The sequence below is a fragment of the Salmo salar genome, chromosome 04, assembly GCF_965601325.2.
Source record: "Salmo salar chromosome 04, fSalSal1, whole genome shotgun sequence".
Classification (NCBI taxonomy): Eukaryota; Metazoa; Chordata; class Actinopteri; order Salmoniformes; family Salmonidae; genus Salmo; species Salmo salar.
The window spans coordinates 43,436,683-43,580,861 of record NC_138294.1 but is presented as its reverse complement, the minus strand read 5'-3'; the positions used below and the strand labels follow the sequence as shown (position 1 = coordinate 43,580,861).

Sequence of the window (144,179 nt, the reverse complement as noted above, 5' to 3'; positions counted from 1 at the left end):
GGAAGAGTGGGGTAACATCTCTCAGCAAGAACTGGCAAATCTGGTGCAGTCCATGAGGAGGAGACGCACTGCAGTACTTAATGCAGCTGGTGGCCACACCAGATACTGAATGTTACTTTTCATTTTGACCCCCCCTTTGTTCAGGGACACATTATTCCATTTCTGTTAGTCACATGTCTGTGGAACTAGTTCAGTTTATGTCTGTTGTTGAATCTTGTTATGTTCATACAAATATTTACACATATTAAGTTTTCTGAAAATAAATGCAGTTGACCTTGAGAGGACATTCATTTTTTTGCTGAGTTTATATACCACTATTTCATAAAAATAAAAATCACCACCCTATTAACTCTTCTTCAGTAAAATCTCATACACCCAGGTACTTCTCTGCAGCTGCCACCTACACTCATTAAAACACCCTACCCCACTCCACTACTTTGACCCTATCTGTTCTTGCATCATACCAACGGCCTTGGAAGACAGGACACAATACCTCAATACACACTATAACTCTTTTGAAGTCAAATGTCATATACCCAAATATGTCTCTGCAGCTGCCACCACAATATCTACTCTCTGTGATTTGCCTTCCATTTCTGCAGTACAGTTGATAACCATTGCTATGGACGCTAAGAAGCCAACCTTAAGAAAAAATAATTTCTTGCCCTATCCCTCTGTGCTGGCACAAATCTACTACTCACTGGGATCCTCGCAGGATTACTCACCCTTGACCCATCCTCCTCCACTTTCTTCACTTAGTATATGACACCCTCTTTCTGACTCTGGCCACTTCAACTGGCCACTCTTGCACTGGACACTTCCGATCCCCAGCAACATGAGCACCCCTACAGTTGACACACACAACTTTATCCACCGATAAACACAATTCTCTGTCCCAAACACACTTCCCACATCTTGGAATCTCCCTCCTACACACTGCTGCAACATGACCATAAACGTCGCTCTATCAAAATAACTGATCTATCCTAACATGCTTTTGTCTGGTACAGACTCAAAAGGACTGATAATGACTCCTCTGTTTCACCACGCTCCCCACCGGGTCTGCATAACATCAAACGGCGGGCATCAAAAACACCAGGAATTTTCTACTTCAATTGCTCCACCTCCGTACTTAACGCTACCCCAGAAATCCCCGCTTTCAATGGTAACCTTTTCCTATGACCAAAGCAAGAAACACAGGTCGTCTGCTCCCTCTGGTCAGAAGAAACACAAACATATCACAAAGTCCACTACAGGTTAGAGAGTGTTTTACCATAGTACCAGTAATAAAACTATTGTGGATAGATTCTGTTATATAAAGACATTCTCAGGGAGAGGCGAATGCTGTTTCAGGTTTGGCCTCAAATACTATCCGCTGGAGCCAAAATTACCCCTGTGAGTCTGTAACAATAATTACACATTGGCAGGGTTGCTGAGGAAGTGAGGCCTCTCTGGGGGCCAGATCATACCATGCTATTCATAGACCCTAGGTAACTATCTTCTGTCCGGGGGAGTTTTGTTAAGATCCCAGAGGCTCGGTCTGAACATTAACACGCATTGCTTGCGGTAGTTTTGTAAACACAAGTACCTTATCTTTCATATCAGCAATAAATTATTTTCTAAAATCAGAAGGATAAATTACTAGGACGTTTATAAGGTTAGGGTTCCCACATTTCCATGTGACAAGTTGTAGTTAATTAGCTTGATAATTGTTTACACATGTTGACAGCAGTGGCTGGCCAAAAATAACTTGTTTGAAAGTTGGATCATCTTATCCTTTGAGGCTTTAAAAGTGTTCTTAAACTATGATTTTAAACATTCAAAGCAACTGTTTTGAGCCAGGGAATGTGAATCAAAATATAGGCATTGAACATTGCATGAATAATTTAAGGCTTATACACAATGTGATTCAAGAACATTAGCTAGCTACTAATGCTAGTAGTAGGTCAGATAGTTAGCTAACCAGTGGTGTAAAATTAAGCAAAAATACTACTAAAGTAATTTTTGGGGGGTATCTGTACTTTACTATTTGTATTTTTGAAAACGTTTAATTTTACTTTACTACATTCCTAAAGAAAAGTATGTACTTTGTACACCATACATTTTCCTTGACACCCAAAAGTACTCATTACATTTTGAATGCTTAGCATTTTTTTTTAATATATAAGTATTTTGAAATTATTTATACTTTTACTTTTAATATTTAAGTAAGTTAATATTTGCGCAATTACATGTACTTTTCAATACTTAAGTATATTTAAAACAAAATATGTGGCTGACTTTCTCCTTTACTTGTATCATTTTATATTCATGTATCTTTACTTTTTCCACCACCGTAACGTTACTTAACTAGCTATAAACAAGCGCCTAAACTAGCTAATAGATAGAACAGATAGAACAATGAGAACATATTTGGTATAACGTTAGCTCAAACAAATCCAAAATAAATGTAATGTAGCATCTCTCTCGTTCTCCTCGTTCTCGTTTGGGCATTTTGAAATAAATTGATCACACTCAAGTAACACACCGAGTTTGTGATCAACTGTTACATAAGAGTTAGCATGTAGCTACATTTATAATCACGGCTAGATTCATTTTGATGACAGAAATAACAATTGCTGCTCGATTTGTGGCCATCTTCATCGATTGGTATAGGCTTGATGTTCTTCCTGGCCCGAATGTGACGTTCATCTTGAACGTGGAAAGTAATTGGTTCGAATTACAACACTTCTTTTAAGTGATTTGTTGTTGAGAGTGGGCGGGTTCAGGAATATTCACCCGAAGCAGAAAAACCATCATGGCTGCTGCCGTAGTACGAGGCATTGGCTCTAACCTTGCTAAAAACCTTCGCGAGATTCGTCTACATTTGTGCCAGACATCGCCTGCGAGTCAAGGAGCAAGGTTATTTCTCAAATGGGACGATAGTTATATGTTCACGGAATCGAAATGTGTTAACCAATATTAGCATTTTCACCACAGCTATGTTAGGTACTTCGCTAGCGGTCACCGCGAGACTCATAAGTAGCAGAAGCTACTGGACTGCCAGGCAGGCTTTAACGTTGCATGTACACATAGTAAGTTAGCAAACAATTGCAATCAGCTCAACTGAAATCATTTGCAGATCACGCACCTATCTAGCTAGATACAGCTCTACAACATTTTATATGATTTATTGTGATATTAATTCAACAGTATAAATCTAAAAGATGCCGCTTTATCAGTCAGCTGCACTGCGCTTTCCCGTTACAAGTGAGATAATTGTCTCCCTTGTTTAATAGCTAGCTATTTCACTACAATGGAATGGTATGTGGATAGTAACTAGTATTATGAAATGGTGAAATAACTATGTCACTGTTATTCCATGTTCTTCAGGGATTTTGTGGAGCAGCACTATGTGGAACTGAAGAAGGCAAACCCCACATTCCCCATCCTCATCAGGGAGTGCTCAGGTGTTCAGCCTAAGCTTTGGGCAAGATATGGTGAGAGCATTGTTTCAGTAGTTAGGTGATTAACATGTTTCACTGTGTATGCCAATTCAACTGCAATGTTTATGGCCATGTATTCATTTGGTTCTTTCAAATGTACCTGTTTTGCAGATTTTGGTAAAGAGAGCAGTGTGGCCCTTGACAATATGAACGTTGACCAAGTGGCTAAAGCGCTGGAGACAGTTGTGAAATCAAAAGCATGACCAATCCAGCTGCCCCGAAGACAGTGTTGATTTGTAAATTACATGTGTATCACATCTCTATTGCTGTTTTAATAAATCTGAGTGCTAACTTGTGACAAGCTGCTACATTGATGTGTTCATTGTTTGTGTGTTCATGTGAATTTCATTCCATTCATAGGCATGTGAAGCTTTTAGGAGTGCTGATATTGGTAAGTAAATTATTTGATGTGCACCCAATACTGTCAAACTCAGAAGGTTAATGAAGCCCTGTTCTATGTACCCAATGGTCTGTCTGAGACAATGCGACCAGGCTATCCGCATTGCAGTGCAAGGTTCATACACAAGTGTCTGGCAACAATGTACTTTTATATTCATGCTATAGATTTGCTTTTGAGTAAAGAAACAAGATTAAAAGAGAACCATGTTCATCATCAATAAACACCTTCAATAATTAGCTTCTGGGTAAAGAAACCAAATTAAAGGAACCATGTTCATCATTATCAATAAACAATCAGAAATGACAAATGGTAGAGGAGTTCATTGTTTTCACAAGAATGTGACCGACGTATTTAATCCCTTTCTTTCCACAGGAAGTTGTGGAAGTGTTCATAGCTTAAAGACCAGAAAATAAAACTTGCAACATGCAAGAGTACTACGACTGATAACGTTATCTAGATAGCCACGCCAAATCAAGCATATATTCATTCCTAAAGCATTAGAATTAGTTAACTTTGCAAACCCATCTTCAGTGTATTTGCCAACTTTCAGGCAGTGCAAATGTGTTACTGTACCCTTACTTTACTGTACCCAGTTCGATCAACACTTTGACTGGGATGGTATGACTATTTTGCCTTCCCATGTCAACATATGCATGGTTTAGCAAGGTTACTACATGTATAAAATATATTGTTAAAATGTATGTTGGAGATATCACAATACAGATATTCCCTAAAACAAAGTGGGGGGGGGGGGATCCAGGACAGAGTTTGGGGAAACCCTGCCCTAAAATGCATGTATAGAACCATAAGTACGTAGAACCACTACTGTAAGTCGCTCTGGATAAGAGCGTCTGCTAAATGACTAAAATGTACATGTACATGTAGAGGACAGAACTCATCTTTCCCCTTCTTTCAGAGGAAGCCTCAGGCACCAGTGTGATTGAGATGGTCCTATGATTCAAAGGTTAGAAGCGCCATTCCATTCCCTTGATTATGTCCATTACTGCAGAGAAACATTTAGCTTTTGAGAAATTATTTCTGTAACAAATGTTGGACTTTGAGAAAATTACAGAATATACAGATTTGGAGGATTAAAAAAAAAAAATTAAGTAAATATCAGCGCAATTACATTGTTTGTCATTTAGCAGACGCTCTTGTCCAGAGCATCTTACAGGAGCGATTAGGGTTAAGTGCCTTGCTCAAGGGCTCTTAACTGCAAGGCTACTTTATTTTATGCACAATTTACATAATCCATAATTTTCTGTTGAGACGCAGCCATGCCCCAGACCTTAGGCTGTGTTTACACAGGCAGCCCAATTCTGATATATACTGCTCAAAAAAATAAAGGGAACACTTAAACAACACATCCTAGATCTGAATGAAAGAAATAATCTTATTAAATACTTTTTTCTTTACATAGTTGAATGTGCTGACAACAAAATCACACAAAAATAATCAATGGAAATCCAATTTATCAACCCATGGAGGTCTGGATTTGGAGTCACACTCAAAATGAAAGTGGAAAAACACACTACAGGCTGATCCAACTTTGATGTAATGTCCTTAAAACAAGTCAAAATGAGGCTCAGCAGTGTGTGTGGCCTCCACGTGCCTGTATGACCTCCCTACAACGCCTGGGCATGCTCCTGATGAGGTGGCGGATGGTCTCCTGAGGGATCTCCTCCCAGACCTGGACTAAAGCATCCGCCAACTCCTGGACAGTCTGTGGTGCAACGTGGCGTTGGTGGATGGAGTGAGACATGATGTCCCAGATGTGCTCAAATGGATTCAGGTCTGGGGAACGGGCGGGCCAGTCCATAGCATCAATGCCTTCCTCTTGCAGGAACTGCTGACACACTCCAGCCACATGAGGTCTAGCATTGTCTTGCATTAGGAGGAACCCAGGGCCAACCGCACCAGCATATGGTCTCACAAGGGGTCTGAGGATCTCATCTCGGTACCTAATGGCAGTCAGGCTACCTCTGGCGAGCACATGGAGGGCTGTGCGGTCCCCCAAAGAAATGCCATCCCACACCATGACTGACCCACCGCCAAACCGGTCATGCTGGAGGATGTTGCAGGCAGCAGAACGTTCTCCACGGCGTCTCCAGACTCTGTCACGTCTGTCACGTGCTCAGTGTGAACCTGCTTTCATCTGTGAAGAGCACAGGGTGCCAGTGGCGAATTTGCCAACCTTGGTGTTCTCTGGCAAATGCCAAACGTCCTGCACGGTGTTTGGCTGTAAGCACAACCCCCACCTATGGACGTCGGGCCCTCATACCACCCTCATGGAGTCTGTTTCTGACCGTTTGGCAGACACATGCACATTTGTGGCCTGCTGGAGGTCATTTTGCAGGGCTCTGGCAGTGCTCCTCCTGCTCCTCCTTGCACAAAGGCGGAGGTAGCGGTCCTGCTGCTGGGTTGTTGCCCTCCTACGGCCTCCTCCACATCTCCTGATGTACTGGCCTGTCTCCTGGTAGCGCCTCCATGCTCTGGACACTACGCTGACAGACACAGCAAACCTTCTTGCCACAGCTCGCATTGATGTGCCATCCTGGATGAGCTGCACTACCTGAGCCACTTGTGTGGGTTGTAGACTCCGTCTCATGCTACCACTAGAGTGAAAGCACCGCCAGCATTCAAAAGTGACCAAAACATCAGCCAGGAAGCATAGGAACTGAGAAGTGGTCTGTGGACACCACCTGCAGAACCACTCCTTTATTGGGGGTGTCTTGCTAATTGCCTATAATTTCCACCTGTTGTCTATTGCATTTGCACAACAGCATGTGAAATGTATTGTCAATCAGTGTTGCTTCCTAAGTGGACAGTTTGATTTCACAGAAATGTGATTGACTTGGAGTTACATTGTGTTGTTTAAGTGTTCCCTTTATTTTTTTGAGCAGTGTATTTTTTTCCCACTAATTGGTCTTTAAACTCTTTTTCAGATCTGATGAGACGTTGAAACTTAAAAAAAAAAAGTTATAGTTACATGCTTTCTCAGCCCGTTTGCAGCCTTCTGGTTACCATTTTCCTTTAAATGCTGATAAATGAAATAAACCAAGGCCCTGTTTAATGTATCCGGGTCCCTTTGAAGTCATCTTTTTAAAATAGAATGACTATCCATATCAAAATAATACATATAAAGTGCTTTAATCTGCTGATTTAAGAGCTCTTCATCCTCACTGCATGCAGGATTTCGTCACGAAATTTACATCGACTACGCCCTCTTCGATGTGCATGATGGGACAATTGAGTTGAGTTCAGGTGATTGTATGTGTGTGCAAAGGTTGGCTAATTTGAAGAATCTCATATGTTTTGATTTGTTTAACACTTTTTTGCTTACGGCATGATTCCATATGTGTTATTTCATAGTTTTGATGTCTTCACTATTATTCTAAAATGTAGAAACGAGTAAAAATAAAAACCCACCTGTGGGTCTCAATCCATAATTTGTAAACACTGTCCTGATGATTGTTGGTGAAAGTGACATAAGTGTGTGTCATCGATCATGAGTTTATTTCCTGGTTCCATCAAACACTCTAACTCTCACAGAAATTAAGCCACAAAACGCAGTGGAAAGTAATACAGAAAAAGATCTGTGGAAAGTAATATAGAAAAAGATCAGTGGAAAGTAATATAATATAGAAAAAGATCTGTGGAAAGTAATATAGAAAAAGATCAGTGGAAAGTAATATAATATAGAAAAAGTTCAGTGGAAAGTAATATAAAATAGAAAAAGATCTGTGGAAAGTAATATAGAAGAAGATCTGTGGAAAGTAATATAGAAAAAGAGCTAACATAATACAAAAATGGCATAATGTTAGATGTCAATTAGGGTGGGAGTGGGGACATTACAAACACATATGCAACTAAAGCACATTCTCGGAATAACTGTCAAACACATGACTTAACATGGCAGGTTCATTAACTTGAAGATAACATTACAGTACAAGACTTAAAGTAGCCTGTGTCTACTTTGAGTTATTTGTCATACCATTAAGGACCTACACAGAAATCCATTCGCTGTCTTCAATTTGTGCTGAGGGAACCCACACTGGTAGCCATACTGGTAGCCATGGCTGATAGCGCCCATTCATTTTGTACATTTATTTATGTTATTTTTTTTGTATCAACGTTTATACATCAGCTATTGTTTTTTGATTGCTCTTTTGAATTTGTTGTAATTGGTCATCTTGACCAAGATTCAAGACTGTCTCGTTTGGCTTAGCTAGCGAGCAGTGAGCGATGGACTGTTTTAACTTGAATGCCCAAACACTGACTTCATGAAAAGTAGAGAACTGTATACGAAGATGGCTTGTACTAGTGAATATACTCTCTTTACCTTTAAAGTTCTAATGCAGATGGTTTTTTAAATCTCAATATCAAATCATTTCTGGGTAACAATTAAGTACCTTACTGTGATTGTTGTAAAATTAAAATGGTCAAAAAGAGACAAAAATAGCTTCTTAGCAAAGAGTAATTTCTCAAGTAAGAATTTTGCTTGGACTTTTTGCCTGCCCTGGATTTTAATTATGTGTGGTGAGCTTTCAGCATCCTGTGGAAGCAGTGATGTTAGCATCACCCAAGTGGGTGATACACAGAGTTATTGGAGAGGAGTAGCTAGGTAGTTAGCTAACCATCAAGCTACTAAGCCCAGGACAGGGAGGTGAGCTGCTGAGGCTGCGGACCTGACTGTGTCACTGACTCTGACCGGCTCCCTCCTCCGTGACCATCCATGCCTGAAGTTCCTCCACTCTTAATGCCAACATAACTGCTTCAATTCGTCATTCATTCTTCCAGTCCCTAACTTCCCTACTGTGTTACAATGTTATTGTTTTGTTATGTGCTTTTGTATACGCAATTCAGATTTTTAGCTGCCATGTATACAAAATAAAACTAAACAAGAACAACTAATCACAGAACACATTTTCTAATCTGATGTCATACCTGGCTTCTGGCTCTTGTAAAGAATAGATATGGCCTAAATCAGCCCAAACAAACAACAGACTCTTCCTGTTCAAACTCTGGTTCATGTGACTAGAAATATCTTCTCATACTAAACCACATCGTTATGATTGTCAATGAACCATTAATAACATTTTGTCTTATATGTATATCATGACAAAACCGTCAGATAATGCTGGAACAGATGTGCGAGTTTCAGTGTGTAGAGTAAATATGAACGCTAACCACATGGGCATAGTCTTGTGCTTTTCATGTTGGAACACAGCCTTCCCTGTGGCTCAGTTGGTAGAGCATGGTGTGTGCAACGCCAGGGTTGTGGGTTCGATTCCCACGGGGGGCCAGTACAAAAAAGTGCATGAAATGAAATGTATGCATTCATTACTGTAAGTCGCTCTGGATAAGAGCGTCTGCTAAATGACTAAAATGTAACATGACACGTTTGCCTGTTGCCCTCCACCTCTATTTTCATTCCACCAATGCCAACTGCTCATTCCTCTGGCCCAACCACTTTAAATATAGGAAAATCTTCTAACATGAATGACCATTGGCAGATCATTGTCTGCCATTCAGTAAAAATGATATTGGATCGCAAATACCAATCTGTACTGTGATTTATTTTTGTATTCTTATCGTTATTTCAATCACATTACTACAGTACAGACAACTACAACTATACCATTGAAATACACTTGTGAAAGAGAAGTGGGCTTACTCTAGTAAAGAGGAAATGCATAACCATGCATAATCAGTAACTTGTTCAATGAATGAATGCCCATTGACAACTCCCCTATTGGCTGTTACTTTGTGCCAAGGGATGGGAGGGAGGGGAAAGAAAGAAAATATTTTCCTCTCACAAATAAAATCTTACATGGGTTTACAGAGGAACCGCTAATATCATTAAATCTCTGTCAATAAACATACAGCCAAGTAAAGCTTCATGTAAACCTTACTAATGCCAGAACAAATCCGGTGAATGGTTTGGTATTATTGCAGTCGAATAAAGTCTAACGCCCTGCTTACTGTGAGTGTTACAACTACACCCCCTCTCAAAGCAAGTCTTTGCATTGAGGACGTTTGCACCATATCCTGTGACTTCATACACACTTCAATCACTGAGGACGATTAATCCATCAATTCAATAGAAAATCGACAGAGTTCACTTTCATACTCTCTGTTTCGTTGGAACGTTCCCTTTCACAAAGCTGTACAGTTTCAAAGTTGCTCCTGCTGTGTCTCCTTACAAATACCTATTTCCTTTTTCAGTGTGGGAGGAAAGGACTTTCAAGGACAGAAGGCAGACAGAACGTTTCAAGAACCTCAGTAACGAAACTATGGAAGACAGCTCTTATGAAGTAAGGTAATAATCGGAGGCACTTCCCTCTCCAGTGGAAAACGGAGAGAGAAAAAGCAATGTTTCAATGGTGGAATGCCACAGAGCGGTTAAAAAAAAAACACTGTCTGTTTCCCAATACCCAGGTGGACCATAAATATCCAGTTGCAGCCAAGTTAAACACTAACACTGGAGCTAAAGCTAACCCCATGGCAGCAGAGACCTTCTGCTCTGGGGCTGATCAACAAGGTTATTCTAGGTACACAGGCATACTTCCTATTCAAAAAAAGAATACAGTTGATAAAGAAAACATTTGCAGGCATAGATGTTAGTCAGGTAACGTTGGTGGATTCTCGACACTTGACATTGTGCTATGACCACTTTTTGGTGGTGGCGTAGCAGTGAAGCAGCAAAATCATTGCTTTGTGTTGAGTGAAATGGGATGAACTTTTGGCACACTTTAGTTGCACTGTAAAGGTAATTTACAACTCTCCGAGTTGGGCATCTCCGGCGCGTCACTTGGCTCTGTCATATCCTCACATGGTCTCTCCTATCATTGCTATGCAGACGACACACAATTAATCTTCTCCTTTCCCCCTTCTGATAACCAGGCGGCGAATCGCATCTCTGCATGTCTGTCAGACATATCAGTGTGGATGACGGATCACCAGCTCAAGCTGAACCTCGGCAAGACGGAGCTGCTCTTCCTCCCGGGGAAGGACTGCCCCTTCCATGATCTCGCCATCACGGTTGACAACTCCCTTGTGTCCTCCTCCCAGAGTGCTAAGAACCTTGGCGTGATCCTGGACAACACCCTGTCGTTCTCCACTAACATCAAGGCGGTGACCCGATCCTGTAGGTTCATGCTCTACAACATTTGCAGAGTACGACCCTGCCTCACACAGGAAGCGGCGCAGGTCCTAATCCAGGCACTTGTCATCTCCCGTCTGGATTACTGCAACTCGCTGTTGGCTGGGCTCCCTGCCTGTGCCATTAAACCCCTACAACTCATCCAGAACGCCGCAGCCCGTCTGGTGTTCAACCTTCCCAAGTTCTCTCACGTCACCCCGCTCCTCCGCTCTCTCCACTGGCTTCCAGTTGAAGCTCGCATCCGCTACAAGACCATGGTGATTGCCTACGGAGCTGTGAAGGGAACGGCACCTCCATACCTTCAGGCTCTGATCAGGCCCTACACCCAAACAAGGGCACTGCGTTCATCCACCACTGGCCTGCTGGCCCCCCTACCTCTGAGGAAGCACAGTTCCCGCTCAGCCCAGTCAAAACTGTTCGCTGCTCTGGCACCCCAATGGTGGAACAAGCTCCCTCACGACGCCAGGACAGCGGAGTCAATCACCACCTTCCGGAGACACCTGAAACCCCACCTCTTTAAGGAATACCTAGGATAGGATAAAGTAATCCTTCTAACCCCCCCCCCCCCCCTTAAAAGATTTAGATGCACTATTGTAAAGTGGTTGTTCCACTGGATATCATAAGGTGAATGCACCATTTTGTAAGTCGCTCTGGATAAGAGCGTCTGCTAAATGACTTAAATGTAATGTAAATGTAATATTGTGCCTAGGGGTATAGAGGGAAGAGGGATGTACTTGTTAGGCAGTGGTGAAAAAAGTACCCAATTGTCATATTTGAGTAAAAGTAGATATACCTTAATAGAAAATGACTCAAGTGAAAGTCACCCAGTAAAATACTACTTGAGTAAGTCTAAAAGTATTTGGTTTTAAATATACTTAAGTATCAAAAGTAAATGCAATTGCTAAACTAATATATTAGTATCAAAAGTCAAAGTATAAATCATTCCAAATTCCCTATACTAATAAAACCAGATAGCACTTTTTTTTTTTACATGTATTGATAGCCAGGAGCACACTCCAACACTCAGACATAATTTACAAATGAAGTATTTGGAACATAACACATTTCCCTGTTGCTTACCACCTCTATTTTCCACCAGATCAGAGACAGTAGTGATGACCAGGGATGTTCTCTTTATAAGTGTGTGAATTGGACCATTTTCCTGTCCTGTTAAGCATTAAAAAATGTAACTTTTGGGTGTCAAGGAAAATGTATTGAGTAAAAAATACATTATCTTCTATAGGAATGTGGTGGAGTAAAAGTTGTCAAAAATATAAATAGTCAAGTAAAGTACAGATACCCCCAAAACAACTTAAGTAGAACTTTAAAGTATTTTACTTAAGTACTTTACACCACTGTTGTTAGTGTGTGTGTTTGATTTGACAGCATGAAGCGTACCATGTGAACACACAAATATATTACAGGGGCCTCTAAAGGTGACAGGTAAATCTGATTCTCCATCAACCTTATATATACAGTTGAAGTCGGAAGTTTACATACACCTTAGCCAAATACATTTAAACTCAGCTTTTCACAATTCCTGACATTTAATCCTAGTAAAAATGTCCTGTCTTAGGTCAGTTAGGATCACCACTTTATTTTAAGAATGTGAAATGTCAGGATAATAGTAGAGAGAATTATTTCTTTCAGCTTTTATTTCTTTCATCACATTCCCAATGGGTCAGAAGTTTACATACACTCAATTAGTATTAGTACCATTGCCTTTAAATTGTTTAACTTAGGTCAAATGTTTCAGGTAGCCTTCCACAAGCTTCCCACAATAAATTGGGTGAATTTTGGCCCATTCCTCCTGACAGAGCTGGTGAAACTGAGTCAGGTTTATAAGCCTCCTTGCTCGCACACGCTTTTTCAGTTCTGCCCACATATTTTCTATAGGATTGAGGTCAGGGCTTTGTGATGGCCACTCCAATAGCTTGACTTTGTTGTCCTTAAGCCATTTTGCCACAACTTTGTAAGTATGCTTGGGGTCATTGTCCATTTGGAAGATCCATTTGCGACCAAGCTTTAACTTCCTGACTGATGTCTTGAGATGCTGCTTCAATATATCCACATAATTTTCCTCCTCATGATGCCATCTATTTTGTGAAGTGCACCAGTCCCTCCTGCAGCAAAGCACCCCCACAACATGATGCTGCCACCACCGTGCTTCACGGTTGGGATGGTGTTCTTCGGCTTGCAAGCCTCCCCCTTTTTCCTCCAAACATAATGTGTTACGAAGCCTCCTAGTAGGAGGGAGGTGCAGGAATCAGGAGCAGGAGAGCAAGGAAGTTCCAGTGGCACAAACGTTTATTAATGTAGTCCCGACTCAACAACAACATGGGGGAAAACACGCACAAAACTAAGTCGCCACACACAGGGAAACTCATTACACACACGGAGGAGAAACCTCAACTCCTAAACAAAATATCGAAACGGTAACACTACCGAATGAAACGAAAACCCTGTGGTGCAGACACGCACCCCTAACGTCGTACACATACAAACAATCCCGCACAAAGACTAGCAGGCAGCGGGGTGTAAATAAACCCACTGAAATCAACTAAATGAACACAGGTGTGATAAAACAGACAGACACAAACGAAAAGGAAAAATGGATCGGTGGCAGCTAGTAGGCCGGCGACGACGACCGCCGAGCACCGCCCGAACAGGGAGTGGAGCCACCTTCGGTGGAAGTCGTGGCATAATGATGGTCATTATGGCCATCCAGTTCTATTTTTGTTTCATCAGACCAGACATTTCTCCAAAAAGTATGATCCTTGTCCCCATGTGCAGTTGCAAACCGTAGTCTGGCTTTTTTGTGGCAGTTTTGGAGCAGTGGGTTCTTCCTTGCTGAGTGGCCTTTCAGGTTATGTCGATATAGGACTCGTTTGACTGTGGATATAGATACTTTTGTACCTGTTTCCTCCAGCATCTTCACAAGGTCCTTTGCTGTTGTTCTGGGATTGATTTGCACCTTTCGCACCAAAGTACGTTCATCTCTAGGAGACAGAACGCGTCTCCTTCCTGAGCAGTATGCCGGCTGCGTGGTCCCATGGTGTTTATACTTACGTACTATTGTTTGTACAGATGAACGTGGTACCTTCAGGCGTTTGGAAATTGCTCCCAAGGATGAACCAGACTTGTGGAGGTCTACAATTGTTTTTCTGAGGTCTTGGCTGATTTCTTTTGATTTTCCAATGATGTCAAGCAAAGAGGCACTGACTTTGAAGGTAGGGCTTGGAATACATCCACAGGTACACCTCCAGTTGACTCAAATTATGTCAATTAGCCTATCAGAAGCTTCTAAAGCCATGACATCAATTTCTGGAATTTTCCAAGCTGTTTAAAGGCACAGTCAACTTAGTGTATGTAAACATCTGACCCACTGGAATTGTGATACAGTGAATTATAGGTGAAATAATCTGTCTGTAAACAATTGTTGGAAAAATTACTTGTGTCATGCACAAAGTAGATATCCTAACCGACTTGCCAAAACTATAGTTTGTTAACAATACATTTGTGGAGTGGTTGAAAAACAAGTTTTAATGACTCCAACCTAACTGTATGTAAACTTCCGACTTCAACTGTACCTTCTCTTTGTAGCTGCATCATAGCCGAGGGCATGGAGTCTATAAAGGGATATATAATGTTGTGCTAGATTACTGCACACATAGACTGATTAGGAGGTAGGTGTCCTGTTTCATGATTCTCCCCTCTAAAGGGCATGGTCCATCACACAACCGTTGGAATACAGCAGTAGCCACAACATGAGCCTACATGTAGTTTGACTGAAGCCTACCTACTCCCATTCTGACTTTAAATAATAGAGTTATTATCATGTCGTGAAATATAAAGTCTGTCGTAGAACTTTTGAAATGCAGCTACTTAAATAACATGGACATACTTGAGCACAAGAAAGGCCTAATTGTAGTATGTTCACTGTAGCCTACTCCCATTCTAACTTTGATAATAAAGTGATTCTACCCATAATCCGAGATTTTTGATTTATGTTCGTTTAAAAAACGTGTAGCATAAGAAAAATGTATGGGATGCAATTTTTTTCAATGCAGGGTCTAGACAATTTTCCTTGAGATGAGCCGCAACGGGCTTTTCTTGTATCAGGGGCAGAGGGTGGGTCCATGAAGGGGTCTTGTTTCATGTTCGGTGATGAGACGCGGGCGGAGTTTCAACAACCACTGAGAGGAGAAATAGTGCAAAAGATAGGCTAATGTAGGCTACTGTAAATATCAAACCATACTTGGCCGGCCAGTGTTTAGTGGGGACTAAGGAATGGTTATCAGCGTGCCTGGAAACGATGCAACTTTATAATGTGCAGTAGTAGCTTTCAAAGTTTAGAGGCCAAGTTTACAGAAGAGAAGCTTGGACGTTGTAAACGCAGAAGACCGTCATGATGACGAATGAGAATCTGCGGCAGAAACAATGTTTCCACTCTGCATCCTAGGATCATCAATTACGCGCGTGTGTCTACGTATTATTTCAAGAATGTGTGTAATACAAAAAGAAAAACCAGAGACTAGAGTGCGAGTACCCTAACGACTCTGTCCAAGTACACTCTAAAATCAGTAAAAATGCACGCAGTTACCAGCTTCTCAATGGTCAGTTTGCTAAGTTTTGGCTACCTATCCATGGACTGGATCAAGCCGAATCAAGTGGAGGAGCACACTCAAAACGATGCCTCTATTACGTTTGAGCCTAAGCAGCCACCACACATTATATTCATACTGACGGATGACCAAGGCTTTAATGACATAGGTTATCACAACCCGGACATTCGGACTCCAACTCTGGACAAACTGGCTGCGGAGGGGGTGAAGCTGGAGAATTACTATGTTCAACCTATCTGCACTCCGTCACGCAGTCAGTTGATCACCGGCAGGTAAGCATAAAAGCCTCACCATCAGCATCGGGCGTTTTGACACGGATATCCTTGAACATATGCTTGTAATTGGTTCTCTTGATCACAGATTAAACATAACACTTGTTGTTTTATGTAGGCAACATTATCGGCAATGAGAGTGTACAGCCAGGTGAGTAATTACAAGTATAGCGAAACCACAAAACGTTATAATGCATCATCTCCTGATCAAGATGCTGGTTGCGTTTGGTGATAAATATGTGCATGCATGGTACAATGCATTCCTTTGTTAGCCAACTTGTGTTCCCCTTAGGGCCTAAGAGTCCCTAAGACTCAGAGCCCCTAAAAATCTGTCGTTCTGCCCCTGAACAAGGCAGTTAACCCACTCTTCCTAGGCTGTCATTGAAAATAAGAATTTGTTCTTAACTGACTTGCCTAGTTAAATAAAGGTAAAAAAAATTAAGAAGACTGAACAGGACAGTGTTCTAACATATGTAGAGTACTTTTGAAATGTCTCATCCAACCCTGAAAACAACTGTTAAATGTTTATACTAATGGTGTGTCCCTTGAGCTGACTCATCCAGAGCAACCACAACATTTACTGGAAGTACTACTGCTGGCATCGACAGTATGTCATAACAGATGAGTTAGATGATCATTCATAAGGTTAGGAATTCTCAGCGAATGAAGGCGAGTTGGGAAAGCTAAACAAAACTGGTTCGTTTTCCCACAGACATTGAACAGAGGTTGAATACATCAACGATAGAGGTCAGGGATACTGTCATTTGCCAAATAGTCGACTTATTTGACTAAAACCTACCAGGAAAGAGCTGTACACTGTTGGGGAAGATCAATGCTGTAGTAGATACCTCTGTTTCTACCCAGGGTACATGAGCAGAAACATCTGCTGTTGAGAGCAATGTGGAGAGCTGCAGGATGAGGCCAGTATTGTGAAACAATGGCTGAGGGCTGCTAAAGACTTGATAAACACAACCATATGAGCGCCAGGGTAGGAAAATAATTGAAAGGGAACGACACGAATGCTTGGATGGAGTCCTTGCCTCCTCAAAGTTATGTGTCTCTGAAACACACACGGGCCATATTCCCTCTATCATAGTACTCAGAGTAGGTTGGACTTGTTGATATGTCCTAACATCGCTTAAAGTTCACAACTTGGGGGAGGTCTTATCAGGACAATGTACGTTTGTGGAAACATTTTGTGAAAGTGGATTGCTAGGAACTTTTTTCATTGCAGGGTTTGCTTGACCGACTGTTTTTGAGTGGTGAAGTTGACATACCACACAGCTGCTGCACTGCATCCTGAACAATAGCTGTGGGGCCGTCAATAACGTGCGTGCGTGCGTGCGTGCGTGCGTGTGTGTGTAATGGGGTTGGTTGGTAGCCTGTCACTCGGGGATCTCTCTTGCAAAGAAACAGTTCACCCCAGAGTCTGAATCTCCAAAGTGTTTCTAAGAAGAATTGAATGAGCTGTTTTCTCCCCAGCAACTCTCAGCTGATGAACAACCCACAGGGGAGGGTGATGAACAGGAGCAAGACAGTTGTTTTTTGGGCTGAGGAGTGAGGACATGACACACTCACTATGTGCCTGAAAGAGATGTGGACAGAAGGCCAAGGCCTAATAGAAACCATCCTATTGACTGCTAAAGCTGTGAGGAAGGGAGAGAGAGAATAGAGCCATGGAATGTTTCTGTATAGGTGTGTGTATATCTACACTGCGTCACCCATTACATGAACTCTCAGTGGACTCTCTCTCACCACATGCTCATTTGGACTTGGTGTGGGTCGTGGGAGGAAGGGACTTGTCTGAAGGAAGTGGAGTGTGTCTGCTTACTGCAGTGTAGACCACCCAAATATCAGACCACGCTAAGAACCTGGGTGGCCAGACAAACGGTATATAGGGACAAGGTGCAAGTGTTTTCATGTGGTACAGTGTAACTGAAGTACTACACAGTAATACAAATAGGCACATGTTCAGGACTGATGAAAACTTCAATATCTCTTCTTTTACCTGGAATGTTTTGGTATTTCTGTTAGTGGCCGCAGCACCTTTTCAACCTCAGCCATTGTGGTGTTTGCTATAGTTCAATAGGGGGATATACTCGTTCTTCTGATTCCTGCAACATTCCTTTGCTCGCTCACCCATATCCTTGCAAAGTATCCCGTCAGTACCCTTCTCCTTCCCTGGTGGGTGACAAGCTGTTGCACACTCCATAGAAGCACACTTCTGGCCGAAAACAGATGCTAATGTTTAGAAGAGTTTCCTTCAAGACTAATTAACTTAATGAATTGCCTTTTATGTCTTGAAAGCTGCAGTCAGGCTGTAAAACAAGCTTTGCCAACCACATAGTAATTTAATGGTTGGTAGATCACAGCCTACTTATCTGTGAGGAAAGTGTATCTTCAATAAGAGTGTTCTCAGCATCATGACTGTATTTATCAGCTCCAGCATTGAATGGGTTTATTTTACACAATGAGTGAAGATGAATAAGATGGACATTAAGTTGGACATTATTTCTCCCTACACAGATACCAGATCCACACAGGCCTCCAGCACTCCATCATCCGGCCTCGCCAGCCCAACTGTCTCCCCCTGGACATGACCACGCTCCCACAGCGGCTGCAGGAAGCGGGGTACGCTACTCACATGGTGGGCAAATGGCACCTTGGCTTCTACAGGAAGGAGTGTCTGCCCACGCGCCGAGGCTTCCACAGCTACTTTGGCTCTCTGACGGGCAGTGTGGACTACTACACGTACGGCTCCTGTGACGGACCAGGCCTGTGTGGCTACGACCTCCACGAGGGGGAGACCGTGGCCTGGGGCCGTGGAGGCAAGTTCTCCACCCACCTCTACACGCAGAGGGTACGCAAGATCCTGTCCACTCACGACCCTTCCCGCCAGCCCCTCTTCATGTTCCTCTCCCTCCAGGCTGTACACACGCCCCTGCAGTCGCCCAAGGCCTACATCTACCCCTACCGCGGGATGGGGAACATAGCCAGAAGGAAGTACGCAGCCATGGTGTCCATCGTAGACGAGGCTGTACGAAATGTCACCTACGCTCTGCGTAAGTACGGCTACTATCGCAACAGTGTGCTCATCTTCTCCACTGACAACGGTGCCCAGCCGTTCACTGGGGGGAGTAACTGGCCCCTACGGGGGCGTAAGGGGACCTACTGGGAGGGAGGTGTCCGTGGGGTGGGCTTCGTACACAGCCCCCTGCTGCGTCACAAGCGGAGGGTTTCCAAGGCCCTCCTGCACATCACTGACTGGTACCCAACCCTGGTTGGTCTGGCTGGGGGTAACGTGTCACTGACTGAGGGTCTTGACGGCTACAATGTATGGCCAACCATCAGTGAGGGCAGAGAGTCCCCACGCCTGGAGATCCTCCATAACATTGACCCCCTCCACCGGCGCGCTGGCCTGGCGTCTGGGTCTGGACAGGAGGCCCAGCATGTGTGGGACACCTCGGTCCAAGCTGCCATCCGGGTGGGGGACTGGAAGCTGCTAACAGGGGACCCGGGCCATGGAGACTGGGTCCCACCACAGGTACTGGCCAACTTCCCAGGCAGTTGGTGGAACCTGGAGCGGAACACTGAGGGAACAGGGAAGTCTGTGTGGCTTTTCAACATCACAGGAGACCCCTATGAACGCAGTGACCTGGCTGTGCAGAGGCCTGATGTGGTCAAGAAGCTGCTAGCACGTCTGGCCTACTACAACTGCACTGCTGTCCCTGTTAGGTTCCCCACCGACGATCCCCGGGCCAATCCAGACCGCAACGGGGGGGCCTGGGTACCCTGGGTCGGGGGGGACGAGGACGAGCCGAAATGGAACGGGGTCTATAAGAAAGGGAGGAATAAAAAGAAGAAGAAATGCAAGCTGTGCAAACTGAGATCCTTTTTCAAGAAACTGAATACAAGGATAATGTCCAATAGAATATGAGGGAAAGTCAATGATACTCAGTCACAAGTAGCCTATACATTTAACACTGCAAGAATAATCTGAGCCAGTAAACACTTTGTGTGTGTGTGACAATGGAAAATGATGTTTACTATACTGCATCTCTTTGAGTGTGCTTTCATATGTGTTTTGGCTGTAGGACTATTGGGTTCTATTGTTTTTATTAAATGTTCTATTTGATCCATTTGTAGTGTGTAGCTAAGTGAATTCAGCATGTTTATGTTGACCTACTCACTTGGGGTTATTTCAGCAGTAATGACATGAACTGACCTGTTTTTTTCTATATTTTTGAAAATATCTAAGTAAAGAAATAACAGTTTTAATTAATTAATTAATTAAACAGAAACTAATGGGTGATTTCTCATGAAATTAGAACAAAACAAGCCCATGATTTTGGGGATTCTCATATAATTTAATCGATAGAAGAGTCCTTTGGAGGAAGGATTGTTGACATGTATTTGACATTTGTATCTTTTTGGCCTTACCAGGGCCTCCGTTTAAAGCTGTGATCCGCGATAGTCAAAACAGAGCCATTGGCCGCCCCAAGCGCATTTGTTTTGGTTTGAAGAAACTAGCATCAAGTATTGTGGTATAAAAAAAAAATCGTAGTACATACTATACTTTTCTATCGCGTGTGCAATGATGTGCTGATGTCTGAGGGAAAAAACTGTTCGTTGTTTAAAAACATCTTTGTTATTGTAATATTGCAAATGGACATTGCAGTTTCACCGCTACCGATTGCAGCTTTAAGACTCGATAGTGTTTTACAGCTTGCTCTGTAATATGAGTAGTATTTGGAGTTAAATAATAATTGCCTTACATTAATTAATGCATTTTGTAAAATATAGACATGTAAAATGTACCATTTTTGATTTGGAAAATGTTTCTATTGTTGAACATAATATATTCAATGGACATATCTACGTTCCAGAGTGGGATCTTTGCTAGTTTTAAAGTAATGGTCCATTTTAAAGAGAAATATGTGCATGTTAGGCAGGTTTCCATTTAAGTTTATACTACAAAGCAAAAGCTATGTCGCAAAAAACATTGCAACATGTGTAATGGAAACTGCAGCTATAGGATAAATGTTCTAAAGATCAACTAAATGTTTATCCATTCGACAGGGGTGGGTTTTTTATGTTGTTTTTCTTTGTTTAGTGTGACAAATGATGTAACCTGTGTTTTTCGAATAAATGATGATTGCCGAATAATTTCGGAGGTACGTGGGGCATGTGAGGTCACCACATGACTACAGTGCCTTCAGAAATGATTCTTCACACCCGATGACTTAAAAAAATTGTTACAGCCTGAATTTAAAATGGATAAAATGTAGATTTTTTTGTCACTGGCCTACACACAATACCCCATAATGTCAAAGTGGACTTGTGTTTTTCTAAATGTTTACAAATAAATGAAAAATAAAATCCCGAAATGTCTTGAGTCAATACGTAATCCTACCCATTTGTTATGGCAAACCTAAATAAGTTCAGGAGTAAAAATTCACATAAGTTGCATGTACTCCCTCTGTGTGCAATAATAATGTTTAACAGGTTTTTTTAATGACTACCTCATCTCTGTAACACACACAAACAATTATCTGTAAGGTCCCTCAGTCGAGCAGTGAATTTCAAACATAGATTCAACCACAAAGACCACTGAGGTTTTCCAGCGTCTAGCAAAAAAGGGCACCTACTGTTTTGTTACATGGGTAAAAATAAAAATATATCCGTTTGACCATGGTAAAGTTATTAATTACACTTTATATTGCCGTATGAATACACCCAGTCACTACAAAGATACAGGCGTCCTTCCTAACTCAATTGCCAGAGAGTAAGGAAACCGCTCAGGGCCCATGAGGCCAATGGTGACTTTAAAACAGTTACAGAGTTTAATGGCTGTGATAGGAGAGAAGTTAGGATGCATCAACAACATTGTAGTTACTCCACAATACTAACCTAATTGAAAGAGTGAAAAGAAGGAAGCCTGTACAGAATTAAAATATTCCAAAACATGCATTCTGTTTGCAACAAGGCACTAAAGTAATACTGCAAAAAAAATGGTCTTGAATACAGGTGTTATGTTTGGGGCAAATCCAATACAACACTTACTGAGTACCACTCTCCATATTTTCAAGCATAGTGGTGGTTGCATCATGTCATGGGTATGCTTGTAATTGTTAAGTGGGGAGTTTTTTCAGGATAACAAAGAAATGTAATGGAGCCAAGCATAGACCAAATCCTAGAGGAAAACCTGGCTCAGTCTGCTTTCCACCAGACCCTGGGAGATGAATTCACCTTTCAGCAGGACAATAACCTAAAACAAAAGGCCAAATCTACACTGGAGTTGCTTAACAAGAAGACAGTGAATGTTCCTGAGTGGCCTGGTTACAGTTTTGACTTAAATCGGCTTGAAAGTCTATGGCAAGACTTGAAAATGGCTGTTTAGCAATGATCAACAACCAATTTGACAGAGCTTAATGAATTTTGAAAAGGATAATGGGCAAATATTGTACTTTCCAAGTGTGCAAAGCTCTTAGACACTTACTGAGAAAGACTCCCCGCTGTAATCGCTGCCAAAGGTGATTCTAATACGAATTGAGTCAGGGGTGTGAATACTTATATAAATGAGATATTTCTGTATTTCATTTTCAAGAAATGTGCAAATATTTCAAGAAACACGTTTAAACTTTTTCTTTATGGGGTATTGTGTGTAGATGTGTGATTTAATCCATTTGAATTCAAGCTGTAATACAACAAAATGTGGAATAAGTCAAGGTGTGGTGGAATACTTTCTGAAGGCACTGCATAAAGCTCCACTCCACATATGTAAATGCCTACTGCTTGCTAAATCTATGTTTCAACTATAAAAAAAAGAATGTTTCTTTGCAGGACAAGGATTGTCTTGACTTTCAAGAATGCCAGAATTGCTTCACCTTGCTTTTCTGGTTGGCTGGATGCAAGATTCACCATCCAATTATTTCAGATATACAGGAGTGCAAGTCTCACCTTGTCACGGACCATGGCAATAGGCTAATTTGACACATGAGAATTATTAGAATAGGGCAAATATTAGTCTACTCTTGCATTCTGTCCATGCTGACTTGTGTGTGCTACCAGAGACATTAAACAAATAGGTGGGGAGGCATACAGGCTGTCGCAAATTGGATCATTTGTCAATAAGTAGAAGAGATCCTCTCCAGAACGTTGATATGCATGTAGAGTGTATTATGGTCAACAATATATTGAAAAATTAGCCAGATATATTTGTAAAAATATTTTTTCAATATTTATAACTATATGTAAGAAAATACTACTCATATTACATAGCAAGTGGTGAAGCTTCCTATGAGACCAATTTCTGCTTTGTAGCAGCTACAGATGAAACATTATGGAGTCTTAACGGACTTAACAGACATTTAGGTAAGGCCAAAATATCACAAACATTCGAACTTCAATTAATTATTTCCCAATTATGCTTTAAGATACAAATGTCAAATATATGTCAACAATCCTTCCTCCAAAGGACTCTTCTATGGATAACATTTTGTGAATATCCACAAAATCATGATCTTGTCTTGTTCTAGTTTTCACACTAATGTCATATTCCTCTTCACTTCTTTGTGAAAACCACAGACATCCTCACCTTGACAACAGACACGGACCATTGGTCGCTTCTTATACAAGTCACTTCCTTGAATATACTGTATGTCATCCTACACCAGCTGATAGGCCAACCTGGTCTCATAGACTAGACGTAACATAGTAAATGTCAATCCGGGACATTGCGTTTAGTATGATATGTTACGTTTGGTATGTTAAATAAGACAGATGGATACTTAAGGCAAAGGAAAACTGAAAAGAAGAGTGTTGGTGAAATGCTTAGTCCGTAGTTATTATTTTCTGATTGCTCTCTTAATGTCACAACCGTCTGGTAAAAGTTGTTAAGGGGCTGTGCTGATAGTGTCTTGTCTCCAATGGAAACCATTAAACTCTGTAGTTAAAGATGCACTATGCAGAAATCTCTCAGCCATTTCCTGGTTGAACAGATCTACCACTTCAAAACTGCAATATGTAACTTTTTGGGTGACAAAACCAAATTAACATAGAAATGTTGTCGAATTGAAAGCAAGTCTAAGAAGCACATAGAATATGTTCTATGTGCGCTAATTCTATGCTTCCCGTTCTTAAGTTTTGTTTTTGAGTCTTTTACTTTGGTTTTGTACACCAGCTTCAAACAGCTGAAAATACTATATTTTTGTTTATGTAAAAGATAGTTCACAGCGGTTTAGATGGTACAAAGATTCTCTACACTATAGTTGCTTGTTTTGTCACATAAACTGAAATTAGGTGAACTATTATAATTTTAGCAACCAGGAAATGGCGGAGTGATTTCTGCATAGTGCATCTTTAATGATTTATTCAGAAGTCTACCAAGAAAGTACTGTAAGTGGAGCTCTTAGCAGTGAATTTAAACACAAAGGTCTGTCTGGCCCTCGTAGCCCTTTCCTGCAGTCAAATGACCTAGTGGCCTCATGGGTGGAATGCTATTAATATTTTTCATAATTACATAATTAATAAACTTTTTTTTAAACACAGAATATCTAGTGTTTCTATGTCAAACGGTTTTGTTATATTTCAGTCTTCTGTAATGTATATAAAGTGTAATATTGGGATGCAAACTCAAAATGGAATATATTTCAACTCTATATCTGACATGGTACAGGCGTCTTCTTTTTTCTAAGCCCATAACCTTGTGTGTGAGGTGTATACTTTTGTTTCAAAGTAGATTTGTTTAAGACCCTGATTTAGCCCACTGCAGTAAAAGGTTAAACACAGCTGGGGACTACTTCTTCTACACACTATAAATAATGTTTTCACCAAAACACTACAGTTTTAGACTGACTCTGCTCTCCGTCTTCCAATTTCCCTGAGAACAGCATGACACAAGCTTTCAGGAAGCTAACCAAGAAAACAACTTAACTGTAGTATAAAGTCAAAGTATTTACTGTGGCTTTCAAAAAGACTAAAGATCATTAGAGGAGTGAATACAGAAAGACTCATCCAAACGTAATTACCAGTATCTCCTGACCTAATCGGAGGCGTCCAAGAAAAACAAAATGTCCAGGAAAAATACTCGGGCCATTATCTTTTATCTGCAACTGTACAGTAAACTAGATGTAAATTGATAGTTTAATGGCTTGAGATAGCTGACAACATGCTTGGTTGAATCTGGCAACTTAAGAAATATTGTAGTTTTTTCGATCAGAAATTGATTTATCCATTTAATATCATTGGGCTCATGCCCAGAAAAGATATACATTATGTTTTGGAACAGATTAATCACACTAAAATGTTTCTCTAGATTATTGTTGTTTCTTAAAAGTCTTCCCTCTCCCTAACTTTGGCTAAAAGGTTAATTATTTCTGTCACAAATCAAAACATTTAAGAAAATGCATGCTAATTTAGAGCATGTCACAAAGACATAGTTTGTAACCGAAAGGACAGTTAATATCAAAGGTTTATTGTGACTGAAAATAGAGAAATCTGCCATTGGAGACCTCTCCAGTTGACAGTGAGTTGAAGAAGTGTTTGTTTGCGCTTTGAAGAAGGTGGCATTGAGCAACGCGCAGTCAGTCATTTGTTTTTTGTTGTTGCAATGGATGCATCTCAATCCATCACGTCCATTGGACACAATTTCACGTGTACAACATCTACAAAATTGGGTTAATTCCTTTTTACTGGCCAACTAGACAAGATGTAGTGGAACAGACGATTGTAGTCTACAACAAAGGGTGAAAAGGAGAATACCGTTTTAATTTATCGAGCTCTTCTAGAATAGATAGGGAGGCTAGGACCGCTAGGGCATACATTTACAAAAAATACTGTTATGGATTCAGCTGAATTTCCTGGCAGGGAGCCAAGCAGGCATCTGGTTAAGGGTTTTTAATGATATCCCCCCTCATCGCTTCCTTCCCAGGGATCTATCTAACACACACAAACACACGCAAACAAACAAACAAAAACCTGTATTTGTGCCTACCCAAAAAAGGGGTTAAATATGTGTAAAATATATATATATATTTATTTCCTGAGCTTTCTTATATCTCCTAGATATAGGACAAACACTTCAAAACCTAGTTTCTTATGATTAAAATCTTTACTGTCTTTTTAGCCATTTATGAATGTGTTCTTTTTTTTTATACGTAAAGGGGTCCTGAAATTCAAAATCCATAGTATGACCATCTTAACCCTCCTGCTGTGTTCCGGTCGAATTGGACCGATTTACAAGTTTTCTCTCTGAAAAATGTAGTTCATTTAATCTGATCGTCATAAGGTTCCATGACTTTGTCCACACAGGGCATCTGAACACACAAAATACATTTTGATGATTTTCATTACATTTTGGGTGTTTTATTTAACTTTTGTACACCTGTGGTGTTCCCGGTCAAAAATGACCGGTCATTTGAAATGAATGGGTGAGACTACAATTAGTGTATAACATTTTGTTCAGGCACATGTCCATTCATCAGATGGACACACTTCCTCTCCCAGGCATGTGTTTGAGCATACACACACACACACACCTCACTCCCCTTCTTGGCTTCCATGGCAACCCCCACGGGAACCTTTCCCCAATAGAATCTTACCCCCACGGGAACCATACCTGTTGGCCTTCTCACAAACAATCGCAACATTGTTTCAATAATATATAGAACTTTTCTCACAGCTCTGGTATATAAAGCTTTTTTGAGGCCTTGCTCACAATCCATTCTGTGGCAGCACAATGACCAAACGATATACTGTATGTGAGATTCTTGATCATGTCTTTGATCATGACACTGGTGAGGAGGAGAGAGTCCTTGTTAAACTTTGCCACAAAGTAGTCTGTGATAAATAGCACAAAATGTTTCATCTGAGTATTTGTTATAGTGAAAATAATCCATACATTATGCTTTGTTTACTCAAAAACGAGTTGTATGAGCTCAGGTCATTGAGGCCTACAGGCCATCAATAGCAAATAGAAGTTCAAAACGTGTAATGTTCACAAGAACTTAAATTGATAAAAAGATCTAACACAACATTAGGTGATAATATATGTATTACTATGGATTTATAATCAGCTATAATGGGGCGGTCATTTTGAACCGGGAACACAGAATGAGTTTAGATGAAACGAACACAACAGGGGGGTTAAAGCAATTCCATATGTCATCTTTTACAATGTGAAGAGCTTTTACTATTTGAGCTCAGATCCTCCTGTGACCTTTACCAGTATGAAAAGGAGCATGGATGGTGTAAAATTGGCATGATTCACATAATATTTCAAATTGGCATGATTCACATGTATTTCAGACACTATCTCTTCTGTGGTATCCACTTCCGATTAGGGAATGTGTTAGACAGGTATATTTGTACATCTCACCACCACCTATTATAATCCCCTCAGAGAAGCCATCTCCATAACGAGACAGTAATGGCTGTCCCCCATCCAGTGGCATTAAAGGGCGACTGACTTTAAAAAGCAACGAATGCTTTTGAAAACGGCCTACAGTACGTGGCATCGATATAAGTCAGAAACAGATATTCTAGTGTCAAAATGTACTAGAAAGTGTAAATAGGATAATTTTGGTCATAAAGTCAGTCTCGTCTAAAACAGAGTTTGGAACCCCCATGCGTCACAACGGGTAAATTAAGGTTGGGTTTCGATTTGACGATGTCCATTTGCCCACTAACATGGGGTGAACAGCTGCGGTGATTGCTCTCTATCCAATAGCATAGACAGTGAGACAAACCTGCCCAGCAGCTCCAACTTCGTTTACACATTTTTTTTTACTTGAGAAATACTGCACCAAACACCTTAGTTAGATGTAAATTTGCACAACTACAACATCCTCGGAAAAAAACGTCAAAATGAATTACATATTTATTTTGTTAAAGTATTTAGATTCATTCTGGGGGTTTTGAGGAAGTGAAATAGGCTTCTGTGTCTACATTGTCTCATAAGGGACAAACATCGTTAACCAAACGCAGAATCGCTCAGGAAACACACCTCCACACACCTCCAAGACTGAAATCTTGTTTATTTTCTAATGAGCAACACATAAACGCACGTGCCAATCGACGTGTTCAGAGGTTCTTTAAACACCAGCCATGATGATAATACTCCGTACAGCCCTCTAGAATATCTTCAAGGAAAATGGTTAATTGTTATTGTCAATTCCCTGCTAGGAATATTAGACACATCTAAAGGGAAAGGGATGAATGTGGTAGAGGATTATTTATGATTTATTTCCAGATTGGTGGAACATTTCTATCAGTGAGCTCTCAGAAAATAAGCTTGTCGAAGTTCTTAGCTCAGTGCAGTTCTTAACTTCTCAGCAGACCTACTGAGCACAGACGTCAGTCAATTCAAGGTCTATTCCATGTTGGTTCAACGTGATTCCATTGAAATGACGTGGAAACAATGTTGATTCAACCAGTGTGTGCCCAGTGGGGAGGACTGTGCTGAGTGACTCATGCCTCTTTCACTCTCCATGTTCTTTGTTTAGGACCCTGATGTCCTAGTTCTCATCATTGTGGTTCGCTCCTTACCACTGTGTCAGATTTCTATCAGGACATTTCCGTCAAGAACAGGTTTTACACTGCTAGCTCATTGCCTGCCAGTTCTCTTTCAGAGCTTGATTCTATGGTATGCTGTAGCCCTGGCTGCACTCACAGGCCCTGCAGACAAACTCAACCTCAAAGTCTCCTAATCTGATCCAGCACTCTGCTGTACTGTCATGCCTCAGTCTCATCTCAGATTACCATGCTTTATTGACTACGACTGCCAAAGAATGTTCTCTGCTCACTGGTGGTCTGGAGACTCGGTTTGGACTATTAACATTAGTTACACAGTCACATCAACCCTTCTTGCTACCTGTGTACCACTGGCTTCTGACATCGCACACACTCCCGCACGCACGCACGCACACACACACACACACACACACACACACACACACACACACACACACACACACACACACACACACACACACACACACGAGACTGCCTACACGTTAACATTATATTGGCCTGCTGGCTACGTTATCAGTTCAGTTGTCAGTAGGTTTCCTGTCAGTGGTCATAGCTAATGATCTCACCCAGAGGTAATCTAATAATGTGGACTAGCAGATCCTCCAGGCACCTAGCTTCTGGACTGGAGTGCGCATCGTGCACACCAGCAGTCTCTCATGCGATTGGCAACATGCAATAGTGGGGGAATAAGGTTACGGTCCACTTCACTGTAGAAACATAACTGAGGCTGTCAACATTGTTGATGTTCATGTGATTTACACTCTTCAGCATCATTAGCATCCTGGAGCCTGGGGGATAGTCAGACTTGACCTTTGCCTTGACTCGCTCTCACACACCTCTGCGTTTTCCTCTACACAATGCACAGCCTTTCAATCATAGTCAGATTGGGGTGGAAAGATCTGCTCAGACTTGTTAGACCTGAGTTTGACTTCTGTCTACAGAGCATTCCTCACCAATAATAGTATAGTAAATCTAGTAAATAGCCACATACACTTAGTATACCAAACATTAGGGGCGGCAGGTAGCCTAGTGGTTAGAGCGTTGGGCCAGTAACTGAAAAGATGCTAAGTCGAATCCATGTGCTGACAAGGTAAAAATCTGTCGTTCTGCCCCTGAACAAGGCAGTTAACCCACTCTTCCTAATTGTAAATAAGAATTTGTTCTGAACTGACTTGCCTAGTTAAATAAAGGTAAAAAAAACCTTTCTAATATTGAGTTGCACCCCCCCTTTTTCCCTCAGAACAGCTTCAATTCGTCGGGGCATGGACTCTACAACGTGGTCGAAAGCGTTCCACAGGGATGCTGGCCCATTTTGACTCCAATGCTTCCCACAGCTGTGTGAAGTTGGCTGGCTGTCCTGTGGATGGTGGACCGTTCTTAAGACACATGGGTAACAATTGAGTGTGAAGAACCCAGCAGCTGTGCAGTTCTTGACACAAACCGGTATGCCTGGCACCTACTACCATACCCCATTCAAATGCACTTAAATATTTTGTCTTTCCCAGTCATCCTCTGAATGGCAAACATACACAATCCATGTCTCAATTGTTTCAAGTCTTAAATATCCTTCTTTAATCTCCTTAGTCTCCTTAGTCTCCTTCCCTTCATCTACACTGACTGAAGTGGATTTAACAAGTGACATCAATTAGGGATCATAGATTTCACCTGGGTTCACCTGGTCAGTCTCTGTCATTTTGCATACTCAGTGTATTTCTACTATATGAAATTAAATCTTCATACTTTTTATTCTAAAATCTTCTAACATCTACGTCCACTGTGTCTACAGTGTGACAGCTCTCCATTGAGTAGGCAGTGAGGGAACAAGTCTCCACAGGAGGCCCCAATCAGGAATAAATGTCAGTGGGAAGCTCTCTTGGAGACACTGAGCCTAGCATCGTACCCTGGCAGAGGTACCATTGATGCTGATTCTGTCTGTCAGGTAGCCAAGCTCCACAGGAGCAGAACTGCAGGAAGGAGCCTCGGGACTCCCTGCGGAACGCATGGCATTCAGTTCTAAAACGGGGTGATTAGATAAGCCACTGAATGTCATTAGATTAAAGGGCGGAGGAAGTTATTAAGAACTTGTTGTGGGGTTTTGCTATTGATGCGGTGGAACTGGAAGACTGTTAAAGCAAAGACTGCAGTTATCTGTATTATCACTTCTACATGTGTCAAGTTACAGTCTCTAGTGAATGCCTACACACCCCTTGCACAGTCTTCAGATTTTGCTGTCTTAAAACTAATTCTAAAAGGGATTAAAGTTGTTTTCTTTCCTACCGATCTACACAACTGACCGGACATACAGTACATCCTCTGTATTTATTCTCTGTATTCCTCTGTATTTTAAGGAATGTTGGTGGCAGCATCATGTTATGGGTATGCTTGTATTAAATATTAAAGAAGCAAATCCCAGGTAAAAAGTTAGAGGAAAACCCACCTGAGTTTTATTTTTCAACCGGACAATTACATAAATGTTAATGCCAAAGATACATCAGAATGAAGTGTTGTGATGGCTTGGAGGGGAAGGCTGCCATCTTATCGGCTCTTAACCAACCATGCTATTTTGTTTGTTTTTTCTCCTTGTTTGTAACTTGTTTTGTACATAATGTTTCTGCTACCGTCTCTTATGACCGAAAAGAGCTTCATCAGAACTGCGATTGCTCACCTCAAACTGGATGAAGAGTTCTTCTTCAATGAGTCGGATGGGAGGGATATAGTAAAGACACCCGACAAGGTCCAGATCCCTGTTATTCGCTGGAGAAGGAAACGCAGATTTCGCGGAAAGAGATCAATGTGCCTTGTGAGGATCAGGCGACGAGTGGCTAATCTGCCCATGCCTTCCGTCCTGCGAGCAAACGTTCAATCTCTGGAAAATAAATGGGACGAACTGAAGCACGTTTATCCTACCAACGAGACATTAAAAACTGTGATATTTTATGTTTCACCGAGTTGTGGCTGAACGACGACATTAAGAACATACAGCTGGCGGGTTATACACTCTATCAGCAGGACAGAACAGCAGCCTCTGGTAAGACACGTAGCGGGGGCCTATGCATTTATGTAAACAACAGCTGGTGCATGATATCCAAGGAAGTCTCGAGGTTTTGCTCGCCTGAGGTAGAGTATCTCATGATAAGCTATAGACCACACTATCTACCTAGAGAGTTTTCATCTGTATTTTTTGTAGCTGTCTACATACCACCACAGACCGATGCTGGCACTAAAACCACGCTCAATGAGCTGTATGCCGCCATAAGCAAACAGGAAAACATTAATCCAGAGGCGGCGCTCCTAGACTTTAATGCAGGGAAACTTAAATCAGTTTTACCTAATTTCGATCAGCATGTTAAATGTGCAACCAGAGGGAAAAAATGTATAGACCACCTTTACCCCACACACAGAGACAAGTACAAAGCTCTCCCTCGCCCTCCATTTGGCATATCTGACCATAATTCTATCCTCCTGATTCCTGCTTACAAGCAAAAATTAAAGCAGGAAGCACCAGTGACTCGGTCTATAAAAAAGTGGTCAGGTGAAGCAGATGCTAAACTACAGGACTTTTTTGCTAGCACAGACTGGAATATGTTCCAGGATTCTTCTCATGGCATTGAGGAGTACAGCACATCAGTCACTGGCTTTATCAATAAGTGCATTGAGGACGTCGTCCCCACAGTGACTGTACATACATACCCCAACCAGAAGCCATGGATTACAGGCAACATTCGCACTGAGCTAAAGGGTAGAGCTGCCGCTTTCAAGGAGCAGAACTCTAACCCGGAAACGTATAAGAAATCCTGCTATGCCCTCCGAAGAAACCATCAAACAGGCAAAGCGTCAATACAGGACTAAGATTGAATTGTACAACACCGGCTCAGACGCTCGTCAAATGTGGCAGGGCCTGCAAACTATTACAGATGACAAAGGGAAGCACAGCCGAGAGCTGCCCAGTGACACGAGCCTACCAAGCAAGCTAAATAACTTCTATGCTTGCTCCGAGGCAAGTAACACTGAAACCTGCATGAGCGCATCAGCTGTTCTGGACGACTGTGTGATCATGCTCTCCGCATCCGATGTGGCCACAGTTTCATTGACATTTACAAGCTACCTTCAACCTGTCTGAGTCTGTAATACCAACATGTTTCAAGCAGACCACCTTAGTCCCTGTGCCCAGAAAACTAAGGTAACCTGCCTAAATGACTACCGACCTGTAGCACTCACGTCTGTAGCCATGAAATGCTTTGAAAGTCTGGTCATGGCTCACATCAACACCATTATCCCAGAAACCCTAGACCCACTCCAATTTGCATACTGGACCAACAGATCCACAGCTGATGCAATCTCTATTGCACTCCACACTGCCCTTTCACTCCTGAACAAAAGGAACACTTATGTGAGAATGATATTCAGCTCAGCGTTCAGCACCATAGTGCCCTCAAAGCTCATCACTAAGCTAAGGACCGTGGGACTAAACACCTCCCTCCACGAACTGGATCCTGGACTTCCTGTCGGGCAGCCCCCAGGGGATAAGGGTAGGTAACAACACATCCGCCACACTGATCGTCAACACGGGGGCCCCTCAGGGGTGCGTGCTCAGTCCCCTCCTGTACTCCCTGTTCAGTCATGACTGCGTGGCCAGGCACGACTAGAACACCATCATTAAGTTTGCTGATGACACAACAGTGGTAGGCCTGATCACCGACAACGATGAGGCAGCCTATAGGGAGGAGGTCAGAAACCTGATCATGTGGTGCAAGGACAACAGCCTCTCCCTCAACTTGATCAAGACAAAGGAGATGATTGTGGACTACAAGAAAAGGAGGACCGAGCATGCCCCCATTCTCATCGACGGGGCTGTCGTGGAGCAAGTTGAGAGCTTCAAGTTCCATGGCGTCCACATCACCAACAAACTAACATGGTCCAAGCACACCAAGACAGTCATGAAGAGGGCACGACAAAACCTATTCCCCCTCAGGAGACTGAAAAGATTTGGCATGGGTCCTCAGATCCTCCAAAGGTTTTACAGCTACACCATCGAGAGCATCCTGACGGGTTGCATCACTGCCTGGTATGGCAACTGCTCGGCCTTCGACCGCAAGGCACTACAGAGGGTAGTGCGTACGGCCCAGTACCTCACCGGGGCCAAGCTTCCTGCCATCTAGGACCTCTATACCAGGTGGTGTCAGAGGAAGGCCCTAAAAATTGTTCAAGACTCCAGCCACCCTAGTCATAGACTGTACTCTCTGCTACCGCATGGCCGCACCCTTACCAGCTGGGGGCGGCCTGTCAGGAAGTCTAGGATACAGTTGCAGAGGGAAGTGTTTAGTCCCAGGGTCCTTAGCTTAGTGATGAGCTTTGTGGGCACTATGGTGTTGAACGCTGAGCTGTAGTAACTGAACAGCATTCTTACATAGGTGTTCCTTTTGTCCATGTGGGAAAGGGCAGTGTGGAGTGCGATTGAGATTGCGTCATCTGTGGATCTGTTGGGGTGGTATGCAAATTGGAGTAGGTCTACGGTTTCCGGGATGATGGTGTTGATGTGAGCCATGACCAGCCTTTCAAACCACTTCATTGCTACCAATGTGAGTGCCACTGGGTGGTAGTCATTTAGGAAAGTGACCTTAGTGTTCTTGGGCACAGGGACTATGGTGGTCTGCTTGAAACGTATTAGGTATTACAGACTCGGTCAGGGAGAGGTTGAAAATGTCAGTGAAGACACTTGCCAGTTGGTCCATGCATGCTCTGAGTACACATCCTGGTAATCCATCTGGCCCTGCGGTCTTGTGAATGTTGACCTGTTTAAAGGTCTTTCTCACATCGGCTACAGAGAGAGTGGTCATACAGTCGTGCGGAACAGCTAGTGCAGTCACGCATGCTTCAGTGTTGCATGCCTCAAAGTTAACATAAAAAGGCATTTAGCCCGTTCGTAAGGCTTGTGTTGCTGGGCAGCTCGCGGCGGTGTTTCCCTTTGTAGTACGTAATTGTTTGCAAGCCCTGCCACATCCGACGAGAGTCAGAGCCAGTGTAGAGGATTCAATCTTAGTCCTGTATTGACACTTTGCCTATTTGATGGTTCGTCTGAGGGCATAGCGAGATTTCTTATAAGCGTCCGAATGAGTGTCCTGCTCCTTGAAAGCGGCAGCTCTAGCCTTTAGTGCGGATGTTGCCTGTAATCCATGGCTTCTGGTTGGGATATGTATGTACAGTCACTGTGGGGACGACGTCGTCGATCCACATACTGATGAAGCCAGTGACTGAGGTGGTATAATCCTCATTGCCATTGGATGAATCCCGGAACATATTCCAGTCTGTGCTAGCAAAACAATCCTGTAGCGTAGCATCCTCATCATCTGACCACCTCCGTATTGAGCGAGTCACTTGTACTTCCTGCTTTCGTTTTTGGTTGTAATAAGGAATCAGGATTTGCCAAATGGAGGGTGAAGGAGAGCTTTGTACGCATCTCTGTGTGTGGAGTAAAGGTGGTCTAGAGTGTGACATGCTGGTAGAATTAGGTAAAACGGATTTAAGTTTGTATGCATTAAAGTCCCCGGCCACTAGGAGTGCTGCTTCTGGATGAGCATTTTCTTGGTTGCTTATGGCCTTATACAGCTCATTGAGTGCGGTCTTATTGCCAACATCGGATTGATGGCTACGAAAAATATAGATGAAAACTCTCTTGGTAGATAGTGTGGTCTACAGCTTCTACAGCTTATCAAGCAATACCGCAAGACTTCCTTAAAACCTCTCTTGGGGAGGTGGGACGCTACCGATTTCAAAAAGGCTTTACGGCGAAAGCATAAATTAGATTATGTTAGGAAAGTTCCAACACAAGGAAAACCACACAGCCATTTTCCTAGCAAGGACAGGCGTCAGAAAAACCAGAAAACCAGCTAAAATTATGCACTAACCTTTGACGATCTTCATCAGATGACACTCCTAGGACATCATGTTACACAATACATGCATTCTTTGTTCGATCAAGTTCATATTTATATCCAAAAACAGCATTTTACATTGCCGCGTGATGTTCAGAAAATATTTTGCCTCCAATACTGCCGGTGAATCAGCACAACAATTTACAAAAATACTCATCATAAACGTTGCTAAAATATTAAACTGTTATTCAAAGAATTATAGATGAACATCTCCTTTATGCAACCGCTGTGACAGATTTCAAAAAAGCTTCACGGGAAAAGCACACTTTGCAATAATCTGAGTACTGCGCTCAGAAAAAGACATCAAGCAATACAGATACCCGCCATTTTGGAGTCATCTAAAATTATTAATAGCATTGTAAATCAAATCAAATCAAATCAAATCAAATTTATTTATATAGCCCTTCGTACATCAGCTGATATCTCAAAGTGCTGTACAGAAACCCAGCCTAAAACCCCAAACAGCAAGCAATGCATGTGAAAGAAGCACGGTGGCTAGGAAAAACTCCCTAGGAAAAACTCCCTAAAAAGGCCAAAAACCTAGGAAGAAACCTAGAGAGGAACCAGGCTATGAGGGGTGGCCAGTAAGCCAGTGACTCAGCCCCTGTAAAAGGGTTAGAGGCAGAGAATCCCAGTGGAAAGAGTGGAACCGGCAAGGCAGAGACAGCAAGGGCGGTTCGTTGCTCCAGCCTTTCCGTTCACCTTCACACTCCTGGGCCAGACTATACTTAATCATAGGACCTACTGAAGAGATAAGTCTTCAGTAAAGACTTAAAGGTTGAGGCAGACCATTCCATAAAAATGGAGCTCTATAGGAGAAAGCCCTACCTCCAGCCGTTTGCTTAGAAATTCTAGGGACAATTTGGAGGCCTGCGTCTTGTGACCATAGCGTACGTGTAGGTATGTACGGCAGGACCAAATCGGAAAGATAGGTAGGAGCAAGCCCATGTAATGCTTTGTAGGTTAGCAGTAAAACCTTGAAATCAGCCCTTGCCTTAACAGGAAGCCAGTGTAGGGAGGCTAGCACTGGAGTAATATGATCAAATTTTTTGGTTCTAGTCACGATTCTAGCAGCCGTATTTAGCACTAACTGAAGTTTATTTAGTGCTTTATCCAGGTAGCCGAAAAGTAGAGCATTGCAGTAGTCCAGCCTAGAAGTAACAAAAGCATGGATGAATTTTTCTGCGTCATTTTTGGACAGAAAGTTTCAGATTTTTGCAATGTTACGTAGATGGAAAAAAGCTGTCCTTGAAACAGTCTTGATATGTTCGTCAAAAGAGAGATCAGGGTCCAGAGTAACGCCGAGGTCCTTCACAGTTTTATTTGAGACGACTGTACAACCATCCAGATTAATTGTCAGATTCAACAGAAGATTGTTTAATCGTTTAATCAAAAGCTTTGATTTGGGAATTCTAAATTCCAACAGAACAAAGTGTGTACTGTAAGTGGTCTGTCCAGAAGAGGCCTACAGGGCAGTACAGCAAGCTTGTTAAAATATGTAGCTGCTATTTTAGATGGAACTCAACATGTCAGCTGTGTGCTCTCCCAAATGTCTAATAAATGAGTCTTTATAAACCAAGGTTGAAGCAAAGCAGATACACTGGTTTGTATGTAAAATCACAGAGAAGAAAAAATACTTTCTAAATAATGGGCCATTTAGTTTTTATATTCACTTACCTTTGATGATGTTCATCAGAAGGCACTTCAAGGAATTCCCAGGCCCACAATAAATGTTGTTTTGTTCAATGAAGTCCATAATTTATGTCCAAATAGCTCCTTGTTGTTTACGCGTTCAGTAAGCTACTCCAAGTGTAGGAAGCGTGGCCAAAATGTCACGACGAAAAGTCAATAGAAGTTATATTTACGTTCGTTCAAACATGTCAAACGTTGTATAGCATCAATCTTTAGGGCCTTTTTAACTTAGAACTTCAATAATATTCCAACCGGACGATTCCAATGTCTTGAAAAACGTTTTGGAACACAGCTACCCCTCACGTGAATGCGCTCCAATGAACTCATGTGCTTTCCTGAGTCAACAACTTCCAACTTTCTCTGTTCGCTCTCTGTTCACCATAGACGCCTCAAACAACTTTCTAAAGACTATTGTCATCTAGTGGAAGCCTTAGGAAGTGTAAAATGAATCCTAAGTCACTGTGTGTTGGATAGGCAATGACTTGAAAGGACTACAAGCACCAGATTTCCCACTTCCTGGTTAGATTTTTCTCAGGTTTTTGCCTGCCATATGAGTTCTGTTATACTCACAGACATCATTCAAACAGTTTTAGAAACGTCAGACTGTTTTCTATCCAAATCTACTAATTATATGCATATTCTAGTTCCTGGGCCCGAGTAGTAGGCCGTTTAATTTGGGTACGTTTTTCATCAGGCCATGAAAATACTGCCCCCAAACCCAAGATAGGTTAATATTAGACCTTGTGCCGCAGCAGTTATTAACAAATAGATACTCACCACCACCCCTCGTCTTACCAGACGTAGCTGTTCTGTCCTGCCAATGCACGAAAACCCAGCCAACTGTATATTATCTGTGGCCTCCCGAGTGGCGCCGCGGTCTAAGGCACTGCATCGCAGTGCTTGAGGCGTCACTACAGACACGATCTACAGATTCGATCTCAGGGTGTGTCGCAGCCGTCCTTGCCCGGAGACCCATGAGGTGGTGTACAATTGTTCCAGCACAGTCCTGATTAGGGGAGGGTTTGGCTGGCTGGGATGTCCTTGTCCCATTGCGCTATAGCGACTCCTTGTGGTGAGCCGGCCGCATGCACGCTGACTTCGGTCACCAGCTGTACGGTGTTTCCTCCAACACATTAGTGCGGCTGGCTTCCAGGTTAAGAGAGCAGTGTGTCAAGAAGCAGTGCGGCTTGGCTGGGCCATGTTTTGGAGGAATTATGGCTCTCGACCTTCACCTCTCTCGAGTCCATACGAGAGATTCAGCGATGGGACAAGACTGTAACTACCAATTGGATATCACAAAACTGGGGAGAAAAAGGTGTAAAAATCCTGTATAATATCCGTTTCATCATTCAGTCATAACTCGGTGAAACACAAGATATTACAGTTTTTAATGTCCCGTTGGTAGGATAGTCTCGAACGGAGCTCATCCAGTTTATTCTCCAGGGATTGCACATTGGCCAATAGAACGGATGGTAGAGGCGGGTTACCCACTCCTGACGTCTTTTATTTATATTTCTTTAATTTTCTTTCCCTTTGAAAATGTGGAGTAGGTTGTGTAGATCTATAGGAAAAAAATCTAATAGAATCACTTTTTAGATTTAATTTCAAACACACACACACACACACACACACACACACACACACACACACACACACACACACAGAATACATAAACAGAGTAAGAAAGACAGGGGAGAGAGAGAGAAGGGCCAGCTGTGCTCCAGAGATCAATTGATGATGACTCATACCTTTGCGTTGCCATGGAGATGTTGGAATTTTTCTGGTAGAGGTACTGAGTGAGTGAATCTTGTGAGCATACAACAATTGCACAACCTGCTAGGAGGCAGCCGAAACACACACACCTATGTAGGCAAGAGGCGCAGTCACTCATCTCCTTTAGGCAGGCCAAAAATGGGGCACAGAAATGCATCTTCTTTGTTCCTTCCAGGATGGTTATATGATTCACCCTCTATGAGCTCACACTCGTAGTCCTCACTTTTTTCTTACCTCTGCTATTATTCAATGCAAAACTAGAACAAGTGAGATTATATGGTGTGTATTTAACAGTTGTAGTTGTATGAGTGGTGTGCAGGACCATGACTCATTTCAGTTCATGTCAATTTAAGTGTACAGGGATTGCCTTGCTCATACATTTTCATCATCATGTCATACTATCAACAAGACACATATTTGGTTTTCTAGATACACTCATAGAAAAAAAGGGTTCCAAAAGGGTTCTTCGGCTGTCCCCATAGTTAAACCCTTTTTGGTTCCAGATAGAACCTTTCTTGGTTCCAGGTAGAACCCTTTTGGGTTCCATGTAGAAGGGTTCTACCTGGAACCAAAACGGTTCTACCTACTACCAAAAAAAGAGTTCTACAAAGGATTTTCCTATGGGGACAGCCTAAGAACCCTTTTAGGTTCTAGACAGTACTTTTTTTTCTAGGTGTGTAGACCTTGTGATCTAAAGCTGAATTTGTTTAAATTACAATTACAAAGGCCTAGGAAAACCTGTGATCAAATCAGATATGTGACATGTATACTGAACAAAAATATAAACACAACATGTAAAGTGCTGGTCCCATGTTTCGTGAGCTGAAATAAAATATCCCAGAAATGTTCCGTACGCACAAAAAGCTTATTTCTCTCCAATTTTGTGTACACATTTCTTTACATCCCTGTTAGTGAGCCTTTCTCCAATGCCAAGAAAAGGCCATTCTAAAATGTGCAGTTTTGTCAAACAACACAGTGCCAAAGATGTCTCAAGTTTTGAGGAAGCGTGCAATTGGCATGCTGACTGCAGGAATGTCTTCCACAGCTTTCGCCAGATAATTGAATTTTCATTTCTCTACCAATGTCGTTTTAAAAAATTGGGAAGTACATCCAACCGGCCTCACAACCGCAGACCATATGTATCCACACCAGCCCAGGACCTCCACATCCGGCTTCTTCACCTGCAGGATCGTCCAGCTGGTGAAACTGAGGAGTATTTCTGTCTTAATAAAACCCTTTTGTGGTGAAAAACTCATTCCAATTGCTTGGGCTCCCCAGTGGGTGGGCCTGGCTCCCAAGTGGGTGGGTGTATGCCCTCCCATGCGCACCCATGGCTGTGCCAGTGCCCGGTCATGTGAAATCCATAGATTAGGGCCTAGCAATTGACAGATTTCCTTATATGTAACTCAGTAAAATAGTCAAAATTGTTGCATGTTGTGTTAAAATGTTTGTTCTTTATAGATTCAACGCATTGATGTGTGTCATACCGCCTGTAAACACTTGGGGACAGTAATGATCTTGTGTTATACTCCGCTTCATTAGTGCCTCATTAGTCTTCAAAAGGGGGCAATTATGCTGTTTGGTGACTAAATGCAGGGTTTCCCAAACTCGGTCCTAACACCCCCCCCCCCCCCCCCCCCCCCCAAATACACATTTTGTAATTGCCCTAGCACTACATAGCTGATTCAAATAACCAACTCATCATCAAGCTTTGATTATTTGAATCAGTTGTGTGGTGCTGGAGGTAAAACCAAAATGGGAAACCCTGACTTAATGCACCTTGAGAGTCCTTGAAAGCCCCTCTTCTCACCACATGAGGCAAATTAGCAGCTCTGTGAGTTGCCTGAATAGACGTGGATTCTAGGCACATTATAAACGAATATCAACATGAGCAGGCTGCTCTGATTGGGGCGATAGGCCGCCTGCCAGAAACCAACAGTGGATCTGAGTTCATTGAGTAGATTTGCCATGAGGAAATATTCCAAACATTTCTTCTTAATGAAGACTACACGTAATATGAAATTATTTGATCAAACCCATGTGCATCGCCATAGATTCTTTATATAAACCTATTCTATTTGGTGAAGGACGGAAAGAAATATAAAAACTTTCAAGATTCACAATGCCAGAACTCCTGTCCAAGAGAGGAGCTTTTAAAGAGTCTTTGGCACACTCCAAATCTAGGCCTAATGCCTTTGAGACTTGATCTGAGGGACTAAACCTAACATTAATCCCATATGCCCTGGCAAAGGCTTTCAAGAGATTGGGATTTGCAGATGAGGATCAACACTGACCAGCCTGTATCTATCCATCTGTGGGTTAGCTCTGTCCCTAGCTGCACAGGTAGAGACGCTGGGTCTGACTTCATCCATAGAGATAGATAGATCTTTGTATCTTTGCTATTATGGCATCTGTTACAGCATGTGCAGTGCCATTAGGCTATCTCCATTTTAAAGTAGTAATTTACAAACCATAGGCAACCCAAATTAAATAAGATAATGCTCTGATCATTGGCTGATTGCTCCCAACTCATTGGAATCCCCACCCAGTTGACTACTTTAAATGGTGAAAGCACCTAATGGCAATGTCACTGCTAAAATAGGTTATATCAATCTAGATCAGGAATGGGCAACTCAGGGTCAGAGCTGGCCCTAGCCCTGTTGGGGGGCTCCCCCCACCTTGCAAACAAAACATTGACAACAGAGAGAAAGTTTTAGAGGAAATTTCCAGCATAGTTCCGCTACTGGTGACCCGCTGGTCGAATTTAGCCCGCGGGTTGTTTTATTGTGGCCCCAAGTTTTCTGAACAAAACATTTTCTTTGTTGGACAAAAAACACTGTAAAACACTGGAAATCAGCTCCAAGTGATTTTCATTTTGGAAATCTCTTCCCAAGTATTCCCACGCATAATACGATGTAATCGTGTAAGTGTAAGCAAAGTTTGAAATCATTATGTTTAAGTCAAGTAATATTTATCTGTTTGGGCTTCTGTAATTATGTTCCGGGCCCCCTAACCATCCACTCAAGAAAAATTCAGTCCGTGAATTTAGTTGATGATCCCTGCTCTAGACTTTTCTATCTAATTTCTTACCCGTTTATTTTTTTTACCCCTTTCTCTCCCCAATTGGTTGTTACAGTCTTGTCTCATCGCTGCAACTCCCGTACAGACTCGGGAGAGGTGAAGGTCGAGAGCCGTGCGTCCCCCGAAACACAACTCATCCAAGCCGCACTACTTCTTGACACAACGCCCACTTCCCACCCGGAAGCCAACCACACCAATGTGTCAGAGGAAACACTGTACACCTGGCGACTGTGTCAGTGTGCACTGCGCCCAGCCCACCACAGGAGTCGCTAGTGCGCAATGGGACAAGGATACCCCTGCCGGCCAAACCCTCCCCTAATGATGATGGGGCAATTGTGCGCCGCTCCATGGGTCTCCCGGTTGCGGTGGGCTGCAACAGAGCCTGGACTCAAACCCAGAATCTCTAGTGGCACAGCTAGCACTGCGATGCAGTGCCTTAGACCACTGCGCCACTCGGGGACTAATTTCCTACCAATTTCTTACTCAGTTTAAACAGCATCTTGTGTTAACCGAGACATTTGCAGGTGTCAATCAAAGAGGAGATTGATGCCTAACACTAAACCTTCAACCAAAGAACAATATATCTCTGTTCTGGAAAATGTTGGTGATATGGTATATTTCTAGCTGTATAGTCAATATGAATCATCCAGAGTCTTGATATTAAAGATAATAAACAGACAAAATGTATAATACATTTCCATGTCAGTTGAGAACTCTGGACATTAAATTGAACTACAATAAGATACAAAATCAGTAATCATCTGAAATTATAGAACACATATAGATTAACAGTGCCTTCAGGAAGTATTCACACCCCTTGACTTTTTCCACATTTTGCTTAAAAATTGATTAAATAGAGATGTTTTGTCACTGGCCTGCACACAATACCCCATAATGTAAAAGTGGAATTCTATTTTTAGAAATGTTTACAAATGAATAGAACATGTCAATCTGAAATGTCTTGAGTCAAGAAGTATTCAACCCCTTTGTTAAAACGAAATACACTACATGACCAAAAGTATGTGAACACCTGCTCGTCGTCGAACATCTCATTCCAAAATCATGGGCATCAATATGGAGTTGGTCCCCCATTTGCTGCTATAACAGCCTCCACTCTTCTGGGAAGGCTTTCCACTAGATGTTGGAACATTGCTCCGGGGACTTGCTTCCCATTCAGCCACAACCGCATTAGTGAGGTTGGGCACTGATATTGTGCGATTAGGCCTGGCTCGCAGTCGGCGTTCCAATTCATCCCAAAGGTGTTTGATGGGGTTGAGGTCAGGGCTCTGTGCAGGTCAGTCAATTTCTTCCACACCAATCTCAACAGAACATTTCTGTATGGACTCGCTTTGTGCACGGGGCATTGTCATTCTGAAAAAGAAGGGGCTTTCCCAAACTGCTGACATAAAGTTGGATGCACAGAATGGTCTAGAATGTCATTATATGCTGTAGCGTTTAGATTTCCCTTCACTGGAACTAAGGGCCATGAAAAATAACCCCAAACCATTATTCCTCCTCCACCAAACTTTACAGTTGGCACTATGCATTGGGGCAGGTAGTGTTCTCCTGTCATCCGCCAAACCCAGATTCGTCCGTCGGACTGCCAGATGGTGAAGCAGGATTTATCACTCCAGAGAACGCATTTCCATTGCTCCAGAGTCCAATGGCGGCAAGCTTTACACCACTCCAGCCGACGCTTGGCATTGCGCATGGTGATCTTAGGCTTGTGTGCAGCTGCCCAGCCATGGAAACTCATTTCATGAAGGTCCCGATGAAGAGTTCTTGTGCTGACGTTGCTGACAGTTTGGAATTCGGTAGTTCAACAGCACATGGCCTAACCACTTCACGGCTGAGCCATTGTTGCTCCTAGAAGTTTCCACTTCACAATAACAGCACTTACAGTTGACAGGGGAAGCTCTAGCAGGGCAGAAATTTGATGAACTGACTTGTTGGAAAGGTGGCATCTTATGACTGTGCAACACTGAAAGTCACTAAGCTCTTCAGAAAGGCCATTCTACTGCACATGTTTGTCTATGGAGATTGCATGGCTGTATGCTTGATTTTATACACCTGTCAGCAACAGTGTGCCTGAAATAGCCAAATCCACTAATTTGAAGTGGTGTCCAAAGACTTTTGTATATATAGCCTAAGTTCAGGAGTAAAAATGTGCTTAACAAGTTACATAATAAGTTGCATGGACTCACTCTGAGTGCAATAGTAGTGTTTACCTTGATTTTTTAATGACTACCCCACACATACAATTATCTCTAAAGTCCCTCAGTCGAGTAGTGAACTTCAAACACAGATTCAACCACAAAGGCCAGGGAGGTTTTCCATACGTCACGAAGAAGGGCAGCTATTGGTAAATGGGTAATTTTTAAAGCAGACATTGAATATCCCTTTGAGCATGTTGAAGTTATTCATTACACTTTGGATGGTGTATCAATACACCATCACTACAAAGATACAGGCGTCCTTCCTAACTCAGGTGCCAGAGAGGAAGGAAATTGCTCAGGGATTTCCCCATGATGCCAATGGTGATTTTAAAACAGTTACAGAGTTGAATGGCTGTGATAGGAGAATACTGAAAATGAATCAACAACCTTGCAGGAACTCCAGAATACTAACCTAATTGACAGAGTGAAAAGAAGGAAGACTGTACAGAATAAAAATATGTTTGCAACAAGGCACTAAAGTAATATTGCAAATGTTATGTTTGGGGCAAATCCAATACAACATATTACTGAGTAGCACTCTCCATATTTGCAAGCATAGTGGTGGCTGCATCATGTTATGGGTATGCTTGTAATCCTTAAAGACTGGGGAGTTTTTCAGGATAAAAAACAAATGGAATGGAGCTGAGCACAGGCAAAATCCTGGAAAAGGAGACAAAGGGCTGTGAGACAAAGGTTTAATCCTAGACACATGGAAAGTGGGATGTATGAGGGTACGGGGCAACAGAAGATGAACAGCAGAGGGGCTAAGGATTTTAGAGATGGGGAATGGACCAATAAAATGGGAGAAAATTTGTCGAGACTCCATCTGGAGGGGCAGCTCACGGGTGGAAAACCATACCCTTTGCACGGCCTGATAGCTGGAAGCCGGGGTACGGTGGTGATCCATCTGTTGCCGATACCTGAAGGTGGTCTTAAGAAGAGCGGACCGGGCTCTCTTCCAGGTACGCCGACAGCGGCGGACGAACATCTGGGCAGAGGGTATGCGGACCTCTTCCTCTTGCTCAGGGAAGAGCGGGGCCTGGTAACCCAATGAACACGGAAGCTGGGATGACAGGTGAGTTCAGAGGAATGGGCCCATTCCAGGATCGGGGACCAGGCAGAATCTGGGACGGACATCCGGTTACAAACATCCGTCTGCACCTTCGCGGTCCCAGCTCTCAGTACCTCAGACTAGTGTAGCTGCTAGACAGGAGATAGGGAGGATGGTCTCAGAGTTAGCTGGTGTAGTAGCAGAACTATACAGGCTTTATATTCTTGGACCCAGGGTGGTAAGCGATGGTAAAATTGAATCGAGTGAATAACAGAGCCCAACGAGCCTGCCTTGAGTTGAGGCGCTCGGCGGTGCGGAGATATTCGAAATTCTTATGTTCTGCCCCTTCAAGCCAGTGCCTCAACTCCTCCAGCGCCATCTTGACCGCAAGCGCCATCTTGACCGTTCCCCGATTTTCCACGTCATAGTTCCTCTCAGCGGAATTGAGATGATGGGAGAGGAAACCGCAGGGATGCAGCTTTTGGTCCTGGACAGAACACTGGGACAGGACGGCCCCCACTCCAATGTCCGAGGCGTCAACCTCCACCACAAACTGACGGGACGGGTCCAGATGGATTAGGATGGGGGCTGTGGTGAAACGGTGCTTCAGATCCAGAAACGCCCGTTCAGCAGCTGGGGACCACATGAACGGAACTTTGGGAGAGGTGAGTGCAGAGAGGGGGGAGGCCAGGGTGCTAGCCCCGAAAAAAGCGTTGGTAGAAATTAGCAAATTCCAGGAAGAGTTGCAGCTGCACTCTAGATGTGGGTTGGGGCCACCGCTCTCACCTTGTCAGGATCCATCTGAATGTTCCCTGCAGCGATGACGTATCCCAGAAAAGAGATAGCAGAACGATGAAACTCACATTTCTCCGCTTTAACAAATAGCTGGTTCTCCAGGAGGCGCTGGAGAACTTGTCGGACATGGAGAACATGCTCTTGAGCTGACCGAGAAAAGACAAGGATGTCATCGAGATAGACAAACACAAACCGGTTCAACATGTCATGGAGCACATCATTGACCAGGGCGTGGAACACTGCGGGAGTGTTGGTCAGACCAAACAGTATAACCAGGTACTCGTAGTGTCCACTAGCCGTGTTGAAGGCTGTCTTCCACTCATCTCCTTCCCGTATCCAAACCAGGTGGTAGGCATTCTGAATGTTAAATTTCGAAAAGATGGTCGTCCCCTGGAGAGGCTCGAAAGATGAGGAGAAGAGTGGTAGCAGGTATTGGTTTTTACAGGGATTTCATTGAGGCCCCAGTAGTCGATACACGGGAGCAGGGTTTTGTCATTCTTTTCCACAAAGAAAACCCTGCGCCGGCAGAGGAGGCAGAAGGATGCATGATCCCAGCAGCTAGAGAGTCCTCAATGAATACCTCCATGGTCCTGGTCTCCATGACAGACAAGGAATAAAGCCGCCCAAGGTGGTGTGGTGCCTGGGGGGAGGTCAATAGCGCAATCGTAGGGTTGATGCAGAGGAAGGGATGTGGCGCGAGCCTTGTTGAAACCTCCTGGAGGTCCTGGTACTCCGTGGGAACAGCGGAAAGATCCGAGACTTTCCTGCAAACAGGAGGATGTTCTAGGGCAGGCTGCGCCCCCTTAAGGCAATGTGCATGGCAGAACGGGCTCCAACCCAGGATATAATCTGTAGCCCAGTCGATCAGGGGGTTGTGCCTCTGGAGCCATGAAAATCTCAAAACCACAGAAACTGTAAGAACTCACAGTGATTACCTGACACTCGCAGGTTAATGAGAACCATACTGTGAGTGACCCTGCCAATGGAGTGTCCATCCAAAGCTCTTGCGTCCATAGGAATGGAAAGGAGTTGAGTAGAGATACCCAGATCAGATACCAGGGTAGCGTCCATGAAGCTCTCGTCAGCCCCAGAGTCAATGAGCACCCAGAGAGATTTTGACCGGTCACCCCACAGCAGGATAGCGTGGAGAGGAGTACGAGTAATGGCGGTTTGGAGACTCCCTGTATGGCCCACCAGCGTAACCACACCTACTGATAAGCCTGTTTTTTTACTGGACAGGTGGCTATGTAATGTCCTGTAGTACCACAATACAGGCAACTGTTGGAGCTCAACCTGAGTAAATGTTCACTAGGCGACAATCTTGCCCCGCCCAGTTGCATGGGCTCAGGAGGAGATGAGTCACCAGTCCCGGATGATCCCTGAGGGTACTCGGGTGATTTTGGATTCTTTCGGCAATGCAGACGTCGGGGACTTCCGGGGTTCTTCGGAGGCGAGGGAGAAACCGTGGACAAGCGAGTGTGGCTGAGAACAGACCTCCTCTCCCTCCTGTGTTCCCGTAGGCGCACATCGAACCTTATAGTCAAGGCTATGAGGGAGTCGAGGTCCCTGGGTAACTCCCGGGCTCCGAGTTGATCTTTGATTTTCTCTGATAATCCATGAAGGAAGGTGTCGAACAGGGACTTTGGGTTCCAGGCACTCTTGGCGGCCAGTTTACGAAAGTCTACCGCGTAGTCTGCCACACTGCGGGAGTCTTGACACAGACGAAGTAGCTTCCGAGCCACCTCTCTCCCGGACACGGCGGAATCGAACACCTTCCTTACTTCCGCCACAAAATCCTACTGACTAAGGCAAACGGCGGATTGTTAATCCCACACCGCCATTGCACAGGCGAGCACCCTTCCAGACATCAGTGTGGTGGATATCTTCGACCAATCCAAAGGAAACGAAGAGGGTTGCAGCTCAAAGATGAGGGAGCACTGGGAGAGAAATGCCCGGCAGGTTCCAGAATCTCCAGCATAGCACTCCGGAGAAGGTAAGCGGGGTTCTCGGAAAGCATCGCTAGTAGCGAGGTTACTCAGGACAGGCAGAAAATTCGGAATCGGAAGGCTAGAAAACTTGAGAACTGGTAACACAAGGAAAAACATGCTGGGTCAACTTGACGAGACAAGACGAACTGGCAACAGACAGACAGAAAACGCAGGTAAATACACAGGGGATAACAGGGTAAATAGGAGACACCTGGTGGGGGGTGGACACAAGCACAAGACAGGGGAAACAGATCAGGGTGTGACATCCACCAGACACTGGGAAACAAATGCACCTTTCAGCAGGACAATAACCTAAAACACAAGGCCAAATCTACACTGGAGTTGCTTAACAAAACGACATTGAATGTTCCTGAGTGGCTTAGTTACAGTTTTGACTTAAATCGGCATGACTTGAAAGTGGCTGTTAAGCAATGTTCAACAACCAACTTGAGCTGAAAGAATTTTTATAATAATGTGCAAATATTGTACAATAAGTGTGCAAAGCTCTTAAAGACTTACACTCTTAAAGTCTCACAGCTGTAATTGCTGCCAAAACGGATTCTAACATGCATTGACTCAGAGGTGTGAATACTTATGTAAATTAGATATTTCTGTTTTTAATTTTCAATAAATTAGCAAACATTTCTAAAAACATGTTTTCACTTTGTCATTACGGGATATTGTGTGTAGATGGGTGAGAAAAAATCTCTATAATCCTTTTTGAATTCAGGCTGTAACACAACAAAATGTGGAATAAGTCAAGGGGTACGAATACACAGTAAAAGGTTCTATCTCAATAATTAACATGGTGCAATACAGTCACATGTTGTACAACCTCAACATCCAACCATATGGTTGAAGGTTGAGATTGTACAGGTTGAAAGTTGAGATTGTACAGCATGAGACTGTATTCCACCATGTTAATTATTGAGATAGAACGTTTTACTAATGATGCTCACATTATGCGGTTGTTTAAGCTCCCACACATGAAGGCACTTATAGAAGACTCTAGATAAGAGCATCTGCTAATTTACTCCAATGGAAATGTACTTGGAAAGAAGGCCTATCTCTCTTCTCCTACAAGTTATTCCCCCTTCTGCCCCCCCCCCCTCTCAATGTGCCAATCATTCTTGCAATCCCTGCATTCACTGAATCTCCTCTTATCCAGGGAGAAAATAATGGGAATCATTTTCTCATCATGCTCTCCCCTCCTTCCTTCTCATCCCCTGCTTTCTGAGGAGATGCTCTCCCACCCAGCAGACCGTAAATGCTCAGCCTTGTCCATGCTTGACAGAAATGCTTTCACTCCAGGCAGAACAACAGAAGGCAGCAGCAGGAACAAAGTTTGTGTGGTTGACGCGTAGCCTGTAACAGAAGTGATTCACTCACAAAGCCCTGGGCCGGGCGAACTGCTGGAGTAAGAGGAGGGGACTAGGGTGGAACCTTGTTTTTGTATCCCCCCCAGGGTTCTGTTTAGCTGGAGTGTCAGTATTTTCAATTTTAGCAGACACTCTTATCCAGAGTGACTTACAGTAGAGTGCATACATTTTTCATACTGGTCCCCCATGGGAATTGAATCCACAACCCTGGCATTGCAAGATTCATGCTCTACCAACTGAGCCACTGGACAGAAGAGGGTGGAGGGGGGCTGGGCAGTGATGGAATCATAATGAATCTCCCAACCGTGTCAGAGACCGACTGTGTATGTCACCAACGAGGAATGACCTATCAAGCTTTATGTTTTTAATCTGTTCCCTATGGGGTCTGCAGGTTCACAGTGGCCTTAATGTGTTAGTGGCTCAATAGGTTGTGATTGACAAAGGGGGTATGAAGGAATCATCAATGACAAATGCAGTACTTAAGGTATCTTCTTCATGGATAATTATATTCCCTTTATTCTATATGTGACATGGTTTGCACTAGACTAGCATCTGGTCACTTGGCCGTAGTATGTAATACATTAACCTGTAGGCTATAACTAAAGTGTTGTCGAATATTCCTCTGTTCTGTCTTATCCTCATTCATTGTTGGGTCATAGTGTTTCTTCCAAGCGTTGCCATTATTTTCATGATTGTACATCAGGGAAATATATTCAAGCTGAAGCAATAGAAAGATCAATTATTCCATAATAAAGTTAATTATTGATATCTTAATATCTTTGGGGCTTGACTAGTTACGTTGGTGGATTGAAATGGCTGTATATGGAATTGTTGACTGCATTAATATTACAGTTTGGTAGTATTTGTGTGTATGCACATGTGTTTATATGTGTTTGTGCTCATTTATGTGCTTTTCCATATGTGTGCACTGTTTGAACGCCAGTGTGTGTAGCTGCCTCCTCTCCTGCCTGCCTGTCTGTCTGTGAAGTGTGCACTTGGAGAGGATGGGGATGCAGTTGCCATGACAATGGGGCTGTGTATTCAGGAGTGCAGGCAGAGCTGCGATTGGAGGAACCAAGCGAAGCGGGCGGGTGAAATGCTGGAGCAAACCTGTCAGCCAGCATCCCCCATTCACTTCCACTCGGTAGATCAGGAAAGTGATAGAGACTCTTGGCTCTCATCAAGGCTTCCAACCATCTTCCACAAAACATTCGACTAAAGGCAAGGACCACCTGAAACCCACCACCTCAGATCCAGCATGGCCACCATTACCTGCACCCGCTTCACTGAGGAATTCCAGATGTTTGAGGAACTGGGCAAGTAAGTTCCACTGGAGATGTTACCTTTTTTTACTAATCCAAAGTGGTATTTGGAATTGCATTTCAGGCCTATGTGACAATGAAAGATGACCTCTTAGTTCAGTTTGAGTGAGAGGCATATGTTTACAGCCAGTGAGGGAGGCAGGGTTGATTAAATATCTGGTGTCAGAAATGAATGACATTAGGCTTCTGAGGAATTCCTTTATGGTAGGGGAGGGGAAAGGTCTTTTTAGCTGATGAAATTGAATTTCTATGAGAGAAGGGGAGAGAAAGAATAAAAAGAATGATGAAGGGATGAAATAGAGCAGTGAGAGAGAGAGAGTGGCTTGGTGCTGAGAGTTTAAGAGGGAACAGGTGGCAGTGGCAAGTCAGGGAGAAAGGTCTCACTTCTGATGGAACAATGTGAAACGAAAGACATTTCCCGCCTGAGAATTACTTCAGAACTCTTGACAAATTCAATTTTGCTTCATGGAGTGCGTCTTGAGAGAGGAGCATCATCAGTCAGAAGACAAAACCGTAGGTAGCTAACTGTTATCACAGGAAGCTGGATGATGTCACTGAGTGTCTTATTGGAAATTCAGTGGAATGAGGCGAGAAGACGAGACTTTAATATTTTATGTCGGTGCTCAGTGGTTCACTTTCATCCTCTACTGGTAACACACGAAACACACATTCTCCTTCTTTCCCATTATCTGCTGCTACGAGACAGCGCAATAATGTCGATCGTCTGATAGTTCTCAAAGAATTCACACCGGGTCAAAGAATTTTGAATTGTTCTCTACCAATCGAGACAGAAAAGAGGACACATTGAAATTGCTTATTCTCTGTGTTATTGTGTTTATAAAATGTAATGTTATTTGTCACATGCGTTGAATACAACAGGTGTAGACCTTACCCTGAAATGCTTACTTACAAGCCCTTAGCCAACAATGTTGTTTTAAGAAAATAGAGCTAAGAAAATATTTACTAAGTAAAACTAAAGTTGAAACATTTTTATAAAAAAAGTAACACAATAAAATAACAATAATGAGGCTATATATAGAGGGTACCGGTACCGAGTCAATGTACGGGGGTACAGGTTAGTCAAGATAATTTGTACATGTAAGTAAGGGTAAAGTGACTATGCATAGATAATAAACTTTCAGATAGTCAGATAATTTCAGATAGTCCTTAGGTATAGGTGTTTGTGTTTGAGATGTTAAATTGTCCTGGATTGTAATGCTTGATGGTGCTACATGAAATGCTTGATGGTGCTATATGTAATGATTGATGGTGCTATATGAAATGCTTTAAGGTGCTATATGAAATGCTTGATGGTGCTATATGAAATGCTTTATGGTGCTATATAAAATGCTTGATGGTGCTATATGAAATGCTTGATGGTGCTATATGAAATACTTGATGGTGCTATGTGAAATGCTTGACGGTGCTATATGAAATTCTTGATGGTGCTATATGAAATGCTTGATGGTGCTATATGAAATGCTTTATGGTGCTATATGAAATGCTTGATGGTGCTATATGAAATATTTGATGGTGCTATATGAAATGCTTGATGGTGCTGTATGAAATGCTTGATGGTGCTATATGTAATGATTGATGGTGCTATATGAAACGCTTGATGGTGCTATATGAAATGCTTGATGGTGCTATGTGTAATGATTGATGGTGCTATATGAAATGATTGATGGTGCTATATGGAATGATTGATGGTGCTATATGTAATGATTGATGGTGCTATATGAAATGTTTGATGGTGCTATATGAAATGCTTGATGGTGCTATATGAAATACTTGATGGTGCTATATGAAATACTTGATGGTGCTATATGTAATGATTGATGGTGCTATATGAAATGTTTGATGGTGCTATATGAAATGCTTGATGGTGCTATATGAAATATTTGATGGTGCTATATGAAATACTTGATGGTGCTATATGTAATGATTGATGGTGCTATGTGAAATGCTTGTTGGTGCTATATGAAATGCTTGATGTGCCCCTTGTGTTTAGAGCATTGTACTCTCAACCATCTGAGAGTTGTGACACATCTACAGAAAGGGTCCCCACGCAACTCCCTCTCTCTCTCTCTCTCTCTCTCTCTCTCTCTCTCTCTCTCGCTTGTTCGCTAGCACGCACGCACGCACGCACGCACGCACACACACACACACACACACACACACACACACACACACACACACACACACACACACACACACACACACACACACACACTCACAGGTAGCCAAAGCTGCTTACATAATTTCATTTGGGGGTGGCAATCCAATAGTTTGACATGGACATATTTCATAATACATACAGTACTATATATATACTACTGTTCAAAAGTTTGGGGTCACTTAGAAACGTCATTGTTTTTGAAAGAAAAGCACATTTTCTGGCCATTAACATAACATCAAATTGATCAGAAAAACAGTGTAGACATTGTTAATGTTGTAAATGACTATTGTAGCTGGAAACAGCAGATTTTTTATGGAATATCTACATAGGCGTACAGAGGCCCATTATCAGCAACCATCACTCCTGTGTTCCAATAGCACGTTGTGTTAGCTAATCCCAGTTTATTATTTTAAAAGGCTCATTAGAAAAACCTTTTGCAAGTATGTTAGCAGAGCTGAAAACTGTTGTGCTGATTAAAGAAGCAATAAAACTGGCCTTCTTTAGTTGAGTATCTAGAATATCAGCATTTGTGGGTTCAAATGCAGGCTCAAAATGGCCAGAAACAAAGAATTTCTTCTGAAACTCGTCAGTCTATTCTTGTTCTGAGAAATGAAAGCTATTCCATGCGAGAAATTGCCAAAAAACTGAAGATCTTGTACAACGCTGTGTACTACTCCCTTCACATAACAGCGCAAACTGTCTCTAACCGGAATAGAAAGAGGAGTGGGAGGCCCCAGTGCACAACTGAGCAAGAGGACAAGTACATTAGAGTGTCTAGTTTGAGAAACAGATGCCTCACAAGTCCTCAACTGGCACCTTCATTAAATAGTACCCGCAAAACACCAGTCTCAACATCAACAGTGAAAAGGGGACTCCGGGCTGCTGGCCTTCTAGGCAGAGTTGCAAAGAAAAAGCCATATCTCAGACTGACCAATAAAGAGAAAAGATTAATATGGGCAAAAGAACACAAACACTGGACAGAGGAAGATAGGAAAAAAGTGTTATGGACAAACAAATCTAAGTTTGAAGTGTTCAGATCACAAAGGAGAACATTTGTGAGACGCAGACAAAATGAAAAGATACTGGAGGAGTGCTTGACGCCATCTGTCAAGCATGGTGGCAGCAATGTGATGGTCTGAGGGTGCTTTGGTGGTGGAAAAGTGAGAGATTTGTACAGGATAAAATGGATCTTGTAGAAGGAAGGCTATCACTCCATTTTCAAACACCATGCCATACCCTGTGGACGGAGCTTAATTGGAGCCAATTTCCTCCTACAACAGGACAATGACCCAAAGCACAGCTCCAAACTATGCAATAACTATTTAGGCAAGAAGCAGTCTGCTGGTATTCTGTCTATAATGGAGTGGCCAGCACAGTCACTGGATCTCAACCCTATTGAGCTGTTGTGGGAGCAGCTTGACCGTATGATACGTAAGAAGAGCCCATCAAGCCAATCCTAACTTGTGGGAGGTGCTTCAGAAGGCATGGGGTGAAATCTCTTCAGATTACCTCAACAAATTGACAACTAGAATGCCAAAGGTCTGCAAGTCTGTAATTGCTGCAAATGGAGGATTCTTTGATGAAAGCAAAGTTTAAAGGACACAATTATTATTTCAATTAAAAATCATTATTTTTGAACTTGTCAATGTCTTGACTATATTTCCTATTCATTTTGCAACTAATTTCAGGTATGTTTTCATGGAAAACAAGTACATTTCTAACTGACCCCAAACTTTTGAACGGTAGTGTATATATCTATTTTTTTTGTTAACGCTAAACTCTCATAGGTGATGGTTGTGCTGCGCACACATCGTGTCTGATGAATTAGCTGACATTTTGACATCATGAATGTAATGTGAGTGCAATTTTCCGGATCAGAACAGATCTGAATGTTGAAAGTGGCAATGATGATTACGGCGCTGAATGATGTTTGGCCGTGTCCCTTCTGTTTCCGTCCTTTACTGGTCTTTTTCCTGATGTGTACTGACAGTAGTACTGAGGAAATAAACGATGTTACAGTGGCCAGGGTGAAGCCCTGTCTCAATCTGGATCCATTATGGTAGGCAGCACACAATCAAGTTCATGTGTCGTTTCGAGACTCACAAGCAATTCCTAACACAGTAACTCAATTAACCAATCTTTCAAGAGAAAGAGAGAGAGACGATGCTGTCTGTTTCATCTGGTTTGGGAAGAATGAACTGTCTTGTCTGTGTGTGTCCCCCCTCCTCCCCCCCCCCTCCACACACACACACACACACACACACACACACACACACACACACACACACACACACACACACACACACACACACACACACACACACACACACACACACACACACACACACACACACACACACACACACACACAGCCGATCCACAGGGCTCCTTTGATCTACTTGCTGTTTCCCTAAGGCCACTTGAGCTACGCACACAGAGGGAAAAGGCCACAATGGTTGGATAAAAGAGATGGCAGATTAGGTTTGGAACAGAAGCTTGGGCTAGCACTGACCTCATGTCTCTGTCTTCAGTTTGAAAGGTGGTGGTGTCTCAGTCATGGGGATCGCATGTTCTTAAACTCCAACCTGCAATCGTGCTATTTGTACAACTCAAAAGTGTTTCGTGCCTAATGGCAAGATGCCAGTTCAAATATCAACCGCAGTATTTGTCAAATTTTCCTAAAAGAATGCCCACAGTGCAATTGTCAGGGAATGTATTTTTCCAGTTAGACTGTGAATGAGCGCTATAGCCTCGGTCTGCATTTAGCTTGCAGTTTAACTTTGACCATGAAATGAATGAGGCATTAATCATTTTAGGTGCAAAAACGTTACATTCAAGTTAATTGGAAAACGAAATTAATATTCACCATAACTGTGCAGTTCAATATGCATTTGTTTCTCCTGCTTTTTCCCAGGGGAGCTTTTTCTGTGGTGCGTAGATGCGTCAAGGTCCTCTCAGGGCAAGAGTATGCTGCTAAGATCATCAACACCAAGAAGCTTTCTGCCAGGGGTGAGTCTTTCTTATCCCACTCCAACTCCCCTAAATATGTTTTAACAGTCCTTATGGCCATTATTGTATTGTTGGGTTTTCAGTTTGCAAGAAAGGCATTTCATTGTACTTGTGCATGTGACATTGAAACTTGAAACTTGAAACGCATTTCATCCTCAGTTTTGCCAGAATCCTTAGTTGGGTACTGACAGACCTGGAAAACGCTGCTGGCTCACATTTTGAAAATGGTTTGAACTGACTGGATATCTGACTGTGGTTTTCCACAGTTTGATTGGCACATTCATTTTCAGTTCCCCCCCTCTAGTCCTAAAGAAGGCAGCCCTACTTATGATCATCTGTTAAATGAATCTGATCAATAACTACTGTTATTGATTAGTTTAGTCTGTGATCCTATGCTTGACAGCAGGTTTGGGGTAAAATACTTCTCCATAGACACCAAATTGATGTCGCCTTTACTCTTAGTATTGCTGGTCCATTGAAATGAATAACCTTAAAACTATTTGAGATAAACAAGTAGCAGTGAGTTCATAATAGTTTGTAATAGTTAATACTAGTTAATAATGGTTCATAATAGTTAATAATGGTTCATAATAGTTCATAATAGTTCGTAATAGTTAATAATGTTTCATAATATTTCATATTAGTTCATAATACTTAATAATGTTTCATAATAGTTTGTAATAGTTAATAATAGTTAATCATGTTTCATAATAGTTAATAATAGTTCATAATAGTTAATAATGGTTCATAATTGTTCATAATAGTTCATAATAGTTAATAATGGTTCATAATAGTTTGTAATAGTTAATAATAGTTAATAATAGTTAATAATGGTTCATAATAGTTCATAATAGTTAATAATGGTTCATAATAGTTCGTAATAGTTAATAATGGTTCATAATGGTTTATAATAGTTCAGAATATTTTATAATAGTTCATAATGGTTCATAATAGTTCATAATAGTTAATAATAGTTAATAATGGTTCGTAATAGTTCGTAATAGTTAATAATAGTTAATAATGGTTCATAATAGTTAATAATAGTTAATAATAGTTAATAATGGTTCATAATAGTTAATAATGGTTCATAATGCTTCATAATAGTTAATAATGGTTCATAATGGTTCATAATAGTTAATAATATCTAATAATGGTTCATAATAGTTCATAATAGTTCGTAATAGTTAATAATAGTTAATAATAGTTAATAATGGTTCATAATAGTTCATAATAGTTCATAATAGTTCATAATAGTTAATAAGGGTTCATAATAGTTCAAAATACTTAATAATGGTTCATAATAGTTCATAATAGTTCATAATAGTTAATAATGGTTCATAATAGTTCATAATAGTTCATAATAGTTAATAATGGTTCATAATAGTTCATAATAGTTAATAATGGTTCATAATAGTTCATAATTGTTAATAATAGTTAATAATGGTTCATAATAGTTCATAATAGTTCATAATAGTTAATAATGGTTCATAATAGTTCATAATAGTTCATAATAGTTAATAATGGTTCATAATAGTTCATAATAGTTAATAATGGTTCATAATAGTTCATAATTGTTAATAATAGTTAATAATGGTTCATAATAGTTTGTAATAGTTCATAATAGTTAATAATGGTTCATAATAGTTCGTAGTAATTAAAAATAGTTAATTACATTTACATTTTAGTCATTTAGCAGACGCTCTTATCCAGAGCGACTTACAGTAGTGAATACATTTCATAATTTTTTTTTTCCCATACTGGTCCCCCGTGGGAATCAAACCCACAACCCTGGCGTTGCAAACACCATGCTCTACCAACTGAGCCTCACGGGCCACGCTCGGTTCATAATAATTCATAATAGTTATTAATAGTTAATAATGGTTCATAATAGTTCATAATAGTTAATAATAGTTAATAATTGTTCATAATAGTTCATAATAGTTAATAATAGTTAACAATGGTTCATAATAGTTCGTAATAGTTAATAATAGTTAATAATGGTTCATAATAGTTCATAATAGTTAATAATGGTTCGAAATAGTTCGTAATAGTTCATAATAGTTAATAATGGTTCATAATAGTTCATAATAGTTAATAATGGTTCATAATAGTTCGTAGTAGTTAATAACAGTTAATAACGGTTCATAATAGTTCATAATAGTTAATAATAGTTAATAATGGTTCATAATAGTTCATAATAGTTAATAATGGTTCATAATAGTTCGTAATAGTTCGTAATAGTTAATAATAGTTAATAATGGTTCATAATAGTTCATAATTGTTAATAATAGTCAATGGCACAAAGGTGCCTTATAGCTGGAATCCTTAATGATGAAATTGCCACATCTGTTTGGGGTATTACAACAACAAAAAAGTTACTGCAAACAACGAACACTGTTTTCTTCCCGATGACATCATTGCACGTGCGATAGAACAGCAGAATATGTACTGCAATTTTTTGGACCAAACTGCTTGATGCTCCTGACCTCCGTTTCGTCTAACTAAACAAAAACAATAACAAAGTGGCTGAGGGAGGACAGCGGTTCTGTTTCCCCTAATGCGGATTCCGTCTTTAACGTTAATTAACAGGCTAGCATATATCAAGGCATTCTGAGGGACCGCACAGCAGCCAAAGTATTCTTCTTTTCATTTAAAAAAAATCGGATTTTCTGGTGCTGTTGAGATGAAAAACCTATGCTGTGTCTAAAATGGGATCCTATTCGCTACTTTTGACCAGGGCCCATAGGGCCCTATATAGGAAATAGGATGCCATTTCGGATGCAGCCCTACTGTCTGGTAGGAGTGTGGGAGGAACCAGAATGCCCCACAGGTACGCTAGTTATCAGCAACTCACACCTCCTACACAATGTTTATTTGATATACTGTTCATCAATGTATGTACCTTATCATATAAAACAGTAAAAAATCGATATATATCTTGTATAAAAACCATAGATAATATTCACATGCATGGCACACACACCACACGCACTCACTCAAGTCAAAGGAATCCATCCTAACTCAATCAAGACTTATCATGTCTCCTTGGGAAACACTGTAAGGCAGTCAAAAAAGTTGACGTCTGTCTTAATGCATCCACTTGCATTCATTTTGCGTTGTGCTGAGCTGAATTGGCCTTCAGGGGTTGAGCCAGAGCAGCAGCAGCAGTTGAGTGATACTACTCGACTGAAACATGTTGACATCTCTGCTACAAAGAGACTGTGAAAGAATACACAAGTAGTACAGGAGAATGGCTGGGAGTATGCAGGAATTCGTTTATGCAAATTGGACATTTGCATAATCTTACTGCCACGTATAGTCTTTTGACCTGGTGAGCCAGAATTTGGGTTTATACTTACAATACATTTCAGATTTGGGTGAATCTCCTTTTACGAGCATGTTACAGAGTGGTGGAGTGCAGGGAGCATGACTCCTCATTTAACTAACCCATGTAGCCTCATTGTATCACTGAGCTGCTGGCGGGCAGACAGGCAGAGAAAGTGCGCTGAACCAGAGGAGTGCACCAGAGAAAGAGCATGAATAGCAGAGCTATTCATAAAATATTTCCTCTCCTCCTCTCTGTCGGCCGAGAGAGAGAGAGAGAGAGAGAGAGAGAGAGAGAGAGAGAGAGAGAGAGAGAGAGAGAGAGAGAGAGAGAGAGAGAGAGAGAGTCTTGTATTAACAGGATGGAGGATATTCTAGCCTGAGGTAACTTCTGAGAATGTAATGAACAATAAATAGGCGATGGAGATTTCCTCTACTTTGCATCTATGTCTTCATTTAGATCTGTACTGTACCTACAGTTTTATGTGATATATTTAACTTTGCATCACAACATTTCATTATGTATGAGCTTTTTTTTACTTGAAAACAAAACATACAAACATCTACACTGTTTACATTGCTAACAGCCAGATGAAATTCAAACATCATGGCCGTGTATTGTAAACTGTTCATCTTAATTTGGGCATTTAATGGCTTTCGGGCCGTTCAGATTAACAGAGGAATGTGCTTGTTTTTCTTAATTGTATTTCTGTATTTTTTTGTTTCCTATGCTCCGCCTTGAATGAAATATGTATGTCTATATTTGATGTCTAATTGCTGCTGAGCTCCCTTGCAAAAGAGACTTTGGTCTCAGTGGGACTCCATGCTAAAATTAAAATAACAATACAATTAAAACAAATACCTAATCATCGTCAGGATTCCTGAACAGATCACGGCAGCAAGCCCTGAACTCTTGTGACCCCGGCCAAAATCCATGACTGTTAAGTTAGCTAAGTCAACTACTGCTGTAGTCAACAGCTGAACATAAAGTCAATTCAGAGTTGACAAGGTCCTCATCAGTAAGGGAGAAGTGACTGTGTAGCACAGCCACGCACACCCACTCACTGCCTGTGTGTCGACACACAGGACACTGTTGCCTGAGGAGGCATGAAAGCCTCAGTGGCTCCTTTGTATGGCAGCAACTCTCATCTGAAGTCATTAGGCTGTGCCAGACTGGCAGGGAATGGAAGCACAGCCACGACGACAAGTGCAATCTGACAATCTCCCCTAAACATTCCGACAGGCCCAGGTTCACTCCTCTCATACAGGGGTGGTGATCCAGTTTTAATTAGCTAGCTACAATATAAGCAGAATCAAACTGGTTTGAGCATGTTATTGGGTCCTCATCCCCTGGTTAAAGATTGATTCTAACAAAGACAGCTTCCTTGACCCCCTCACCTCAGCTGTGAAGCCCACTGCCTTACAGTGGCGGTCAGTTTTCTTGAGCATGGCCTTATTTCTATTACAGCATATTGGATGACTGTCATTCATATTCCGTTCATGTAGTTCAATCTAACAGCGATAGGTTTAGGCTGCTACATGATACTTGAATTTTCCCTATACCCATCATGAGGTTGCTGCAACCTAGCCTATGAATGACAGTTTACAAAGTAGGTGCCCACAGGTTGAGAGACAAATTTGAGGTGACAGACAGTGACATACGGACGGACAGTGACATTCAATACCGCCTTGCACACTCTTGCCTCCATCTAGCTGATATAGGGTATACTCATTAGTCCAACAGTTGTAAATGAGAGTTTCTATTGGACAAATTCAGGTATGTTTATCCCCGTTTTGCTTACGTTTAAAAAACGTCTTCAACAGAATCAGCGGAATGAATACACAGTTCATTTTCATAGCAGCCATGTTGTATTCCTTCACGCATCTATGCACTCTCCTCCTCTCACCTTTTCCCTTCACTTGGACTTCAATGTATGTGACCAGGCAAAAAAATAACATTCCAAGCCAAACCACTACATACAGTCTACATCGTTGTCACCATATTAACTAATGTAACATCATAGTCAGCATAGCTAATAGAACTAACATGTTAGTAAACCCGCTACAATCATGCAGTAACGTTACAGTGTACAGTCAGTAAGCAGTTATACCGGTGGGCCCCAGCGGCAATAAATTAGTAAATCCAAAAATGTACCTTGACATGGAAGAGTTCCAGTTTTGTGTTGGAAAGTCATATCCAGCTAGCTAACATAGCATCTCTCTGTTTGAGCAGGGTGTTTGCTAGCTGAGTAACATTAAGTGAAACTGAAAGTGGAAAAAAATTACTATGGCTCTCTCTCTCTATCTATTTCTCTCTTGCTTCTCCTTCATTTTGGAAGAAATTCAATTGTTCTAAACTGCTCAACTACTGTCTTTCTCTCTCTTTGAGTCAACTACTCACCACATGTTATGCACTGCAGTGCTAGCTATCTGTAGCTTATGCTTTCAGTACTAGATTCATTCTCTGACCCTTTGATAGGGTGGACAACATGTCAGTTCATGCTGCAAGAGCTCTGATAGGTTGGAGGACGTCCTCCGGAAGTTGTCATAATTACCGTGTAAGTCTATGGAAAGGGGTGAGAACCATGAGCCTCCTAGGTTTTGTATTGAAGTCAATGTACCCAGGCTACACCATGGTGCTACACCATGGTGCTACCCTACAGAGTGCTGTTGAGGCTAATGTAGACCTTCTTTACAAAATAGTGTGATTTAAAATATTATTTGGTGACGTGATTATATTTACTATAGTTTTATCTAAAAAAGGATAACTATTTAAGTTTTACAATTTAAATTTTTATGAAATTCACTGAAGAGCCTCCACTGCTGCCTTACTCTACCTCACCATGTCCCACATCTGTACTCAGTCTGGTCTCATAGACTAGACGTAACATAGTAAAATGTAAATTCGGGACACTCAAATTAGTATGATATGTTACGTTTGGTATGGTTGCATAAGACAGAAAGTGACTTAAGACAAAAACTAAAGTAGGGTGGTTGGTCGGGGTGGATGTGTATGCGTATAAGGCAAATAGCAACCCTAAGGTTGCATGTTTGAATCTCATCACGGACAACTTTAGCATTTTAGCTGATTAGCAACTTTGAAACTACTTACTACTTTTTAGCTACTTTGCAAGTAATTAAAATGTTTGATAAGCCTTCCCCAAACCCTTTAACCTAAACTTAACCCTAACCCTAAACCTTAACCCTAAACCCCTAACCCTAACCCCTAGCATAGCTAACGTTAGCCACCTAGGTAACATTAGCATGAGCCACCTAGCCACCTAGAAGTCACAACATATTGTATGTTTTGCAAATTCGCAACATATTGTACCAATTGTAATTCATAACATATGATACAAAATGGATGATGGACATCCACAAATTAATACATATATAGTGCCAGTCAAAAGTTTGGACACACCTACTTATTCAAGGGTTTTTCATAATATTTACTATTTTCTACATTGTAGAATAATAGTGAATACATCAAAACTTTGAAGTAACACATATGGAATCATTTATTAACCAAAAAAGTGTTAAACAAATCAAAATATACTGCTCAAAAAAACAAAGGGAACACTAAAATAACACATCCTAGATCTGAATGAATGAAATAATCTTATTAAATACTTTTTTCTTTACATAGTTGAATGTGCTGACATCAAAATCACACAAAAATAATCAATGGAAATCCAATTTATCAACCCATGGAGGTCTGGATTTGGAGTCACACTCAAAATTAAAGTGGAAAACCACACTACAGGCTGATCCAACTTTGATGTAATGTCCTTAAAACAAGTCAAAATAAGGCTCAGTAGTGTGTGTGGCCTCCACGTGCCTGTATGACCTCCCTACAACGCCTGGGCATGCTCCTGATGAGGTGGCGGATGGTCTCCTGAGGGATCTCCTCCCAGACCTGGACTAAAGCATCCGCCAACTTCTGGACAGTCTGTGGTGCAACATGGCGTTGGTGGATGGAGGGAGACATGATGTCCCAGATGTGCTCAATTGGATTCAGGTCTGGGGAACGGGCGGGCCAGTCCATAGCATCAATGCCTTCCTCTTGCAGGAACTGCTGACACACTCCAGCCACATGAGGTCTAGCATTGTCTTGCATTAGGAGGAACCCAGGGCCAACCGCACCAGCATATGGTCTCACAAGGGGTCTGAGGATCTTATCTCGGTACCTAATGGCAGTCAGGCTATCTCTGGCGAGCACATGGAGGGCTGTGCGGCCCCCCAAAGAAATGCCATCCCACACCATGAATGACCCACCGCCAAACCGGTCATGCTGGAGGATGTTGCAGGCAGCAGAACGTTCTCCACGGCGTCTCCAGACTCTGTCACGTCTGTCACGTGCTCAGTGTGAACCTGCTTTCATCTGTGAAGAGCACAGGGTGCCAGTGGCGAATTTGCCAATCTTGGTGTTCTCTGGCAAATGCCAAACGTCCTGCACGGTGTTGGGCTGTAAGCACAACCCCCACCTGTGGACGTCGGGCCCTCATACCACCCTCATGGAGTCTGTTTCTGACCGTTTGAGCAGACACATGCACATTTGTGGCCTGCTGGAGGTCATTTTGCAGGGCTCTGGCAGTTCTCCTCCCGCTCCTCCTTGCACAAAGCCGGAGGTAGCGGTCCTGCTGCTGGGTTGTTGCCCTCCTACGGCCTCCTCCACATCTCCTGATGTACTGGCCTGTCTCCTGGTAGCGCCTCCATGCTCTGGACACTACGTTGACAGACACAGCAAACCTTCTTGCCACAGCTCGCATTGATGTGCCATCCTGGATGAGCTGCACTACCTGAGCCACTTGTGTGGGTTGTAGACTCCGTCTCATACTACCACTAGAGTGAAAGCACCGCCAGCATTCAAAAGTGACCAAAACATCAGCCTGGAAGCATAGGAACTGAGAAGTGGTCTGTGGTCCCCACCTGCAGAACAACTCCTTTATTGGGGGTGTCTTGCTAATTGCCTATAATTTCCACCTGTTGTCTATTCCATTTGCACAACAGCATGTGAAATGTATTGTCAATCAGTGTTGCTTCCTAAGTGGACAGTTTGATTTCACAGAAGTGTGATTGACTTGGAGTTACATTGTGTTGTTTAAGTGTTCCCTTTATTTTTTTGAGCAGTGTATATTTTATATTTGAGATTCTTCAAAGTAGCCACTCTTTGCCTTGATTACAGCTTTGCACACTCTTTGCATTCTCTCAACTAACTTCACCTGGAATACTTGTCCAACAGTCTTGAAGGAGTTGTCATATATTTTGAGCACTTGTTGCTGCTTTTCCTTAACTCTTTGGTCCAACTCATCCCAAACCATCTCTATAGGGTTGAGGTCAGGTGATTGTGGAGGTCAGGTCAACTGATGCAGCACTCCATCACTCTCCTTCTTGGTCGAATAGCCCTTACACAGCCTGGAGGTGTGTTGGGTCATTGTCCTGTTGATAAACAAATGATGGTCCCACTAAACGCAAACCACTTGGGATGGCGTATCGCTATAGAATACTGTGGTAGCCATGCTGGCTAAGTGTGCCTTGAATTCTAAATAAATCCCTGACAGTGTCACAAGCAGAGCACCCACACACCATCACACCTCCTCCTCCATGCTTCACGGTGAGAACCACACATGCGAAGATCAAGACAAGGCGGTTGGAATCAAAAATCTCAAATTTGGACTTATCAGACCAAAGGAAAGATTTCCACCAGTCTAATGTCCATTGCTCATGTTTCATGGCCCAAGCTAGTCTCTTCTTATTATTGGTGTCCTTTAGTAATGGTTTCTTTGCAGCAATTCAACCATGAATGCCTGATTCACACAGTCTCCTCTGAAGCATTTATTTGGCTGCAATTTCTGAGGTGCAGTTGACTCTAATGAACTTATCCTCTGCAGCAAAGGTAACTCTGGGTCTTCCTTTCCTGTGTTGGTCTTCATGAGAGCCAGCTTCATCATAGTTCTTGATTGTTTTTGCGACTGCCTTTGAAGAAACTTTCAAAGTTCTTGACATTTTCCTTATTGACTGACCTTCAAGTCTTAATTAAAGTAATGATGGACTGTCGTTTCTCTTTGCTTATTTGAGCTGTTCTTGCCATAATATGGACTTGCTCTTTTACCAAATAGGGCTATCTTCTGTATACCACCCCTATCTTGTCACAACACAACTGATACGCTCAAATGCATTAAGAAGAACTTCTTAGGGATCGCCCCCTTTTTTAAAATCTTCGCCTAAAATGACATACCCAAATCTAACTGCCTGTAGCTCAGGCCCTGAAGCAAGGATATGCATATTCTTGGTACCATTTGAAAAGAAACACTTTGAAGTTTGTGGTGGAAATGTGAACTGAATGTAGGAGAACATAACACAATAAATCTGGTAGAAGAAAATACAAAGAAAAAAACAACTGTTCTTTTTGTATTTTCTTTCTACCACCAGATTTGAAGTGCAACAGAAAGGTCCCACATCTAGCCTTCACTCTGGTTGTATTTACGATGGTGTCCACAAGAGGGCAGCAATGTATGTGCAAAGTTTCAGACTGATAACGTGAAGTATGAGCAAGCTACATGACATTTAGTGTGAAGTCACCCAGGTACATTTGGGCAAATCGTGAAGGGCACATTTACATGACATCTTTCTGCAAGAATATCATCAAATCTGTAAACTTGGACTTTGATTTAGCTTTTCCAGTATTAGTAGCCATATTGTAAGTTCAACATTTGCAAAACAGCCAGTTGTCATAACTTCATAACTCTCCATATTCTTGCAAATGTTGTCCAAAAAGAAAAGGCTTACTGTCGCACAAGGTTAGCAGCCAAATTTTGCAACAGATAGATACAGGGTTTCCGCATACTCCCGTAAAGCCCAGCTCATTGGCTATCTAGCTAGCTTTAATGCTTATTTGACAAAGTTACAGTCAATCATGTGAAGACCCGCCGTGTCATCGGCGCACCATGACGGCGTCGCTCTCTGACCAAATTTGGTGTCCTATAGGATATACTACACTCCTAATGATATAGTGAAGTCTGGTTACGTTCTAGGATCTCTGAGGAATAAATACGAACATAATTTGACTGGTTGAAACAACATTTAGGGTTAGATTTTCACAGATTCCTTTCTTTGCAAATTGAACGAGTGGAAATACAAAATCGATCGTGCATGCTTTATGGACCTTTTTAGGATATGAAAAAGGATTTTATCTAACAAAACGACACTTACTGTTATCTCTGGGACCCTTGGGATGACAAATCAGAGCAAAATTTCAGAATGTAAGTACACATTTCACCTTCGGAGGTGAATTTATCAAACCTATCGCAGTGAAAAAAGTGTTTTGTTGTTAGGAGCTCTCCTCAAACAATAGCATGGCATTTCTTCGCAGTAATAGCTACTGTAAATTGTATAGTGCAGTTATATTAACAGGAATTTAAGCTTTCAGCCGATATAAGACACTTATATGTACCGACATTTGTTGTTTCTCTAAAATCTGCGATTGTGACACACGGCGCTGCATGATTTATAACTACCCCGTTGACGGGACTCCTATTTCAGAAGGAAAGAAATTCCACACGTTAACTTTTAACAACCTGTTAATTGAAATGCATTCCACGTACTACCTCATTAAGCTGGTTGAGAGAATGCCAAGAGTGTGCAAAGCTGTCATGAAGGCAAAGGGTGGCTACTTTGAAGAATCTCAAATATAAAATTTATTTAGATTTGTTTAACACTTTTTTTGGTTACTACATGATTCCATATGTGTTATTTCATAGTTTTCATGTATTCACTATTATTCTACAATGTAGAAAATAGTAAAACTAAAGAAACCCCCTTTTAAATGGTACCATAAACGAAACGTAACATATAGTACTAATTGGAGTGTTCTGGTTTTATGTGTACTATGTTACGTCTACCAGTCCAGGTTGCTGTGCTGTATCATCCTCCTCTCCTTTATCCCTGGCACACAACTCCCATTTCACCCGGTCTCCCATCCCTCCTCCGCACAATAGATTCTTCTTTTATCCATTCCTTTTCCACTAAAGCCCAACACACTCAGTCCTATTAGGGGATTTTAAGGGTCACTGTCTGTTCAAGATGGTGCATTTCATGTTGCCATGATTCAAACTTAAAGTGTCATAATGAAGCATTGACTTTAAACTTGGCTTTCCAGGTCTTTTGCTTCACATTTGTTGAAGTGTTCCTGAACAGCATTAGTCACTAAGGTGAGAGAGTTACACAACTCTATACCTTCCCCGTGGTGGGAGTTTGTGCAATGTGCACATTCTTTGTAATACCAAGTCACTTTGTGTCTTGCGTGGGAGACTTTACTGAGAAAGACTGTGATGAATCAAACGCTCTGATTCATTAATATTAATGAGTTAACAATTCCTGTCTTTGAGTGTCATCAAAGGTTTTTCTTCAGTTGGTTGTGATGCAACCCATATAACAACCAACTGAGCTGCTGAAGGAAAGGCTCCTGAGCCAACTGATGGCTCAGTGGAAGACAACATCAATACCAACATATTTGCTTAAAATGGTTGAAATGTACTTGTATTGCTAGGAGGAATGCATATTGTATACTGACTCATCTTTCCAGAGTCAGAGTATACCTGAGCTTACTGCTCTTCCAGATAAGCACCACTTGCTTGATATTTAGTTTGAGTTTAAATAGGTAGTGTTGTGTGTTGTATTGAAGTATCAACATTTCAAAACCATTTTATTGTATGAGAACTACACTAAATATCTCATCACTAGAACCACAGCATTGTGACGCGGGCGTTGACCACCAGGAGAGTCTGATATTGGCTCGATGTTCTGACCATGTCCTCCTACTGGGCTCTCATGTGAAGGGCGCACGGTGACACATCATTTAAACAACAACAAGAGGCCGTGTTGGACTGCTGGGTGCAGCCTGATTGAAGGGCCCTCAGAGGACCTGGCGTGGGGCCTGCTGATTCCCCTGAGAGGGAGGAGGCGGAGGGAAGAGAGGAGGGAAGGAGGGGAAAGCGTGGAAGGAGGGAGGGAAGAGAGGGAAGAGAGAGGAGCGAGGGGAGGGAGGGAGTGAAGAGAGAGTAGGGAGGAAGGGGAGGTATAGGCAGTAGGAAGGGTACGGAGGGGAAGGAGAGGGTGGCAGACTGAGCACATGCTGAGTCTCTACCTACTGACTCTCTAATTGCTGACTCTCTCTAATACTGTTTTTCTACCACATTCTTGCCTGCATGCGCTTTTTATACCTGCCGTGCGCATGCCGGCATTGCCGGGGAAAAGTGGTGGTAGTGGTGTGCAGATGCTGGTGGGCGTCTATTTTAATAAATCCATTGAGAGTATACACCATCAAAAATAAATCCATTATTCATTAGTTTAGACAGGTCCTAAGAAACATCAGACTAATCAAATGTATTTTCAAAAGAATAGAATAGCATATTTTGAGTATAATGAGGCCTATGTACAGGTCTGTGCAGCCATGGCTGCCATCCAAATGAAATCAATAGTTCATTATTTTGTTTCATTAAACGGACAAGACACACCTACCCAATCACATTCAACAGACATATATTTTACAGTAAGAATATAACAGAATATAAAATAATAAAATACAATAATATTCTTGATTTAGGCTACGTTATTGCATGCTAAATGTTTCTGATGAGTGATAGATGAGCAAACTCACCTCAACCTAGCTAACATTTCACCAGCCTAATTGTAGCCGATAACCAATATCCAAACAGAGATTTAGTGAAAACAAAAATCTGACATTGATTTATCAAGAAGAGTCCCCACGCTTGTCTCAAAGCAGCGCAACGCTGCTGTTCCAATAATACCGGTGTTGATGTGGTTATCATCTCGTTGACCACACGCAGGTAGGCTATTGCTTCAAATGTTTTACAAGGATTGGATGACTTTAGTAGTTTTAGTAAGCAACAATTTGATACATGCTTTCAATTGGATTAGCCTACTTTATTCCAATATTTTCCCTATTCCATGATATTTATTACCACAGTAATTCCAGCCTGGTCTCATAGACTAGATGTAACAGAGTAAATGTAAATCCAGGACACTCAAATTAGTATATGTTTAGTATTGTGGGTGGGTGGTTTAAGTATTGTGGGTGGGTGGGTGGGTGGTTGGTTGGGTGGGTGGGTGTATAACACGAATTTCTAGCAACCCAAAGATTGCAAGTTCTCATCATGGACAACTTTAGCATTTTACCTGATCAGCAACTTTACAACTACTTACTACCTTTTAGCTACCTTGCAACTACTTAGCATGTTACCCACATAGCCACCTAGCTAGAATTCATAATGTATCATATGATTTGCAAATTCGTAACATATTGTACATTTTGAAAATGTGCAACATATTGTACATTTTGAAAATTCGTAACATATTGTACATTTAGAAAATGTGCAACATATTGTACATTTTGAAAATTCGTAACATATAATACAAATTGTAATTCATAACGTATAATACGAAATGGGTGATGGACATCCACAAATGAATACATACCATAAGACACATAACATATCATACTAAATGGAACTAACATATGGAATTGTTTTAAGATGGTCATACTGTGGATCCTTTAGATATTTCAATTTGAATTGTAGGACCCCTTTAGGTATCAAGAAAATAAATAAATGATTAGTTAAAATATTGGATTTGGCCTTTACTACTATAGACCAGAGAAACACATTGAATAACACATTCATAAATGGAAAAAAGACAGTAAAAAATAGCTAGAAAAAAATAGATAGATTGACTACTAAAAGACCAAAATATATCACTTTTGCAACGAACTGTCAAAATGAAGACCAGAATTTACGTGTTTCAACTATAACTATGCCAAAAACATCTGGTTTTCGATTAAAAAAAATTCTTCATGAAAGTTACTCTTTAGGAGCATAGTTTGTGCCAATGCCTCCTCAGCATTGTGCTTTCATACTAAGCTGTCATTTACTGAAATGATTACTTGTTTTTTTGGCGGAATTAAAAGTTTCGGCTTTGATTTAGGCAATACCTTTCAGATATAAAGAAAACGCAGAAAAAAAGTTGGCGGTATGGTAAAGTTGGTGGAAAAAGTATGAAAGGTACAACATTTGCCGTTTCTGAAAAGGACATATTTGGGTATTTTTGGAGACTTTGTTCATGTTTAGCCATGGCCCCCATACTGCAGAACAAGCAATGAAGAAGTCTACTGCTGGGGCGGTAAGTTTCTCAAAACCAAATGAAAGGAAATCAAAATCAAATGTATTTATAAAGCCCTTCTTACATCAGCTGATGTCACAAAGTGCTGTACAGAAACCCAGCCTAAAACCCCAAACAGCAAGCAATGCAGGTGTAGAAGCACGGTGGCTAGGAAAAACTCCCTAGAAAGGCCAGAACCTAGGAAGAAACCTGGAGAGGAACCAGGCTATGAGGGGTGGCCAGTCCTCTTCTGGCTGTGCCGGGTGATGATTATAACAGAACATGGTCAAGATGTTCAAATGTTCATAGATGACCAGCAGGGTCAAATAATAATAATCACAGTGGTTGTCGAGGATGCAACAGGTCAGCACCTCAGGAGTAAATGTCAGTTGGCTTTTCATAGCCGGTCATTGAGAGTATCTCTACTGCTTCTGCTGTCTCTAGAGAATTGAAACCAGCAGGTCTGGGACAGGTAGCACGTTCGGTGAACAAGTCAGGGTTCCAAGGCCGCAGGCAGAACGGTTGAAACTGGAGCAGCAGCACGGCCAGGTGGACTGGGGACAGCAAGGAGTCATCAAGCCAGGTAGTCCTGAGGCATGGTCCTAGGGCTCAGGTCCTCAGAGAGAGAGAAAGAAAGAGAGAAAGAAAGAGCGAAAAAGAGAGAAAGAGAGAATTTGAGAGAGCCTACTTAAATTCACACAGGACACCGGATAAGACAGGAGAAATACTCCAGATATAACAGACTGACCCTAGCCCCCCGACACATAAACTACTGCAGCATAAATACTGGAGGCTGAGACAGGAGGGGTCGGGAGACTTCTATAACGTCCCTTTTACATCAAAAATAGAGATTTGGTTAAAAAAAGTAAACCACTCCTTTAATATGACCTCCTCATGCGTTAAATCACAGGTCACAATAATATGATGCACATAATTAAGTTACTGTCTAATGAGTTGGTGTGCCTCTGTAATTGGCTATGGAAGACTTGGCAGACATTTCTTCATGAGATAAGATACATGCAGATGATTTGCTCCAAAATGATTAGCGGGGATTTTACATGTACTATTTACTTTTTTACACAAAGCCTGCCTCTCTACTTGCTATGTAGAGACTGACTTTGGGTTGGGGACCCTCAGGTGTAAGGCTCAGGTGTAAGGGTGAACAGAATGGATTGCATGGAGCAGGGAAAGACACTTGGCTGAGTAGTAGGGGAGGTCCATTAGCATTCTGATAATATACTGCTAGGCCAGGAGGAGTTGGTTGGAACATTTAACCCAAATCAGCTGTGAGTGAGCTTTATTTCTGACTTTCGATTTTTAAAAAGGCATCACAGCAAAATGTGTATTAGTTATGGTAAAATCAACTCAAGGCATCACACTATCCAGAAGTGTATTTATTGTGCGTCTACACGGAGACAAACAGCAGGTTTTCGTCCAGGGTCAGGTCCATGTTTGCCTAGATATGAACCTTACAGGTTAAAGTCCATGCAGCAAGAGTGCAAAATAAGACCACCCATTGGCATGGTGTCTGTGTCGATGTGTTAATCAATACTGTTCATATGTTAAGTTGTAAATCCATTCACTGAACACTGAACACCAATGATACTGTACAAAGTTCCACTGGTATGGTGTATTGGACATATCATTTTCTACGGCTTATGTAATTTGCTGTTTGCCTGTTGTTGGGTAATACATGATTGGGAAACGGTTTTGTATGGTTCATTGTCGTCTCACACTCTCCTTGTATATTGCCGTTGACCTGTGCTCAGAGTTGTTGAAGCTTTTATTTGAAATCCTCCCCGTTGGATGATATATACAGGGTTATAATAACTAAGTTTGCTGTGACTTTTCCCTCTGTAGTTTTTTTTCAAACTCATATATCTTATAATTCTATTTCTGGTATATTCTGCCAGTGTTGCTTAGCAACACCATTTTCAAAGTCCAGAACATATCTTTGCTTATACATTACAGTGGATACAGTACAGTACAGGAGGTCTGTACGGAGGGGAGATTGTCATACACTTATTAAAACGCTGGTACGGCAGCAAATATTATAGAAGTAAAGAATGAGGTGATATTTGTTTCATATCTTGTCTGTCTAATGGTGGAATCACTGAAACATTACTCATTTATAATGATAAATGTAGCTGCTACACAGCACTTGGGGTTCTGTGAAGCTTCTGCTCACACGAGAAAAGCCTGGATGATGGAGGAGGCTTGGTTTATCCAATCTCCGACGCGATCATGAACTTGATAAAGAGGGCAATGCCTTTGTACGACTTTAGGGCTGATACAGGCCTTCTCTGTCCCTGATTGCGCTCTACAGATTGTGCAGACAGTGAAGGGCTGTATTATTAAATAGAGGGGTAGAAATTAGGAGGGAAAAGGGGGTCTCCTCTTCCTCATTTGCCAATTTGGATTGCTCATTAATACCGCAGAAAGCCCTCCGCTCTCACACAGGAAGGTAGCATTTATTTGGCAAAGCGGCATTGTTATTTCACTGGCTGCCCTCCCCCTCACTTTCATTAGTGGGGAAAGTGGCTCGTGGCGATGTGACCTCTCTCTTTTCCTGAACCTCCTCCTTTGCACCATGCCCATCATCACCCCCTCCCACCCTCCCACCCACACCCTCATTACACATTACCAGCACTGTCAACCATCAGCATCTACAGTGCCTTCAGAAAGTATTCAACACCCTGAGTCTATACATGTTAGAATCACATTTGACAGTGATTACACCTGTGATTCTTTCTGGGTAAGTCTCTAAGAGCTTTGCACACCTGGATTGTACATTATTATTTAAGAAATTCTTCAAGCTCTGTTAAGTTGGTTGTCTATCATTGCTAGACAGCCATTTCTAAGTCTTGTCATAGATGTTGAAGCCGATTTAAGTCAAACTGTAACTAGGCCATTCAGGAACATTCAATGTCGTCTTGGTAAGCAAATTCAGTGTATATTTGGTTTTAGGTTATTGCCCTGCTGAAAGGTGAATTTGTCTCCCAGTGTCTGTTGGAAAGCAGACTGAACCAGGTTTTGCCTGTGCTTAGCTCTAGTCCGTTTATTTTTATCCTAAAAAACTCCCCAGTCCTTGCCAATGAAAAACATTCCCATACCCAGGGCTCCCGAGTGGTGCAGCAGTCTACGGCACTGCCTCTCAGCTCTTGAGGCGTCACTACAGACACCCTGGTACAAATCCAGGCTGTATCACAACCAGCTGTGATTTGGAGTCCCATAAGAGTGGCGCACAATTGGCCCAGCGTCGTCTGGGTTTGGCCGGTGTAGGCTGTCATTGTAAATAAGAATTTGTTGTTAACTGACTTGCCTAGTTAAATAAAGGTAAAATGACATGATACAGCCATCATCATTTAGGTTAGTATTGTGGAGTAACTACAATGTTGTTGATCCATCCTCAGTTTTCTCCTATCACAGCCATTAAACTCTGTCACTTTTTTAAAGTCACCATTGGCATCATGGTGAAATCCCTGAGCTGGTTTATTGATTCACCATCCAACGTTTAATTAATAACTTCACCGTGCTCGAAGGGATGTTCAACGTCTGCTTTAGATTTTTTTTTACCCATCTACCAATCTACCAAGTGCCCTTCATTTGTGAGGCATTGGAAAACCTCCCTGGTCTTTGTGGTTGAATCTGTTTGAAATTCACTGCTTGACTGAAGGACCTTACAGATAATTGTATGTGTGGGGTGAAGAGATGAGGTAGTCATTCAAAAATCATATTAAACACTATTATTGCGCACAGGCAGAGTCCATGCATCTTATTGTTAAGCAAATACGATTTTCTCCTCCTATTTAGGCTTGCCAACAAAGGGTTTGAATACTTATTGACTCAAAACATTTCAGCTTTTCATTTTTAATTAATTTGTAAACATTTCTAAAAACATAATTCCACTTGGATATTATGGGATATTGTGTGTAGGCCAGTGACACAAAATCTCAAAGTAATCCATTTTAAATTCAGGCTGTAACACAACAAAATGTAAAAAAAGTAAAGGGGTGTGAATACTTTCTGAAGGCACTGTACAATATTTTTTCCTTCCGTATCATCAACACTGGTATTTATGGTCCAATGCAGCAATTTTTGTAATCTACATTTCAAATAATTTCTGGGTAACAATTAAGTACCGTATTGTGATTGTTTTCAATTAAAATGGTCAAAAAGAAACAAAAATTGCTTCTTAGAAAAAAGCTATTTTTCTAGGACTGTGAGGGTGTGGTCTAAGTGAGGGACCTAACTAAAGGAGCCTAATTGGAGGGATATGTATCCTGAAAAATAGCTGTTATTGGTGGAGAGGTTTGAAACTCCCTTTGTTATTTGTCTATTAACTTAAACCGCCTGGTGACTTCACCAGGCAGGCCAAAACGCCAACTTGAAAAAATGCTGAAATTTCAGGCCTTATTTTCAAACATCTCTTAAGGAAAAAGGGTATTATAATAATATAATGGTATTATAAGAGTATTATTCAGTATTTAGTAATTTATTAGGATCCCCATTAGCTGTTGTCAAAGCAGCAGCTACTCTTCCTGGGGTCCACACAAAACATGAAACATGACATAATACAGAACATTAATTGACAAGAACAGCTCAAGTACAGAACGACATGCATTTGCTTTGCTCAGAGCTGTTGCTTTATCTGTTTTTTTAAACCAGGTTTGCTGTTCACTTGAGCAATCTGAGATGGGAGTTCCATGCAATCATGGCTCTATATATTACTATGTGGAGACTGTGGTGGGGTAAGTGTGTGAGTCAGAACTGTGTCAGAACTATCATTTGAATTTTTAATTACAATTTTTATTGAACGTTTAAAATATACAATATACTTGCAGTGAAGCCGCTCAACAACTACATCACATTAGTCATCTAACAGACTCCCATCCAGAGCGACACACAGAAGCAACCAGGGTTAACACCTTGCTCAAGGGCACGTCGACAGATCTCCCACAAGGTCAAAAAACGGGGACCTGAACCAGTGATCCATCAGCCTCCGGCCCAAGCTCCCAACCGCCAGCCATCCAAGACCCCCCCCCCCCACAGTTCCTCAAGAGCTGCCCCTCAACCATCCGAACCCCCCCCCCCCCTCCCCCCCACAGCCTCAGAAAATAAATAAATAATATATTTTTTTATTTTTTATTCCCCATTCCCCACCCCCAAGACCCAATGCACCAACAAAATGAACAAAAGAGAAAAAAAGAGAAAGGAAAACTGAAAATAACAATGCAAAAATCAACAAAGGCATCAAGGACAACAAAAATTATAACAGCAAGGCCAACTGTCAGTGTTTGAGTGCATGTACTGCACTATTTACCTGTGTGTGTGTCCGTGTATGTGCACATGTTGTGCATTTGAATGAGAGTGTGTGTAAATGCATGTGTACAAACACCTGCAAGGCATCAGCCTCAGGCAAACCAGCATTAGCTGTAAAAACACTGCCCCTTAGTGTCATTCAAACGTACTTTTAATTATGTTTTATTTTGACTTAATTTTTTTTAATACTTTTATCTTTGAACGTCATTCTATCCCCCGCCCAGCAACTCCACTCCCACTTGTCTCCAATTCCATATCCCAACCCTCAGCTTCCCTCAGCCCCTCCCACCTATCTCTGCTGGCCACCCTCTTTGGATTTCTACGCACCATATATCTTTCAGCTATGCTGTGTTGTTTAACATATCATTTCAATCTATCTAATCGAATAGAATCCACAGATTGTGAGTTGAAGATAAATACTTTTGCTAAGAGTATGAGTATATTATTAATTGACTGACCCGGTCTCTCCAGATCTCTCAACAGTACTATTTCTAGGGTCAATTTTAGATCGATGCTATGCATTTTCAGCCATTCCTGAACCTGAGACCAGAAACAGGCTACCTGAGGGCAATACCAAAATAAATGGTCTGTTGATTTTGAATCCTCACAACAAAATCTGCAGAGCTTCGATGATTGAATGCCCCAAATATTCAACATTTTGTTGGTGGCAAGAATTCTATATAATAATTTTTGCTGAAAAGCACGAAGTCTTGAATCTTGCAGCATTTTATATATCAACTCGTACACCCTGTAGCATGGAATCGGTAGATCAAATATCTCTTCCCAACTATTTTGCAATCTGTATGGCATAGCTGTCAACATCCTGGTCCTCAAATGAAACTGGCATACTTACCTATTTATGCTATTTTTATTCCTCCACCAGTTTTGATCCTTTATATTGGGCAGACAGACCAGTTCCCTACCTCCTCCCACTGCCACCTGCCTCCTCCATTTTTGGGGTAATGCTGTAATCAATTGGTTGTACTCTTGGATTGAGCAGACCTTCCCGTACAATTCTGATAACTCCATGAAGGACATAACTCTACTGTTCCAATGTACAATATCATTTACAAAATACAATTTCAAACATCTTTCCCATAAATACAGGTATTTTATCAACCAGCACATTTGAGTTCAGCCATAATATTTGTTGTAATATTTGTTCTATCTTTTCAGGGGGATAAAATTCGAAATAGTAGCCAGCTCTGCAATGCTTGTTTGAAAAAGAAAGATACTTTGAAAAAAGTATCATTTTCAATTAATCGAAAATGAGACATGGCAATCTGCACAAAGGCAAAAAGGCAATTATTAAAGAATGGATGAGCTTTTCTTAAAAGTAAAAAGTAAAACTTTTGAATAAGTGAAGCTTTTAGAGAGGTTTAGTGCTTTTATATTTAATGATCTCAACCCACCCAATTCATATTCATTATATAGATAGGCACACTTTCTTTTGTCTGGTTTAGCATCCCAGATAAAGCTAAATATTTTTTGCTCATATTATTCGAAAAACAAATCATCAGGATTAGGCAGCACCCTAAAGTAAGTTAGTAAACTGAGATATGACTAAGGAGTTAATCAGGGCAATTTTTCCATAAATAGACAGCTATTTACCTCTCCATGGTCGCAGGATCTTGTCTATTTTTACAAGTTTTCTATTGAAATTCATTGTGGAGAGCTCATTTATATCTTTTGTGATATGAATACCAAGTTTGTCTACTTCACCGGTAGCCCATTTTATAGGTAAACTGCAGGGTAATGTAAAAGTTTTATTTTTTTAAAGATCCAATACGTAATATTGTACACTTATCATGATTTAGGTTTTTGTCCAAAGAATCCAGAAAAGTTATCTAGACCTTCAATGAGACATTGCAGGCATCTAGCTTGCGGACTTAATATAAAACTTGAGTCATTGGCATACATGGACACCTTTGTTTTTAAGCTGTGTGTAAGTTGAATATGCAAACTGTTTGGAATTCAACACATTAATATTATAAAAAGAAGAAGTGATGCAGTCAGTCTCTCTTCTACTTTTAGCCAAGAGAGACTGGCATGCATAGTATTCATATTAGCTCTCTGATTACAGTGAAGAGCAAGATGTGCTACTCTGTTCTGGGCCAGCTGCAGTTTTTCTAGGTCCTTTTTTGCAGCGTGTGACCGGGCAATAATCAAGGTTAGATAAAACTACAGCCTTCAGGACTTGCTTTGTGGAGTGTGGTGTCAAAAAAAGCAGAGCATTTCTTTATCACGGACAGACCTCTCCCGAATTTTACAACCATTTAATCACTATGTTTTGACCATGACAGTTTACAATGCAAGGTAACACCAAGTCATTAAGACTCCTCAACTTTCTCAACAGCCACATAAATCATTATCAGATTCAGCTGAGGTCTAGAATGATTTCAGAGCCAGAGTGTTGAATAATCAGACGTACAGAGTTGCAGGTGTTATTGTAGTGTACAGTGAAAATCTTAGGCTTCGAGCTCCAATATGCAGGACAAAGTGAAATAAAAGAATCAAAATGGTAATCACGAAACAAACGGATTATGAAAATGAGAGAAAAACACAAAGTAGAAACCTGCAATGTTTTATTGGAGCTCAAGTCAAGGCGCCCTCTGTTGGTGCCATCTTAGCCATCTATCCGCAGATAACCAGCTCCATAGACAGCCCATCATCAGGCCACAGAGCTGCTGAACCAGAGCCAGACCAGCTCTGGCCTGACAGTTGAATTATTACACAGTTCTGTACATCGTATTTGACATGGAACCTGACAAAGACCCATGTCTGGGAAAGAGACATACTGTATCCTGCATTATGAACCTGTCTGTGTTTTTTTCCGTTTCAGATCACCAGAAGCTGGACAGAGAGGCCAGGATCTGCCGACTGCTGAAGCACTCAAACATCGGTGAGTTCTTTCGTTTTTGGAGGCCAGTCAGGTCATGCTGGCTTCCTCATCCTATTCTCACTCTTTCAGTATATCTCAGAAGCACTATGATCCATTCAAATAATTGTTTGGTTATTCTGTCTCATTGATTGGCTGACTCCACAATATTATGTGTTACGTTATATACATTCTTTCACACTAGCTAATATGAAGCAGTTCAGACTGGGACACTTCAAAAAGATACGTCACTAATCTTGGATCAGATTCTTTCGGCAGCATAGAAAACGTATTGTAAACTTACTGTTGTCTGCGTTGATGTAATCTGCCTCCATTGAGCAGAATCATGTGCCCAGTGAAAGTACGACAGCCATCCAGAGAGACAGACAGCTAGCTGACTGTTGTGGTTCCTGTGCGTACAGCCGGGGAACGTCACTCTGTGACAGCCTGAGGTGTGGCACCGTCAGAGCCGGCTCAGGACCACAATCGGTAATTTACTGATTAATAGGCTGAGAAGCACTTTCCTACTTTTCTCAGCCCCATACGTGTTTAATAATGCATCCCACTCGCTGCCATGGACAAGATTGACTGTACAAGATCTCTCCATCACAGTTGACTCCCCGGTGTCCCCCTCCCAGAATGCAAAGAACCTTGGCATGAGCCTGGACAACACCCTGTTGTTCTCTACAAACGTCAAAGCAGCAACTCGCTCCTGCGGAGTACAACCTTTTCTCACACCGGGATGCGGCGGAGGTCCTAATCCAGGCTCTTGTCATCTCCCGTCTGGACTATTGCAACTTTCTGTTGGCTGGGCTCCCCGCTTGTGCTATCAAACCCCTGCAACTTATCTACAACGCCGCAGCCCGTCTGGTGTTCAACCTTCCCAAGTTCTCCCATGTCACCCCGCTCCTCTGCACACTCCACTGGCTTCCAGTTGAAGCTCGCATCCACTACAAGACCATGGTAATGCCTTCAGGCTACGCTCCAACCCTACCCCCCAAGCGAGCCCTCCGTTCTGCAACCTCTGGTCTCTTGGCTGTCCCTTACGGGGGTCAGGTCCTGTTCAGTCCAGTCCTAGCTCTTCTCTGTCCTGCTACTCCAATGCTGGAACGAGGTTCCTCCTGATGCTAGGACAGCATAGTCCCTGCCCATCTCACCGAAAACGTCTGAAACCCTACCTCTTCAAAAAATAATGTTAAATAAGACATATGTCTTATCCACCCCCCATAAAAAAAGCTTTCACTTTTATTTTTCTACTAGCACTGACTTTGCTGATAGCTACTTTATTGAGGAAAATTGTACTACTATGACTGTGATATGTGGTTGTCTCACCTAGCTATTTTAAGATGAATACATTCATTGCAAATTGCTCTTAATAAGAATGTCTGCTAGATTACTACATTGTAAATATAACTGCATTATTAATCTGAAGATGTTTTCAACCGTTTGAAGTGTGTGAGAGAGAGGGAGAGGGAATGAGAGAGGAAGAGAGGGAACACGACTTGACAGTACTGTACAGTATGTCTAACCCAGCCTCCGAGTGGTCAGAGAGAGAATCAATACGAGTGTGGCCTGTGGATGACCTCAGATAAGGTTGTATGCTGTTTTGTGATCTGTCAGGGATAGAGGAGAGAGAGAGAGGGGGAAGCTGAAACATCCAGCCTTCTATCAACATTAAACTGAATTCCTCCTGCTCCTAAACAGACAGACGGGGAGGAAAGGAATACATTATCTGCTGTCATCTCGCTGAAGATTTGCCCCTGTGGCCGTGTATGCATTTTATAGCCCTTGTGGGAAATTTGCCTGCACAGACTGCAGCTCAATAGAATAAAGATCATCAGCGTCAAGCTCTCCCCTGATAATGTAGTCATGTTCCCGGGTTCTGTACAGTATAGGCTCTGACGTGAGCTAGCTGCCTTTTTCTGAATCCGCTGGATGCATTGAGACACACTTCCCTCATCCTGTGCTCTCTATCCCTGAGCCTAACCGACCATCACAGGCTATTAACGAACTGGCCCATGTCCAGCGTTTTTCATGTGCTCCTACATCCACCATGCTGGTTGAGACGGTGCAGAGCACCAGTTAAAACCTCCCAATTGACTTTGCAGCCTTCGGATTGACTCGTTTTGTTTATCGGCACATTCTTTACATGGCAGCCTTCCTCTGCCGAAATCGGGGGCGGCTATTCGTCAAAGAGCCAAAGTCCGCCCACATAGATCGAGGAGAGGAGAGAACTAACGTGTTGGATGAATTGGCTCTAATACTCCTAATTCAGGCTCATCACGCCAAGGGCTAGGGGCCAGGTTTGGTACGTTTGGTTCTCAATAGAATATGCCAGTTTTTTTTGTTGTTGTAAGTTGTGTGATTCCTGGGAATGGTTTTTTGTAGAAGACCCACTCAAACCCATTACGACAGTAACACCCATATAGCGGTTTGGAGATATCCTAAAGGCTCATGCTTTTCATGTTTGGTGGATTGACAGCAGTCCCTACCTATATGATGATGTTGCCACACTTGAAGGCATTGTGTTCTGCTAGGGATAATTGGCGTATCAGTGTAGAGGCTCTCAACCGTGTAATAAAGCTTTCCTCAGTGTGTTGTCATATTGCTCTGTGGGAGAGACAAAGTACTTTAACCATCCCATCCCTATTCAGCTAGAATTCCTTCTTGAATAGCGGTGGTAAATGCTGTCCCTTGACTTGGACGCCACGTAAAAACAATTTCAAAGGACAAAAACATGACAAAGCATACCTTTTCTGTTTTATTTAACTGTTATACGAAGACATATGTAAGTCTGTTAAACTGCAAAACATCTATTTGTATGCATTGTAGAAACTACAGGGGACTAGCAAATTGGCTTGTCCCGCTGGATGTGTAGAGGTGTAGTGATATGTTTTTGGGGATTTAGAGAAATCAATCTATTATTATGAATGCTAGACAGTAAACAAAAGTATTTCATATATTATATAGGTCAATAAAAACAAGGGCTATTAAAATATAGAATGAATTATGTCACTTTTGTCAATTATTTTTAAAGGACTGATGACCGTAGATTTCTAGAAAATGTACCCAACATTTCTCATTGGTGTTACTACTTCTACTGGTGGCACAATGTTATCATAATGGTCAAAAAATATACACTGCTCAAAAAAATAAAGGGAACACTTAAACAACACAATGTAACTCCAAGTCAATCACACTTCTGTGAAATCAAACTGTCCACTTAGGAAGCAACACTGATTGACAATACATTTCACATGCTGTTGTGCAAATGGAATAGACAACAGGTGGAAATTATAGGCAATTAGCAAGACACCCCCAATAAAGGAGTGGTTCTGCAGGTGGGGACCACAGACCATTTCTCAGTTCCTATGCTTCCAGGCTGATGTTTTGGTCACTTTTGAATGCTGGCGGTGTTTTCACTCTAGTGGTAGCATGAGACGGAGTCTACAACCCACACAAGTGGCTCAGGTAGTGCAGCTCAACCAGGATGGCACATCAATGCGAGCTGTGGCAAGAAGGTTTGCTGTGTCTGTCAGCGTAGTGTCCAGAGCATGGAGGCGCTACCAGGAGACAGGCCAGTACATCAGGAGACGTGGAGAAGGCCGTAGGAGGGCAACAACCCAGCAGCAGGACCGCTACCTCCACCTTTGTGCAAGGAGGAGCAGGAGGAACACTGCCAGAGCCCTGCAAAATGACCTCCAGCAGGCCACAAATGTGCATGTGTCTGCTCAAACGGTCAGAAACAGACTCCATGAGGGTGGTATGAGGGCCCGACGTCCACAGGTGGGGGTTGTGCTTACAGCCCAACACCGTGCAGGACGTTTGGCATTTGCCAGAGAACACCAAGATTGGCAAATTCGCCACTGGCACCCTGTGCTCTTCACAGATGAAAGCAGGTTCACACTGAGCACGTGACAGACGTGACAGAGTCTGGAGACACCGTGGAGAACGTTCTGCTGCCTGGAACATCCTCCAGCATGACCGGTTTGGCGGTGGGTCAGTCATGGTGTGGGGTGGCATTTCTTTGGGGGGCCGCACAGCCCTCCATGTGCTCGCCAGAGGTAGCCTGACTGCCATTAGGTACCGAGATGAGATCCTCAGACCCTTTGTGAGACCATATGCTGGTGCGGTTGGCCCTGGGTTCCTCCTAATGCAAGACAATGCTAGACCTCATGTGGCTGGAGTGTGTCAGCAGTTCCTGCAAGAGGAAGGCATTGATGCTATGGACTGGCCCGCCCGTTCCCCAGACCTGAATCCAATTGAGCACATCTGGGACATCATGTCTCGCTCCATCCACCAACGCCACGTTGCACCACAGACTGTCCAGGAGTTGGCGGATGCTTTAGTCCAGGTCTGGGAGGAGATCCCTCAGGAGACCATCCGCCACCTCATCAGGAGCATGCCCAGGCGTTGTAGGGAGGTCATACAGGCACGTGGAGGCCACACACACTACTGAGCCTCATTTTGACTTGTTTTAAGGACATTACATCAAAGTTGGATCAGCCTGTATTGTGGTTTTCCACTTTAATTTTGAGTGTGACTCCAAATCCAGACCTCCATGGGTTGATAAATTGGATTTCCATTGATTATTTTTATGTGATTTTGTTGTCAGTACATTCAACTATGTAAAGAAAAAGGTATTTAATAAGATGATTTCTTTCATTCAGATCTAGGATGTGTTGTTTAAGTGTTCCCTTTATTTTTTTGAGCAGTATATATAAAATGCCATGCCCAAATGCCACCGTAATTCAAGAGCGACCCAAACACATCTATATTCAGATAGCCTAACAACAGCCTGGACAAGTGATTGGTAAAGGAAAGGTTCTTAAAGAGGCTGACATCAAAGATTTCCATCAAGAGTTCTCAGGAAATACACCATTTGGGACAACCTAGTCACAACCCATAACAGAGGGGGTTGTGACTAGCCCTGCCAAGAGAACCAAAAGCAGACAGCGACAGGCCAAAAGCATCACCATCAGGAAGTAACACCAGATTGGCCTTTTCCTCTGCTAAAACCCTCTTTGTGAACAAAACAGCAGTTCAGGATCACAAGGCTATCAAAACCGATGAGGACATTTAGAATGTCACTACTTCCATGACTACTTTTGAAAAGTTCCCTCTCTATACCTCCGTTTGGTATAGGATTTCTGCAGTTTTTAGGAAATAAGACATACTTTAAGTGTAGACAAAAACAACAAGCAAAACCCAGCAAAAAAGGAAGTGGGGGGGGGGGGGGGGTTGTTTAGAAATGTTGAAAGTGGCGAATGCAAATCAAAGTATTTTCCGGCAACGTTAAGCAGAATGAATTGAGATTGCTGTTTCAGGCTTATGTAATGGTGAGACGGTTGCTATGTATCGGTGTTGGCAGGTGAAGGTATCTAAACTGCAGTCTTCCACTTTGTTCCCCTTTCTATCTCAGCACCCACACACAAAAGCACGTGTGTCCTCTCCCCTCTCTCTCTCTCTCTCTCTCTCTCTCTCTCTCTCAGTGCACACACGCCCACACACATGCACACAGAGCAGCACAACACTGCCTGCTGGGGGAGGGGAGGAGTGTGGTGGGCACTGGTGGGTAGAAGAGAGAAAGAGAGAGAGATTCTCTCCATCGCGGAGATAACATAAGGACAGCAACAGGACATCAGAAGCACTATCTAAGCTTGACTAAAGTAATTCATGAACAGTATATACCACATCACTTCAGTTAGGCCTACCTATAATCAAAACCTAGATATTCTCAAAAAAAGTATGTGAACACCTGTTCGTCGATTGTCTCATTCCAAAATCATGGGCATTAGGGACTTGCAGGGACTTGCATTCCATTCAGCCACAAGAGCGTTGGTGATGTCTGGCACTGATGTTGGCTCGCAGTCAGCATTCCAATTCATCCCAAGGGTGTTCGATGGGATTGAGGTCAAGGATCTGTGCAGGCCGGTCAAGTTCTTCCACACTGATCTCGACAAACCATTTCTATATGGACCTTGCTTTGTGCACGGGGCATTGTCATGCTGAAACAGGAAAGGGCCTTCCCCAAACTGTTGCCACAAAGTTTTAAGCAGAGTCATCTAGAATGTCATTGTATGCTGTAGCGTTAAGATTTCCCTTCAATGGAACTAAGGTGCCTAGCCCGTACCATGAAAAACAGCCCCAGACCATTATTCCTCCTCCACCAAACTTTTCAGCTGGCAGTATGCATTCAGGCAGGTACTGTACCGTTCTCCTGACATCCGGCAAACCCAGATTCATCCGTCGGACTGCCAGATAGTGAAGCGTGACTCATCCCTCCAGAGAATGCATTTCCACTGCTCCAGAGTCCAATAGTGGCGAACTTTATACCACTTTAGCCAATGCTTGCCATTATGCGTAGTGATCTTTGGCTTGTGTGTGGCTGCTTGGACATGGAAACCCATTTCATGAAGCTCCCGACGAACCGTTATTGTGCTGACATTGCTTCCAGAGGCAGTTTGGAACTCGGTGAGTATAGCAACATGAGGACAGACGATTTTTATGCGCTTCAGCACTCGACGGTCCCATGCTGTGAGCTTGTGTGGCCTACCACTTCGCGGCTGAGCCGTTGTTGCTCCTAGATGTTTCCACTTAACAATAACAGCACTTACAGTTGACCGGGGAAGCTCTAGCAGGGCAGAACTTTGACGAACTGACTTGTTGGAAAGGTGGCATCCTATGACGGTGCCACATTGAAAGTCACTGAGCGCTTCAGTACAGGCCATTCTACTGCCAATGTTTGTCAATGGAGATTGCATGGCTGTGTGCTCGATTTTATACACCTGTTGCTGAAATAGCCGAATCCACAAATTTGAAGGGGTGTCAACATACTTTTGGCCATATAGTGTATTTTGGGGAATGTGAGACACTGTGATTTGACATATGCAGTGGACTGGGTGATTGAGATGTGTGATTTAGATATTTGAAGGTTATTGACTATGCATTCTATGTGTGAAATATTAGGGCTTTCCTGCATATGTTTACTTATTTTCTCTCTTTTCTCCATCCAGTGCGTCTCCATGACAGCATCTCAGAGGAGGGGCATCACTACCTGATCTTTGACCTGTGAGTAATGCACTGCCGTGAATTTATCTACTGCATCATTCCGTCTGCTTTCACACACACAGTGAGGATGATTGACGTTAATGACACAGTGATGTTTCTGGTTTGGGCGGTAGCTTGACGTGAGTCTTGATGTGTGTCCTACTCACACTGATCAGAGCAGTCCGTATAAGACGGAACCACAGTGAATCACTATCTACCATTAATATTAGTAGAGGTCCTGAATTCAATGAGCTCCTTAGTAAGCTATACAGTATAGGCTGTGGTTTGGATCTAACTGCTAGTTATGGCTAAAGAGCCCATGTAGTGTTGAGTGTACTTCGTTTGAGTGCACCATAATAGTTCTGTAAAAGTCACCATTATAAGCATTTTAAACACTCAAATGATGTAATACCTTTCAATGCCTTTCAAGGAACTGTTGATTTCAGTCTGCAAAACAGTGATTACAGTATTCTGGAGGCGTTGAATGCTTTTCATTACAGAAACTGGACACTTTAACATTGGTAAAGTCTTACAGTATTGTAACTTTAAGAGAACTCTTCTTGCATCCGTTGTGAGGTGTCTTCTTTTACCTGCCTCTTCCCTGTTAATGTCTCTGAATGAAAAACAGCTTTGTAAGTGTGAGACAGTGAGCAGCAGGACAAAGTGTTGCATAAGAAGATCTTGATGACAATGCAAGTTATTCTTAACTGATTTGAAACAGCAGGGTATTGTTAAGAAGCAGTCCCATGAGCACAACTCCATACAATATCTTCTCTTTGCTTATTGTGCCCTATGATTTGTTATAAGGCCCAGTGCAGCCTCCTGTGTTTTATAAATATTGCCACACTATGAGGTTGGAATAAATACTGTGAAATTGTGAAAATTATGATAATGCCCGTTTAGTGTAAGAGCTGTTTGAAGTTTCAGCCTGTTGTGGTGGGATGGAGTTTTGGTCTGCCTGGTGACATCACCATGCTGTGAATTTGTTAATAGACCAATAAGAAATAGTTCCAAACCTCTCTGCCAATAACAGCTAGTTTTCAGTTTCCCCCTCCCGACTCAGACCACTCCCAGACAGTCCTAGCAAAATTCTTGCTTGAGAAATTGGTCTTGCTAAGAAGCTATTTTTGTTTCTTTTTGACCATTTGACCACAGTAAAATACTTAAGTGTTACCCAGAAATGATTTGATACTGACATAAAAATGGCTGAATTGGGCCTTTAATTCTGTGAGCTCAGCCACAGATACTTAGTGAAATTTCCAAAAGGACACAAATGAGAGACTAGGAAAATACAAACTAAATTACCTTGGATAGTCTTTAAAGCTGACACATTTTGGAGCAAACTGCTTTGTCAGAGCCCAATCCCTCTGTACTAGCAGGTTTATAAAATAGGCCCACAAATACAGTGCATTCGGAAAGTATTCAGTATTCACTTTTTCCACATTTTGTTACATTGCAGCCTTATTCTAAAATGGATTAAATAAAAATGTTTCCTCATCAATCTACACTCAATACCCCATAATAACAAAGCGAAAACAGGTTTTTATGTAAATTCCTTATTTACATAAGTTTTCAGATCCTTTGCTATGAGACTCAAAATTGAGCTCAGGTGCATCCTGTTTCCATTGATCATCCTTGAGATGTTTCTACAACCTGATTGGAGTCCACCTGTGGTCAATTCAATTGATTGGACATGATTTGGAATGGCACACACCTGTCCCACATTTGATAGAGCATGTCAGAGCTAAAACCGAGCCATGAGGTCGAAGGAATTGTCTGTTGAGCGCCGAGACAGGATTGTGTCGAGGCACAGATCTGGAGAAGAGTACCAAAACATTTCTGCAGCATTGAAGAACAAAGTGGCCTCCATCGATACTTACATGGAAGAAGTTTGGAATCACCAAGACTCTTCCTATAGATGGCCTCCCAGCCAAACTGAACAATTGGGGGAGAAGGGCCTTGGTCAGAGAGGTGACCAAGAACCCGATGGTCACTCTGACAGAGCTCCAGAGTTCCTCTGTGGAGATGGGAGAACCTTCCAGAAGGACAACCATCTGCTCAGTACTCCACCAATCAGGCCTTTATGGTAGAGTGGCCAGATGGAAGCCACTCCTCTGTAAAAGGCACATGACAGCCCTCTTGGAGTTTGCCAAAAGGCACCTAAACGACTCTCAGACCATGAGAAACAAGATTATCTGGTCTGATGAAACCAAGATTGAACTCTTTGGCCTGATTGCCAAGCGTCATGTCTGGAGGAAACCTGGCACCATCCCTACGGTGAAGCATGGTGGTGGCAGCATCATGCTGTGGGGATGTTTTTCAGTGGCAGGGACTGGGACACTAGTCAGGATCTAGGGAAAGATGAACAGAGCAAAGTACAGAGAGTTTCTTGATGAAAACCTGCTCCAGATCGCTCAGGACCTCAGACTTGGGCCAAGTTTCATCTTCCAACAGGACAAAGACCCTAGGCACACAGCCAAGACAACGCAGGAGTGGCGTTGAGGCAAGTCTCTGAATGTCCTTGAGTGGCCCAGACAGAGCCCGGACTTGAACCCGATCAAACATCTCTGGAGAGACCTGAAAATAGCAGCGACGCTCCTCATCCAATCTGACAGAGCTTGAAAGGATCTGCAGGGAAGAATGGGAGAAAATCCCCAAATACAGGTGTGCCAAGCTTGTAGCGTCACACCGAAGAAGACTCGACGCTGTAATCGCTGCCAAAGGTGCGGCACCAAATTACTGAGTACAAGGTCTGAATACTTATGTAAATGTGATATTTTAGAGTTTTTTTGATACATTTGCAAAAAAATCTAAAAAACCTGTTTTTGCTTCGTCATCATGAGGTATTGTATGTAGATTGATAAGAAACATTTTTAAAAAAATCTATTTTAGATCAAGGCTGCAACGAATACTTTACGAATGTAGTTTATCTGACTCACCAACACCACAGGGACCAGCTCCCAGGTGCAACATTTCTCCCATGCAGCAGAAAGCCAGGCAGGGTGTTCTGCTCTGGAATCCACTATTTTAGTTGAGGCTGTCTGATAGATGGATGGCCTCACACCCACCTATTAAATGGGAGCATGGACTTCATCATACTGACAAATTGACAAGGCAATTTTCCCACACTTTCCCACACTGAAGGCTGCTTTGAACTTTGAAATGTCAGCACCCACGCCCTTGCACTCATTGCAATACATTACACACTGGTATGTGTTGCCCTAAGCCCTGAGAATGCATATTTTAAAGGATTCATACTCTCATAGTCTGTACTTTGCAACAGTGAGACGACGAATAGAGTTTTGTCAATGATTTGCCTTTTCTCACATCAGAAATGTACCATTGAGGTGCCTGTTAGGTTCCATGTCAACATGTCTCAGTGGCTGATATGAAGGGTACAGGGAAGGGTGTATTTCTCTCACATTGGCTCCATGCTCCAGTCCACCTGCATCCTTGAAACCGGCAGCCTCACAATCCTCTCTTCCTCAGAGTGACAGGCGGGGAGCTCTTTGAAGACATTGTTGCTCGAGAGTACTACAGCGAGGCCGACGCCAGGTCAGTGAAACCACCTCCCAGAGCGACTAGGGTTAAGTGCCTTGCTCAAAGGAACAGACAGATTTTTCACCTAGTCGGATCAGGGATTCAAACCAGGGACCTTTCGGTTACTGGTCCAATGCTCTTAACCGCTAGACTACCTGCCTCACACAGCATACACAGATACACACATCATACACCAAAACACAGATACACACATCATACACCAAAACACAGATACACACATCATACACCAAAACACAGATACACACAGCATACACCCAAAACACAGATACACACAGCATACACCAAAACACAGATACACACATCATACACCAAAACACGGTTACACACATCATACACCAAAACACGGTTACACACATCATACACCAAAACACAGATACACACATCATACACCAAAACACAGATACACACATCATACAGATACACATATCATACACCCAAACACAGATACACACATCATACAGATACACATATCATACACCCAAACACAGATACACACATCATACAGATACACATATCATACACCAAAACACAGATACACACATCATACACCAAAACACAGATACACACATCATACACCAAAACACAGATACACACATCATACACCAAAACACAGATACACACAGCATACACCAAAACACAGATACACACAGCATACACCAAAACACGGATACACACATCATACACCAAAACACAGATACACACATCATACACCAAAACACAGATACACACAGCATACACCAAAACACAGATACACACAGCATACACCAAAACACGGATACACACATCATACACCAAAACACAGATACACACAGCATACACCAAAACACAGATACGTGAGAATAGCAATGTAGAGATTTCAACGTAATAATTTGAGCTGTAAAATGTATTAAATTAGGTGGATTATACAGAGGTCACCACACTCCCAATCCAGAGAGATTAGGGCGGACCTAAAGGCATAGATAAAGAACCCTGACATATATTGTCTAAAGATTTTTATCCCAGGCTATTACAACCCTTTTTTGTGATGTAGTCAGTCAGAGGCCTTTCTTTTCTTTCTTGAATTATTGGAGTGTTCATTTGGATTGATCAGCTTTACCTGCATAAGCCCCTTCATGGATAGAGAATTTCCCCACTTCACCTAACCAGTGAAAGCTACTGACTGGGCCATTGATTTGCAGTGACAGAGCGACAGGACAAATTAATGAATAGAATCAAATGGAAACAGATGGTTGTGGAGGTGTAGGAGTGACCTCCAATCAATGTACACGTTTCGCTCCGGGCTTAGTGTATCAGTCTCTCTCTCTCTCTGCGGACCGGGCTCTCGCTGCTCCACTGCTTGATTGACAGCTGAGTGTAGTGGCTAATTAGCCTCCCACTGACGCCCAGCCCAACATGCAGAAATTCATTAGACAGGCTTTGGCCCATGCTACTCTGTTGATCGACAGCTTTAGGAAAATGAATGGCCAAATCTAACGGCTCGTTGTGTCTTTATAGGTGCAGAGACCATTTTTTCCCCAAATGATGTGTGGATTAATGCTGAAGCAAAGCCCATTTTCAATAGCACTCAATTTAATGCCGCCGAACTCCCAGCCCACTCAGTCGTTCTGTTTTCTCTCTCTCTTCATAGTCATTGTATTCAGCAGATTCTGGAGGCAGTGCTTCATTGTCATCAGATGGGAGTCGTTCACAGAGACCTGAAGGTAAGATTTAAAAAGGAATACATTGAAAGACACTGACGATATTCGGCACAGTCACCGACTGTTTATCCACTGCAATACACTCCACTCTGATGGCATTGTTGTCATTTGTTTGTGTATCAAAATTCAGTTTATCACATTGGATTTGAATTTAAAGAAAGTATACCCGGAATGTTTAGATGATATATTTTGGGGATATTGTAATGAATTGAAATACATTTCACCCATTCATTTTAGTCGTCCAGACTCTTTCATTTGAACCTTAGAGCGACGATCAGCAGTCGAAACAATAAAGTGGTCTGCCCGCCACTGTTTCAGTAAAAAACTGACAGAGCTATGGATGCAAGGAGTCACCCTCCATGATGTCAAAAGTATAGTTGTAACCATGTTTTGAAGCTATACAGTGTACGTTTACATTTATTTTGCAAACATTGGAGTCAAACAACCTTATATTTTGGGTTCTGGTGGGGTACGACAGCTCATATGAGGCATTTATCAGTAATATTCTTCAAGAATCAATGTATATCATTCATTTATAAGTCCAGAAATGGATGTAGCAACTGCCGTAGCAATTACCCCTTTAAAGGACACGTCTATGTGTTCAATGTTTGCTCAGGCTTCAGACAACAGACCATTTGGGCTGTGATTAGAAGCTTTGTTCCTACTGAATGGTTCTGTGAGGACCACCTCTGTGAAATGTGACATAATTGCACTGTGGTTACAGTGGGGAGGGAGTGTAGGATGAGATGGGATGGGATGTTAGCAAATCTGTTTCCAGCCGTCACACCCCCACACTGTTCTCACAAAGAGGTCTGACGGGAAGAGGAGGAGGAGGAGAGGAAGAGGGAGAACTAGTCATAAAACATAAGGTTTAGTCAGCAGCATACGGGACAATAATAACTTTTGTTAATACCGCTACAGTCCTCAAGTCATACTTTATTCAGTTCAGGGACATTTATTTTGGGAGATTCAGCACCACAATGTCATAGCAGGTCAGTCCAGGTGGAACAAGGACATGATGGGTGGTTGGTTAGGGAATCCACCAATCACCTCCTCTGGTCCCCACAGTGAGTCAGGCGTTACTAAAGACTCCTGACCTGCCTCGCCTCGTGGCTTCGTCCTCCTGTGTGTCATAACTCTCTACAGTATCAACTGCATTCTTAAACTCTACTGCTATTTTCTCATGATGACTTAGTGCTTTATTGATTTATAGTCCAGGCAAATCATTCGTTAAAACCGATTTTAATAGTGCCACGTGCTGTAGCGGTCAATCTGTATCGACATTTATTTTCTCATCATCATATCCCATTAAGACGGATTTAGCTTGCAGGCCACAATCACTTGAGATGGCGATTGCAACTCAAAGTCATTACTGGGGTTGTGTGACTCTGATGGCACACCCTCTTCTATCCACTCCGTTTGGTTCTGTCTGTTCCATCTGTCCGTATTCTGGATGTTACTGCTGACCTGATGGCGACCATCAACTTCCTTCACACAGCACATTGACATGACAGACAGAGGAAATCGGCAGTAAGCAAGAGGAGAAGCAGAAAAATGTGAACAGAATATCAAAAGCCCATACAAAACATTCAGGGGACATGCTGCTAAGTCATGTCCTCTGCACACAGTTTGACGATTATAGAATAGGCATTCACTTACAGTGCAACAACCGTCAATCCGTTGTTCTGTTGTCAACTTGTCATGTACAGCACGTGCACTTCATATCTCAATGTCAGCTCGAGGGACCCATAAAAGAATGGGGTTTCTAATTTACAGTAAAAGCGGCAACAAAACCTCACACCATCTCCATCATTTCAGACGGCATTGTGTGTGCTACAATATCTGCTTTGTTGTTGTGTCAATGAAGGACAGATAAAGCACAGGATTGGTTCCAGTGCTGTCCCATTTATAGTCCTACATGTCCAAGAGCCGCTATCATAACCCCACACCCTTTCAGAGGTGCATTTGGCTGCGTTTACACAGGCAGCCCAATTCCAATCTTTTTTCAACTAATTGGTCTTTTGACCAATCACATCAGATCTTTTCGAATCAGATCTTTTTCAGAGCTGATCTGAAAACCAATTAGTGAAAGAAAGATCAGAATTGGGCTGCCTGTATAAACGCAGCCTTCTTGCTCAATCTTTCAAAGGTACATTTTTTAAATCTTTCTTACAGACTGCTTCAGCACTCACACTGTTATAAACATACACTAACAAATTCCCGTACAAAGAGATGCCCCCGAGGGAAGATGGAATGATAAAATGGATTTCTGTGTGTGTGGGTGTATGTATGTGCGTGTGTGGTGTATGTCTGTGTGTATCAGGGGGTAGATAACATCTCATAGCAGTAGCAGAGTGGGGGGGTGTCATTCCTCCACCTGTGTGGGAGGACGGATTTATCAGAGCTCTCTAATGCCGCAACCACAAAAGAAACTGAACACTATTCAATCAGGCCCAGAATCATGTCTGTCTGTCACCCTATTCCTGCTTGTGCTCAGGTCTCTTGTCTCTTCTCGCTGACTGATTGGCTATTCTCTCTTTGTACCCAGCCTGAGAACCTTCTGCTTGCCTCCAAGTCCAAGGGTGCTGCAGTGAAGCTGGCAGACTTCGGCCTGGCCATCGAGGTTGAGGGGGAACAACAAGCCTGGTTCGGTAATGGCTAATGGCTGATATTAATCGTAATTACACACACACAAAAAATAAACAGAAATGCAAATAAGGAATGGCTTCTAAAGCAGGTCTACTTATGCAAGATTTAAGATGTATAACCAGCAGGGAAACTGCATAGGGGGGTCACATAGAGTCATGAGAGAAGAAGAAGGAGTTTTCTGAGCACAAAGAATTCCAGTCTGAATCTTCAGAGGGAAATAAATAATTAAAAGACTCCCGTGGAATCCAATCAAAACAACTCTTTGCCTCGAACATCCTCAACAACAACAAAAAAACAGCTACTCTGGAGAAATACCAACAACTAAAAACAAAGGGAAACATATCATTAAAAAAAACACCAAGGTAGGAAAAAAGACTTCCGCAGCACCGACTACAACAGGGGAAACAGAAAATGGGCTGTTTGCTGCTTGTTTTATTTATGAATTGTCATCCAGAAGTAGAAATGTCACCACAGCGTCATCCAGATTCATTTGTAGTGAGGCCCGCTGTGTAAAACCGTCTTGTTGGAATAGGTTAGGCACAGCTCACTTTTCATCACTCTGCTCTAACTAACCTAACTGACTGACTGGTGCTGCCTTGTGATTGGTGCCCTTAGGTCCAGAACAGGGCCGTGAACAGACCTTTCCACACTTATTTATTTTTCATACAAATAATTATTTTTTTTGCACAGTCCTATTTATTTCTGCAAAAACACACTCACTCATCACAAATTGTAAGCAAGATAGTTACAGTGCCTTTTAAAGACATGATGGTCACAGAAAATCTATGATTTTTAATCCAGCCAATTCCATGAGCCCCTGGGATAGGAGCTCTCCCTTAACCAGGATGGAAGTCTCTCTGCTGTCCCAATGCTGTGGTTTTCCGTGCCTGCTTGAGGATGTCCTCAGTAATTTCTCACAGTGCCTCTCTTTCAGATGTTTCATCGGCCTGCCCCTCGGGACTGTGCTGTGTTCAAAGACACACTGAGCAGAACGTCCTGTGAACAGGTCAGGGTTCCATAGCCGCAGGCAGAACAGCAGAAACTGGATCAGCAGCACAACTAGGGCTGTGGTGGTCACAACATTTTCTGCACGACCAGGTGGACTAGGGACAGGGTCGGCCAGGTAGTCCTGAGGCATGATCCTAGGGCTCAAGTCCTCGGGGAGGGGAGAGAGAGAGAGAGATGGGAGAATTAGAGGGAGCGCACTTAAGATCACACAGGACACCAGATCAGACAGGAGAAATGCACCAAATAGGACAGTCTGACCCTAGCCCCCCGGCACATAAACTACTGCAGCATAGACACTGAGGACTGAGACAGGGTGGATCGGGGGACGCTGTGGCCCAATGGGACGATACCCCCGGGCAGGGCCAATCAGGCGGGATATAACCCCACCCACTTTGCCAAAGCACAGCACCCACACCACCAGAGGGATGTCAACAGATCACCAACTTACTACCCTGACACAAGGCGGTGTATAGCCCACGAAGATCTCCCCACCACAAGAGCCTGAGAAGACGCAAAACCGGACAGGACGATAACGTCAGTGACTCAACCCACTCAAGTTGAGTATAGCGGGGGAATAAAAGCCTGGCAAGACGTGATGCACGCCTCCTAGGGACGGCATGGGAGAGTGCTAGCAAGCCAGTGACAGCTCCCGTAATAGGGTCAGAGGCAGAGAATCCCAGTGAAGAGAGGGGAGCAAGCCAGGCAAAGACAGCAAGGGTGGATTGTCACTCCAGTGCCTTGCCGTTCACCTTCGCACCCCTGGGCCAGACTACACTCAATCATAGGACCTGATGAAGAGATGATTCTTCAGTAAAGACTTAAAGGTTGAGACCGAGTCTGCGTCTCTCAAATGGGTCGGCTGACCATTCCATAAAAATGTTGCTCTATAGGAGAAAGCCCTGCCTGCAGCGGTTTGTTTAGAAATTCTACTGTAGGAATAAGCAGGCCTACGTCTTGTGACTGTAGTGTACGTCTAGGTATGTACAGCAGGACCAAATAGGAGAGATAGGTAGGAGCAAGTCCATGTAACGCTTTGTAGGTTAGCAGTAAAACCTTGGAATCAGACCTAGCCTTAACAGGAAGCCAGAGGTTAGCACTGGAGAAATATGATACATTTTTTCACACACCTTCACGAGTGTGGTCTCAGTAGTATGATGGGGTCTAAAACCAGACTGTCTTCAGGAAGGTTGTGAGTTGCTGAGCAAAAGCGTTTTCAAAAAAATGTTAGGAGGAATGGGAGATTTGGCATATGCCGATAGTTTGGCTTTTTCAGGATATCATCCAAATAGAGGGGTGCTGAGGATGCTGCAGCACCCCCTGAAAAATCAAAAAAGAAGAAAAAAAATCACAAAAGTAGTGCACTGGGCCTTTACTAGTCCTTTATTAATGGATCGATATAGCTGTCTGTAGCGAGGGCAATTCCCCCCGACAAAAGTGGTGCACTGGGCCTTTACTAGTCCTTTATTAACGGATCGATATAGCTGTCTGTAGTGAGGGCAATTCCCCCCCCACAAAAGTGGTGCACTGGGCCTTTACTAGTCCTGTATTAACGGGTCAATATAGCTGTCTGTAGCGAGGGCAATTCCCCCCCACAAAAGTGGTGCACTGGGCCTTTACTAGTCCTGTATTAGCGACCGATATAGCCGTATGTAGCACAGGCAAAAAAATTATAATCCTGCACCACCCCGTTGACAAGAAATGATCAAACTATGATACTTACATTATGGTCACCGCTTGCAAGATCCACTGTCAATGATGGTACAGCGTCCATCTTCAAGATTAGCTTCCTGGCAAGACCCATCGAATGTTCTCCCTAATTGATAAAGCAACTTCGCTCGAAATGTGGACTGCACACGCATGACCTGATCTTCATTTTCTGTTCGGCCTGTCCATCCGAAATGAAAAGTAGCCACTGCTGTCATATGTCTTCATTCTTTGGAAAATAGTGTAGCATTAAATTTACACTGACTTCCAGTAACAACACTATGTGCTTTTGCCGGCATGCTAGCAAGTAGCTTGCTAACTAACAGTCACACCACAGATGAAAGGTTACCAGTATCTTTGGTAGTGTGTTCTGCTTGAGCTTACGGTTTGTAAACAAAGCAAGGGATAGGCGCACGTGTTGATGGTTTTAAGCCGGTACATATTTAAATGATTAAACCATGTTCAACTTAATAAAAACATGGTTTCCCATCTCCGGAGGTTAAATAAAACAATGACTATATCAAGTGCATATTAAGTGCCAAATAAAGTATAAAGGTTGAACGTAACAGGGTTGACGACTTCATCTTAGAGCTACAATATGAAACTTTTTGGGCGACCCGACCAAATTCACGTTGAAAGGTGAGTTATATATCTGTCATTCTCATTGAAAGCAAGTCTAAGAAGCGGTAGATCTGTTCTATGCGTATTATTTCTATGCTTCCTGTTCTTAAGTTTTGTTTTTGCGTCTTTTACTTTTGGTTTTGTACACCAGTTTCAAACACCTGAAAATACAATATGTTTGGTTACGGAAAATATTTTTCACAGCGGTTTAGAGGGTCAATGATTCTCTACACTATACTTGCTTGTTTTGTCACATAAACTGAAAGTATGTGAACTTTAGCAACCAGGTAATGGCTGAGCTATTTCTGCATAGTGCATCTTTACTAAATCAGACATAAATCCCTTTGAGACAGGGGAAATGGAAGGTTGTTATGTGCAACAGGGAGGAGCAATTGAATGCAAGCTTTTAAAAAAAAGGACATTTTTAAAACATTTCGAGCCTGTGGGTAACAGTTTTGTGAAGTGTTATGATCAACCAACTCAGTTTACCGCCAAAAAGAGTAGAACCAGCTCACCAGCTTTTACACCATATTTTGAAAAAAGAATTTCAAAGGGAATAGTTTAACCATATTAAAATGAGAGAGTTCAGTTCATGTAACAGGGTTGACTTAAAATGAATCACAATTTGTGTCATCACTAATCACATTAAGGAAATAATCATCTTCAGAAATGACTTTGTCAAAGCAACAAGATAAGTAGATCTTTACAAACTTCAGGGTTAAGTCACAGAGGGTGCACGGATGCAGAAAATGCTGAATTTTGGTACTTTAGCGAGTATTTTTTTCATATTAAAAATCTGATTTATCAAAATCTCTTTGTGGCCTATTTTAAATGCCACTTCCCTGAATATAACAGCCTTTTAAAATTCAAAAGGAATTCCTTTGGTTGAACGACCCATGTCGTTGTTTTAAAACTAGGAATGTCTTTTAGTATTCAGTTCATTTTTAATGAACCAGAGGACACTTATCCAATACCCACAATTCATTTTTAAAGACACACCTCTCTTAGATCAGGATGATGTTCTAAACCCTTTGGGGGATGCCTGGCTTGTTGCTATATTTTTTTGATTTTCTAAGAAGTGCTGGTGGAGCTGTCATCCACCTCTGCTGCTCATTATAATCAGGGTTGGGGATTAGGTGATTACATGTAATTTGATTAAAAACTTATTTTAACTGTAATCCGTTACGTTATTAGCAAACATATTGTAATCATATTACAGATACTTTTGAAAAATGAAATAATTACTTATTGGATTATTTTTGCAAAAAAATACATTATGAAACCTTTCTGTTTTCTCAATGACATTCAATTCAGCATTGAAAAGATGTGTAGGTTTAAGTTTGTTCCACCTGAGCGAGTCTGACCACAAGTCAGAGACCACTGATGATACAACAAATGCCTATAATGGCTCCTTTGGATCCTTTGTCTTTATCTAATGCCTCTTAAGGGGAAAGTAACTGAAAGTAATCCAAAAGTAATGTTACTTACCCAACCCTGATATAATTATTCTATACACATTACACATACACATTCATGGAAATGAGTCTCGATATTTCAACCTTTTCTTTGTTCACAGTGTGTCAAACCCCAGGTTGGTTCCATGGGTCTGGAGAATAAATGGAAGAATGTATTCTTCTTCTCTGTTTTGATGATTGATATATACAGTAATCCATAATCTATCCAAGTAGCAAGCAACCTTGTTAATTGTCAGTGATAATCATTTCACATGATTTGCAATCCATATTCTCTCCCATGGGCAAATTGATTTAGTTTAGTGGATCTGCTGTGACACAATGTCTGGAACAAAACGAGGCTGGAACATGAGAAGATGATGTGAATCCTTAAAATGAGAGTGAAATAAAGCTCTCATCACCCCTCATAAAGAGTTAATGTCCAGACTTACCAGAACGTTAGAAACCCGTCTGGTTAAGGTAGGTAATAAGGATACGGACTGCACACCACAAATTAAGCCCTATTGAGAGAAGTGTAAGGCAGGCGGCCCCAGGAACCTGTGGATGATGTCAAGTTAATTACACTCTCTTACATTCCGGGGGAAGATAATAATCAGAGCAGGTCTCTCTAACACTGTGCACTGTTCTTGGTTTGTGACAGAATACTAAGTGGATTTTCTACAGAGTTCTCAAGGAAGACTTCTGTCTTTTCTTTGTTATATTGCGACAAAGGTTGAAGTATTCTATGCATTCAGGAATTTGAAGATGGTTATCTCTTTACTGTACTGTATTACAGTATATAATGGATTGATATGGTTAGTGTCACTTCACACATAAAACAACATGTGCATTTGATCGAAACCTATATCAATATGTATTGCATAGCATTACGATACCAGTATTTAGAGCATTATATGGAGCTATACTTTATCCCCCTGTTGTTTTACTTTCACTGAGAGTAACCCTTCTAGAGCTTTATAAAATGATCCGTTTGGATCCTGGATGTTATTCAAGATAATCCATGATTAATGCCTGTGGTTTATCAACCCCCTGTCTCACAGCCCATCCAGGCAATTCATAAACTTCCTCTCCAATGGGAAAAAGCATCTCAACATTATTTCCCATTGCTTATTGCCTATCGTTTGATTTCAACAGAGCTGTATTATCTGTGACTCATTGCCTCTGTCTGGATGTGATGCAGGCTTTGCAGGGACACCTGGCTACCTTTCTCCTGAGGTTCTGAGGAAGGACCCATATGGCAAAGCTGTGGACCTGTGGGCTTGTGGTAAGCAGGGCGGCTTTCAGATATCCACCTCTTTCCTTGTTTGTTTTTATCTACGTCTGAGTTGCTACTCCCTACAGAAAACATGATATAGACTTCACACCTGATGTGATGAGTTTCCTCATTTATACAACTTTGTCTTTATGTTGTCTCAGTTGGCCAGACTCGGGATTGCTTCTGATTCTAACCTACTAGAGTTATGTTGACAAAAAAACCTATGATTTAGTGCACCAGTTTATTTATGGGGGCCTGTTGGTTTCATCCCAAGGTGCAGAGATGAGTTCTCTGTCAGAGCAGAGGAAAGAAGGCAGCCGTCCATTGATCTGATCGGAGCTCTCTCTACACTCTTTGGGTTTCAAAAGGGTACTTTTAAGTTCCAGGTAGAACCCTTTTTGGTTCCAGGTAGAACTCTTTTGGGTTCCATGTAGAACCCTCTGTGGAAAGGGTGCTACATGGAACCCAAAAAGGTTCTATATAGAACCAAAAGGGTTCTACCTGGAACAGCCGAAGAACCCTTTTTGGTTCTAGATAGACATACACTCTTAGAACAAAAAGGTGCTATGTACATACTGTACCACAGGCCTCTGTGTCAACAAGGTGGCAGAATTCACTCTCCAATTGGCCCTCCTCTGGTCTATTTAGATAGACGATCGAAATTATACCCGATGTGTGAAAAACTTTTACCTAGAACATAGTACATGTATATATCATATGAATCATATGTAAACATTATATAAACTTTGACAATATGTAGTGGTACAGGAACTTTTCACATTGTGCATTTGTCACATGCTTCCTAAACAGCAGGTGTAGACCACAGGAGGTTGGTGGCACCTTAAATGGGGAGAACGGGCTTGTGGTAATGACTGGAGCGGAGTCAATGGAATGTATCAAATACATCAAAAATACTCTTTCCAGGTGTTTGATGCCATTCCATTTGCACCGTTCCAGACATTAGTATGAGCAGTGCTCCCTTCAGCAGCCTCCTGTGGTGTAGACTAACAGTGAAATGCTTACTTACAGGCCCTTCCTAACAATGCAGAGAGAAAAATATAGAAAATATTATAACAAGCACAATGAGTAACGGTAACTTGGCTATATACACAAGGTACCAGTACCGAGTCCATGAGCAGGGGTACTAGGTAACAGTCGTGGCCAAAAGTTTTGAGAATGACACAAATATTAATTTTCACAAAGTCTGCTGCCTCAGTTTGTACGATGGCAATTTGCATATACTCCAGAATGTTATGAAGAGTGATCAGATGAATTGCAATTAATTGCAAAGTCCCTCTTTGCCATGCAAATCAACTGAATCCCCTCCAAAAACATTTCCACTGCATTTCAGCCCTGCCACAAAAGGACCAGCTGACATCATGTCAGTGATTCTCTCGTTAACACAGGTGTGAGTGTTGACGAGGACAAGGCTGGAGATCACTCTGTCATGCTGATTGAGTTTGAATAACAGACTGGAAGCTTCAAAAGGAGGGTGGTGCTTGGAATCATTGTTCTTCCTCTGTCAATCATGGTTACCTGCAAGGAAACACATGCCGTCATCATTGCTTTGCACAAAAAGGGCTTCGCAGGCAAGGATATTGCTGCCAGTAAGATTGCACCTAAATCAACCATTTATTGGATCATCAAGAATTTCAAGGAGAGCGGTTCAATTGTTGTGAAGAAGGCTTCAGGGCGCCCAAGAAAGTCCAGCAAGCACCAGGACCGTCTCCTAAAGTTGATTCAGCTGCGGGATCGGGACACCACCAGTACAGAGCTTGGTCAAGAATGGCAGCAGGCAGGTGTGAGTGTATCTGCACGCACAGTGAGGCGAAGACTTTTGGAGGATGGCCTGGTGTCAAGAAGGGCAGCAAAGAAGCCACTTCTCTCCAGGAAAAACATCAGGGACAGACCGATATTCTGCAAAAGGTACAGGGATTAGACTGCTGAGGACTGGGGTAAAGTCATTTTCTCTGATGAATCCCCTTTCCGATTGTTTGGGGCATCCGGAAAAAAGCTTGTCCGGAGAAGACAAGGTGAGCGCTACCATCAGGCCTGTGTCATGCCAACAGTAAAGCATCCTGAGACCATTCATGTGTGGGGTTGCTTCTCAGCCAAGGGAGTGGGCTCACTCACAATTTTGCCTAAGAACACAGCCATGAATAAAGAATGGTACCAACACATCCTCCAAGAGCAACTTCTCCCAACCATCCAGGAACAGTTTGGTGACGAACAGTGCCTTTTCCAGCATGATGGAGCACCTTGCCATAAGGCAAAAGTGAAAACTAAGTGGCTCGGGGAACAAAACATCGATATTTTGGGTCCATGGCCAGGAAACTACCACAGACCTTAATCCCATTGAGAACTTGTGGTCAATCCTCAAGAGGCGGGTGGACAAACAAAAACCCACAAATTCTGACAAACTCCAAGCATTGATTATGCAAGAATGGGCTGCCATCAGTCAGGATGTGGCCCAGAAGTTAATTGACAGCATGCCAGGGCGGATTGCAGAGGTCTTGAAAAAGAAGGGTCAACACTGCAAATATTGACTCTTTGCATCAACTTCATGTAATTGTCAATAAAGCCTTTGACACTTATGAAATGCTTGTAATTATACTTCAGTATTCCATAGTAACATCTGACAAAAATATCTAATGACACTGAAGCAGCAAACTTTGTGAAAATTAATATTTGTGTCATTCTCAAAACTTTTGGCCACGACTGTACTATACTGTACATATAGGTAAAGGTAAAGTGACCTGACAACAGGATAAATAATAAACAGTAGCAGCAGTGTATGTGATGAGTCAAAATAGTTACTGCAAAGAGGGTCAATGCAGATAGTTTGGGTAGCCATTTGGTTAACTATTTAGTAGTCTTATGGCTTGGGGATAGAAGCTGTTCAGGGTCCTGTTGGTTCCAGACTTGGTGCACTGGTACCGCTTGCCATGCGGTAGCAGAGAGAACAGTTTGTGACTTGGGTGGCTGGAGTCATTGAAAATTTGCAGGGGCTTCCTTTGACACCGCCAGTTATAGAGGTCCTGGATGGCAGGGAGCTCGGCCTCAGTGATGTGCTGGACCGAAATAACTACCCTTTTTAGAGCCAAGGAGTTGCCATACCAAGCGGTGATGCAGCCAGTCAAGATGCTCTCAATGGTGCAGCTGTAGAACTTTCTGAGGATCTTTTCATGCCAAATCTTTTCAGCTTCCTGAGGGGGAAAAGGCATTGCCGTGTATGTTAATTCATGGACCATGTAAATTCCTTAGTGATGTGGACACCGAGGAACGTGAAGCTCTCGACACACTCCACTACAGCCCTGTAGATGTGGATGGGAGTGTGTTGGGCCCTCTGTTTCCTGTAGTCCACGATCAGATCCTTTGTCTTGCTGACTTTGAGGGAGAGGTTGTTGTCCGGCATAATCTAGAATGAGCAGTTTAACCTTGTGGTTTGATAAAAAAAAAAAGGAGAAGGCTCATCGCTATGTATAGCTGTATTTCTCTGCCTTTTGATATTGACCTTGAGATGCATGTGGGCTTCATGGCCAATGGGTTCATGGCCAGGCTTCGGGGGAGTGAGAGGAAGTCACAGGATACATAAGGTTGATGGCTAAGGGGGGCAACAGTGTGGGAATGAGGGAGTAGAAATTACTAGGGGTAACCCATCTGAGAGACAGAGGAGGGTGTATGGAAGACATACACCATTGTGTGTATGGTTAACCCATCTGAGAGACAGAGGAGGGGTGTATGGAAGACATACACCATTGTGTGTATGGTTAACCCATCTGAGAGACAGAGGAGGGGTGTATGGAAGACATACACCATTGTGTGTATGGTTAACCCATCTGAGAGAGAGGAGGGGTGTATTGAAGACATACACCAATGTGTGTATGGTTTACCCATCTGAGAGACAGAGGAGGGGTGTATGGAAGACATACACCATTGTGTGTATGGTTAACCCATCTGAGAGACAGAACTATATTATTTTATACTAATACATTGCTCAGAGATTATTATAATTTTTTTACAAAATCTAAAAGAGTGGTCAGAATTATTGGCACCCTTGTATTCAATACCGTTCAATACCTCACCTTGCAAGGCTAACACACTGAGCCTTTTTCTAAATTGTCATATGAGATTGGAGAACAGATTGGGAGAGATCTTAGACCCTTCTTTGCTCATCTTTATCAAGGTTGCCAATAATTATGGACCACACTATACATACATACAGTGGGGCAAAAAAGTATTTAGTCAGCCACCAATTGTGCAAGTTCTCCCACTTAAAAAGATGAGAGAGGCCTGTAATTTTCATCACAGGTACACTTCAACTATGACAGACATAATGAGAAAAAAAATCCAGAAAATCACATTGTAGGATTTTTAATGAATTTATTTGCAAATTATGGTGGAAAATAAGTATTTGGTCAATAACAAAAGTTTATCTCAATACTTTGTTATATACCCTTTGTTGGCAATGACACAGGTCAAACGTTTTCTGTAAGTCTTCACAAGGTTTTCACACACTGTTGCTGGTATTTTGGCCCATTCCTCCATGCAGATCCCCTCTAGAGCAGTGATGTTTTGGGGCTGTCGCTGGGCAACACAGACTTTCAACTACCTCCAAAGATTTTCTATTGGGTTGAGATCTGGAGACTGGCTAGGCCACTCCAGGACCTTGAAATGCTTCTTACGAAGCCACTCCGTCGTTGCCCGGGCGGTGTGTTTGGGATCATTGTCATGCTGAAAGACCCAGCCACGTTTAATCTTCAATGCCCTTGCTGATGGAAGGAGGTTTTCACTCAAAATCTCACGATACATGGCCCCATTCATTCTTTCCTTTACACAGATCAGTCGTCCTGGTCCCTTTGCAGAAAAACGGCCCCAAAGCATGATGTTTCCACCCCCATGCTTCACAGTAGGTATGTTGTTCTTTGGATGCAACTCAGCATTCTTTGTCCTCCAAACACGACGAGTTGAGTTTTTACCAAAAAGTTCTATTTTGGTTTCATCTGACCATATGACATTCTCCCAATCCTCTTCTGGATCATCCAAATGCTCTCTAGCAAACTTCAGACGGGCCTGGACATGTACTGGCTTAAGCAGGGAGACACGTCTGGCACTGCAGGATTTGAGTCCCTGGAGGCGTAGTGTGTTACTGATGGTAGGCTTTGTTACTTTGGTCCCAGCTCTCTGCAGGTCATTCACTAGGTCCCCCCGTGTGGTTCTGGGATTTTTGCTCACCATTCCTGTGATCATTTTGACCCCACGGGGTGAGATCTTGCATGGAGCCCCAGATCGAGGGAGATTATCAGTGGTCTTGTATGTCTTCCATTTCCTAATAATTGCTCCCACAGTTGATTTCTTCAAACCAAGCTGCTTACCTATTGCAGATTCAGTCTTCCCAGCCTGTTGCAGGTCTACAATTTTGTTTCTGGTGTCCTTTGACAGCTCTTTGGTCTTGGCCATAGTGGAGTTTGGAGTGTGACTGTTTGAGGTTGTGGACAGGTGTCTTTTATACTGATAACAAGTTCAAACAGGTGCCATTAATACAGGTAACGAGTGGAGGACAGAGGAGCCTCTTAAAGAAGAAGTTACAGGTCTGTGAGAGCCAGAAATCTTGCTTGTTTGTAGGTTGACCAAATACTTATTTTCCACCATATTTGCAAATAAATTCATTAGAAATCCTACAATGTGATTTTCTGGATTTTCTTTTCTCATTTTGTCTGTCATAGTTGATGTGTACCTATGATGAAAATTACAGGCCTCTCTCATCTTTTTAAGTGGGAGAACTTGCACAATTGGTGGCTGACTACATACTTTTTTGCCCCAATGTACATACATACAGTATACACTACTTCTGTAGCACCTTTTCTTTTCAACAAACATAGAGATATTAATGTAACCACACACACACACACACACACACACACACACTGTACATACATACATATATACATATGTGAGTGATCAAGGCTCAGATGTATTGATTTCTGCAGCACCTTTTCTTTTCACCAAAGGTAGATAGCTGTATCTACCTTTGCTAGTTCATTCTTGAGTAACTGGAGTGATGGGCAGTCTCCTATTGTATTGTGATGTATATTGTCTGTGCCAGGTGTGATCCTGTACATCTTGCTGGTGGGCTACCCTCCGTTCTGGGATGAGGATCAGCACAGACTGTACCAGCAGATCAAGGCTGGGGCCTACGATGTGAGTCACATCCCTCCTAGCTCCTGTTCTTAACAATACGATACCCCTCCGTTACTTCACTGCTCACGGCTGCTGGGCAACAGTTGAAATGCAGTGTCTCTTCAGGATTGTGTAACGCACCAGTTTCCAAGTAGATTAATCATTTTAATTCAGTGCCTGATATAATTGTGGCGTTCTGCTGGGAGGGAAAAAAGATCTGCATGTTTTTTCTTCTTCAATTACAGTCATAGTATCCCATGGCACACTCTACCGTTTCTTGTTCCTCTACTCTGCCTGCAGACTTCGGACAATCGTTTGTTTTGAACACCAATACACACCAATACATTCACTGTCACATTCATAACCTTTCTTATTCCTCTACTCTGACTACAGACTTTGGAAAATCGTTTGGGAAAGGGATTCTCGCTCATTCGAATATAATCACCGGCTTAAATTCCCATGATTTATTTCTATGTAAAGGCCATCAGCTCTGTGCTATGTCTCCTCTTATATGTACTGTAGTTCCCCTCGCCGGAGTGGGACACTGTTACTCCAGAGGCGAAGGATCTCATTAACAAAATGTTGACGATCAACCCTGCCAAGCGCATCACAGCCTCTGAGGTCCTCAAGCACCCGTGGATCTCAGTGAGTTCAGAGCGAGCACGTCCGTACATTCTCACGATGGCCACGATGTGCGGTGAGATTCGACCCTGTATCTAACCGGGCATGACTTTTGTTTCTCCTTTTCTCTCTGTCTCTCTACAGCACCGCTCCACTGTGGCCTCCTGCATGCACAGACAGGAGACGGTGGAATGCCTGAAAAAGTTCAACGCCAGAAGAAAGCTGAAGGTATTGCAGAGCTCCGGGGAGCAAAATGAAGTGTCGATATGATACTGGAACATAACATGGTAATCTCTGTATTGCCCAGAGTAGGGAGAGAAACAAATATCAGTGAGGGGGTTTGAGTCCAATAGGATGGTTTGAATGAGGATGGAAATGCGATCTTTGGCAAAATAGCCTTCATGGCGCGATCTATTGAGGCAAAATGTCTTTCATTAGACGAGTCCATGCACGGTTCAAGATGAGAGGACGTCTCTTTGTTTGATTTGTTTCACGTGGAAGCTATCTAATGCATTTGGTTTTGTACATACGGCTTTTGTGTTTGCCCTTTTACACAACCCCTTTCAGGCAGATCCATTTAATTGTAATGCATTCAGCTTCCACTTAAAAAATCTGAACAACCTACGCCTTAAAACTAATGAATTGTGATATTCATGCAGTAACACCAACTGCTTTTTGAATAGAGATTGCCAATGCACATTTAATTTGGTGCTGTTAAGACACAGAAACTGTTGAAGTACTCTAGGCCATTACACTGACACTAAGCAGCAATCCAAGCTGTTGATTTTACATGTAAGCAACCTACTCAAACTGTTAATACTATATTCTAGCCAAGCTTGGTTGCCAACGAGAACACGGTGGCGTTATAAACTCTCCTTTTTGATGAATCCGTTTGTTCTTTCATCTTATGTAACGATCCATCTCTCTTTGTTCAAAGGGTGCCATTCTCACCACCATGTTGGCGACCCGGAACTTCTCCGGTAAGTCATGCAGAGGTGCCCTGTCGGAACGGTCCTCCTCTCCATTCATGAGTGGGATTAATAATTGGCCATTAAGCGAATGCTTTTATCCAAAGCAACATACATGCATGCTTCCTTTCTGTTTTTTTTTTTATTTAATTTTTTAATGTACGGGTAGTCCCGGGAATCAAACCCACTACCCTGGCATTGCAAGCGCCATGCTCTACCAACGGAGCTACAGACTAGAGGACAGCTTAACGGTGTCCCTAGGGAGGTCACTGTCCTAAAGGAGTGACATGGTCTCAGATGGCTGCTCCTAGACTGGGGGGCTCCAAGCCCATGGAACAGGGAGGAGATGATGACAGTTTGTGGAACTCACTGGTCATGCATCAGGACACTTCCCCATTTAAATTGGCACCTCCCTGTCAGACACTTTGGTCCGGATATACCAATACATTCACTGTCACATTCATTGGAATGATGTCTGTGATTTCTGTTCAAAACGGACACATTGTAGGACATACTCTTTTCTCCAGAGACTAAAATCTTTCAAGGACATTTTGTGTTTAATCTGTAAAGCAATAGCTTAATGATAGTAGGGAGGCTGAAAGAGGCTGGCCGTCTGTTAACTAAAAGGCTAGTTGTTATCACAATGTAGATTGTTGATTGACAAAGGTGCATGTGTTGTTGTCATCCCAGCCCACTTACTGTGGCGGAGCCATCTGTTATTGGATCCCCAGTCCCTCCATGACTTCACTCAGATGGTTCTGTGCCATCGAATCCACCACTGAACTAGTGGAACATAATGTGGCTTTTTACCATCCCTATGTTGCTGTAATCTGCAATGTTTTGTCAAAATCCTCTCATTTATTATATTCCTCTTGGTTACAAGGAAGGGACGGCTTGATGAAGGAGTCACAGTTGAACATTGTTTTGAGAAGAAAAAAAAAATCAAAGCAGAGATGAAGGGATCCCCTTCCAATCTCACAGTTTACACATCTCTACCAATCTCCATCCAGCAGAGTGTATCTCCCCTCATAGCTCCACATAACCATTCTTATATTAAAGAAGTGGACCTGAAGGGGACAGCAGGGGAAATGAATAGCAGTGAGGGGCCATCTTTAAATGGGTACACATTCTCATACCAGTCAGGAATAGACCCCCACCCTATATCTCCCACCTGCCATTGAATTCTGTCTGAAAGCCAAGCCCCCACAGCATTGACCCTAGAGGCCTTGTGGACTTAAAACCATCTCAGCACCTCTAACCACTACCATGCATCTTTCCTTTTTTCCCCGGTCTATCTTTACCCTCCAGATAGCCGTTGAGAACTACAGTCCACAGATACTGTATACGGCAAGATTTCCTTTTTCCCCCGGTCTATCTTTACCCTCCAGATAGCCGTTGAGAACTACAGTCTACAGATAGGGGCGGCAGGGTAGCCTAGTGGTTAGAGCGCTGGACTAGTAACTGAAAGGTTGCAACTTCAAATCCCCGAGCCGACAAGGTACAAATATGTCATTCTGCCCCTGAACAGGCAGTTAACCCACTGTTCCTAGGCCGCCATTGAAAATAAGAATTTGTTCTTAACTGACTTGCCTAGTAAATTTCTTTTTTAAATACTGTATACGGCAAGATTTCCTTTTTCCCCTGGTCTATCTTTACCCTCCAGATAGCCGTTGAGAACTACAATCTACAGATACTGTATACGGAAAGATTACCACTTTATGCCTATTTACAATAATGATAATGTCGCTGTAGCCAAATCTCCCCTTTTAAGCTTTTAATAGCCTTTTCTTCTAGTCTATTAACTTCTCCTATTATGCTTGGGGTGGGTGCGGAAGTTCTGTGTAAACGCTAGTCCAAGGCCAGATTTGTTTTAAAATGGTAAATAGTGCGATTTGGATTAGGGTAGAGAAAGCGGACCTCAGGCCAGTGCTTGGGGTTACCAGAGACATTCCGCTGCAGACGGGGAGCAGACCAGGGGGAAATCCCATCGGCGTTCAGCCACAACCCCTCACAGCCCCCAGCAGCAGGAGAGATTGGGGTCACAGTGCCAGGGAGCTAGGGGGCTGCGAGGCGGGGATCAGGCTACGCCCCAGCTGACGAGAGGCCAGATGAGAGGCCATGCTCCACACGGCCCCGGCCCATTCCAGGGCTAAAATTAGTAGCCATGTTGATGAAAATAAAGTGGGGGAAACACCCTGGCTCAGCTCTCATAGACAGGACATAAAATAAATGATTCCAGCTCAGAGACGAGGAGGAGGAGAGGAAGGGAAGAGGATAGGTAGAGGGAGCGGGCAACAAACTGGACCAGAGCACTAGGAATAACAGGACGTGATGTACTGTATGGATCATAGCCAAACTCTAGAGAGTGAGGGAGTGGGTCTGGAATGTGCCCGTGGTATCTCCCTATCTCAAGTGCTCCTATATCACGGATCCCTCTCACCCACCCAGCCAGCCTCTGTAGCAGAGCCCAGTCTGGATCACCAGAACCTCTGGTGTTACGCTATAGAGTCAACCATTTGAAATTTGTGTTTTTCAATTTTTTTTAACTGTGCTTTATTTCCCTAAAATCTCTTATTTGACCAGTTGAATGACCTGAGAGAATCTTCAACAACCCGTTGGGTTTGGATGCTACTAGTGACCCTATATTACTGTCTCATCGAGTTTATGATCAGTGGAGAGCAGGAAGCGGGCTGGATTTGAAGAAAATATCACATTTTATTTCCCAGAGACACATGGATCTGATTTACTCCATTTTCTTCTAACTCTTTGCATTCGACTGAGTGTTGGCCATGCCCTTCGCCCTCCTCTTCTGGGCTTTCGTGCCCTTTTTGATCGCCCTGTCCCTTTTTCTCTTTGTGTCCCGCGCAGGAGGTAACAAGGCCAACAAGAAGACGGATGGTGTGAAGGTAGGGCTCCAGCTCCACAGGTTTCTCTTCTCACAGTGGAATAAACCTGACCTGGAGGAGGACTTTTGGAGGCTAGCCGTTTAGTGTATACAACACACGCTGTCGATAGACCATTATCATTCCAAAATCTGGCCGTTATTCAACATTTTGTGAAAGGTGAAAGGTGCTTTCACGTCAAAAGCTTCACTGCGAAATGGAATAATCAAACATGCTCTTTGAAAACGTCTGAACACAGATCTAAGTACAATATGGGATTATGGGAGTTTGACTGTTTGCTCCATTCTCTCTGAACATGCTGGCCCCACCCAAAGCCTTGATCTCCTCCAGTGTACAGAACTGGAGCTGCTAATAGCCCCCGCTTCCCTGTTTGTTTGCCCCCGTACACAGTCTATTGTCTCGGCCCCATGCCTTGGTGTGAGACTGAGCGGTGGAGTGGAGAGGTGTTATGTTTCGTTTTGCGCTCGTGTCCCACTGTTCAGATGCACAGAGACAGCTGGCGGAGAAGCAGTCCAAGTTCAGTCATCTTCCTTGACATAAGTCCAAAGTTGTAAATGCACACGTTTCCTGGTTTTTCCTAATGGCTGGACGAATTCCCCTACTAACATATGCAGTAGTACACAGGAGAACAGAAGATTCATAGCAACTCTGTTCGACAACATGCTTTGCTACAACGTCATCCAATGTTCAGCATATTGTCAGTTAGATAGGTAGCTAACGAGATTAGTGCTTGGACATCTTATCTGTCTGAGAGCCAAAAGGAGAGTTTGTCTGTTTATTGATGTCGTTCGTCTGTTCCAGTATATTGAGTCTGTTTTGTGAGTTAGTGTGTGTGAGTTAATATATACATGTATCAGGGGATATGCTCCACCTGTGGTAATCCCCCAGTTCCCCTGGGGGCCTTAAGGAGCAGCCAGTCCAGTCCAGGATGTCTGATACTGGGATAAGTGAGGCATGCTGCTGGCCACTCAGCCCTGCCACCTCTGCCTTATCAAAGGCATTCCTCCCTGACCACAGACCTGCCTGGCCCGGAGGTTTCCTACATGACACACCGCCACACGGCCTGCCAACCAGACGGCTCAGAGAGGTGTCCGGGGGAGACGACAAGGACACCGTGGCAATACGAACCCCAAACACACACAAACATCTTCAGCCTCAAACCCACACACACACACACGTCCTCCTTCTGCAGCATGGAGGTCTCCCTCTCCTCCCTCTGTTGCTCCCTGGCTTCCGTCTCCATCTCATTCTGCGTGTTACTGTCTAACCTCTTCTCATTTCTCTTCCAGAAAAGGAAGTCCAGTTCCAGCGTCCAGCTGATGGTGAGTGTGAATTTCCCCCCATCCTCTTGACAGCGCGTCTCTGCCGCGCTCGGCTTTCCGCCTAACAGGGAAAGTGATAATAGCTTTAAAAAATCCAAACGATCCAAAGAACAAGCAAATAAAGCTGTCATTCAAAATGGAGCTGGACTTTCTTTTTGTTTTTGTGTGTGAACATCCCATCTCTAACGTTGCCTAATCCCGCTGCTTTTTTATATGCTCTTGGGGGGGGGGGGGGGGGGTCATCGTGGGGTAACCCATCTCTCCTTCTCTAGGTTTTTTCCTCCCTCCTGTTCCTCCCTCCCATATCTCACCCTACTCCTCTTGCCACCCAGAACTCTGAATAACCAAATAGCCTGTTCTCTCTCTCTGAAAGGTGCAGACAGGGAGGAGGCTGTCCGTCTGTCCGAGGTGTGTGTGTGTGTGTGTGTGTGTGTGTGTGTCTTGACTCGGATCTTCCACTCACCCTCGTGTGGAGAGAATAACACCTGCTGTAATTGAGTGTGAATCTCTGAACCTGTCTGTGTGTTGTTTCTAGGAATCCTCTGAAAGCACCAACACCACTATTGAGGATGAAGACACCAGAGGTAAGGCTATTCCTTTCCTCTCACAGCCTCACCACCTGCAGACGATACATGTTAATAGGACAGGGTGACAGCTTTCAGGAGGAATATACAGTATCTCTGCTAAACCTAACAGATACCCTATGAGTATCATGTACTGTATGTTACGCACACACACACACACACACACACACACACACACACACCACACACACAGCTGTTGAGATATGGCTTTCTCTGGCTCAGAAAGTGACATTCAATAATGCTATAAATAACCCTAACACCAGCACAACACGGCTATGAATAGGTTCACTCTTACTTCAGTTACAGTCCACTTACAGTGCATTCGGAAAGAATTCAAACCCCTTGACTTTTTCCGCATTTGGTTACAATACAGCCTTTATTCCAGAATTGATTAAATCGTTTTTTCCCCTTATCAATCTACACACAATACACCATCATGTTTTTAGATTTTCACATTTATATAAGTATTCAGACCCTTTGTTCAGTACTTTGTTGAAGCACCTTTAGCAGCAATTACAGCCTTGAGTCTTCTTGGGTATGACGCTACAAGCTTGGTACACCTGTATTTGGAGAGTTTCCCCCATTCTTCTCTGCATATCCTCTCAAGCTCTGTCAGATTGGTTGCTGCACAGCTATTTTCAGGTCTCAAGTGATGTTTGATTGGGTTCAAGTCCGGGCTCTGGCTGGGCTACTCAAGGACATTCAGAGACTTGTCTCAAAGCCACTCCTCCGTTATCTTGGCTGTGTACCTCGGGTCGTTGTCCTGTTGGAAGGTGAACCTTCACCCCAGTCTAAGCGCTCTGGAGCAGGTTTTCATCAAGGTTCTCTCTGTACTTTGCTCTGTTCATCTTTCCCTCGATACTGACTAGTGTCCCAGTTCCTGCTACTGAATAACATCCCCAGAGCATGATGCTGCCACCACAATGCTTCACCGTGGGGATGGTGCCAGGTTTCCTCCAGGCGTGACACTTGGCATTCAGTCCAAAGAGTTCAATCTTGGTTTCATCAGACCAGAGAATCTTGTTTCGCATGGTCTGAGAGTTCTTTAGGTGCCTTTTGGCAAACTCCAAGCGAGCTGTCATGTGCCTTTTACTGAGGAGTGGCTTTCGTCTGGCCACTCTAACATAAAGGCCTGATTGGTGGAGTGCTGTAGAGATGGTTGTCCTTCTGGAAGGTTCTCCCATCTCCACAGAGGAATTCTGTCAGAGTGACCATCGGGTGCTTGGTCACCTCTCTGACCAAGGCCCTTCTCCCTCCGATTGCTCAGTTTGGCTTTTGATACCCTTCCCCAGTTCTGTGCCTCAACGCAATCATGTCTCAGAGCTCTCCAGACAATTCCTTCGACCTCATGGCTTGGTTTTTGCTCTGACATGCACTGTCAACTGTGGGACCTTATATAGACAGGTGTGTGCCTTTCCAAATAATGTCCAATGAATTGAATTGACCACATGTGGACTCCAATCAAGTTGTAGAAACAGCTCAAGGATGATCAATGGAAACAGGATGCACCTGAGCTCAATTTTGAGTCTGACAGCAAAGGATCTGAATACTTATGTAAATAAGGTATTTCTGTTTTTGCTTTTTAATACATTTGCAAAGATTTCTAAACCTGTTTTTGCTTTGTATCATGTTTCAGGTATGACCCAGATGCAGATAGGGTTGAAGAAACAAACGTTTATTTCTAAACACAGGGGCAGGAAAACGACAGGTCAAAGGCAGGCAGGGGTCAGAAGTCCAGAGAAGGTGCAAAGGGTCCAGAACGGCAGGCAGTCTCAGGGTCAGGGCAGGCAGGGGTTGATAATCCAGTGAGATGGGGCAAGATTTAGAATGGCAGGCAGGCTCAGGGTCAGGGCAGGCAGAAGGGTCAAAACCGGGAAGGACTAGGAAACAGGAGCAAGAAACAGACAGGAGCAGGGGAACAAACAATGGCAGGTTTCACGAACAAAACAAACTGGCAACAGACAAACAGAGAACACGGGTATAAATACACAGGGGAAGATGGGCGACACCTGGAGGGGGGTGGAGACAAGCACAAAGACAGGTGAAACAGATCAAGGTGTGACACTTTGTCATTATGGGGTATTGTGTGTCGATTGAGGCATTTTTTAAATCCATTTTAGAATAAGGCTCTAACGTAACAAAATATGGAAAAAGGGAAGGGGTCTGAATTATTCCAGAATGCACTGTACATGGCTACTGACTGACAACCTAACAGAGGGGGAGAGCAGATTCTAAAATCTCTGCTGTATGTTTTTTGAGACAGGTCTACTATGACAATTGACTACTGTGAAAACATTTCAGTTCATAAAGCAATGCAAATAGCTACTGTATTGACTCCCATTTGATACATTGACAGCGGCAGTACCCTTATGAATGAATATGAGTAAGTCAGTTAGATAACGGTTGGTGGGGGAGTTGCATTGCTATTGCTTATGTCATTAAGGGCTCCTTCAGTTTGAGCCTCCATGTTCTAGGGAATGGGAATAAATAGATAAAAAGACTGATAAAAAGATAAAAAAGACCTCCATCTCTTACCAACTACACTGAACAATGAATGCAAGTTATTCAGTGGTTCTTTCTCAGCTCTTAAGGTTCCCTGGAGAACTCTTGCCTGATAAAGAACCTTTGAGTTAATTGTGGGGTTCCTAACATGGCATCTACGGTTCTTCAGAATTCTAAAAATAAATTACTATTTCAAACATATGTTGATTCAGAGGTGGAAAATTACCACAGTGTTGGTGTTAATAGAGCTTGCCAGTTTGTAGTCCTAAAAACAGGAAATTAATTACCTCTGGTTCGTTCAGCCATTCCTATGGGGAAAATGAATGGCGAAAGAAAAAGGTTTTGGGGTAAACGGCAAAAATAAGGTCTGAGGTAAACACAGGTTATTTCATAGAACAGAACATTTAAACATTTAAACTCTCCTAAGCCTGTGTTTACCACAGATCTTATTTTCGACATTTATCCAAAACACTTAAACTCCATTAACTTTACCATAGGCTTTGGCCAACAAGCCATGACAGAGTTAATGCCTACAAAAAGACGCCATTACTATTGCTCTCTATGACCAGAGTTTAACCAAAACCATGCCCATCATTATCATATTTCCCAGCATGCTCTATTGCTGGTAGATTTGTTTGTAATTGTTTGTTGTTTTAGTGTTTTTGCATGTACATTGATTGATTCATTCATCTTAGGCTACTCAAATATAAATAACATACATATTTCAAAAATATTCCAATCTGTTACTTGGATTTATCGCACCCGTTACTGATATGATTGTTCCAGTTTAGATGTTTATGGTTGTCTCATACATTAGTCTTCCAAACCCTGGCAGTCATTCTAAATTCAGGTTGCGGTGTAATAAAACATTTAAATGTTGGATATCCCCACTCTGGCTGGATTCCAATAAGAATTACACATCACTTTGCAGGCCAGCATAATGTGACTTGCAGGCCTGATGTGGCTTGTAAACTATGAGTTTCAGGCCACTGTATTAGGGTATAACTAGGCCCTCAAAAGAAGGCCTTATGAAATATGTATAGTCTTGAATAATACCATTTTAATGACAACATATTCACTTAGGATCTCACTTGGTGAGGGCCACAGGACTGAAAATGAATGAATGCAACAACCATGTCTCTGTCACTAGCAAAAATAGACGTGTGGTACTGGTTGAAACGTTTCTGGTTTTGGATTTCTGAACGGTTCTTCAAAGAACCATCCCATTCATGATTCTTCAAAGACCTTAAAATGGTTCCCTTCTAACCTCGCTCTCAATAACCTTATTTGGTTCCAACTTGCACCTGTATATTTAAGAGTGTTGAAGAGAAGGGCCTGTGAGTTAAGGCTCCTCTTTGAATAGAGAGGCTCGTTGATTTTTTTTTGGAAACAAATGTGTACATTTCAACACCTTATCTCCTTCCACAAGATAGTTCCAGAAAATTGCATTGTGATTTCTCCAGGGAGGAGTGAGATACATGTGGCAGAACTGCAATTCGGGTGATGCAGAGAAACTGTGTGGGTGGAGTGGGCGAGACGAGAGATAGAACTGTGTTCTCTGCAGTGGTTGGAGGAGGTGCTAGGGGGCTGAAGGAAGGATAGAGAGAAAATTATAATTCTATCAGTTCTGTATTTACAGAAGAGGAAAAGTGAGTTATGAGGACAAACTGTGAGGATGTAACCCCTGTGAGCGACCCCTCTTTACCATATGCAAGGCGCGACCTTGCTTTCCCAACTCTGAGCTGCGACCCAGAGCTGGTGGGAGAAAAGCTCTCTCGACACAAGCAGCTCTCCGTGTGGGCAGAGAACAGCCCCTTCACACGCAGTAAAGCACTGGGAGGCAGTAGGCAGCACACACGGACACACACGTGGACACACACACTGACACACACGTGGACACACACATGGACACACACACGGACACAGACACAAGGCCACAGACATGCATGTACGCACGCACACATGCACGCACAAACGCACGCACGCACACCACACACACACACACACACACATTACTCCTACTATGTACTGTATCTTTGAAATGGTACCTCACAGTCTCATGCTACAGGAAAACTGTGTTGAATTTTAGAGGATATCTAATCAAATCCCAGGGCTTTATGAAGGAGGGATCTAATTTATTTCTTCCACTGCCAGGCATATTGGAAAATAATGCATTTTACTGCCGTCCCATTCATCATAGTGCTTGTTGTCAGTAGTTTCCGTGCAGAGCTGTACGTTTGAGCTGTGTGTTTGTTCTGTGTGTTTGAGCTGTGTGTCTGAGCTGTGTGTCTGTGTTTCACAGTGAGGAAACAGGAGATCATTAAGGTGACAGAGCAGCTTATAGAAGCCATCAGCAATGGAGACTTCGAGAGCTACACGTAAGTAAACAAATCATATACTGTACCTTCCCATTGCTGTTCACTCACTGTACTGCTGTACACTCTCAGAAAAAAAAGGCTTCCAAAAGGGTTTTTCGGCAATTCCCACAGAATAACCCTTTTTGGTTCCAGATAGAACCCTTTTGGGTTCCATGTAGAACCTTCTGTGGAAAGAGTTCTACCTGGAGCCCAAAAAGGTTCTACCTGGAACCAAAAAGGTGTTTTCAAAGGGTTCTCCTATGGGGACAGTCGAAGAAACCCTTTAGGTTATAGACAACCCCTTTTTTTCTAAGAGTGCATATAAGTAACACAGATGGAATAGAAACAAATGTTAGTAACATCTGTTTCCAATGCAATTCCACTGATAGAGTCTGATGAGCTCAATTGTGACAGTGTAATTGATAACTCCGGGTTTGGCTTTAGACGTTAATCCAAGATGACATTAAGGTGGTTGTGAGGGGAGAACTCCTTAGGTCTATGTCCTTACTGATTTAGAGAGAACATCAGTCCCAGTGCATGTGTCTGGAGCTAAATTCCTCTGATAAAGGAGGGGAGAAAACTGTCTGCTTGGCCAATCGAGGCCATTTGGAGGCTTAACAAGCTGATCCCTTGGTCATGAATAGCTTGTGCATGTCAATAATTTGCTCCAAAATGTTGCACATATGCTGCATGGTAATATATTATATGCGAACCATATGAATAACATTTTAATTCATTATATGCAGCTCTTGAAATGTGTAAATGGTAAAAGGGATCAATTCCATATCCCATCTGGAAGTGCTTGAGTAGTGTGACTCTCCCCCAGCCCACTGCACAGTGCCAGATATAGATTTCTTCAGCAGCAAGTTTTTCTCCAAACTTGGCATTCTGAGGGGAGTAGCAACCCCCCAGTCTGTCCCTCGCATGTCTGTCACAACTTGCGGCCAGGGGGTCACCGGAGCACCTGTTCAAAACCAAGGGTATAAAATTCCCATCCAGGCCAGGAGGGGATTTTTTTCTTCTGTGGTTGTTAGAGGTTCACAGTCATGGTAGCGCTGTCTGCCAATTGCCAAGGCCTGGAAAGAATCTTCTCCCTGCATGCTCAACTCTTTTACAACCATGCAGCGATCTGCCATGGACACGGAAAACACTGTGTCGAGTGAGTCACATGCCCCAAAATACTGCATGAGCAGCTGTGACTGGAGGGTCAGTCTCATTGCTTCACTGAAGCACTTCAAAGAGCAGAACAGAAGATAACCCTGGCTCTATTTCTCTCCGGTTGTCTTACTGTCTCTACCCCTGACTCTGTCTGCTTCTGTCTCTCTTTATTTCTGTCTCACTTTTTTCCTCTTTCTCCCCCTCCTCCCTCACGTTCTCTCCCTCTCTCCCTCTCTCTCTCTCTCTCTCTCGCTTGTCTCTTCCACCTGTAGGAAGATGTGTGACCCCAGTGTGACAGCGTTTGAGCCAGAGGCTCTGGGTAACCTGGTGGAGGGCCTGGACTTCCACCGCTTTTACTTTGAGAACTGTAAGCTGCTTCCTTCCTCCCCCTTCACTCCTACTATGTCTTTTGAAATTATAAATATACATTTTACATCACACACAGACAGTTTCATGCTATAGGAAAACTGTGTTGAATTTCAGAGGATATGTAATAAAATCCCAGGGCTGTACACAGGATGACTATAAATCTCTTGCTATACAACAGTAACAATCCATTTATTGTCCCAGTGAGGGAGAGAGTGACACTATAGTATAATATATCTTTGGAATACACTTTAATAGCCCCTTCGTGCCAATAAGCTCTAGCTAACAGTATCCATAATAAGTGACAAAATGTAATTTATATTTCATTAGATGTGGTTAAGATGTTTTATTTTATTATAAAAACAATAGAACCACAAAATGCTTCATGAAAATACATGAAAACAAAATATACGCAAGATTATAACATGAAAACAAAGTACATCTCAAATCCATCTCATCAATAAGGAGGAAACCTTGAAAATGAAATAAAATTGATTACCAGGTAACATTCATTAAAACAAGTATACTTTCTCTAAGCCTGTGTAGTTGTAAAGCATTTTGCCCATAAACCATTTCTTATGGTTTATTTTAAAATTCCCTAGTGTAGGGATGTATTTTATATGGTTTGGTACACCATTCCATTCCTCTGCACCAGTGTAATGGAAATAGCTTTTTCCAGCCATGCTTCTATAGCGCAGCGGTCTGATATTGCCAACTGGCTCTGGTGTGATGGCTATGAGAGTCTCTAATGAAATGAATATAACCAGACAGGTAACTGGGGGAAAGATCATTTATAACTTTAAAAAACATCAACAGTTTGATCTGCACCACCAAATCAACAGTTCAGTTCCCTGAAATGTGCATCCTATGGCTGAGCTTGAGTGTCATTTTCCTTTGTTTGTTTTTGGACGTTTTACGTTTCTTTCAGATGTTTTGTTATGCCACTGAATCATGAGATACAAGCATCGTCATAGTGGCAATGTATTAGAGATGTTGCCAGGGTCCTCATAGACTCTGTATCCAGGAACTTGGCTACCCTTGCCAGGAACGTTGTCATGGAGTGAACCTTCCCAATGACCTTCAGAGCCATGAGTTCACCTGTCATGTGTTGGTCCAGTTCACATACCATGTATGTAACAGAGCATTTGTCCTTCACCGCTACACCATTTCACTTGACAGAGAAGTTGGAGGAGTTTCTTACTTTGTGTTTGGAACCAAACAGGACACATTCTGTCTTGCCTAAATGCAGAGACAGTTTTTGTCGGATAACCACTTACTGACTTTAGTCAGTTCGCTGCTTAGGGTCTTTTCAACGGTCTCCTTATTCTTATGTGAAACCAAGAGGGCAGAATCATCCACATACAGGAACAGAGGGCATGAACAGGCGGAGTGTATGTCATTTAGGTAGAGCAAAAAAAGCAATGGCCCCAAAATGATCCACTGGGGGACACCACAGTTTATCTCCTTAGCATCAGACAATGTCCTGCCCGCATCCACACTTTGGACCCTATCAGTTAGGTGTGGCTTCACCCATAATAAGGAGTTGGTGCCAAAACCAATTGCTTTCAGTTTGTACAACAAAATATCATGGTTCACAGCATGAAATGCTTTTTGTAGGTCAAGCATGTCCATACCACAGAAGTTTCCCTTGTCAATTTATTGCTTGATAAAATCTGTCAAGTATAGTAAACAAGTGCCGGAAGAATATATAACTGGACTGAAGGTCCTATAAAATGTACTTTAGGATCTGTTCATGGAGTGATCTTTAAAAACCCTTTTACAACACAGTCAAGACTGACACTGGTCTGTAGTACCCTTGTTCAACTTTGCTTCCTTTCTTGTATAAAGGAACAACTCTTGCATGTTTCACCTCTTGATTCTGAGGGTTACATAAGGTCCAAGATGATCAGCAGCATCACTCAAGAATCTAACTGGGACTTGAATGGGCTTGAATGAGTCCACCTCAGGAAGATCCGTTTGGGATACTTGGTTGAGTTCTCAATTGATTGGTCCTTTGTCCACTCTCCCACCACGGGTTCAACACAGTCCATCTTCACCCAGCGTTGGACCTCCGCCTCGGATGGTGGAGCGACCACCGCCTCCGCCTGGCACCTTCCGGCGTTAGTCGCCGCCAGTCTCCTTAGCCTCCGCCTGGCACCTTCCGGCGTTAGCCGCCGCCAGTCTCCTTAGCCTCTGCCTCACTCCCCCTCTTCTCTCTCACTTCCTGGGCTTTCCTATCCAAACATGGGCTTGCGGGTGTGGCTTGACTATATCCATCATCCCATCCATATAAGGGCACAAGGCAAGACCCAGATGGAGACACAGGAGGCAGATGGTTAGAGTCGTTGTAGTTTATTTATAATCCAAAAGGAGTAGGCAAGAGAATGGTCGTGGACAGGCAAAAAGGTCATAACCAGATTCTGAGTCCAAGAGGTACAGAGTGGCAGACAGGCTCGATGTCAGGGCAGGCAGAAGGGTCAGGCAGGCGGATACGGAATCCAGAAAAAAACAGGCAAGGGTCAAAACCGGGAAGACTAGAAAAAGAGAATAGAAAACAGGAGCACGGGAAAAAACACGCTTGTTGACTTGAAAACATACAAGATGAACTGGCACAGAGAGACAGGAAACACTGGGATAAATACACTGGGGAAAATAAGCGACACCTGGAGGAGGTGAAGACAATCACAAGAACGGGTGAAACAGGTCAGGGCGTGACAATCCAGCCCTGGTGGAGACTAGAATTGATGTCTTAGAAGAAGCAGGCTCTCCCGTGTGTACCGGTGTCTAGTTGCATCGTTAGTTTCCATGGTTACCACAGGTGAGAAGAACATAAAAAGCAGCAAAAAAGCAGCTAAAAGTCCTCTGTTTGAAGAAGTAAACCTTCATCCAGCAGTTGAAGCAACCATTCCGAAGCAATGTACAGAAAACTGCATGCATGAAAAACACAACGGTCTTTGGCTACGGGCAATGAGATGATATAGGAAGATCTAGGCTGGTATTTCAAATCAAAACAGCCAGCTAGTTTATTGGAGAAGTAGTCAAATATCCAAACTAATAAAAAATTGTTGATCAAAAAAATTTCTGTATTCCACTTGTAACGAAGACACAGGGAGTCAGGAAGCAGGTGCAGTTGGTGAGTTTAATAAGAACGAACAGAGTGGATACACGAATAAGAGTGGCATATGAACACAGAAACAATACTGCCTGATGGGTAATAACAATGGAGGGCTAGATAAAGGGTGAGTAATCAGGGAAGTGATGAAGTCCAGGTGTGCTTAATGATGAGGCACAGGTGTGCGTAATGAAGGTTGCCAGGTGTGCGTAATGATGGGTTGCCAGGTTCGGTGGTTAGTAGACCGGAAACGTTGAGCGGCAGAGAGGGGGAGCGGGAGTAGACGTAAAAATACTTGAATAGCTATCAACCGAAGAGGTCCTGCTTTAAATTACGTTGAGCTAATAAATGCTAACATTCGTGATAGTTAAAATCTGTTAAATTTGTGAACGTCTAAATCAACATTAAACAGACAAGGGGAGAAGGACTATGTAAAGGGCTCGATTTTTGTCATTGTGAGCATATGCCTCCGACATAAAAAACTAATGTTTGACTTCCCCACAAAATTACTTATTTACTTATTTTAGGTTTAAGGGTGTAGGTCGCATTCTTTATCGTAGAGCTATGAAAGTTTTGGATTTAGATCCGCCTGCTTGAGACAAATTCAGCTATTGCTTTGTCATGTCTGTGCCCTGATGCAGTCGAGCTGGATTCATGTTTTTCTACGGACCGCCCCTTTGACATAACGTTGCAGTGAAGTTATATAAATGGATGTAAAGATGCAGCTGACCGCCAGATAGAGGCAAATACAAGTTTATTCGACTGGGGATGTTGACATCGTCCTAGGAATGGCTGGATGGCTGTCTTCTGACTTCTAAAACAGTGGGTAACCAATAAAATAAGTAATGTAAACATATACAATATTCGAATATAAACATATTTGAAAAGTATTCAGACCCCTTGACTTTTTCCACATTTTGTTACGTTACAGCCTTATTCTAAAATGTATTAAATTATATATTGATTAAAAATATATCTGCACACAACACCCCTATCAAGTTGTATCAGATCTATCAGGTTGGATGTGGAGCGTCGCTGCACAGCTATTTTCAGGTCTCTCCAGATATGTTAAATCGGGTTCAAGTCCAGGCTCTGGCTGGACCACTCAAGATCATTCAGAGACTTGTCTTAAAGCCAATACTGCGTTGTCTTGGCTGTGTGCTTAGGGTCGTTGGAAGGTGAACCTTCTCCCCAGTCTGAGGTCTGGAGCAGGTTTTCATCAAGGATCTCTCTGTACTTTGCTCCATTCATCTTTCCCTCAATCCTGACTAGTCTCCCAGCCCCTGCCACTGAAAAACATCCCCACAGCATGATGCTGCCACCATCATGCTTCACCGTAGGGATGGTGCCAGGTTTCCTTCAGACGTGACGCTTGGCATTCAGGCCAAAGAGTTCAAACCTGGTCTCATCAGACCAGAGCATCTTGTTTCTCATGGTCTGAGAGTCTTTAGGTGCCTCTCGGCAAACTCCAAGCGGGCTGCCATGTGCCTTTTACTGAAGAGTGGCTTCCGTCTGGTCACTCGATCATAAAGGCCTGATTGGCGGAGTGCTGCAGAGATGGTTGTCCTTCTGGAAGGTTCTCCTATCTCCACAGAGGAACTCTGGAGCTCTGTCAGAGTGACCATCGGGTTCTTGGTCACCTTCCTGACCAAGGCCCTTCTCCCCCAATTGCTAAATTTGGCTGGGCGGCCAGCTCTGGGAAGCGTGTTGGTGGTTCCAAACTTCTTCCATGATGGAGGATACTGTGTTCTTATGGACATTCAATGCTGCAGACATTTTTTGGTACCCTTCCCCAGATCTGTGCCTCGACACAATCCTGTCTCGGACAATTAGTTCGACCTCATGGCTTGGTTTTTGCTCTGACATGCATTGTCAACTGTGTGACCTTTATATAGACAGGTGTGTGCCTTTCCAAATCATGTCCAATCAATTGAATTTACCACAGGTGGACTCCAGTCAAGTTGTAGAAACATCTCAAAGATGATCAATGGAAACAGGATGCACCTGAGCTCATAGCAAAGGGTCTTAATTATGTAAATGTGATATTTCATTTTTTTTATATACATTTGTAAAGATTTCTAAAAACTGTTTTGCTTCGTCATTATGGGATATTGTGTGTAGATTGATGAGGAAAAACATTTATTTAATCCATTTTAGAATAAGGCTGTAACGTAACAAAATGTGGAAAAAGTCAAGGGGTCTGAGTACTTTTTGAATGCACTGTACCTATTTTTTTTGTAAATCCAGTGCCCGATTTTGGGGACTGTCAGCTTAAGATGTTTTAAGCATTGTTGTGAACACAGAAAAATCCAATTTAGTTGTTTTTCTATTGAAAAGTGTGAAAAAACTGGGGAAAACCAGAAAAAAATGGGGGAAATCAGAAACCTGTTTTTTGCTGTGCATGACTGCACTTTAGAGCGTGTGTCATCCTGCAGCACTGCATTTTGGGGAAAGTTGAGGTCATGTCCAATACTGGCTATGCACTAAAAAGGGAAAGAGGTTGGGCCATCCTAGAAATATTTTAGAGTAATATAATATATACAATTTACCAGATGCTTTCATCCAAAGCGACTTACAGTCATGCATGCATAGATTTTTACCTATGGACGGTCCTAGGAATAGACCCCACTATCCTGGCATTTCAATGCTCTACCAAGACGCATGCCACTTTGAAGCCTATTTTAATATGATTTATAAAGCCTTTATTAAGCGGTGCTTATGCCCCCCTTTATAAAACACGGGTTTATGTCACATTTGACATTGGTGGTTATGTCACACAGTTATGCCACATTTATAAACCCTTTATAGAGCATGACATAAATGTGTGATTTCTGACACATTGATGTAGCGTTTAAGAAGACTATATCAGCTGTACGTAATTTAAAGCAGGACCAAAAAATATATTTTTTCATAAAAACAATGCAGGAGTAAACTACCAAGGCGACAATTACAGGATTACAGTAAGTTGTGGAGAACAGAAGCTTGTAGAGAACAGAACCTTGGGGCCAGTTTCTGTAAGTGAATATAGTGCTCATTAGCTGATGCAGTGGCTGTATCCAGCCGTGGCTGCAGACAGCACGCTTTTGGCTCATTTGCTCCCTGATTTCTCATTTGTGGTGAGTAATGGACCAACCCTGCTCTGCTCTAATCCTCTCATATCAGCCACTGTTCTCCCAGGCAGTGGAAACGGCTCTAATGGGCATGATTGGGCTATTTGGGAAAATGACAGAGCGAGAAAGAGGAAAAGAGAAATGGAGAGAAACATAATGAGAGTGTGGCAGGCTGAGAGAGACATGCTTATATGATAACATTAATGAACCCACTCAAATATTAATTCCATAAAGCATTGATAAGGGAAAAGTGACATCATCAGCAAGAGAGAACCTGGCACACCTAGTCATAAACCACTGTGGAAATCCCTGTCTTCCTGTAGAATGACTTATTCATTGACTGACTGTTGTCTTATTTGTTTGTTACTCCTCACCCCAGTGTGGTCTAAGAACAGTAAGCCTGTCCACACCACCATCCTGAACCCCCACATCCACCTGATCGGGGAGGAAGCCGCCTGCATCGCCTACATCCGCATCACCCAATACATCGACACCAACGGCATGCCCCGCACCGCCCAGTCTGAGGAGACACGCATCTGGCACCGCCGCGACGGCAAGTGGCAGATAGTCCACTTCCATCGCTCTGGATCACCCTCCGCCATCACCAAGTAAGTCAGTCTGGTGAGTCTCCTCGCCGCTCTTCTACTGTCTTTCTTGGAGACATTTATCTCAGATCAGGGATTGCCATCTTGTGGGAGATGTTGCAATTGCATGCAGGCCTATTATTACTCAATGCCAGAGATACATTAGCTGGACAGGGTTAGACTACTGTCATCTGTTTTCAGTGTTTCTTTTTCATCTCTTTAATTCTCTCCTATTTGTTTTTGAATGAGGTAAGTTAACCTTTCGTTTCTCTGTCTCTTCCCCTGCACCCAGCTGAGCTCCAGAGCGGTAGGGTTTGAGTGAGACATCTCTCTGAGTGACACCGGTGGGTGACCAGCTGGCTGCGTGGGGACACAGAGGGATGCCCACCGACCGGCCTGAGGAAACACGAGCCCACTGCATCTCATCTCTTTACTTGAAATCAGATTACTCCTCTCAACGCCGTCACAAGCAAATCGCATAAAATGTCACACCATGTCAGGCTCTCATGTATGTATATATGCTGTGCGTTTCAGGAACATCTCGGCCCTTGTCATTTTGTCTCTGCTCTGACTTTCATTTTTTTCTTGTCATGTTTCATTGGCAGAGGCACAATTAGTACAAATGGATGTATGAGCGGGGTTGAATCTCTAAAGCACTTGCCGTAATCTCCGCCTAGATTTTTTTTTTACACGTGACTTGGCCTTTTCAATGCAGTTGCACTTACACCATACCGTTACACACCGCCATGCAATCCTCTGAACCCGGACTTGAAAGCTATGATAGAAACATTAAAGATGTACCGTGTATCGTTGAACCAAAATATCTACTGTATATGTTGTTTAATTTGACATGGATTGGATTATGAGAAGTGGACAGTGAAATGTTCCTTTTGATTATGAATGTCTTATGGTGTATTCCACAGTTGATAATCCACCACCCCATGACCATAGTGCCTCGAGCACATTTAGCGTAGACGGAGGAAACCGTACTTTCCCCTCACAGGTTTAAAGGATTAAATGGTGGACCGCTGGTCTGAATAGCCACTCACCTCATGTGATTATATGACTAGGGCAACAAACTGCCATTTCTGGGCTTCAATACTATACACAAATACATCTCTGTAATCTACAGAAACAGCTATTTTTAACATGGTTAGGGTACTGTACGTGGAAGTAATATTAAAGCACTTCTTTCGGTTCTTCCAATGAGGACTGTGGGTGTACAGATCTTCCCTACCTATTAGTGTTATCAATACAAACCCTCTTGCTTGTTAGAGCAGTTTAACTTACTTGCAACGGATAGTGTAAAGTACAGTATTCTGCCTACTACAGTCCAAAGTAAGAAGCAATTTGCAAAAGACCACTAACACTACTCCAGGATTTTCTGCAATAAGTTAGATTGTTTTTTTAATACTGAATAGTGTGTTCTGATAAAGATTTGGTGTGGATTTTAAAATGGCAATGATTTTAAGTGATTTTGTTTAATTGACGTGTTCCATTCCTTCTGTTTCTTTCCTCTCCAGTGTTAGCATCACAGTATATTGCATGCAAGTGTAAAATGAGCATTGGTTCTCTCTGCTTGGGCTTGTAGTCCTCAAAAGTTGTTAAATGTGACATTTCAGATGTACTCTGAGATTTTGCAAGTGTTTTATCTTTTTACTGTCAGAAGAATGTAAATACTGGACGAATTCGAACATTATATCACCTCTATAAGCTACAGTATATGTTTCCCTATGTGCTAACAATGAATTCCTCACAGAATGTTTGATTGTGCTGTGAAAAACTGCCAGAATGGGATTTAGCTTCTTTCTTTTTTCCAAAGTTGTATACTATTGGCAGTTCACTATAGTTCACTTTGTACTGTAAAGCAATTTGTGAACAAATCTGCTGAATAAGACAAATGTTTTCCTCAAAATATTTGATAGGGAAGGATACACCAAGAACCCCAACAGCCAAATTCTCTGTGTCTTTTCTAGAACTGATTCTACAGAATGTATACTTGTTTTATACTGTAGTTTAGTCTTATGGTGATAATGGCCAGGCCTACTGCCGCTTTAATACAGTATTAGAACTTCAATCACACTGTTGCTCTGATGTTGCTGTTGTTCCTGTCTTCGCACTGTTGACAGGAGCACACTGAGGACCTTATGGTACTGTATAAGAGCACGGCATATTAGTACGCTTTTTATTATTCTGGGTAAGTTACACTTTCTTTTGAGGCATGCAAGTTTGTAATGTACCGAAGTTGATGTGCGTGTGTGTTTAGAAAAATACATTTTCTAAAGGGTCAAAGTAGTAATTTGCAATTGTTATATAATATATTGTGAATGTGGGGCTGTAAATAAAAGGATATTATAATGTAAAGGTATTGCACATCTTTTATAGTGTTTTAAGTGATCAGAGTTTTTGTAATGTGATATATAGGCCTTCAATCATTAGTGTTATTTTAATAATTGAATTGATTTGATTATCAAGACCCATTCCTGTTGCTGTGGAATAATGTTACTTTCTTTGACCTTTCTTTGAAACTTTTACCTTAAGGCGATTGACCGAGACCTATTTTCTCAATGCAGGATGCCATTTTTCTTTTCAAACTGCTCCACACTTTGAGCAGGGCCAGTTTTATGAAACCACTTCTGAGAGATGGAAAATGACACCCATTCTTCCAGTTACACTTTGGTGCTCCTCCCACTCTGTTTTCATGTTCAGGCCTACAGTGTCTGGTTTCCTTCCTGTATTGAGAGTTAGATGAACGTTCATGTTGTTTTTTTAATGAAGCGCCATACATTACATTTGTATATTAGTGACTACGGAGTCCTTGTTGTGTATAGCACTGCACATCTAACACAGAACTAGTCCAGATTCTATTAACGGTATTTAATGGTGTTTTTCAGCAAAGCACAATATTAATCAAAGCATGACATTCCATCTGTAATCCACAACGTCTGTCTAATCATCTATATGTGGTATCCCAATCTTTTTGATGGTATGGGCTTGCATTAAGAGGTATTGTTACTTTGCGTCAAACTAGTTTCATTAAAGATTTGTTTCATTTGTGTTTTGTCTAACACAAAATACTCATGATGACGCCTAACTTAACTTAAGAGACACCTTACAAATGGAAATATCTGTTTAAATGTATATATTCACTTTTAGGTTCCCTTTTTTTGTGTGGAAACGATACATAGAGAGTGTTTCAGCTGCCCACTAAGCCTTAAGACATTAAGACGTGCAGGTGGCAAACTTGGTCACATTCTGAGCGGATGTCATACGTCACACGTTAGTCACATTATTTCTTCACTTTAGAAGAGAGGACTAAGATGAGATGACAGCTATTCAAAGAGCATAACAATTTTCTAAAGCACCGTACATTTTGCCCACTTTCTCCAGGACTTTTTTGCCATTTTGACTTTGGTGAGGGATTCTGGTCAGTATACGTGTATGCATTTTCTCTATCTAATGAGTTATATGGAGATGGAAGTTGATACTTGAGGAAAAAGACAGGACTATCGTAAATCTAAGATAATGTAAGATCCAGTCTACTATAAATTGCATGCAGGACACACTAGTCCTGGACTGAAAAGCTATTTCAATGGACATTCTTTATTGATAATGCTTTGGACTAGGCTTACTCTCTGTCCAGGAAACTGGCCCACACAGTATTAACCATTGCTAATGAAACCAATCTTTACCAATAAAAAACAGTAACAGTTATTTAATTTGGATTTAAAAAAACAACCCATGCAATGATCATGTATTAAGAAATCTGGGATTATACAGTGGTATCAGGAGATTTTGAAGGTTTTGCCTATGGAAAGATTTAGCTCTGGGATGAAAGGAAATTAAAACATTTATATTAAAGTGTGGCAGCCGAAGCTGGACCATTTGCCTAGAGATTAAGTTGACCTGTTTGAGAGGGGCAGAAATGCTGTAGCGTGGCACACGAATGGGCAACCTTAACTCAGTGTAAACATGGTATGTGGATACAGTACTGAATAGCCTATAAAAAATATACAAATGAAAAACAATACCAACATTTAGACCTTTTGTTTGAATCTCTACAATGATATTGATAATAATGTTTGTGCAACTGTAATAATGTATCTCTATTCCATTGCAGCTAATTTAGATTGAAGGTAGTGACCTTTCATTTGTATTTTATTTCACTTTTATTTATTAAGAGGAGCCCAATTGAGACCAGGGTTCATTCTCAATGGTGCCCTGAGAACAAAACAATTCACAAATCAATTTGCTAATGCAATAAAACAGCAAAAAATAAACTACAAGATACAGATACTGTACTGTACGCTACATTTCAACAACACAAATCAATTAATACAATCTACCGAAACACTCGCAAACCTCAGTGAAGTCATCCCTCGTCAGCGTTCTAAATTGCCCTATTGGCACAAGGGATTCAAAACGTAATGAGGTTTATAAATGATTCCAAACACGGGAGCATTGAAACTAAAGGCTGGTTTACTTTGGTTGGTGGAGACACAAGGGACCTGAAGAGTTAACCAACCCTGTGAGCGGGTTTGGTGCCTCGTAATTGTATACATTAACAGAGAAGTGAGATATGTTGGAAGCTTGTGCAGCGGAGCTTTGCAAAACAAAAAGAGAGAAGTTAAGTGATCTACAGGAATTTAGAGAGGTCCAGCCGACCTTCTGATAAATGGGGTCAACATAATCAAGAGCTGGCAGGATGGTTGCATGTACAACCTGCTTCCTGTTGTTTCGGGAGAGGAATGATCTATTTCTATAAAAGAAGCTTACTTTAAATCTCAGCTTCTTAACTAGCTTATGCGTATGTTTTTGAAACCTCACATTTTTGTCAATCCAAAAGCCGAGATATTTATAGGCGGGAACCTGCTCGATGAGAGAACCATCCAATGCATAAACCATCTAAAATATTTCTATGAGAATTAGAAAAAAACATACATTTACTTTTTCCCGCATTAAGTACCAATTTTAAATCAACAAGGGCTTTCTGCAAGGCAATAAATTCAGATTGCAGCTCTAACATAGCCTGGTCAGCAGTAATATAGCCTGGTCAGCAGTAAGGGCATTAGTGTACATAATAGTGTCATCTGCATACAGATGAATGTTGCAGGTTTTTGCAGATACATAAATCTTATTTATATTAACAGTAAAGAGGACAGGTACCAAAATCAACCCCTGCGGGACACCTTTAGTAATATTGAGGTGACTTGACACCATCAGAAAGCACACATTGTGTCCTGTCTGACAGATAGTTCCCAAATCACTTGCAAGACTCCTAGTCGAGGCCCATTTCAGACAACCTTTGAATGAGTGGTGAATAGTCGACAATAACAAAGGCCTTAGATAGGTCTATTAATATTGCAACACAGGGATTGTGTTCCTTGGATTATGTTTTAGATGAATATGTTGTAAATACCTAACAATGTTCAGTGGAATAAAATACTAAGTTTGCAAGCAAGCAGAGTAGGCTAGTTATGGTTTGCTATTCACTTCAAGCATGCACCTACACGGGCACGCCATGCAGAACTGACAAAGTCTGTCTGTCGCCCTGACAAACTGTCTACAACCCTGTCTTTGATTTGTATAGTATCATCACATTTTGATCAGTTTAATTCAATTTACACCTTTTTGAAGCTAATGCTCCTCTGAGATTTATGCTTAAATTCATTCCTCTTAATTTTCATGCAGGCAAAAGATAAATGGATCCCCTGATAGTTATAGTTTTGGTGGTGACAGCAGCAACACAAGGTAAGACATTATATTACAGAGAATAAGAGAATAAGGCCTAGCCAAGCCATAATAACAAACAAACAAAAACAATCAGAAAATTATGCTAATTGTTGAAAATGTTCTGTTAATCCAATGTTCTGTTAATCCAGTTTCTATGATTACATAATGTTAAAATATATATTAAAAAAAGCAGTACATATTCTAGAAGAGTGGGTTCACTGTTAAATAAATAATCAATAACTGAGTGCCTTCAGAAAGTACTCATACCCCTTTACTTATTCCACATTTTGTTATGTTACAGCCTGAATTCAAAATGGAATAATACATTTAAAAAATCTCACCGATCTATATCCCACGAAGACAACGTGAAAATGTGTTTTTAGACATTTTTGCAAATGTATTGAAAATTTAATACAGAAATATCTCATTTACATAAGTATTCACACCCCTGAATCAATCACCTTCGACAGTGATTACATCTGTGAGTCTTTCTGGGTAAGTCTCTAAGAGCTTTACCACATATGGATTATACAATATTTGAACAGTTTTTAAATGTTTTATTCTTCCATCTCTGCCAAGTTGATTGTTGATCATTGCTAGACAGCTATTTCCAAGTCTTACAATAGATTTTGAAGCCGATATAAGTCAAAACTGGGCCTCTCAGAAACATTCAATGTCGTCTTGGTAAGCAACTCCAGTGTATATTTGACCATGTGTTTAAGGTTATTGTCCTTGTAAAAGGTGAGTTTGTCTCCAAGTGTCTGTTGGAAAGCAGCAGACTGAACCAGGTTTTCCTCTAGGATTTGGCCTGTGCTTAGCTCTATTCCGTTTATTTATATTCTAAAAACTCCCTAGTTGTTGCCGATGACAAGCATACCCATAACATGAGGCAGCCACCACCATTCTTGAAAATATGACGAGTGGTACTCAGCAATGTGTTGTATTGGATTTGCACCAAACATAACACTTTGAGTTCACGACATAAAGTTAATTTATTGCAAAATGTCTTTGCAGTTTTTCTTTAGTGCCTTGTTGCAAACAGTTTGAATGTTTTAGAATATTTTATTCTGTACAAGCTTCATTCATTTCACTCTCATTGAGGTTAGTATCGTGGAGAAACTACAATGTTGTTGATCCAGCCTCAGTTTGCTCCTCCAGCCTCCAATAAACTCTGTAAATGTTTTAAGGTCACCATTGGCCTCACGGTAAAATCCCTGAGCGGTTTCCTTCCTCTCCGGCAACTGAGTTAGGAAGGACATCTGTATTTTTGTAGTATTGATACACCATCCATAATGTGATTAATAACTTCACCATGCTCAAAGGGATATTCAATGTCTGCTTTATAAATGTTTACCCATCTACCATTTTTCTAGGCATTGGAAAACTTTCCTGGGCTTTGTGGTTGAATCTGTGTTTGAAATTCACTACTTGACTTAGGGACCTTACATATAATTGTATGTGTGGGGTACAGAGATGGGGTAGATATTCTAAAATAATGTTATTGTACACAGAGTGAGTCCATTGAACTAATTGTTAAGCACATTTTTACTCCTGAACTTATTTAGGCTTGCCATAACAAAAGGGGATGAATACTTATTGACTTAAGACATTTCAGCTTTTCGTTTTTTATTAATAAATATAAAAAAAAAAAAACATAATTCTACTTTGACATTATTGGGTATTGTGTGTAGGCCAGTGACACAAAATCTACATCTAATCAATTTAAATGTAGACTGTAACACAACAAAATGTGGAAAAAGTCAAGGGGTGTGAATACTTTCTGAAGGCTCTCTATATGAAATATTTGCTTAGCATAAATTTCACTATTTTTAATTGTTTTATTTTTTTTGCCTTTATTTAACTATTATTTAACTATTTAACTATTATTTTGTATTGAGCTATTGTTAGATTTAGACTTTTTCACTTAAATGCACTTTCAGACTTAAATTAATGCAACACAAACATACATTACCTACTGACCTAAAATAATTACTCCACAGTTAGTGCCACGGCCTGTAATCTCTCTCATTATAATGGAACTCATCAATGCTATGGGGCTTTGGGAGAAGCTTTGTTCATTATCCTGGCTGCAGACAGCAGTAATGAAGAAATAAGACTGACGAAAGGTGATAAATATATTCTGGTCATCAAAACTGGTAAAGACTGGGAACCGAAACTGCAACCGGAGTTTAAGAATCGCTCTGAGTTATTTAATAATGGAACATTCAGGCTGGACAGAGTCTTAAAAAATGACTCTGGAGATTACAAAATGGAAATATTTAACTCAGAGGGATCACTGTTGCGCCAGGTCAACATGCAACTTCAGATACAAGGTACAGAACCTTTTTGTTTTTTTAGTTAGGCCTAAACACTTAACGCATCCTTTTCCTGGTGAGGGGGGTTTCTGAAAGGTCACCAGGATGTCAGTACTTCAATAGGTTTATACTGCAGTACTTGGCAGCAGTAATACTACACAGAGAGAGGTTATTGTTAAGACATATACTGTAATGCTTTAGATATACATTTTGTATGAGTTAGTAGATTTTATGGCGTCTCTGTGTTTGTGTCTGTCAGCCCCGGTGTCAGTGCCAGTGTTGTCTCACCTCTGTCTGCCTCATGGAGAGACCCTGGTCACATGCTCCTCAGAGGGAGATGGTCTGCAGTATAGCTGGACCATGAGCGGCCAGACTCTGAACAGGAGTGTAGCCTTCAATGCTGTCACACTGAAGAGCAGTGAAATGGCAGAACTGACCTGCCTTGCTCAGAATAATGTTAGCAGAAGGAACTCAACAATTGATCTCCCGGCCTGCCCAGGTAATGTCAGGACAGTTGACTTCATTCCCACCTTTTGAATTAAGAGTAGAAATCATTTAATTTGCATGAATTATGAATCATGTAAAAGTGTACTGATGTTTTCTTTCTAGTTGTGTCTTCCCAGTTTCCTTTTGTAGCTGTGACAGTGGCTTTGATTGTTGGAACACTCACACTACTTCTTGCACTATATGTCGGTATTAACCATCTATGCAAGAAACGAACATCCAGATATGATACTTCAGGTAAAAATTACAAATAAATTGTACTTTTGTGCAGAACATACAACATGTCCAGATTGTACAACAACTTTCCTCTTCCTTCCATGTTTCAGTAAGCATTAACGAGGATGAGGATGTGGTATACGCTGATGTGAAAATAGACAAGCAAAGGAAGCAGAGGACCCCAGCCACAGACATGGTGGAGTATGGACAGATCAACATGGCTGGGAACCCAGATGTGGCAGGCAGCCCAGAGACTCAAGGGTAGACATTTTAACAACATGTAATTGTATAAAGCAGAACTAAGACAAGGGTTGACTGAACATTCTGTGCCCTGGTTGAGTTGGTCAGACAGACGATTGAACTAGTGACAAATGAACATCAAGAGATGACAACAAGAAAGACGTACTGCATGTCATTTTGAGTTTGTTAAGATTAATAAGTAACAGCTTTTCTATTGTACAATGGTATGACAATTTTTAAGTATTTTGTCATTTTTCCTTAAAACCATACTATCAATTTATCTGTATTTCAATGTTGAATGGATCCCGACTAGGGTGCTTGCAAGTCAGACCTTAGCTCTATTGCTTGAGAGAAAGTATCTGAACATTTCCTGTAAACAGATATCATACTGTAAATGTAATCCTTTATTTCTTCTGAGGCATCCACGTTGTTGTACCAATGTTTATTTGTGTTAAAATACTTAGTTATAACTGTTATATAATATATTGGGAACGGTATATAAATGATGATCTTCGGGATCGGGGACCCTTCCACGGGACGGTTGAGCTAACGTAGGCTAATGTGATTAGCATGAGGTTGTAAGTTGCAAGAAAATTTCCCTGGACATAGACATATCTGATAGCATAAACTCTTGTTAATGTAACTGCACTGTCCAATTTACAGTAGCCATTACAGTGAAAGAATACCATGCTATTGTTTGAGGAGAGTGCACAATTTTGAACATGAAAAGTTATTAATAAACAAATTAGGCACATTTGGGCAGTCATTGTACAACATTTTGAACAGAAATGCAATGGTTCATTGGATCAGTCTAAAACTTTGCACATACACTGATGCCATCTAGGGGACAAAATATAAATTGTGCCTGGGCTGGAATAATACATTATAGCCTTTCTCTTGCATTTCAAAGATGATGGTACAAAATATTATTATATATTTTTTCTGTATTATCTTTTACCAGATCTATTGTGTTATATTCTACTACATTCCTTTCACATTTCCATAAACCTCAAAGTGTTTCCTTTCAAATGGAACCACGAATATGCATATCCTTGCTTCAGGGCCTGAGCTACAGGCAGTTAGATTTGTGTATGTCATTTTTGGAGGGGGTAATCCTTAAGAGGTTGTAGATAAATAAAGACATTGCACATCTTGTACATCTTTTACAGTGCTTAACGTTTATAGAGCTATTCATATTATTTGTGTTTTCTTACGTATATTGCTGCAGTGATAACATTACAAGATTATATTAGTATTATAATAAGAAAACAAATGTATTTTAGTTGTTAAAAAAAGGAAATCCAGTTGAGCTGACAAAATCTAGCCTACTATAAGTTAATACAATTTAACATTTTAAGTCTGTAGATAAATAAGTGTAGCCGACACCACGCCACTTAAGTTTGCTAAGAGTTTTGGAACTATTTCCATGCAATAACGGCAGGTAGCCAAGTGGTTTTAGAGCGTGGGGCCAGTAACTGAAAGGTTGCTAGATTGAATCCCCGAGCTGGTAAAAATCTGTCGTTCTACCTCTGAACAAGGCAGTTAAGTCCCTAGGCTGTCACTGTAAATAAGAATTTGTTCTTAACTGACTTGCCTAGTTAAAGAAAGGTTAAAAATAACAGCTCACAGGTGCTTTACAATTTGGTGGGAGCTTACAGCCAGGTTGCTGCTTTTATTGTGGTCTCTTGTAAAATAGTTGCATATAATCAAAGTATTTGGACAAAGAAACACAGAAAAATGACAATATAATGACACCCCCTTTGTGACACCCCCACTGTAATCTCTAGGCCCAGTTTGGTTCACTCGTTCCAGGAATGGGGTGTGGTGATGGTTCAAAGTTCTACACTCAACAAAAAAAAGATGCTATCTTCCACAGAGGGTTCTACATGGAACCCAAAATACTTCTACCTGGAACCAAAAAGTGTTTTCCTATAGGGACAGCTGCAGAACCCTTTTGGAACCCTTTTTTTCTAAGCATGTATGGGAGTAGCGTCAATTCCAAATGTCCGCACAAGAACTACAAGACAGAGAGAACTGGTGACAGTATGGCGTCCCACAATCACCCAACAACAATTGTTTAACGGGCTATAATGTCCAGTAAGGGTGTCGACGAATAACCCTCAAAACCAGTCTAACACTATTGCTCCCAGTGCTCACTCACTAGCCAAACACAGACACACACGCACCAGCAACTACACCACCAGCGATACAGAAATAACGTTCAATCTTGCGGCTGCTACTTCCCTTTCAAATCCACCCTCCACTCTTCAACACACACAAACAGTTTGGGACTAGCTCACCAGATACTGTTCGTTGTGTACATATTGCTGTATACAGTATATTGTTTTTGTTTATTATCCCCCCGGGGATAGACTATTCTACATGCCCAGGAGTTGACGGGCCCTGTCAGATGTGATGTTTTGCCTTGTGGAGGGTGTGTGGCCGCACGTCTGCTTCTCACCTGTGTTATAGATGACGACTCATCTACCCATTTTAGAATAAGGCTGTAACATAACAAAATGTGGAAAAAGTCAAGGGGTATGAATACTTTTCCGAAGGCACTTTGTAACTCAACATTGGGAACACGCGACTTGAGATGCAAGGTACAGAACCTTTTTATATCCAAAATCTCATGCATCCTAGTGATCATTGAAACATAACTGTCAGTATTATATCTACAGTATTAAAATACCATGAATGGCCAGACACTGACCAGGAGCGTAGCCTATGATGACCACTACCAGAGCAGTGTCATACTGAAGAGTGATATGACAGGAACCCTAACCAGTAAGGTTCAGAACCAAGTTAGCAGCAGAAACTCCACTATTCAACTCCCGGCCTGCCCAGGTAAACTGTTCAAATAGAAAGACTCAATACACCATGGAAAGTAGTGCACCTTAGCTAACATCTAGTGTTTTGGAGGGTGTTTGAATATAAACCCAATGTAAGTGGCATGATACACTGAATGTATTTCAAAACAGAATGGAAGTACTTTGAAACACCCAAAGTGGGCCAAAGCTACAGCAGGCCAAAATAGCAGTGGCTATTTAGTGTAGCAAATAGCATGTGGGTATGCATCAAACAGTAAATATAAGTCATAAAATTAGGAGGGAAACAAGCCAGCAGTGTTAACTAAAAAGCAGGCCTTAATTTGCATAAAAGTGCATGAAGCTGCAAACAATGCTATATGCTACACAGTAAATGTAGCATCAAGAAAACTGATCAATGAATCCAAATGGCTGTTTTAGTTGGACTATTAGCATTAGCGTCCGAAATGCTACACAAAATAAATGTTCTTATTGAGTGAATTCCATTTCCTTCTTCAATGGGATAAAATGTTATAGTGCTTTCATTGACGGATACTTTCTTCCATCTGTGCATTTGGTGTGATCTCACCTGTCTGAGTTCATAAAGGACCCAAATACAGGGAAGGCACCTGCAAACTTGCCTGTTTTTATACTGGATCATAGAGTTTGCTAGAGGGCACACCTGCCACAAATAGGACATCCACCTCCATGCTTCAGACTGGGGGAATTCTGAACAGTACAGGAGCACAATGTTCGAAGTTCACATTTTGCTTATTGTTTTTAGCTATTTCTGTCCCCCTGCAGAAAACATACACCTTTATTTAACTAGGCAGGTCAGTTAAAAACAAATTCTTATTTTCAATGACAGCCTAGGAACAGTGGGTTAACTGCCTTGTTCAGGGGCAGAACGACAGAGTTGTACCTTGTCAGCTCAGAGATTTGAATTTGCAACCTTTCAATTACTAGTCCAACACTCTAACCACTAGGCTACCCTGCCACCCCAGGGTAGGCATTGAGCCCTGCCGCCCCAGGGTAGGCATTGAGCCCTGGGGTGAAGTTTTGTACAAGTTATGTATGAGCCCCACTTTTAAATTAGCAGTCATTGCCTGCATTTTCCCCCCCATGAATGTGAACTATAATGCCACATTTCTATTGATTTTGAATAATAATATTAATACCTTATTGATCTTTGAACTGTCTTTACGTAATAAAAATATGTGAAAGACCTGTTCATGTTTTATTTAATAATTTGCAAATAAAAGAAAGTATTTGAAGCTTCAATCATGTCTTGAAAAAGTAATTTTGTACTCATGAATTATTATCCTGGACAAACGTATTCATTTACTTCCACAAAACTATATTTTCTTGTGTCCTTTGTTTGATCATTATACTGTACAATTTACCTTTAGGAATTACCAATGATGAGTTAATCAACACACCACATAAGAGCAGGGAATATACAATAAGAGGTTCTCCCATTTACAGTATTTGGAAACTCCAGAAGGGATCTAATCCTGCACTAGACAGGACTCAAAACACCATCATAGTGTTTAGGAGCTTTTGAGAGGGGGAACAACACCAAAAGAGAAATGATTTAATTCTGTACTACACAGGACTCAAAACACCTTTCAGTGCTCGCAGTCTCTGGCTAGGTTGTGCACAACTATTGATTAAGTGGTGTTACCTCAAATCATGTTTCAGAACACCTCATGATGAATGTTTCAGTATACTTTAAATCTGTCCCAATATCCTCACAACCATGTTTCAATACACCAGCAATGATATGGTTTTGTCTCCTTTATGGTGGTGGCAGCTCAGTTGCCGCTAGTTTTAGTGTTACAAAGCACTTTGTTTTTAACATGTCAGCACAGTTGACTTCATTCACACTTTCCGACTTGCCTGATTAGATCATTTTAATGATCATTTGTATATTTACAAGAGACCACATTTAATTACACACATTTAAAATAGCATAAGTATGACATTTTCAAAGTATTCATAATTGATGTGATATTTTGTAACATATCATACTATTTTTTATTTACATGATTCATCTAAACATATACTTTAACAAATATTGTTGCTTTATAAATCATCTCCCTCAGTTTCTCTATGAATAACATTGCAGTTCTGTTTTCTCGCTCATGTTCACTCATACTGCTACTCTACTGGACATAATAATCTCAATGAGTTTACACAGGTTACAGTAAAGTTAGGAGAAGTGTTTCCTTCAGGAATGAATCATCATGACCTCATGACCTCAGAACAACAGGCTCCACATATCTCACAGCAGATTGGCTACTACCACTGCTTAATACACTTTACCAGTTTGCAACTCATTGCTGTAAATAGTTTGGTTACACCTCAGTTGTACAGTAGCCAGACTATTATGTTTAAGAAAATAAAATGCCTTCAATTGCACTGTTCATTTTCTTTTCCGAAATGAATTCACTGTTATAGCAAGATGTGGGGAAAGTGTCTGAGGTGAGTCACTACTGATGTACAAATGTTACATCTGATGCACTTCATCAGAGCAAGGGAAACCACACTAGCTAAAGTAGGCCCAGAGTGTAATATGCATTGCATGGCTTAGTAGGTTATTCTATATTTGAGTGGTTATTGAGTTGATGTTTTGCAGAGTAACTGAAAACGAAACAACATGAGCAGCGTCCCTTTGTCACACCACACCTATTAATGTAGCTGTTTCTAAAGCTCAGTAGCTCAACTAGGCCGGCCTGTGGTCAGCCTGCTCATCATGAAGAGAAGAAGTGGAAAGTGAGGTGAGAAGCACGGCCGGCTTAATGTAGGGGCTTACTGGGGCTGAATCTCCTGAGCTCAGGCCTATGGGGGGCCCAAGAGGAAGAGAATGTATGTAAACACTTTCTGATTTTCTCTATTTTTGCAAATGTTTGATACTCAATGTTATAGATCTTCAACCAAAACCTAATATTAGATAAAGGGAACCTGAGTTTACAAATAACAAAAAATAAGCATACTTATTTTTACTCCTTTTTCGTGTTATCCAATTTGTAGTTACAGTCTTGTCCCATCGCTGCAACTCCAGTACGGAGTCAGGAGAGGCAAAGGTCAAGAGCCATGCATCCTCCGAAACACGAGCATGCCAAGCTGCACTGCTCACTTAACCCGGAAGCCATCCACAGCAATGTGTGAGAGGAAACACCGTACAGCTGGCACCCATAGTCAGCTTGCAGGTGCCCAAAGTCAGCTTGCAAGCGCCCAGCCCGCCACAAGGAGTTGCTAGAGCACGATGGGACAAGGAAATCCCAGCCGGCCAAACCCTCCCATAACCCAGACAACACTGGGCCAATTGTGCACCGCCTCTTGGGTCTCCCGGTCACAGCCAGCTGTGACACAGCCTGGGATCAAACCAGGGGCTGTAGTGACCCCTTAAGCACTGCAATGCTGTGCCTTAGACCACTGCGCCACTTGGGAGGCCATAAAATCAATTTTTATGCCATTTTTCTCGTAAAAAAGCGATAATATTCCGACCTGGAATCTGCGTTTAGGTAAACAGACGAAAGAAAACAAGGCATGGGGTCGACGCGGGCACGCGCCTGAGTCTCACAGTACTGTAACCAGCCACTACCCAAACGCGCTACTTTTTTTCAGCCAGAGCCTGCAAAGCCACGATTCAGCTTTTTGCCGCCTTCTGAGAGCCCATGGGAGCCGTAGGAAGTGTCACGTAACAGCAGAGATCCTCTGTAATGGATAGAGATAATCAAGAAGGGCAAGAAATTGTCAGACAGGCCACTTCCTGCATGGAATCTTCTCAGGTTTTGGCCTGCCATATGAGTTCTGTTATACTCACAGACACCATTCAAACAGTTTTAGAAACTTTAGGGTGTTTTCTATCCAAAGCCAATAATTATATGCATATTCTAGTTACTGGGCAGGAGTAGTAACCAGATTAAATCGGGTACGTTTTTTATCCAGCCGTGTCAATACTGCCCCCTAGCCCTAACAGGTTAACATATGTAGCTTAAGGATCGAGGTTCATGAAATCAGTAATTTGCTAGTAACAGATGACGTTCATATTCTGACTATCTCTTAAACTCACTTAGATAATTAATACCTTTGACGATACAGTGGCAGCAAGACAAGGTTATAACCTTTATAGAAACGATAGAAATGCCAATGGTGGAGGTGTTGCTGTTTATATTCAGAACCACATTCCTGTAAAGATTAGAGAGGATCTCATGTCAAATACTGTTGGTTATATGGTTACACATTCATCTGCCTCATCTAAAGTCTATTCTGGTGGGAAGCTGCTATAGACCACCAAGTGCTAACAGTCAGTATCTGGATAACATGTGTGAAATGCTTGATAATTTATTTCTAATTTAACTAGGCAAGTCAGTTAAGAACAAATTCTTATTTATAATGACAGCCTAGGAACAGTGGGTTAACTGCCGTGTTCAGGGGCAGAACAACAGATTTATTTTTTTACCTTGTCAGCTTGGGGAATCAATCTAGGAACCTTTTGGTTACTGGCCCAACACTCTAACCACTAGGCTACCTTGATATCACATAATGTATATGATATCAACAGAAAGGTATATTTTCTGGGTGATTTAAATATTGACTGGCTTTCATCAAGCTGCCCACTCAAGAAAAAGCTTCAAACTGTAACCAGTGCCTGCAACCTGGTTCAGGTTATCAGTCAACCAACTAGGGTAGTTACAAAGAGCACAGAAATGAAATCATCAACATGTATTGATCACATATTTACTAATGCTGCAGAAATGTGCTTGAAAGCAGTATTCAGATCCATCGGATGTAGTGATCACAATATAGTAGCTATATCTAGGAAAACCAAAGTTCCAAAGGCTGGGCCTAAAATAGTGTATAAGAGGTCATACAATAAGTTTTGTAGTGATTCCCATGTTATTGATGTAAAGAATATCTGTTGGTCCGTGGTGTGTAATGAGGAGCAAACAGACACTGCACTTGACACATTTATGAAATTTCTTATTCCAGTTGCCAATAAGCATGCGCCCATTAAGAAAATGAATGTAAAAACTGTTAAATCCCCGTGGATTGATGAGGAATTGAAAAATTGTATGGTTGAGAGAGATGAGGCGAAAGGAATGGCAAATAACTCTGGCTGCCCAACCGATTGGCAAACGTATTGCAAATTGAGAAATCATGTGACTAAACTGAATAAAAAGAAGAAGGAACTACACTATGAAATCAAGATAAATTAAATAAAGAATGACAGCAAAAAGCTTTAGAGCACCTTAAATGAAATTCTGGGAAAAAAGGCAACCTGAGATCCATCATTCATTGAAACAGGTGGCTCATTCATCACAAAACCAACTGATATTGCCAACTATTTTAATGACTTTTTCATTGGCAAGATTAGCAAATGTAGGTATAACATGCCAGTAACAAATGCTGACAATACACATCCAAGTATATCTGACCAAATTATGAAAGACAAGCACTGTAATTTTCAATTCCTTAAAGTTAGTGTGGAAGAGGTGAAAAAATAATTGTTGTCTATCAACAATGACAAGCCACCGGGTTGTCATTGGATGGAAAATTACTGAGGATAATAGCGGACTCCACTCCTATTTGCCACATCTTCAATTCAACTGTCAGAGCAGCTCACAGATCACTGCACCTGTACATAGCCCATCTATAATTTAGCCCAAACAACTACACCTTCCCCTACTGTATTTATTTATTTATTTTCCTCCTTTGCACCCCATTATTCCCATTATTTATATTTCTACTTTTCACTTTCTTCCACTACAAATCTACCATTCCAGTGTTTTACTTGCTATATTGTATTTACTTTGCCACCATAGCCTTTTTTGCCTTTACCTCCCTTATCTCACCTCATTTGCTCACATTGTATATAGACTTATTTTTCTACTGTATTATTGACTGTATGTTTGTTTTACTCTATGTGTAATTCTGTGTTGTTGTATGTGTCGAACTGCTTTGCTTTATCTTGGCCAGGTCGCAATTGTAAATGAGAACTTGTTCTCAACTTGCGTACCTGGTTAAATAAAGATGAAATAAAATAAAGAAAAACATTTAAGCCTACTAGAAATTGTGTGCCCTCAGGCATGGAGGGAAGCAAAAGTAATTCCGCTACCTAAGAATAGTAAAGCCCCCTTTACTGGCTCAAATAGCCAACCAATCAGCCTGCTACCAACCCTTAGGAAACTTTTGGAAAGATTTGTGTTTGACCAGATACAATGCTATTTTACAGTAAACAAATTGACAACAAACTTTCAGCATGCTTACAGAGAAGAACAATCAACAAGCACAGCAATTACACAAATGACTGATGATTGGCTTAGAGAAATTGATGATACAAAGTTTGTGGGGGCTGTTTTGTTAGACTTCAGTGCGGCCTTCGACATTATTGATCATATTCTGCTGCTTTCCAAACATATGTGTTATGGCTTTACACCCATGCTATATTGTGGATAAAGAGTTACCTGTCTAACAGAACACAGAGAGTGTTCTTTAATGGAAGCCTCTACAACATAATCCAGGTAGAATCAGGAATTCCCCAAGGCAGCTGTCTAGACCCATTACTTTTTTCAATCTTTACTACTGAAGCATTGTATTTAGTGGCAGACATGCACTCAAACATATACAGTCGGCCTTGCTGTTATGATTTTAGTTGTCATTGATGTCTTTTGCTTTTTTTGCATTGTTGTTTTCTGTTTTCTTTTGTCTTTTTCCTTTTCTCATAAGTTCATTGTCTTGGTTGTTGATGCATTGGGAGGGTTCTTGGTAGTGGAGAATGGAATTAATTATATTTGTTATTATTTTATTTTATTTTTTATTTTTCTTGGGGGGATGACTGTGGGAGGGGTCTCGGATGGTTGAGGGACAGCTATGGGGAACTGTGGGGGGGATCTTGGAGGGTTCCCGTCCTCGTTCTTTTTGGCCTTGTGGGTGTCACGTTCGTCGTAGGAAGGAGACCAAGGCGCAGCGTGGGTATC

The 144,179-nt window shown here is 42.0% G+C and overlaps 4 protein-coding genes across 8 annotated transcripts; all 4 read left to right on the top strand.

Moving 5' to 3' along the window:
- Positions 1-2,743: 2,743 nt before the first annotated feature.
- LOC106602938 (NADH dehydrogenase [ubiquinone] 1 alpha subcomplex subunit 2) lies at positions 2,744-3,786 on the top strand. Its single transcript, XM_014195962.3, has 3 exons — positions 2,744-2,901; positions 3,373-3,479; positions 3,597-3,786. The coding sequence occupies exons 1-3, from the start codon at positions 2,798-2,800 to the stop codon at positions 3,686-3,688; spliced, it is 303 nt and encodes a 100-aa protein (XP_014051437.1). The 5' UTR covers positions 2,744-2,797; the 3' UTR covers positions 3,689-3,786.
- An 11,422-nt stretch (positions 3,787-15,208) lies between these two features.
- LOC106602937 (arylsulfatase I) lies at positions 15,209-23,046 on the top strand. The gene is made up of 2 exons (XM_014195961.3): positions 15,209-15,947; positions 18,474-23,046. The coding sequence occupies exons 1-2, from the start codon at positions 15,640-15,642 to the stop codon at positions 19,882-19,884; spliced, it is 1,719 nt and encodes a 572-aa protein (XP_014051436.1). The 5' UTR covers positions 15,209-15,639; the 3' UTR covers positions 19,885-23,046.
- Positions 23,047-50,514: 27,468 nt separating this feature from the next.
- LOC106602935 (calcium/calmodulin-dependent protein kinase type II subunit alpha) lies at positions 50,515-126,199 on the top strand. 5 transcript variants are annotated; one of them, XM_014195957.3, is made up of 19 exons: positions 50,515-50,705; positions 55,801-55,895; positions 78,559-78,618; positions 85,611-85,665; positions 89,134-89,199; positions 90,833-90,905; positions 93,451-93,553; positions 99,537-99,620; positions 105,718-105,812; positions 106,314-106,436; positions 106,557-106,640; positions 107,350-107,392; positions 110,249-110,286; positions 111,573-111,605; positions 112,141-112,189; positions 116,994-117,069; positions 118,479-118,573; positions 125,174-125,402; positions 125,671-126,199. In XM_014195957.3, exons 1-19 carry the CDS (start codon positions 50,644-50,646, stop codon positions 125,672-125,674), a joined length of 1,467 nt encoding a protein of 488 aa, XP_014051432.1. In that variant the 5' UTR covers positions 50,515-50,643; the 3' UTR covers positions 125,675-126,199. The 5 variants fall into 5 exon arrangements, with proteins under 5 accessions (XP_014051432.1, XP_014051433.1, XP_082830532.1 ...); XM_014195958.3 differs by having other exon boundaries at positions 125,174-125,415; positions 125,671-125,945; XM_082974406.1 differs by lacking the exon at positions 111,573-111,605.
- A 7,263-nt stretch (positions 126,200-133,462) lies between these two features.
- LOC106603008 (uncharacterized) lies at positions 133,463-135,489 on the top strand. The gene is made up of 3 exons (XM_045717652.2): positions 133,463-133,925; positions 134,036-134,167; positions 134,257-135,489. The coding sequence occupies exons 1-3, from the start codon at positions 133,658-133,660 to the stop codon at positions 134,409-134,411; spliced, it is 555 nt and encodes a 184-aa protein (XP_045573608.2). The 5' UTR covers positions 133,463-133,657; the 3' UTR covers positions 134,412-135,489.
- Positions 135,490-144,179: the final 8,690 nt, after the last annotated feature.

What these genes read in the sequence shown, in the direction of transcription:
- LOC106602938 (XM_014195962.3), top strand. Translation starts at nt 2,798, where the DNA reads ATGGCTGCTGCCGTAGTACGAGGCATTGGCTCTAACCTTGCTAAAAAC. An exon ending in CCTGCGAGTCAAGGAGCAAG is followed by an intron (nt 2,902 to 3,372) that starts GTTATTTCTCAA and finishes CATGTTCTTCAG; the next exon opens with GGATTTTGTGGAGCAGCACT. An exon ending in TAAGCTTTGGGCAAGATATG is followed by an intron (nt 3,480 to 3,596) that starts GTGAGAGCATTG and finishes CCTGTTTTGCAG; the next exon opens with ATTTTGGTAAAGAGAGCAGT.
- LOC106602937 (XM_014195961.3), top strand. Translation starts at nt 15,640, where the DNA reads ATGCACGCAGTTACCAGCTTCTCAATGGTCAGTTTGCTAAGTTTTGGC. An exon ending in AGTCAGTTGATCACCGGCAG is followed by an intron (nt 15,948 to 18,473) that starts GTAAGCATAAAA and finishes CTCCCTACACAG; the next exon opens with ATACCAGATCCACACAGGCC.
- LOC106602935 (XM_014195957.3), top strand. Translation starts at nt 50,644, where the DNA reads ATGGCCACCATTACCTGCACCCGCTTCACTGAGGAATTCCAGATGTTT. An exon ending in GTTCCAGCGTCCAGCTGATG is followed by an intron (nt 111,606 to 112,140) that starts GTGAGTGTGAAT and finishes TGTTGTTTCTAG; the next exon opens with GAATCCTCTGAAAGCACCAA. An exon ending in TGAGGATGAAGACACCAGAG is followed by an intron (nt 112,190 to 116,993) that starts GTAAGGCTATTC and finishes TGTGTTTCACAG; the next exon opens with TGAGGAAACAGGAGATCATT.
- LOC106603008 (XM_045717652.2), top strand. Translation starts at nt 133,658, where the DNA reads ATGGCGTCTCTGTGTTTGTGTCTGTCAGCCCCGGTGTCAGTGCCAGTG. An exon ending in TGATCTCCCGGCCTGCCCAG is followed by an intron (nt 133,926 to 134,035) that starts GTAATGTCAGGA and finishes TTTTCTTTCTAG; the next exon opens with TTGTGTCTTCCCAGTTTCCT. An exon ending in ATCCAGATATGATACTTCAG is followed by an intron (nt 134,168 to 134,256) that starts GTAAAAATTACA and finishes TCCATGTTTCAG; the next exon opens with TAAGCATTAACGAGGATGAG.